Source organism: Notolepis coatsorum, assembly GCF_963971535.1.
Source record: "Notolepis coatsorum genome assembly, chromosome: 5".
Taxonomy (NCBI): Eukaryota; Metazoa; Chordata; class Actinopteri; order Aulopiformes; family Paralepididae; genus Notolepis; species Notolepis coatsorum.
In genome coordinates, this window is record NC_140169.1 from 58,318,948 (window position 1) to 58,425,813 (window position 106,866).

At 45.3% G+C, this 106,866-nt stretch overlaps 2 protein-coding genes across 2 annotated transcripts; both read right to left on the minus strand.

Moving 5' to 3' along the window:
• Positions 1 to 2,889: 2,889 nt before the first annotated feature.
• ddx51 (DEAD (Asp-Glu-Ala-Asp) box polypeptide 51) lies at positions 2,890 to 57,061 on the minus strand. The gene is made up of 17 exons (XM_084315266.1): positions 56,956 to 57,061; positions 44,205 to 44,632; positions 43,738 to 43,890; positions 43,145 to 43,296; positions 41,165 to 41,318; positions 34,286 to 34,431; positions 33,015 to 33,086; positions 32,213 to 32,319; positions 23,396 to 23,504; positions 21,496 to 21,644; positions 17,999 to 18,182; positions 15,938 to 16,053; positions 12,585 to 12,701; positions 11,132 to 11,233; positions 7,920 to 7,983; positions 6,899 to 7,033; positions 2,890 to 3,055 (listed from the first exon to the last, which is right to left on the minus strand). The coding sequence occupies exons 1-17, from the start codon at positions 56,976 to 56,978 to the stop codon at positions 3,038 to 3,040; spliced, it is 2,229 nt and encodes a 742-aa protein (XP_084171392.1). The 5' UTR covers positions 56,979 to 57,061; the 3' UTR covers positions 2,890 to 3,037.
• Positions 57,062 to 65,922: 8,861 nt separating this feature from the next.
• LOC311228601 (uncharacterized protein) lies at positions 65,923 to 90,280 on the minus strand. The gene is made up of 2 exons (XM_084314518.1): positions 90,026 to 90,280; positions 65,923 to 68,840 (listed from the first exon to the last, which is right to left on the minus strand). The coding sequence occupies exons 1-2, from the start codon at positions 90,225 to 90,227 to the stop codon at positions 67,864 to 67,866; spliced, it is 1,179 nt and encodes a 392-aa protein (XP_084170644.1). The 5' UTR covers positions 90,228 to 90,280; the 3' UTR covers positions 65,923 to 67,863.
• Between the last annotated feature and the right edge of the window lie 16,586 nt (positions 90,281 to 106,866).

A 106,866-nucleotide genomic window follows, 5' to 3' on the forward strand; every position in this document is an offset into this window, starting at 1 on the left:
GGAAAATGGATCTAGCAGATCGACGTCAAATAATTGGAATATTTTCCCTCCAGTCTCATCGGGCACAGGTAAGAGGAACCTAACGTTATTTCCAGCTCGATTGTCCATGTATTTCATTGCAATCTGTCCGATCAACATATGGTGTCTTACTAAAGAAAGCCGTTACTGACAATCAAGGAATCATAAACGACCCCCCCCCCCCTTTCCTTCATGCATGATGGAGCATAATGTATAGCGATCATATGCATTTGAATTTTTTTTTCAAATGCATATTTTTCCCCCTCCTTTTTCCTCCGATTTTCTCCCATCCCAATGTTAGTCGTTATGCCAATTCCCAATCCCCTTCCTGGTCGCTGCGCACTTACCCCCCACAGTCGGTCTGGGAGAGTGGAGGCTATCACGTGCTTCCTCCGACACACGTCCAGCCAATCAACCGCTTCTTTTCACCTGGCAGCGCAGACTCTCACTGAGAGGGTGTAACGTGTGGAAGGATCACACTACCCCCCTTAGATCCTATCCACGCTGAGCAGGCGCCCCGACCGAACTGTAGGAGTCGCTGTTTACAACGACCCGGACCCACCCCGCCAGCTTTCCCACCCTCTAATACTGCCAATTGTATTAGTGTGAACGGCCAGCCAAGCTGGTGACAACACCGGAGCTGTGAGCTGGATTCCAGCGTCTCCGGTGTTGGTGACAAACGCAATCTCCGCTACGCCACCTGACCGCCTTGCATTTGACATTTTTAATATAGCGTGTAACTGCAGTGGTGATGTCATAATAGAACCGGTTATAACAGGCTAGAATGCCCTGGTTCATTGTGATGTCATAATAGATCGCCCTGTGTGGGCGGTCCTGCGGCCTTGTGATGTCATAATAGATCGCCACTAGTGTATAAATAGGGAGAGCCCGTAAGGTTCTTCCTTTCTCTCCTCACCATCTTCAGACAAGCCACATCGACACCAAGCTCCATAACAGTCCTCTCATATTGCATGCAGTCAATAAGGTACGTTTGGGACCGTACTGCGCTTGTAGTTAAGTTCAGTGGGTTAACAACCACCCTTGTAACGACCGATAAATTGTATGTATGTTGTTATGGTTTGATCCGTGATTGATTGTATTTCATGTATGTTTTCACAGTTTTACGGTTCGGAATAAAGATGTTCTCTTCGAACGGAAATAAAGCCAATCAGTAAACATCAAAGACGAGTTGCTTCATCATTGCAAGAGGGACAGTTACATAGCGTGTGTAGGGACGAAACACCAATCGATAATGTATAATACACGTCGGGGCCTATAGCGCGTTCTAGGAATGACTGCTATACAGTCTAAAAAAATACTTATATTCTCGACGGTACTAACACGACAATGTGTGAATGGAAAAATATAACGTTCCCACATACTGAACGATAGATACCCGATGTTGAATGGGCCATAGTAATGTCGATATAGCTATAATATTTAAAAAGTTATAGCCCTGCAAAGAAGGTGAGCCACTCCATAGGGTTACAGGCTAGCGCTGGCAGAGGGTGGTAAAGATGGGCATAATGCATGGCACCCAATGTGTTAAAAATGTCTTTTGTTTGATTACATTTTATTTTTAATGAAGTAGTAGGCTACTTGCAGGTATTAGATAAATGTAGTGGATTTGAAATGTAGTGGAGTAAATGTATAATGTCCTCTAAAGTGGAAATGTTTACACAGCTGCGTGTCTGTGTACATACAGCCAATCACCAGTGAGGGTCAAGCACGATGAAGTAATGCAGCATCAAAGAGATGCCGCTTCAGCTGTACTTCTCATTGTCCCTCTATAGCAGTTTGTTGTTAAACTGCGCCCCCCTCGACGACCAGTTGAACTTCTCTGCTCACATCGCAGCGACAACCAGAACCTGCCGATTCCTCCTGAGCAACGTCAGAAGGATCCGCCCCTTCCTGACAAAAGAATCCATGCAACTCCTCGTCCAATCAACAGTCATCTCCCGCCTCGACTACTGCAACGCACTGCTCGCTGGCCTCCCGGCCACTGCCACTAAGCCTCTTCAACTCATTCAGAACGCAGCGGCCCGCCTGATCTCAAACCTACCGAAGTCGGCCCATGTCACCCCACTTCTTAGGGACCTGCACTGGCTCCCCATTGCTGCACGAATCCGCTTCAAGGCCCTCGACCTAGCATACCGTGCGGCAAAGGGAACTGCTCCCGCCTACCTCCGGTCAATGGTCTCTAACTACACACCCTCAAGACCCCTACGCTCTGCTTCTTCTGGCCGCCTCAGACCTACTCCTATCCAAGCTCCGGGAGGGTCATCAAAGAGAAGTCGCCTATTCTCAGTCCTTGCCCCACAATGGTGGAATGAACTACCCACCCCAGTTAGGACAGCCGAAACACGTCCAATCTTTCGCCGTCGACTAAAGACGCACTTCTTCAACCATTATCTGAATTCTAAAAAAAAAAAAAAAATTATTATTATCTAACCCTAACTAACCATACTGTCATGCACTTGTCCTAATAAACTAACCTACACTGTAGCACTCAACACTTTGACGAACATTGTTACTCAGCTGATAGAGTTGTGCCCTTCCTGATGGCTTGTCGTACAGAACTTGTAAGTCGCTTTGGATAAAAGCGTCAGCTAAATGACTAAATGTAAATGTAAAAATGTAAATGTGAACGCAGCAGCCCTAGAGAATGAATACATGTCTCCATTCTTTCTTTCTCTACTTCTGGTGGTGGGGGCTACCCAGTCGTTTCTGTTGGGATCACGGACTCAGCCAATATCTCTGATGTTGTGTAAAGACCTATGGCAATGTTGGATAATCAAGTCGCTTCACATAGTTTTGGGGGGGAAAGGGTTGAAATGAAAAACCTCTCGACACGTCGATATATTCATTTTATTAACCAAAACAAATGACTTCAAAATACAACTTTCAAGTATAAAGTATTTTTCAATATGAACAACGTGTTCAGGTACACAGAGATGATTATGATGATGATGATGATGATGATGATGATGTCAGCCTTGCTTCCTCGCAGGGCAACTCACTACATGGCCTTTTCATCCTGTGGAGGAAGATAAAAACTATTTTGAGTATCTTAACAGAGAAACTTCTAGAGGATAAGACATTTACTGGCAGTGGCCTGAACGGCCCAGATTCTCAGTCGACCTTTTGACCCGTTGACCCTAAACTGAGCTGTTGAGGAGTAGTTAATGTTTTACTTTAGTTGTTTAGAGTTGTGCCACCACGAGGCCAGATTAACTCCACAGGCCTCCTTGCTATCGTATGGCAAACATATTTGTCAAGTTTGGTGGAAATTGGACAGTGTGTTCACAAGAAACACATTTACCTTGCACATCATTTAGCAATTATTTCCCAAATTCCTTCAGAAATGTTATCTGGCAGGTCATATGGTTTGGCCTAAATGACACATTTGAAGATATTCACCCAGACAACACACAGCAGGTCTGGTCAACTCTGTGCATGAGGTCACATCATGGGTATCCTCAAGGTTATTGGGACAGTCCGTTCACAAGAATCTCTTCCTGTTTACCATGCTTTTCCTAAATTTGATTGGACCAGGTGCTCATATGGTTTTGGCCTATCAATGATCTATGACACATTTAAAGATGGTAGTCCCCAGATTCCACACAGCAAGCTGATATCTGAAGAACGGAATATGTCATTTCAGAGTAAAAAAAAAAAGAGAAAATATTGAAATTTTATGACGATAATATATATCTTTTTCTCTCTTGACTCTACATTAGCCTTTAATCTTCTTTTTTTTGTATCCACTTTTTTCTCCTTATTTTCTATTTTTCTCCCATCCCAATTTCGTGTATCCAATTCTCCCCTCCCCTGTCTTGAACGTTGCTCGACTATGCCCCCCACTGGTCGGTTGTAGTGAGGATAGAAGCCTTGCATCACGTGTCCCCTCCGGCACACGAGGAGGCAGCCTGTCACATCTTTTCACCTGCCAGCGCGGACTCTCAGTGGCGAGGAGTAACGCATGGGAGGCTCACACTACCCCCGCCACTTCCTGTCTCTGCTGTGCAGGCGTCTCCCAACCGACCTGTAGTCAAGTCAAGTCAAGTCAAGAGTTTTAATTGTCACGGCATACAGGTATACAATGAAATGCGGGTGGTCTTGCCCGCAACGATGTGCAATACAGTGGTACATATAATAGAATCAAAAGAAGGAAACAACATTGTGCAGTAACAGGTAGCAGGTAACATGGAGTGACATCTCGGTATCTGTACATAGTTATTTACAGAGCATATGGGACATGCTAGTTAGCTTTGGTAGTGCAATACACTGTTCCTGTTATTCTAATTTAAAGTGTCCTTTCCTTTGGCCATAAGTGTGCGTGTGTGCGACATGAGTGTGTGCCCGCTCATGTTAAAGTGTTAAGTGGCTGCTCGTGTGTGAGCGTGCACAGTGTGCGTGTCGTGTGTGTGTTCATGTGTGCTTGTGTGTGGACAGTTCAATGTTCTGAGCACTCAATGTTCATTGTTCATGGCTCTGATGGCCTGGGGGAAGAAGCTGAGCCTAAGCCGCTCTGTCCTAGTAGCTGGGGTTCGCAGGCGTCTGCCTGACCTCAGCAGCTGAAACAGGCTGTTATTGGGGTGGTGAGGGTCTTTCATTATCCTGCAGGCTCTGGATTTGCACCTCTTGTTGTATAGAACCTGCAGGGGGGGTAGTGCAATACCCGTGGTACGCTCGGCTGAGCGCACCACTCTCTGTAGGGCCTTCTTGTCCTGTGCCGTGCTGTTTCCGGTCAGGATGCTCTCTACAGCTCCTGAGTAGAAGGACTGGAGTATCTTCCCCGATACTCTGAACTTCCTTAACTGTCTCAGGTGGTAGAGGCGCTGTTTCGCCTTCTTTACTACTGTGTCTATGTGTGTTGACCATGTCAGGTCCTCTGAGATGTGGACCCCCAGGTACTTGAAGCTGCTCACCCTGTCCACGGTAGCCCCGTTAATCATCAGTGGTGTGTGCGTCTCCTGCTGTCCTCTCCTATAATCCACGATCAGCTCCTTGGTTTTACCAATGTTCAGGAGCAGGCTGTTGTCCTGGCACCAGCGTTCCAGTACCTCAACCTCCTCCCGGTAGGCCTTCTCGTCGTTGTCCGAGATCAGCCCCACCACCACCGTGTCATCTGCGAACTTCACTATGGAGTTGGAGCTGAACTTGGCCACACAGTCGTGTGTGTAGAGTGAGTACAGCAGGGGGCTCAGAACACAGCCCTGGGGGGACCTGATGCTCAGGGTGATGGTGTTGGAGGTCTGACCCCCCACCCTGACCGCCTGGGGTCTTTCACTCAGAAAGTCCAGTACCCAGGCGCTCAGGGCGGAGCTCAGACCTAGCTCGATCAGCTTGTCCACCAGTCTGGTGGGGACTATGGTGTTGAACGCTGAGCTGTAGTCAATGAACAACAGTCTCACATAGCCCCCCTTCTAACGGTCAAGGTGCGAGAGGGTGCTGTGCAGTACCTGGGAGACCGCGTCGTCGGTGGACCTGTTTGCTGTTCGCTGTCCACAACATCCAATCCCCACCCATCGACTTCCACCCGCTGACTCTGCCAAATGAGCCAGTACGACGGCCGGCCCAAGCCGAAGGCAATGCTGAGACTGGGATTCGATACCAGAGTCTCTTGCATTGGTGACGAGCGCAATCTCCGCTACGCCACCCAGCCGCCCGTATTAGCCTTTTATCTTAATAACTCTCTATATCAGTCTTTCAGAGGCTGGGTAGAGATGCACTGATCTCACTTCTTCAGTCCCGATACCTGGGCTTTGAGTCATATTGGGGTCATTGGACAGAGATTATTGAGATATACCGTAATTCCTCTAATAGTGGATCTAATTCAATTACAAGCCGGGTCTCTATTAATGGCCGGGTGCGCTCTTGAGCTAAGCAATTATAAGCCGACCTCCTAATACAAGCCGGGTTACTAATATACTGAGCTGCATACTGAGCTGCTAAGGTAAAGTTACTTGATTTCACTTTGAAAATGTTGAAATGACCAGTGACCACCTGTAATTGCACCGTTTACTATTTCATACAGTACTTGGTTTCAATAAATGAACCCAGTACATTTTACTGGGTTCAAACTGACACAAAATGTTGATTTATTCATTATGATCGGTTTGAAGATTAGAAATATAGGCCTCTCTCTTATACATGCCTCCTCCTAATAAAAGCCTGGTACCCCGCTACAGTTGAAACAAATACAAGCCCGGGTCACTATTAGAGGAATTACGGTAATACATTATTAATACTCCATTAGAGTTAACGTGTAAAAAATTCAGCAAATCAAGTAACTTTGCTTTGATTTCTGGCACGTTAGATGTTAGTGTTCCGTGTCAACATGTTAGATGTTTTTCTTGGCATCGGATTTCAGTATCTGGAAAATTCTCCAAATACCGATATTCTATTTTAGCCTGATATCGGACCGATATGCAATACCAGTAACGGTGCATCCCTAGTACCTATACATTATCTGAATTACCTTAATGGTGCTGGCCAGCTCATGCAGGGTTCCTTCATAGTGGAATTACCTTAATGGTGTTGGCCAGCTCATGCAGGGTTTGTTCATAGTGGAATTACCTTAATGGTGTTGGCCAGCTCATGCAGGGTTTGTTCATAGTGGAATTACCTTAATGGTGTTGGCCAGCTCATGCAGGGGTTGTTCATTCATAGTGGAATTACCTTAATGGTGTTGGCCAGCTCATGCAGGGTTTGTTCATAGTGGAATTACCTTAATGGTGTTGGCCAGCTCATGCAGGGTTTGTTCATAGTGGAATGACCTTAATGGTGTTGGCCAGCTCATGCAGGGGTTGTTCATAGTGGAATTGCCTTAATGGTGTTGGCCAGCTCATGCAGGGTTTGTTCATAGTGGAATTACCTTAATGGTGTTGGCCAGCTCATGCAGGGTTTGTTCATAGCGGACCTCCATGGTCTTCAGGTTCCCAGACTTGACCAGCTGCTTCTGGACACCAGGGCTGCCTGCGTCCTTCACCATCTGGAGGAACTTCTTCTCCTGGGAAAGTACAACCCAAAGGTTGGCTTAGTGTAGGCAAGAGAAAAGATACCAGTCTCCTCTCTGCGTATGTACTAGCCTAGCTTAGCACAAATTAATGGAAGTGGCTAGTGGTCCGTATCCACTTCAATTCATTCATTTTGTGCTAAGCTAGGCTAGTTTGCAGCGGGATATCTTTCTACTGAACGCACACAGAGAGGAGACTGGTATCTATCTGCTTGTCCGACTCTGGAGAAGACGGTCAGTGTATTTCCCATAATGTTGGACAGACACGCATGCACCTATCACATGGAGACAGGACAGACACGCATGCACCAATCACATGGACAGGACAGACAAACACCTATCACATGGAGACAGGACAGACACGCATGCACCAATCACATGGACAGGACAGACAAACACCTATCACATGGAGACAGGACAGACACGCATGCACCTATCACATGGAGACAGGACAGACACGCACGCATGCACCTATCACATGGAGACAGGACAGACACGCATGCACCTATCACATGGAGACAGGACAGACACGCATGCACCTATCACATGGAGACAGGACAGACACGCATGCACCTATCACATGGAGACAGGACAGACACGCACGCATGCACCAATCACATGGAGACAGGACAGACACGCACGCATGCACCAATCACATGGAGACAGGACAGACACGCATGCACCTATCACATGGAGACAGGACAGACACGCACGCATGCACCTATCACATGGAGACAGGACAGACACGCATGCACCTATCACATGGAGACAGGACAGACACGCATGCACCAATCACATGGAGACAGGACAGACACGCACGCATGCACCAATCACATGGAGACAGGACAGACAAACACCTATCATTGAGGGAATGTCTCACCTGTATTCCTAACAGGAATGTAAAGGCCAGGCCAGATTTCCCTGCCCTCGCAGTCCTGCCCACTCTTTACCAGAGACATGAGGACATTGTCTTCAGATCACAGCATCAAAGAGCTTCATATACGGTACACAACATAACTTATTGTCAATATTCTACAAACATACATTTAGCTCTAGGTGTGGAATGAAATGCTAATTAAATATTAATAAATCATAAAAGTTTCAGTCATATGATACTCAATGCTAGAAAAAAACATTTTCGGCATACAGTGTTCCACACATTCAATCAGTCCAGGATCAACCAAATGATAAACAAGTCAAACATTGTGTAATCCCACTTGGAAAGCATTAAAAAGGTCAAAGGTTCAAGATTATGTACAAACCTAAGCAGGTGATGGACTACAAATTCCATCAGCATGGCCGCGTTGTCCTGTGCCCCGAAAAGCTAATACATATATATTTTTTCAATGGAATTATGATGGATGGTTTGTGAGAATGGAGAAAAAGTTAATGTTTCCACTAAGGCTGTCAAAGGTAACGCGGTATTAACGCGTTATCGCCCGATTCTATTAACGCCACTATTTTTTTTAACTCGCGATTAACTTTTAACTTTACTAGACTTCACTCAGGTGTATTATTGATGCTCTCATTGATACTAGGTTTGTTTCTGAAGTGTGTGTGTGTGAGATATAGAGAGAAAGAGAGGGGGTGAGAGTTCCTAACGTTTTCTTTCCCCTATTATTTCATGCACACTTTATTCATTGTTTTAAATTATTATTTTCTTTTAAGTTATTTTGTGCATCACTCTGTTTTGAATTTGATGCAAATTTGCAATGCATGAGGGTCATCCTTTTGTGTTAAATGGCTGCATGAAGCAAGCATTTGTTGACTCTCATGTTGATAAGAGTATTAAAACATGGAACTTGAAAAATATCAGTTTAAGGTAGATACATTTTTTTAATGTGATTAATTTGCGATTAATCGCGAGTTAACTATGGACAATCATGCGATTAATCGCGATTAAATATTTTAATCGATTGACAGCACTAGTTTCCACATGACTGACCCTCTATTTAGTATGTTTAAATAAATGAATGAATGAATAAAGATGGTATTAAAGAAACGTGTGCTTCCAGGGGTGGGGGGATGGGGATTCAGGGGGGTGATCTTGGGGAGTGGGGGTGGGGGGATTCAGGGGGGTGGTTGATTGGGAGAGCTCTATTTATTGTATTTGAATTTATTTAATTATTGTATCTGTACCTTAAAGATGTGAGTTACATTTATTAAAAAATCTTATGTTTGTTTTGTAATCTGTAATCTTTTTTAGTACTATTATTATTATTATCTCAAAAATGGAAAATGTTAATAAAAATATCACAAGTAAACGATGTGTGGAGTGAACTCACCTGTGGATGTAGGTCCTGATGAACTGCGGAGTGATGTGTGGAGTAGGGCTGCACAATTAACCCGAAAAAATCGCGATCTCGATTCATAGACCTATGCAATCTAATTTCTAAATTATGACGATTTCTTAAATAATTGTTTTACATTACATTTTTTTTAGTGCTGTCAGGCGATTAAAAAAAATTATCTAATTAATTACAGGATTTGTAATTAATTAATCTAATTAATCGCATAACCATTTTATGCCTGATATTCTATATTCTATAATCATATTTCAAATAGCATGTGTCCGGATGGCACAATTCAGTACTGTATCTACAAAACCTTCTGTTTAATCATCTTCCATCTATTAATTTGCTTAGATTTTTCAGGTCTGGTCAATTTGAGCATGGTGTTATTCACAGTCAAAGATAAAAACATTTTTATTGATATTCTCATTTGGTTCATTACAATTTACTCAAGCCTAGTAACAGACACAGTATTTCTGACACTGGGAATACATTCCCTGAGATCCAAAGATGTCCCTAGAATCAGATACAGTACCAAGAACATGCAAATGGACCATATAAAAAAAAGTCTGTAAATGTGTATTCAACGTTCTTATGGAATGAATGAGATAAAAAAAAAATATATATTTTTTTTGTAATTAATTTTGAGTTAATTTTCATAACGCGATAATTTGCTGTGTAATTAATTAATCTAATTAACGAGATAAACAGACAGCCCTAATTTTTTTATATATTTTTTTTACTTTTTAAATGGCGAAAAATAAGAATTGTGCGAGATAATCATGATCTCAATTCTTAAGAGAAAAATCGTGATTCACATTTGAGCAAGAATTATGCAGCCCTACTGTGGAGTGAACTCACCTGTGGATGTAGGTCCTGATGGTGCAGCAGCCCTGCTGTGGAGTGAACTCACCTGTGGATGTAGGTCCTGATGGTGCAGCAGCCCTGCTGTGGAGTGAACTCACCTGTGGATGTAGGTCCTGATGGTGCAGCAGCCCTGCTGTGGAGTGAACTCACCTGTGGATGTAGGTCCTGATGGTGCAGCAGCCCTGCTGTGGAGTGAACTCACCTGTGGATGTAGGTCCTGATGGTGCAGCAGCCCTGCTGTGGAGTGAACTCACCTGTGGATGTAGGTCCTGATGAACTGTGGAGTGAGCTCACCTGTGGATGTAGGTCCTGATGTACTGTGGAGTGAGCTCACCTGTGGATGTAGGTCCTGATGAACTGCGGAGTGAGCTCACCTGTGGATGTAGGTCCTGATGAACTGCGGAGTGAGCTCACCTGTGGATGTAGGTCCTGATGAACTGTGGAGTGAGCTCACCTGTGGATGTAGGTCCTGATGAACTGTGGAGTGAGCTCACCTGTGGATGTAGGTCCTGATGAACTGTGGAGTGAGCTCACCTGTGGATGTAGGTCCTGATGAACTGTGGAGTGAGCTCACCTGTGGATGTAGGTCCTGATGAACTGCGGAGTGAGCTCACCTGTGGATGTAGGTCCTGATGAACTGTGGAGTGAGCTCACCTGTGGATGTAGGTCCTGATGAACTGTGGAGTGAGCTCACCTGTGGATGTAGGTCCTGATGAACTGTGGAGTGAGCTCACCTGTGGATGTAGGTCCTGATGAACTGTGGAGTGAGCTCACCTGTGGATGTAGGTCCTGATGAACTGTGGAGTGAGCTCACCTGTGGATGTAGGTCCTGATGAACTGTGGAGTGAGCTCACCTGTGGATGTAGGTCCTGATGAACTGTGGAGTGAGCTCACCTGTGGATGTAGGTCCTGATGAACTGTGGAGTGAGCTCACCTGTGGATGTAGGTCCTGATGTACTGCGGAGCGTCGTAGTTCACTACACACTTCACCCCGTTGATGTCGATGCCTCTGGCAGCAGCGTCTGTGCTGATCAACCTTTAAAAAGACACTTCATTAAGACCCATTTCAGGTGAGACTACTTCCTTCTGTGTCCAGACTGAGTCCAAAGGAGGTGTGTGTGTGTGTGTGTGTGTGTGTGTGGGTGTGTGTGTGTGTGTGTGTGTGTGTGTGTGTGTGTGTGTGTGTGTGTGTGTGTGTGTGTGTGTGTGTGTGTGCTCAAAATATAATGTTCTACTGAACTACAGAGACAAAGGTTCGCCTGGACATAGTGTTGTATTTCTGCCAATTATTTTTTTTTAATCCACTTTTTCTCCCATTTTTCTATTTTTCTCCCATCCCCAATTTTCGTATCATCCAATTCAACCCTCCCCTGTCTCGAACACTGTTTCTTGCCTCCCACAAGCCGGCTGCAATGTACTCCGGTACTTGAGGTGACAGCAGTCGCATCTTTTCACCTGCGCAGCTCGATCTTTCAGCGTCAGGGGTCTGCGCTTTGGAGGGGCGCCGCCCCCATCGCTTCCTGATTCTACTGCGCAGGCGCACCAACCGACCTGTAGGAGTCACTGTCCACAACGCCCGATCCCCACCCATCAGTTTCCCACCCCCTAATACTGCCAATGTGTATTAGTGCGGACGACCAGCTAAACTGAAAGCAATGTGGAGCGCTGGGCTCGAACAGGCGAACCCAGCGTCTCCAGTATTCGTGGTGAGCGCCTTGCCCACTGCACCACGTAGCTGCCCTATTTCTGCCAATTCTGAGCAAATTATTTGAGTCAGTATCAAGTGTCATACCTTTTATGATTCAGGGGAACCTACTGGTGCAGTGTAAAGTCACCATCACACAGTATTTGAAAAAACCACAGTTTACCAGGGAGTTATTGTTTCTTCAACATGAATGAATGAAAACGTTTATTTAAAATGGACACCACAGCCACAGTGGACAGACCAGATGCGCTGTTTTGCGTGTTTATAGCACACAAGTGCTAGTTTTCGACACTATAGTCCATTGAGGCTTTTCTAAAAAAAGATATAATAAAATCAACAGTAAAATACAGAATTAAAATCACAACAAATCAGAACAAATAGTTATCAGAGCAAGAGTGCATGATCAAAAGAACAAAACCAGTCCGCGTCGTCTACATGTGTGAGCACTGCTGCGTTCCATTGAGGTGTCGTGAACCTCCATGTGACGTTTGGTGCAAATACACCTTTTCCGTTACAGCCATTCATTTGGATATTATTGTTCTGGGCATTTTTTTTAGCAGACAATGTGAAAATATATAAATGTTGGTGTTTCCTTGCCTTCATATTTGCCTTCAGCAGAATTAGGAAGCCCCCCACCCCACCCCACCCACCCAACACACACACACACACACACGCTACTCACAACTGGATCTTTCCCCGTTCAAAGTCCTTCAGGGTCTTCTTTCTTTCGCTGGGAGAGAGTCGTGAGGAGAACTCTGCAGTCTGCACTCCTCCATAGAGATGCACCAGCAGGTAGAGTCTACACACAACACACACATCACACACACAACAGAGACAGAGACATCACACAACACAACAGAGACAAAGTCATCACACACGACAACACAACACCAATGACGACGTATATCGGTACGCACACACATTGTGGCGTCAGGGAGACAGTGGAGTGCAGTAGTTTCATGATCCAGCCATACAGGAGGAGCATTAAAAGATCGAGAAGAGTATCTAACTAAATAAATGGACTTCTGTCGAATGGCGACGACTTACTTCCAGATCCGCACACGTAATAATCAAAGAGAGGGTCCGAAGAAGACATTAGCGGGTGGTCTTGTCGTAATATCAAGTGTGTGACGACTAATAATAATAACAACGTACATTTATGCGTATAAAGGTTTTAATTCAATGGATTGCCTGTCTGGAGTTACCTGTGCTGCGCTGCCTGTCTGGAGTTACCTGTGCTGCGCTGCCTGTCTGGAGTTACCTGTGCGCTGCCTGTCTGGAGTTACCTGTGCTGCGCTGCCTGTCTGGAGTTACCTGTGCTGCGCTGCCTGTCTGGAGTTACCTGTGCGCTGCCTGTCTGGAGTTACCTGTGCTGCGCTGCCTGTCTGGAGTTACCTGTGCGCTGCCTGTCTGGAGTTACCTGTGCTGCGCTGCCTGTCTGGAGTTACCTGTGCGCTGCCTGTCTGGAGTTACCTGTGCGCTGCCTGCCTGTCTGGAGTTACCTGTGCGCTGCCTGTCTGGAGTTACCTGTGCTGCGCTGCCTGTCTGGAGTTACCTGTGCGCTGCCTGTGTCTGGAGTTACCTGTGCGCTGCCTGTCTGGAGTTACCTGTGTGCTGCCTGTGTCTGGAGTTACCTGTGCGCTGCCTGTCTGGAGTTACCTGTGCGCTGCCTGTGTCTGGAGTTACCTGTGCTGCGCTGCCTGTCTGGAGTTACCTGTGCGCTGCCTGTGTCTGGAGTTACCTGTGCGCTGCCTGTGTCTGGAGTTACCTGTGCGCTGCCTGTCTGGAGTTACCTGTGCGCTGCCTGTCTGGAGTTACCTGTGTGCTGCCTGTGTCTGGAGTTACCTGTGCGCTGCCTGTCTGGAGTTACCTGTGCGCTGCCTGTCTGGAGTTACCTGTGTGCTGCCTGTCTGGAGTTACCTGTGCGCTGCCTCCTGTCTGGAGTTACCTGTGCGCTGCCTGTCTGGAGTTACCTGTGCGCTGCCTGTCTGCCTGGAGTTACCTGTGCGCTGCCTGTGTCTGGAGTTACCTGTGTGCTGCCTGTGTCTGGAGTTACCTGTGCGCTGCCTGTCTGGAGTTACCTGTGCGCTGCCTGCCTGTCTGGAGTTACCTGTGCGCTGCCTGTCTGGAGTTACCTGTGCGCTGCCTGTCTGGAGTTACCTGTGCGCTGCCTGTCTGCCTGGAGTTACCTGTGCGCTGCCTGTCTGGAGTTACCTGTGCGCTGCCTGTGTCTGGAGTTACCTGTGCGCTGCCTGTCTGCCTGGAGTTACCTGTGCGCTGCCTGTCTGGAGTTACCTGTGCGCTGCCTGTGTCTGGAGTTACCTGTGCGCTGCCTGTGTCTGGAGTTAACTGTGCGTTGCCTGTCTGGAGTTACCTGTGTGCTGCCTGTGTCTGGAGTTACCTGTGCGCTGCCTGCCTGTGTCTGGAGTTACCTGTGCGCTGCCTGCCTGTCTGGAGTTACCTGTGCGCTGCCTGTCTGCCTGGAGTTACCTGTGCGCTGCCTGTCTGGAGTTACCTGTGCGCTGCCTGTGTCTGGAGTTACCTGTGCGCTGCCTGTGTCTGGAGTTACCTGTGCGCTGCCTGTGTCTGGAGTTACCTGTGCGCTGCCTGTCTGGAGTTACCTGTGCGCTGCCTGTCTGTCTGGAGTTACCTGTGCGCTGCCTGCCTGTCTGGAGTTACCTGTGCGCTGCCTGTCTGGAGTTACCTGTGCGCTGCCTGTCTGGAGTTACCTGTGCGCTGCCTGTGTCTGGAGTTACCTGTGTGCTGCCTGTGTCTGGAGTTACCTGTGCGCTGCCTGTGTCTGGAGTTACCTGTGCGCTGCCTGTGTCTGGAGTTACCTGTGCGCTGCCTCCTGTCTGGAGTTACCTGTGCGCTGCCTGTCTGGAGTTACCTGTGCGCTGCCTGTCTGTCTGGAGTTACCTGTGCGCTGCCTGTCTGGAGTTACCTGTGCGCTGCCTGTCTGGAGTTACCTGTGCGCTGCCTGTCTGGAGTTACCTGTGCGCTGCCTGTGTCTGGAGTTACCTGTGCGCTGCCTGTCTGGAGTTACCTGTGCGCTGCCTGTCTGGAGTTACCTGTGCGCTGCCTGTCTGGAGTTACCGGTGCGCTGCCTGTCTGGAGTTACCTGTGCGCTGCCTGTCTGGAGTTACCGGTGCGCTGCCTGTCTGGAGTTACCTGTGCGCTGCCTGCCTGTCTGGAGTTACCTGTGCGCTGCCTGCCTGTCTGGAGTTACCTGTGCGCTGCCTGTCTGGAGTTACCTGTGCGCTGCCTGTCTGTCTGGAGTTACCTGTGCGCTGCCTGTGTCTGGAGTTACCTGTGCGCTGCCTCCTGTCTGGAGTTACCTGTGCGCTGCCTGTGTCTGGAGTTACCTGTGCGCTGCCTGTGTCTGGAGTTACCTGTGCGCTGCCTGTGTCTGGAGTTACCTGTGCGCTGCCTGTCTGCCTGGAGTTACCTGTGCGCTGCCTGTGTCTGGAGTTACCTGTGCGCTGCCTGTGTCTGGAGTTACCTGTGCGCTGCCTCCTGTCTGGAGTTACCTGTGCGCTGCCTGTCTGGAGTTACCTGTGCGCTGCCTGTCTGGAGTTACCTGTGCGCTGCCTGTCTGGAGTTACCTGTGCGCTGCCTGTCTGGAGTTACCTGTGCTGCGCTGCCTGTCTGGAGTTACCTGTGCGCTGCCTGTCTGGAGTTACCTGTGCGCTGCCTGCCTGTCTGGAGTTACCTGTGCGCTGCCTGTCTGGAGTTACCTGTGCGCTGCCTGTCTGGAGTTACCTGTGCGCTGCCTGTCTGGAGTTACCTGTGCGCTGCCTGTGTCTGGAGTTACCTGTGCGCTGCCTGTCTGGAGTTACCTGTGCGCTGCCTGCCTGTCTGGAGTTACCTGTGCGCTGCCTGTCTGGAGTTACCTGTGCGCTGCCTGTGTCTGGAGTTACCTGTGCGCTGCCTCCTGTCTGGAGTTACCTGTGCGCTGCCTGCCTGTCTGGAGTTACCTGTGCGCTGCCTGCCTGTCTGGAGTTACCTGTGCGCTGCCTGCCTGTCTGGAGTTACCTGTGCGCTGCCTGTCTGGAGTTGGTGAAACACAAGATGGGGCTGAACTTCATGCGGAGGACAAAGTGGAGGATGTGGAGGGGCTTGTTGCTCTGGGTGGAGGGAACGTAGAACTCCTGCAGGAGAGAAACATACGAGAACAGTGACGTCTCCACACAGTGCTGCCGTGTGCTGCTATATTCATGGTTTACTAAAGAAACTATAACACTAAGAAGTGCTGTAAGTGGTATTTATTGTGTAAAATAGCTCAGCCATCACTGATATATTAGAGTGTCTGGTCAGTAACATGGGTCTCCCAGTCCCTCCGCTCTGCAGTAAACAGCCATCACTGATACAGAGTGTCTGGTCAGTAACATGGATCTCCCAGTCCCTCCACTCTGCAGTAAACAGTCATCACTGATATAGAGTGTCTGATCAGTAACATGGGTCTCCCAGTCCCTCCACTCTGCAGTAAACATCCATCACTGATCATAGAGTGTTTGGTCAGTAACATGGGTCTCCCAGTCCCTCCGCTCTGCAGTAAACAGCCATCACTGATACAGAGTGTCTGGTCAGTAACATGGGTCTCCCAGTCACTCCACTCTGCAGTAAACAGCCATCACTGATATAGAGTGTCTGGTCAGTAACATGGGTCTCCCAGTCCCTCCACTCTGCAGTAAACAGCCATCACTGATATAGAGTGTCTGGTCAGTAACATGGGTCTCTCAGTCCCTCCACTCTGCAGTAAACAGCCATCACTGATACAGAGTGTCTGGTCAGTAACATGGGTCTCCCAGTCCCTCCACTCTGCAGTAAACAGTCATCACTGATACAGAGTGTCTGGTCAGTAACATGGGTCTCTCAGTCCCTCCACTCTGCAGTAAACAGCCATCACTGATACAGAGTGTCTGGTCAGTAACATGGGTCTCCCAGTCCCTCCACTCTGCAGTAAAGAGTCATCACTGATATAGAGTGTCTGGTCAGTAACATGGGTCTCCCAGTCCCTCCGCTCTGCAGTAAACAGCCATCACTGATATAGAGTGTCTGGTCAGTAACATGGGTCTCCCAGTCCCTCCGCTCTGCAGTAGGGGTGTAAAGGTACACGTATCCGTACCGAACCGTTTCAGTGTGTACCGTACCGAACGGCTGTGTACCGAACAAATACAACGGTATGTTAACCACTAACGACCGCCCACCGGGGGTTGTTTTTTTCACAATCTAATATAATAATAATTATTATTATCATTTTTTACAAGTCGATTATTAATTTCAATATAGAATATTCATTGACAGCCCTACAAGTACAATTAGTTACGGCACACTACATCACCCCTGAGTGGAACATGGAGAGCCAAACGTTCCCCCACTGTGCCGGAAACCCACTGTACCGAACCTTGACTTCAAAACCGAGGTACGCACCGAGACGTGGTTTTTGTGTACCGTTACACCCTTACTCTGCAGTAAACACAACATGCATTTCCTGGGATCCCTTCCCACTGTATCCAATCAGGAGAGAGATACTAGAGAACCCTAGATATATACGTATATATTTTTTCTTTTTTTGTATTTTCTTTTTTTTATAATTTTTTTTAAAAACATAACATAAAATTAGACACACAAGCATCAACAGTAAACATCCAATGTAAATCACCATTTGAATCAATATAAATGTAGTTTACGAGATATATACCTAATACTTGCTATCTAACACAATACATACATATGCTCTCGCTCGCTCTCCCCCCCCCCCCCCCCGGACCCCCACTTGGATAATCCATCCATTTTCATTCGTTTCTAACCAGGCACTACACTTCATATGCTAGCTTTTATTCTCTCCACCACTTCTAACCAGATTGCAATGTTGGTTTCACTGACACCTAAAATTCTTGCTGTGGATATTTCTAGATAAATCACATCGAGATAGGTAAGAACCCATACCTTCCGGCACATTTTATCCGGTTTTACCCTAACCCTAGATATTTTTACTTATTCCAAGAAGTCTTGCAGAGTCAAATGTGCTTATTGCACTGGTAGATAATTTGACTCTCCGTTCCAGCCCCGCACCCCTCCCTCCCTCCTCACCGTCAGGCCCTGGGGGAAGTTGAACAGCCCCTGCGTCTGGCCGCCGCTCCCCGGGGCGGAGCAGGCGTGGACGGAGCTGAAGAGCCGCGGCCGGTGGAGGCCCAGCTGCTGCAGCTTCTCGGGGTCCTGGGTGAGCGTGGCGGAGAACAGCAGCTTCTGGAGGGGCGGCTGAGGGGGAGCCAGGCTGAGGGGGGAGAGAGGAGGAGGGGGAGGGGGACACAGCGTCACGGGGGAGCCAGGCTGAGGAGGGAGAGAGGAGGAGGAGGAGGGAGAGAAGAGGAGGAGGAGGACACAGCGTCACGGGGGAGCCAGGCTGAGGAGGAAGAGGAGGAGGAGGAGGGAGAGAGGAGGAGGAGGAGGGAGGGAGGAGGAGGAGGGAGAGAAGAGGAGGAGGACACAGCGTCACAGACGAGCGGCTGAGGAGGGAGAGAAGAAGAGGAGGGAGAGAAGAGGAGGAGGGAGAGAAGAGGAGGAGGAGGACACAGCGTCACAGACGAGCGGCTGAGGGAGAAGAAGAGGAGGGAGAGAAGAGGAGGAGGGAGAGAAGAGGAGGAGGAGGACACAGCGTCACAGACGAGCGGCTGAGGGAGAAGAAGAGGAGGGAGAGAAGAGGAGGGAGAGAAGAGGAGGAGGACACAGCGTCACAGACGAGCGGCTGAGGAGGGAGAGAAGAAGAGGAGGGAGAGAAGAAGAGGAGGGAGAGAAGAGGAGGAGGGAGAGAAGAAGAGGAGGGAGAGAAGAGGAGGAGGGAGAGAAGAGGAGGAGGAGGAGGAGGAGGACACAGCGTCACAGATGAGCGGCTGAGGAGGGAGAGAGGAGGAGGAGGAGGGAGAGAAGAGGAGGAGGACACAGCGTCACAGACGAGCGGCTGAGGAGGGAGAGAAGAGGAGGGAGAGAAGAGGAGGAGGGAGAGAAGAGGAGGAGGGAGAGAAGAGGAGGAGGGAGAGAAGAGGAGGACACAGCGTCACAGATGAGCGGCTGAGGAGGGAGAGAGGAGGAGGGAGAGAAGAGGAGGGAGAGAGGAGGAGGAGGAGGGAGAGAAGAAGAGGAGGAGGAGGGAGAGAAGAGGAGGAGGAGGGAGAGAAGAGGAGCGGCTGGAGCAGATCAGATTTCCAGAGACGTCTCCTTTGTGAAACATGGTGCTCAGTCAGAAGTAAGGCTGAGACCACTTATCGATTTATCGATAACTGTGTGAAATTTTTTTTTTTGCATGTGTAATTATTTTAGTTTTTTTGTTTCATACCCCCCGTGTGAGAGACAAACGAATGTGCAATAAAGAAAAGACATTTGCTGTAATTTCCTGCAACTTAATATCATTAAGTACAGTGTATATATGGTTGTGCAATAGTTTAACGTTGAACATGTAAACACACACACACACAGACACACAGTGGAACAGAGGGCCGAGCATCACATGTTTTAACCCTTTCACTGCCGCACTACCAAACGGTTAACCCTTTCAATGCAACAATACAGCAGGTTAACCATTTCACTGACACACAACAACAGCAGGTTAACCCTTTCACTGCCACACTACAGAAGGTTAACCCCTTTACTATCACACTACCGACGGTAAGCTGGCGCTAAGCCCTAAACTAAAAGAAACACAAAAACACATGGTGGCGCTGGCGGCGTGCGTTGTCATGGTGACGCTGTGCCCCTACTATACCATTGTTAGGGAAAGCCCTGCCGCCGTTTCTGTCGTTGTCAGGTGTGTGGGTTGGATTTCAGTGGGTACAGGGGGGGGGGGGCTGCTACTGCTGGTCACACCTCAGGCCTGAGGCCCTTGTTACACACAGTGTTTTTGTGCTCGTTTTTATACGTTTTTGAATACGTTTGCTGTCCCTATTACACAGAAATGCGTTTTTTGGCGGATACGTTGTGGCCCTACTGAAAACGCTAAATTGTGTTTTCCGTTTTGGAGTAGCGCCAAAACTCGCCGACAACAGTCGTGTAATCTGCACGGAGCCGTTGTTGCGAAAACGCCCATGCGCAGTAGATACCATCTGCGTGCCCTTCCGGTGACAACAGTGTGTGTGTTTGGGACATAGCTCCGCCTCCGTCCGTGTCCCAAATAGCTGCAGCTACCATGTGTTGTCAAGTTATTGTTATAAGGACCCCAGTCCAAGCTACAACAGTCTGCATTCCCTTAACAATTGTTTGTATTGAGCCGTATTGTATTGTACCCATATGCAATATGTTAAATAAAGTTTACATCCATTCATTCTGCTAGCATTACCGATTGCATGAGCACTGCCACTGGCTAACGTGAGCTAGCGTTAGCTATCAGACCCTGTTAGCTCAAAGCTCCTCTTTCAATCTTAACAAGCATTAAACAAAATGGCCCAGTCATCTATTCACCTTTGTTTAATACACACAGCGTTGTCTCTAATGTTATCTAGCTACTGATAGCTCCCGATATCATCAGTTTGGTGCTGGCTAACTAGCGTGAGCTAACGTTAGCTTCTAGCCACAATGCTATACTGTTATAATGGCATATTCCATTCATGTTAGCATGCAGCTAACAATGTAGCTAACAACGTCACCGATCTTTTTTGAGACTAAACTATCCGCTCTTGGTGATCACTTGTGTTGATGTTAGTTTTGTTTCATCAACAAATGAGAGGCAGAACACACAGTGAATGTATCCGTTTTGTTTATTGCACTTTTATTACACTTTGCTGAAAAAGAAGTGCTGCATTGGGTAAATAGGCAAAGATGGCGGCGCCCGCCTTGTTGACATTTTCTTTGCAGGAAGTGTATTGGCACATTCAAGTTCTGATTGGTTGAAAATTGTCTTCATGTTCGCCACCTACTGCCACCTACTGCTTTGGCAGTGTACTACATCACTGTGCTCAGGTGACAAAAACGAAAGTGTGACTCGCCTCCCGCTACGTTGCGGCGAAACTCATCTGAAAATTTAACGAAAATGAAACGAAAGTCTAACCGCAGTCTGAGACTCTGGAGACATTCACACTATGACCCGTTCACTACCACACTACAGAAGGTTAACCCTTTGTCGTGTGGCAGTGAAAGGGTTAACCTTCTGTGTTGTCGCAGTGAAAGGGTTAACCATTTTGTAATAAGTTACTGAACTCCAACCCACACGTCAGATTAAAACAACAAAAAAGAAACAAAATGAATTCATTACAATAATTATCGCCCCCCCCCCCCTCCCTGTAACGCCTTTGTTTTGGTCCGACGTGCTGGTGCTCTAGTGCAACATCTAGTGGCTGAATGTTATCTATTGCACCTTTTAAGGGAACTTGAAAATTATTTTGAATGTGATGATCTATTCATGTTGTAAATCACATTGAAATCAGATCACATTACTGGAGGCCGGTGTGTTTTTCTCTCTCTCTCTCTATTGAAGTGACTGAGTGCTGGGCTGACAGAGTGTCTGTGTGTCTGTGTGTCTGTGTGTGTGTGTGTGTGTGTGTGTGTGTGTGTGTGTGTGTGTGTGTGTGTGTGTGTGTGTGTGTGTGTGTGTGTCTTGCCTGGCTGCAGTGATGTGTGTGGGCTCGGTCCTCTTGAAGATGGAGGGGACGCTGACATCATCACTCCCAGAGCAGTACACCGCCTTGGTCACCTGACTGAGCCACGACTGGTGCATGCTGTCAATCATCCGGTCGGCTTCATCGATGATCTATAATGGATTAAATTAATTAAAGATTAAAGACAGACATGGAGATTCACTGTGATGACGGCTGTAGTGATCTGTGATGTGAGGCAACAAGCCATCTTTCACACACAATAATTTTTCTTTGTTCTTTTTTATAATTTACGGTACACAAATGTTGGCATTCACAGCTTTGTTTGTGTCAACATTTTAATTAGGGGAGACTGAAAACACGTGTATTACGACTAAAAGAAAAATTATGTGGGTGAAAATAACAGCCTAAATGAGGACTACAGCTGGGATAATGTAATTTTCACATTAACAAGAGGTTTATATATACCGGTACTTAGTACATTTGGTGGTGAAATACAAATTTTTGTATCGCCAGTCCCCTTACTAGTTTTAGTGAGTTTTAGTTTAGTTTATTTATTTAGCACAATATTAAAAGAAAACAGTGCTAGGAGGGAACGATGCCCAAAGGGCTTGTGTATAGTATAGTAACAGTGTATTGCACTACCAAGGGACCTAGCATGTCCTTCATGCTCTGTAAATAACTATGTACAAATACCGTGATGTCCCACTATGTTACCTGTTTATTGCACAATGTTGTCTATTGGATTCTATTATATGTTGTACTACTGTATTGCACATCGTTGCGGGCAAGACCACCCGCATTTCATTGTATACTTGTATGCCGTGACAAATAAAACTCTTGACTTGACTACAAAGTTCCACTTCCATCCCATTGTCCATAAACATATATGAACGAAATACATGTAAACATGGTCTAGAGAATAAACTCAAAACAAGATCAGAGACATAAGTCAGACACTATAGCGAAAAAAAATAAAAAAGTTTTTCTAAGTACAAGAAGGTAAAGGAGAGGAGAATAACATATGAACAGTATATAATGAAGAAAAAGAACAAGCAGCCATAGATGTTAACACTGATGCACAGGAGTAACTTAATATGTTGATGATTTATGATGAAATTAAATTAATAATTGTTTAATATAGATAAGGAGGTTGTTGACCTCAATGATGAACTTAAGAGTGTTCCTCTAAAGCTAATGTTGAATTGATGGCTAGATGATCGACAGAAAGGTAAGTAGAGTTTATTACTATGGTTTGTTGGATATGAGTGAATTTCTGATGAAAAGATGAAGAAACTATGGAAGGTATCAGGAAGATCTTGCCTATTGTTAGGGCCGGGGCGATTAATCGATTTAATCAATTAATTCGAATCAATGATTTTGATTTTTTTTTTAAATGTCTTCAAGAGTCACCTTTTATTTTACAAAAAGTGATGTTTGGTGAAAGTTAGATTTGCACTTTATTAATCCCAATAGGGAAATTCATTCTTGTTTGATGATCAAGAGGCATGTTTTATTTGTTTTAAGTGAAGTTTGGTGAAAAAGCAAGTTATTGCACTTCAATCCCAATAGGGAAATTCATCTTGGTTTGATTTTTTCTTTTTTGTCAAATAAAAACAAAGGTTATTTGAATGATTTCCTTGGCGTTTCTAGTTTTCAAGAGAAAAAAAAACGATTAAAATCGTAAATCGGATTAAAAAAAAATTATAATCTGAGATTTTATTTTTAGGCCATATCGCCCAGCCCTACCTATTGTTAATGAACTTATATATGAAGTGCTAAGTACTAAGTGCACTTAAATCTACAGAGAGATACTCTTTGTTGAACACTCCATTTTAACTCAAGGTAGGAACTAAATTGATTTCAAATGAACTATGGGTGAAAAGTCCATTCAAGATCAACTCACCAGAAATCGGAGGTGTTCCAGACGGAAGCCAGAAGTCCTGTTGATGTGGTCGACCAGACGACCAGGGGTCGCCACCACGATGTCTGCCAGACTGCGTCGCATGCCCCCTCTAGAAATGAATAAAGATTAAAAAAGAAAAATGGATAAGTACTTTTCCATTCTAGTTTTGGATGAATGCGTTTTATAGTTCATGCATAACTATATTATAACCACAGGCAGCATCTCAATCAATATTAGTGAACGTGAACTTGTCTCTCCCAAAGCTGGGATCCAAAGGACCAAGACTGTCTATCTGTATTGTCATCAACCAACACTATGGGACCTTGTACATTCATTCATTTAGCTGATGCTTTTATCCAAAGCGACTTACAAATTGTGCACAACAAGTCAGCAGGAAGGGTACAACTCTGGCAGCTAAGGGTGAGTGGTGTTGTTAGTCTAGCAGTGCAGAACATGAGTGCTACACTCTGACTGCATAGTGATATAGACATATTAGCATAGTAGATATTAGTATAGACATAGTAGCATAGTAGATAGTAGTATAGACATAGTAGCATAGTAGATGGATAGTAGCATAGACATAGTAGGTGGTAGTAGTATAGACATAGTAATAATAATAATAGATCAAATTTATATAGCTCCTTTCATAGAACCCAAGGTCGCTTCACAATCAGGACAAAAAAATAGGGCTAGAGAAATAGGGGGGAAAAAGGGGATGAGGGAAGGTAAGGGATAATGGATAATGGACCTAATCTAATCTAAACTAACTGATGGGGAAAAGCCTTGGTGAAGAGGTGTGTTTTTAGAGCAGATTTGAAGGTGTCCAGGGTTGGGGCGTTGCGGATTTCAGGGGGGAGAGAGTTCCAGAGGGTAGGGGACGCCACGCTGAAGGCTCTGTTCCCAAAAGTCCGTAACCTGGTGCGAGGGATGGAGAGGAGACCTAGATCAGAGGATTGTAGGTTCCAGGATGGAGTGTGCTGGTGGAGGAGATCAGACAGGTATCGGGGGGCGAGGGCATGGAGGGACTTGTAGGTGAGGAGCAGGAGCTTGAAGGTGATGCGGAACTTGACTGGAAGCCAGTGGAGGTGGATGAGGGTGGGGGTGATGTGCTGCCAGGGCTTGGTGTGAGTGAGAACCCTGGCAGCTGAGTTCTGGACATACTGGAGCCTGTCCAGGGCTTTGCTGGGTACCCCGAACAGGACTCCATTACAGTAGTCCAACCGGGAGGTGATGAATGAGTGGATCAGGGTCTCAGCCACAAAGAGATCTATTTGTGAGATATGAATGAAACCAAGACAGAGATGTACCGGTGATGCCAAGGTTGTCGGAGAGGCATTTGAGGAGGACTGAGTGGGATATTGTATCGAACGCCGCGGAGAGGTCGAGAAGGATGAGGAGGCTGATGTGTCCGGAGTCTGCAGCAAGGAGGAGGTCATTAGTGATCTTGATGAGGGCGGTCTCTGTGCTGTGATGTGCTCGGTAGGCTGACTGAAGGGGTTCGTAGAGCTCATGGTTGGACAGATGTTGATGAAGCTGGGCGACGACTGCCCTTTCCAAGGTTTTGCTTAGGAAAGGAAGGTTGGAGATCGGCCGGTAGTTATCAAGCACCTCAGGGTCCAGACCAGGCTTCTTTAGGATGAGAGTGATGGAGGCGGTTTTGAAACAGGAGGGAACTATTCCAGATGACAGAGAGGAGTTGATGATGTCCGTTATGATGGGGCAGAGGGTAGGAAGGCAGACCTTGAACAGCACCGTAGGCATGGGGTCGAGGGAGCAGGTGGAAGCTTTGGCTCTGGTAACCAGCGGAACATCCACTGGGGAGAAGGAGGAGAGAGAGAGAGCACTGGGGATGGAGGGATGCAGCTGGGAGCATGTAGTCCGGCGTCAGGGGTAAGTGAGGAGGGGAGGGGGCGGGCACCGTGAGTTGTTGGTGGATGTCACTTTAGCCTGGAAAAAGTCAAGGAACTTAGAGCAGAGGTCAGGAGCATCAGCAGGCAGTGAGAGGGCGGAGGAGACGATTTATAGTCGAGAAAAGCGATCTGGGGTGATTTTGCTGTGAGGTGATGAGGCTTTTTTTGGCAATCGAAGCTTCGGGGCCGAGCTTCGATTTTAATTCGAAGCTTCAAAAAAAAAAAAAAAAAAAAAATAAAAAAATATTTTTTTAAAAAAAATTTTTTTTATCTTATGTTGTGGGACTTGTACAGCACTTTCGTAAACGTTGTTTTTAAATGTGCTCTATAAATAAAGTGGGTTGGATTAATTAATTAAGTAGCCCCTTTCGTGACTGACGCATCCAACAAGGTTTCACTCGGCTGTGTGATTTAATTCAAGGTGGATCGCTGTTGTCGTTTGAACAACTTCAGATTTCATGGGAACTACCAATCCCCCAAATCAAGAATGTTTAAGATGAATGAAGTAAGATTTTGATTATTTGAAATATGGCCTGTGTAGACTAAACTATGCACAGAATTATGTCAGTCTACAAGGTCCGGATTCTACATGGTCCGGCAATGTAGACCTTGTAGACTCCACTACAGACCAATTATCAGTGAATGTTCATGCATTTTTAAGAAGGGCAACTTCCACAAAAAAAACAAAGAACTCACCAAAACATCTCAGTAGCACCTTATCTAAATGTTATATTTCATATATGGAGATTCATATTTATTTATGTATTGCATGCATTTCTACATTTTATTTCCTATTTTGTTTATTCATCCCAGTATCTTTCTTTCTTATGTGTGGAATTCTACAAGGTGCGCGCACACACACACACACACACCTACACACACACACACACACTTACATTTAGTCATTTAGCTGACGCTTTTATCCAAAGCGACTTACAAGTTCTGTACGACAAGACAGCAAGAAGGGTACAACTCTATCAGCAGAGTAACAATGTTCATCAAAGTGTTGCGTGTTACAGTGTAGGTTAGTTTATTAGGACAAGTGCACGGTTAGATTTTTTTTTTTTTTTTTTTTTATCATTTCAGATAATGGTTGAAGAAGTGAGTCTTTAGTCGACGGCGAAAGATTGGACGGGATTCGGCTGTCCTAACTGGGATGGGTAGTTCTCACTCACTCACACACACACACACACACACACACACACACACACACACACACACACACACACACACACACACACACACACACACACACACACACACACACACACACACACACACACACACACACACACACACACACACACACACACACACACACACACACACACACACACACACACACACACACACACACACACACACACACACACACACACACACACACACACACACACACACACACACACACACACACACACACACACACACACACACACACACACACACACACACAAATCGAAGTAAAAAAAATAATATTTGAAAAAAAAAAAATTGAATTTTTTTTTTATATTTTTCTTTTTCTTTTTTTAAACTTCGATTTTTTTTTTAATGTTCGAAGCTTGTGCCATCGAATCGAACGTTCGAAGCTTCGAAGCATTTAAGACAGCCCTAATGCTGTCCTGGTCTTGGAGAGAGCCTCTTTGTAGGACCTCACGTGGTCCACGAAGGCCAAACGGTGGACGGTGAGGACAAATTGCTTGGAGAGTCGCTCCAGTCGTCGACCAGCTCTTTTCATTGAGCGGAGGTCAGAGGTAAACCATGGGGCAGTGCGAGGAAAGGACACATTCTGGCTTCTGAGGGGCGCCAGAGAGTCCAGGCTGAGGGAGAGGGCGGCATTGTAACGGGCCGCTAAGGTGTCCGGGGAGGTATCGGAGGGAACCGGGGCCATGTGGGTAGTGATGAGGTCAGATAGGGCTGATGCACATAGTAGTAGCATAGTAGATAGTAGTATAGACATAGTAGCATAGTAGATAGTATAGACATATTACATAGTAGATAGATAGTAGCATAGACATAGTAGGTGGTAGTAGTATAGACATAGTGGATAGTAGTAGACATAGTAGGTAGTAGTATAGACATATTAGCATAGTAGATAGTAGTATAGACATAGTAGCATAGTAGGTAGTAGTATAGACATAGTAGATAGTAGTATAGACATAGTAGGTGGTGGTAGTAGTATAGACATAGTAGCATAGTAGATAGTACCTTGTGAACGTAATGTACATTCTTCTTGACATTTTACATTCAATTTATTTTTTACTTAAAGGTGACATGCATTATAAATGTCTTTTTTCAGTGTCCAGCATTGTATTATAGTAATAGGAGTTAGTATCAATGTGTTTGTGTCTCTAAATACCATATTGGCGGATTGCCGTCATTCAGGTCATTCATTTCCTGGTCCATTTTAATCAGATCGTTCTGATTTGACGCGCATGGTGACGTCACGTGGCGCTGGGGAAGTGGATAGTGATCCGATTGGCTCTGTGGTTGGAGCCAATGCCCGCCCACAATCTACCTGGGCAGCCCTCAACATACAGCAGACAGAACGCAGGAAAGAAGTGCAGTAACTTGCCTGACGTCCACGATGAGCAAAACACGCAGGACATGTGCTGTTCCTGGCTGTAAAGCTCCTAATACGTCTTTGCACACTTTTCCCGAGGATGATGTGCTTCGCCAGCAATGGACCAAGTTCGTTTTTGGATTTTTGCAAAGACGAGGGACTTTATGCTTCCGTGATTTCCTGGCTGTTGCTAAAGAAGAAGGGACCTAGCCTGTAAGTCTTTGAGACCGAAAGAAAGCATTGAATCAGTAAGTACATACAGTACGTCGTAATTAGTTGGTCCCCACCTCCCTAAAACAAGCCAGAGTCACGCCGCTCATAAAAAAACCAACCCTGAACCCTACTGTCATAGGCAACTACCGTCCTGTCTCTCTTCTCTCCTTCCTTTCTAAAACACTTGAACGTGCTGTATCCAACCAACTTACTACTTATCTCTTACAGAATGACCTCCTAGACCCTAATCAGTCAGGCTTCAGGACTGGTCACTCCACAGAGACAGCCCTCATTGCGGTCACAGAGGCACTTCACTTAGCAAAAGCGAAAGGCCTCTCCTCTGTCCTGATTCTCCTAGATCTATCTGCAGCCTTCGACACAGTCAACCACCAGATCCTCCTTGCGGCCCTCGCAGGAATGGGAGTGGCTGGCTCTGCGCTGACATGGCTGTCATCATACCTCAATGACCGCTCCTACCAAGTGTCATGGAGAGGGACCCTGTCGGCCACCCGCCCCCTGCGGACGGGTGTCCCCCAGGGCTCGGTTTTAGGACCCCTTCTCTTCTCCCTCTACACTAAATCACTGGGTAACATTATCACGTCTCATGGCTTCTCCTACCATTGTTATGCCGACGATACTCAACTCTTCCTCTCCTTCCCTCCCTCAGATATCCACGTCTCTGTGCGGATCTCGGCCTGTCTGTCCGACATCTCAGCCTGGATGACGTCCAACCACCTCAAACTGAACCTAAGCAAAACAGAATTGCTCCACCTGCCGGCCAAATCCTCCCCCCTAACCGACCTTTCAATCACAGTCGAGAATGCAGCTGTGACTGCGTCCCCGACCGCCAAGAACCTTGGTGTTGTCCTCGACGACCAGTTGAACTTCTCTGCTCACATCGCAGCGACGACCAGAACCTGCCGATTCCTCCTGAGCAACGTCAGAAGGATACGCCCCTTCCTGACAAAAGAAGCCACCCAACTCCTCGTCCAATCAACAGTCATCTCCCGCCTCGACTACTGCAATGCACTGCTCGCTGGCCTCCCGGCCACTGCCACTAAGCCTCTTCAACTCATTCAGAACGCAGCGGCCCGCCTGATCTCAAACCTACCGAAGTCGGCCCATGTCACCCCACTTCTTAGGGACCTGCACTGGCTCCCCATTGCTGCACGAATCCGCTTCAAGGCCCTCGACCTAGCATACCGTGCGGCAAAGGGAACCGCTCCCGCCTACCTCCGGTCAATGGTCTCTAACTACACACCCTCAAGACCCCTACGCTCTGCATCTTCTGGCCGCCTCAGACCTACTCCTATCCAAGCTCCGGGAGGGTCATCAAAGAGAAGTCGCCTATTCTCAGTCCTTGCCCCACAATGGTGGAATGAACTACCCACCCCAGTTAGGACAGCCGAATCACGTCCAATCTTTCGCCGTCGACTAAAGACGCACTTCTTCAACCATTATCTGAATTAAAAAAAAAAAAAAAAAAAAAAAAAATCTAACCCTAACTAACCGTACTGTCATGCACTTGTCCTAATAAACTAACCTACACTGTAGCACTCAACACTTTGATGAACATTGTTGCTCAGCTGATAGAGTTGTGCCCTTCCTGATGGCTTGTCGTACAGAACTTGTAAGTCGCTTTGGATAAAAGCGTCAGCTAAATGACTAAATGTAAATGTAAATGTAGTTAATTAGCAGTAGGACCTCGTTCATTCATCCGTTTGTGTATTACGGTACTCTTGCATGTGTGTGCGCCAAGACAGTCTAACGTTAGTGCAAGCACTGTGTGTGTGTGTGCGCGTGTGTGTGTTTGTTAGACGGACTGAGAGAGCAAGCTAGCTTAGCTAACGTTCTTAGCTCTGTGCTTCGTTGTTTATATGTAGACCTACTTGTGTGTATTGCGAATGAATGATTATGTTCCTAACTAATGTCGTTAGTACAAATGCCGTGTGGGTGTGTGTGTGTGCATGTGTGTGTGTGTGTGTGTGTGTGTGTGTGTGTGTGTGTGTGTGTGTGTGTGTGTGTGTGTGTGTGTGTGTGTGTGTGTGTGTGTGTGTGTGTGTGTGTGTGTGTGTGTGTGTGTGTGTGTGTGTGTGTGTGTGTGTGTGTGTGTGTGTTAGACGGATTGGGAGAGCAATCTTATTCTTCCGGGCATTTGTTTTCCCAAAATCGTATGGCATGGGTACCTGCTTCGGTGTCATCCCTTTGTGGATTGTATTGTATCGAAAACGTATGCTTGAGCCATATTTGTTTGTGTATTAGGTTCACTTTGGCGTTAGTAGAGTAGTATGGCCAGAACTATTTGGTGGGTGGCTGTCACTCAAAGCATTCTGCTAGTATGGGCGGAGCCAAGCCAATAACAGGCTGAAATCTAGAGGCTGGAAAATTATGCTTTTGAGTACTCCATTAGAAATATAAAACAATGATATCTTTTTTAAATAAACCTTACAGATGTCTTCCATAGACTCACGAGAATTGTGTAAAGTTGCCCAAATAGTGCTAGGAATAGCAATGCAGGTCTCCTTTAACATATTTAAAGGAATGTTTAGGATGGATTTTCACTTGAAAACATAAGTTATTGATTGCAAGGGGTGGAGGATTGGTTTCAACATGGGGGGGGACATTAAGTGGGGGACGACGACATTAAGTGGGGGGGTCTGGGGGTCCTCCACCTGGATACTTTGAGCGTCAAACACTTAATTTCCTGCCTTCTGGTGTAGTAAAGTCTGCAAGGTTTAGATCAGTGTTTCTCAACTGGTGGGTCGTGGGGCCATTTTGAGTGGGTCGCGGATTTGTGTATAAAAAAAATCAAAAAATTAATAAAATAATTATTAAAAAAAAAAAATCTCACTACCTATCTTTGTGAAAGTGGCTTCTCAGCTCTGGTCCAGCTGAAGACAGAGCAGAGGAACAGATTGGACATTGAGCACGACCTCAGAGTTGCTTTGTCTACCATCACCCCAGACTTTGAGACGCTTGTCAGGAGCAAACAACAGTTATCCCATTAGTTCCCTGGGATGTTAAGCTAAGAAGTCTACTAAGAAGGATATATTATTTATTATTATTATTATTATTATTTTATTTCATTGTGTTTTTAGCCCTAGTTGCACTTTTGTTGCAACCCCAGTTATCCCATTAGTTTCCCCAAACTTAGGTCTGTTATGTTAAGCATATTATTTATTATTATTTTATTTCATTGGGTTTTTAGCCCTAGTTGCACTTTTGTGTGTTTATTTCATGTTTTAACAGTGCATGAAAGATTGTGTATTACTGCAATTTTTAATTTTTTTTTTATAAATCATAGTGGTTAACAAATTTGGGTTGTGACTTAATGACTAAGGAAAATGTTGGGTCCCGAGGCTAGAACAGTTGAGAACCACTGGTTTAGATGGTACGGTCGTGTAGGGGTGTCTGACATTTTGTTAATATATAGTTTCAGGTAGGAAGGATATATAAATGTGTTGACCCCCTTTTGTCTTTCATATTAGCTATATTTTTTGAGGGGGACAAACTGACCTCTTCTCAATACTGAGGGGGACATGTCCCCTGCAACTAGGGCTGCACGATTTTTCTCCCTAAGAATTGACTATGAGGTGACTTAGAAACTTCAGAATGTTACCTTTCAAAAGAGACCAGACTCATGCATGTGCTATAAATATAAAGCTAAGCTTTGCAAAAAAAGTATGCAAATCGTTTTCGTCAGAGTAGTCTGGGTTACTATAGTAACAGGGACTGTATACGCATTGTGGGAATGGGGGGGGGGACAGCGGCAGTGAGTGAGGAAGAGATGGGAGAACACTGATGGAGTTGTTGAATGTTGAATTAATAGCGTGTTTTGCTTCACATCGTGTACGTGTGATTGATATCGCAACTGGGATTGTTCCGAAGCAAATAAGTCCAACAGGTGAACGCAGCGTGATGTGAATGCATAGGGGAATAGGAGAGAGTGTTTTAATGCAACTGATCTCCATTTTGACGCAAATGCAAATACATCAGAATCGCCGTCGTTTAGAAATGAGATCGCATAGATGTATGAATCGAGATCGCAATTTTTTTTTAAATTATTAATCGTGCAGCCCCCTACCCGCAACCACCCCTAAAGTCTACACCTCTGATTGATTGTGTTCTCACCTGTCCTCTGAGAGAGCAGCTTGCTCCGCAGCAAAGGACTTCTGTCCCGCCAGCATGACGACCCTCAGCGTGGTCCCCTCTGCGTACGAGGTGAACACTTTACAGACCTGCGAGGATCGAAACAACACACGTCAACCGAACCTGTTAAGATGAAGAATTATTATTAAATAGTGCTGTTAGGCGATTAAAAAAATGTATCTAATTAATTACAGGATTTGTAATTAATTAATCTAATTGATCGCATTTTAATCGCATAACCATTTTATGCCTGATATTCTATATTCTAGAATCTAGTATAATCATATTTCAAATGGCATGTGTCCGGATGGCAGAATTCAGTACTGTATCTACAAAACCTTCTGTTTAATCATCTTCCATCTATTAATTTGCTTAGATTTTTCAGGTCTGGTCAATGTTAGCATGGTGTTATTCACAGTCAAAGATATTCTCATTTGGTTCATTACAATTTACTCAAGCCTAGTAACAGACACAGTATTTCTGACACTGGGAATACATTCCTTGAGATCCATATATGTCCCTAGAATCAGATACCAAGAACATGCAAATGGACCATATAAAAAAAAAAAAAGTCTGTAAATGTGTATTATACGTTCTTATGGAAAAAATTAAAAAAAAGTAATTAAAATAATCATTTCTTTTTTTGTAATACATTTTGAGTTAATTTTCATAACGCGATAATTTGCTGTGTAATTAATTAATCTAATTAACGCGATAAACTGACAGCCCTATTATTAAAATGACCTTTTCTTTTTGCAAATAATATCGCCTCCGGCGTCGTTACCTGCTGGGCGAGCTCTTTGGTCGGCAACACGGCCAGCGCCCTGACTTCACACACCACACGCTGCATCAGAGCCTGATGATGACACAGGTCACAGGTCACAGGTCAAAACCATTTGAACAGAAATAACAACACACATCACATGGTTCAGAGCGAGGATTCAAGTCTAGATGTAGAAACATTATTAAGTGTAAACATTATCATGTGTAAACATTAAAGTGCTGTAAGTGGTATTTTTCTTGTTAAGTTTGCCTTTATTATGATTTATTATGTTAAAATAAGTGTTAAATAGCTCTACATTCTGACAGCCATCACTGATATAGAGTGTCTGGTCAGTAACATGGGTCTCCCAGTCCCTCCTGCTCTGCAGTAAACAACCATCACTGATATAGAGTGTCTGGTCAGTAACATGGGTCTCCCAGTCCCTCCACTCTGCAGTAAACAGCCATCACTGATATAGAGTGACTGGTCAGTAACATGGGTCTCCCAGTCCCTCCACTCTGCAGTAAACAGCAATCACTGATACAGAGTGTTTGGTCAGTAACATGGGTCTCCCAGTCCCTCCACTCTGCAGTAAACAGCCATCACTGATATAGAGTGACTGGTCAGTAACATGGGTCTCCCAGTCCCTCCACTCTGCAGTAAACAGCAATCACTGATACAGAGTGTCTGGTCAGTAACATGGGTCTCCCAGTCCCTCCGCTCTGCAGTAAACAGCCATCACTGATATATAGTGTTTGGTCAGTAACATGGGTCTCCCAGTCCCTCCGCTCTGCAGTAAACAGCCATCACTGATATAGACAGTGTCTGGTCAGTAACATGGGTCTCCCAGTCCCTCCTGCTCTGCAGTAAACACAAAATACATATTCTGGTATCCCTTCCCACTGAGATCATATTTAATATCCTTTTTACTTATTTCAAGAAATCTTGCCATGGCAAATTTGCTGGCAGGTTATTTGAATTATTTCAAGCACATATTTGTTTTTACTTTTGTCAGACCATTTTTGCAGTGTGGAGTTCTCTCTCCCGATTGGATAAAGTGGGAACGGGATACCAGGAAATGTATTTTGTGTTTACTGAACAAATGAACAAAACTCTCTTGATGACGTCATGAAGAGAAGAATCCTGGAACCGTTCCGTTGACAAGTGAACGGGAGACCGATGTGTGGTTCCTAGCTTGGAGAGACAGTTTTTCCAGTTCATCATCAGTATTCACTGAACTGCCTACAATACAATATGAACTGTTTGAGGGTAGACTCTAAGATGTGTCTCACCTGTACGACGGGTACGACGAACGCAATGGTCTTCCCGCTCCCCGTCGGCGCCGACACGCAGATGTCTCTGGGCCTGTAGCCCCCTCGTCCAATCAGAAGCCCGTGCCGGACGCCCTCCAAGATGGCCGGGATGACCTCCGCTTGCACTGCAGAGCAGAGTCAAAACAGGCAATAACGAAACAAATTACCAAGCAACGTTAAAAAATCATTCATGGCTAGAGAGTGTTTATAATTTTAGAGGGTCATTAGCTTTAAAACAACCTACGGTATGTACAACTCTTAAAAGTATGTGCATTGCAGTTTGTGGAGTATCACTCTGGAATGGTCTGGATGCGAGTATAAAATTAAGCAATAATATCAATCAATTTATTTTTAAAGGTAGCTATAAACAAGCACTTATGGAATCATATAAGAGAGAGCAGCTTGAGCAGTAATGTGACTGCCTAGTGCCTAATACATATTTTTTTCTCATTTGGATAATTGGATATATAAGTCAAGATAGACTGCGCTCACAAAATATAACACTGGGTGCTGAAATCCCGTGGAGTATATTAGAAAAAGAAAGCAATACGCTTGGACCAGCACTCACAGATTTTGATTATTTAATGGCAGCCTGAAACAAACATGTTTCGGAACAATTTATGTTCCTTCCTCAGTGTTGATGGCTAGCAAATGTTCTCACCGACAATAATGTTTATATACCAAGCAAAGCAGGAAGTGACGTCATCCACAGGTGTGTTGAGAGTTGCTATAAGGTCGAATTTGACCCAGGAAGTACTTTGATGCCAAGAGTCCACTCTTAAGTCAAAATTACCACAATATAGAAATAATAAATGTAGATATAAAATATATAAACATAAAATTGTTGTTATACTAGAAACAAAAATAACATCTAGTATGTATGGCTAGATAGATACACTCTAATGCCTTATTCATTTTAAATATAAAATATAAAAAATAAATAAATAAAATTATTAAACAAGAAACCCTTGGGTAAATAATTCCGCCCTTTGGCGTAAAGTCAAACTCTTTTTTTGAGCCTCATAATAAAGAGGAAAAAAACTACACCTGTTCGGTGTGTCTAAGGTTATTAGTCTTACGAATGGCTCTTTAAAATAGATCTATAGTCTAATCATTAATACTCCCTTGTATACTTAGATACTTGTTGCTTAAATAACCAGATGCCCTTATTTGTTGGGCTAAATGGATCTTACTCATATTTACTGAACCAGGCTCACCCTCCATACATCATTCTAAAGATACTAAAACATGAACTAATAATCGGCCTTAATGGGAAAGGTATTTAAAGGAAGCAGGTCAAAACGTTCTCTTCATTCATCCCTCTTGGTTCTATACAGTTAAAGAGGTGAATATAATAACACTCCCTTTGCAATAGTAGCTTATGCCTGTCACCTCCCCTGGCGGGCCTATGAACTAACTCTAGACCCATATAACGGAGATCTTTGACAGCATGCTTGCAAGTCTTGAAGTGTCTAGCTACCGCAGATTTGACGTCTGAATTTCTGATTGAACACTTATGTTCACTGATTCTTAATTTGAATGGTCTCGTTGTTTTGCCTACATATGAAAAATCACAAGGACATTTCAGCAGGTATACTATGTTGGAGGAATTGCAGGTAATATGTCCTTTAACCGGTATCCGTTTGCCCGTTTTTGGGTGTGTATAACTTTTGTCTTTGATCATCCCTTGGCAATGTACACAAGATTGACAGGGAAAATTCCCATCTGGGATGTTAGACATAAAGTGAGTCGGTTTTATTATGGGAAAATCCGTTTTCACAAGCAGATTTGAGAGATTCGCTTGTCTTTTGTAGTAGTAATTGGGCGAATGTTGAAACGCTGTTCCGATTAGAGGATCAGACTGTAAAATATGCCAGTATTTATTAACAATGGTACGTATGTCTCTCGTAATCGGGCTGTAAGTAGACACAAAGGCTACTTTATCAGAGTGTACCTTATTCTTCTTAGGGGCCAGTAACGAGGATCTGTCAATCTGCTGAGTTTTGTGCAGGGCCTTAGATGTTAAAATATCACTGTATCCTCTGTCGTGAAAATTCTCCCGTAGGGTTTCGGCTTGGGCCTTGAATCTGACCTCCGTGTCGCAGATTCTCTTGTAACGGAGTATTTGGCTGAAAGGTAGACTATTTTTTAAAGCCGGGGTATGGTAGCTAGAAAAATGGAGAAACGAATTTCTGTCTGTCTCTTTTTAATCATCAATCATCAATCATCAATCGTTAATCTACAAGAGTTGAGATATTCAAGGAAGTCATGAAGCTCAGACGATGTACCTGACCAAATAAAAAATAGGTCATCTACCGTACTTTTCGGACTATAAGCCGCGGCTTTTTCCCCCATTTTTCGACCCTGCGGCTTATATAACAGTGCGGCTTATATGTGGACAAAACCCGAAAATCGAAATATTGCTTTTTTTACTGAGTTGAAATGTTATTTATCTGTTCCCTTATTTGCTAAACTTAATACAAATGAGTTAATTCTTGTTATTTGTCCGACAGTATTGTGTCCCAATGGGAGTCATTCTCTGTAGAGGTGGGAGTCATTCTCTGTAGATGTGGGAGTCATTCTCTGTAGAGGTGGGAACTTAAAGCTCAATATAAGAACGGCCATGCACCACCACCCACAGAATCGAGAAAGAGCAATCAATCTGTCAATCCTTGCCGTGTCCGGGCCGGGTGAGGTTTCCTGTGTTGAGTCAAATTAAGCTGCAGGGTCCACTCCTTACATATGGTAATTAAACATTAAAACACATGCGGCTTATAGTCCAGTGCGGCTTATATATGTACACATCATTCAATTTAGCTGCTGCGGCTTATAGTCAGGTGCGGCTTATAGTGCGAAAAGTACGGTATATAGCGCATGTAGGATTTGACGTGTTTCTCAAACGGGTTATTTTTAAAAACATGTTCTAGTTTAAATTTGGACATAAAAAGATTAGCTAGGTTCACTGCGGCTGGCGAGCCCATGCCGAGTCCTCTGTTCTGCAAATAATATGTATCTTGAAATCTAAAGTAATTCCTCGTAAGCACTAGATCGGCTAGTCTACCTAGCGCGTCTGTGGAGGGGAGTGATTCTGCTCTCGAGTTTAAATAAAAACTCAGTGCGTCTAACGCATCAGCATGTGGAATGCTAGGGTACAGGCTGACTACATCCATGGTAACAAGAAAGTCTGTGGGACTAATATTACAGGCCAGAAGCCCACTCAGGAAGGAAGTAGTGTCTTTTAAATACCCGCGTTGTGAAGAGGCCAGATCCTTAATATGTGCGTCTATATATTGCGAAATTTTCTCTGTGGCAGAGCCTATGCCGGAGACTATCGGTCGACCTGGAGGGTTAACTAGATCCTTGTGGCACGGAGGGTGGACTCTTTTACTACCAAGGTAGAGCTTTAAGTTTTTTCGCAATATTAAGTTGAAAGCCTTTTATGCCAGAGGGATAGTTAACAGAACCCAATATGTTACTAACATAAACGTGCCTGAAAATGTGGTTGTGGATGCAGAAACAGAGCCTGATACCCACTCTTTGCCTACTAGTAAAGTATTTAAGCCACGTAGCTTGTTTGTACCCCATCTTAACCCACCTTCAGTGGATACTTTTTGTAGACTGATACAGAATGAGATCATGAATTTATGTGATACCAGCCACAAGGCCCAGCTTTACCCTAATTTACTGGAATCAGAGTCGAGAGCGCTCAAGGAACTCATGGAAAAAGACGATTTAATTTTTAGAAAAGCTGACAAAGGTGCAGGAATTGTTCTCCAAAATAAGAGTACGTACATGACTGAGATTATGAGACAATTGAACGACATTGAGGTGTATACCCAGTTAAATTCAGATCCAGTGTTCCGATTTTCTACGGAAATTAAAACGGTCCTAAAAAGCCTCAGATTAGCTGAAGTAATCACTGAAAATGAATTTAAATTTATGTTTGTAGAGCACCCAATTACGCCTATCATTTACACCTTACCCAAGATCCACAAGGATCTAGTTAACCCTCCAGGTCGACCGATAGTCTCCGGCATAGGCTCTGCCACAGAGAAAATTTCGCAATATATAGACGCACATATTAAGGATCTGGCCTCTTCACAACGCGGGTACTTAAAAGACACTACTTCCTTCCTGAGTGGGCTTCTGGCCTGTAATATTAGTCCCACAGACTTTCTTGTTACCATGGATGTAGTCAGCCTGTACCCTAGCATTCCACATGCTGATGCGTTAGACGCACTGAGTTTTTATTTAAACTCGAGAGCAGAATCACTCCCCTCCACAGACGCGCTAGTTAGACTAGCCGATCTAGTGCTTATGAGGAATTACTTTAGATTTCAAGATACATATTATTTGCAGAACAGAGGACTCGGCATGGGCTCGCCAGCCGCAGTGAACCTAGCTAATCTTTTTATGTCCAAATTTGAACTAGAACATGTTTTAAAAAATAACCCGTTTGAGAAACACGTCAAATCCTACATGCGCTATATAGATGACCTATTTTTTATTTGGTCAGGTACATCGTCTGAGCTTCATGACTTCCTTGAATATCTCAACTCTTGTAGATTAACGATAAAATTTACTTTGAAGTTCGATTTGCAATCGCTACCCTTTTTGGACGTCTTAATCAACAAAGCCCCAAGTGGGACTTCATTACATACAGAGGTCTTCAAAAAAGAGACAGACAGAAATTCGTTTCTCCATTTTTCTAGCTACCATACCCCGGCTTTAAAAAATAGTCTACCTTTCAGCCAAATACTCCGTTACAAGAGAATCTGCGACACGGAGGTCAGATTCAAGGCCCAAGCCGAAACCCTACGGGAGAATTTTCACGACAGAGGATACAGTGATATTTTAACATCTAAGGCCCTGCACAAAACTCAGCAGATTGACAGATCCTCTTTACTGGCCCCTAAGAAGAATAAGGTACACTCTGATAAAGTAGCCTTTGTGTCTACTTACAGCCCGATTACGAGAGACATACGTACCATTGTTAATAAATACTGGCATATTTTACAGTCTGATCCTCTAATCGGAACGGCGTTTCAACATTCGCCCAATTACTACTACAAAAGACAAGCGAATCTCTCAAATCTGCTTGTGAAAACGGATTTTCCCATAATAAAACCGACTCACTTTATGTCTAACATCCCAGATGGGAATTTTCCCTGTCAATCTTGTGTACATTGCCAAGGGATGATCAAAGACAAAAGTTATACACACCCAAAAACGGGCAAACGGATACCGGTTAAAGGACGTATTACCTGCAATTCCTCCAACATAGTATACCTGCTGAAATGTCCTTGTGATTTTTCATATGTAGGCAAAACAACGAGACCATTCAAATTAAGAATCAGTGAACATAAGTGTTCAATCAGAAATTCAGACGTCAAATCTGCGGTAGCTAGACACTTCAAGACTTGCAAGCATGCTGTCAAAGATCTCCGTTATATGGGTCTAGAGTTAGTTCATAGGCCCGCCAGGGGAGGTGACAGGCATAAGCTACTATTGCAAAGGGAGTGTTATTATATTCACCTCTTTAACTGTATAGAACCAAGAGGGATGAATGAAGAGAACGTTTTGACCTGCTTCCTTTAAATACCTTTCCCATTAAGGCCGATTATTAGTTCATGTTTTAGTATCTTTAGAATGATGTATGGAGGGTGAGCCTGGTTCAGTAAATATGAGTAAGATCCATTTAGCCCAACAAATAAGGGCATCTGGTTATTTAAGCAACAAGTATCTAAGTATACAAGGGAGTATTAATGATTAGACTATAGATCTATTTTAAAGAGCCATTCGTAAGACTAATAACCTTAGACACACCGAACAGGTGTAGTTTTTTTCCTCTTTATTATGAGGCTCAAAAAAAGAGTTTGACTTTACGCCAAAGGGCGGACTTATTTACCCAAGGGTTTCTTGTTTAATAATTTTATTTATTTATTTTTTATATTTTATATTTAAAATGAATAAGGCATTAGAGTGTATCTATCTAGCCATACATACTAGATGTTATTTTTGTTTCTAGTATAACAACAATTTTATGTTTATATATTTTATATCTACATTTATTATTTCTATATTGTGGTAATTTTGACTTAAGAATGGACTCTTGGCATCAAAGTACTTCCTGGGTCAAATTCGACCTTATAGCAACTCTCAACACACCTGTGGATGACGTCACTTCCTGCTTTGCTTGGTATATAAACATTATTGTCGGTGAGAACATTTGCTAGCCATCAACACTGAGGAAGGAACATAAATTGTTCCGAAACATGTTTGTTTCAGGCTGCCATTAAATAATCAAAATATGTGAGTGCTGGTCCAAGCGTATTGCTTTCTTTTTCTGATAATTGGATATATAAAAAGAAAAACTGTACTTTTATAAAAATGTTCATCGTTATATTATTTGTATTAAATTATAATGTAAAATATTGTAAGGAAGGGGCAGGGCTTGATATGTTTTTTTTTTTTTCTTTTTTTTTTTTTACTTCCCCCTGTTCCTTCTCGAACACCTATTGTATGGAAATAGTCTTCGACTATTTACCTTTTTGTTTTTAAACTTGTTTTATGTTTCTACGTTTTGGGACAAATAAAAATCAAATCAAATCAAAAGAGTCACAGTATTCTCATCGACCATGACAATCCACAAAACAAACAGAATTAACCCTTTCCCTGCCGCACTACCAAAACGGTTAACCCTTTCAGTACTGTGACAATTCACAGAAGGTTGTCCGTCAGGTTGTGTGATAGTAAAAGGGTTATTAACCTTCTGTCGTGTGGCAGTGAAAGGGTTAAGAAGAGAAACAGAAAATAGAACGGCGGAACATTTTAGGACAGCGTGTTGTTCAGTCACACCTGGAAAGAGCTGTTGAATCCCGTTCTTCTCTAGTTTCTTCACGAGCTGAGCAGAAAGGCCCTGGTGGTGTTCGGAGACGGGGACCAGGTTGCTTCTGATGTCCCGATGGACCACGTCGGGCTGGGACAGCCACTGGGGCAGGACTCTGTACACCTGGACACACAGAACAAGAACCAGCAGGTGAAACCACCACGTCGGGCTGGGACAGCCACTGGGGCAGGACTCTGTACACCTGGACACACAGAACAAGAACCAGCAGGTGAAACCACCACGTCGGGCTGGGACAGCCACTGGGGCAGGACTCTGTACACCTGGACACACAGAACAAGAACCAGCAGGTGAAACCACCACGTCGGGCTGGGACAGCCACTGGGGCAGGACTCTGTACACCTGGACACACAGAACAACCAGCAGGTGAAACTCAGCACAGGAAGCACCGGACAGCGGACAGCGGACAGGAAGCACCGGACTGGAAGCACCGGACGGCACTCCCAATTCAGCCTTTTTTAATAATATTTTGCCACATGGCCCTTTCCGGGGCAGGACGGCCTTCCCCAGCGTTAGGGTTGGGTACCGTTCACATTTGAACCAATACCGGGACCTGTGAATCGATTCGATACCGGTACCCAACAGTACCTTTTTTCTGTACTTTAGTCTCAAAATGTTATCTACCTACCTCAGTTGTAAGAAATGAGTCCAGGCGGCTTGGCGGCGCAGCGGACAAGGCACTCGTCACCAACGCAAGAGACACTGGTATCGAATCCAGCTGTCAGCGTTGCTTCCGGCTTGGCCGGCCGTCATACTGGCTTGATTGGCAGGGTCAGCGGGAGGGAAGCTGGTGGGTGGGTCTGGGTCGGTGTGGACAGCGACTCCTACAGTTCGGTCGGGGCGCCTGCACAGCGAGGGAAGGATCTAAGAGAGGTAGTGTGATCCTTCCACACGTCACACTCCCCCAGTGAGAGTCCGCGCTGCCAGGTGAAAAAATAAGTGGTGGGCTGGGTACACATGTGTCGGAGGAAGCATGTGATAGTCTCCGCCCTCCCAGACCGACGGTAGGGGGTAGAGTGCGCAACGACCAGGAAGGGGATTGGGAATTGGCATAACGACTAACATTGGGAGGGAGAAAAACGGAAAAAGGAGGAAAAAGATAATAAAAAAGAAATGAGTCCAAACTTCAAATCATTTATTATCATTATTATTTATTTAGAACAATTTGTTAATATATATATAATATTGCAGCGAGCGTTGTCTGCATCTAGCTTTGTAAAGTGTAACCACACTACTTGCGACCGTTTTCGACTTGCCATTCCCCCCCGACTGCTTTGTTGTTGAATCAAGTCAAATCCTAGGTAAGCGTGTATTGTGTGCGCGTGAATGTTGACGTGAACGTGTGCGGCACACTTCATAGGTTTCATTTCGTGGTAAACGAAATGTTGACGTCATCGGAATAAAAAAAATAAAAGATAAATACGAATAATTTCCCCACTCAGCGTGCATTCCAGCAATTCCACAGGCAGGCTGAGGAAGGGCGTCCTGCCCCGAAAAATGGCCGCCGCGTAGGGGTGTAACGATGCATCCATCAATCGAAATGCATCGATTCTAATGTGACGATTCAACTGCATCGATTTGAATATGTTAGAATCGATAGAATATATATATATATTTTTTTTTACTTTTTTTTTTGTGTGTATCGTTTTTATTGGCCTATAGTCCATTCATGCTGAGTGAATCAGTTCCGCCAGCCACGTTTGTGTATTCAACATTTTTGGGGGAATTAACTGATAGAAAATGTATAGAAAATTACACTAATCGAATCGTGGTCAAATGAAGAGATTTCATGATGCATTGAATCGTTGCCTGAATAATCGTAATCGAAATGAATCGTTGTGAGGTTGCATCGCTACACCCCTACCACCGCGTGAACGCGGCCACCTCAGAAGAGCGAGCGGTGTTCCCGTGCAGGTGGTCTGTTACGGTACCTTTGGAACAGGTTTCTTCTCGAATCCCCCGAGTGTCATGAAGGACGTCTGGACGGGGGGCTTCTCTACGTCTCGTTTTGACTCCACTTCCTGTGTTTCAGCCTTCGAACCTTCCGCCGCCACGTCCTCACCGGCACCTGGAAGGCTGTCCGCTAGAGCGGTGAGAGGGGAGAGGTTCAGTCACATGTGTCATTTTGCTAAATTACTTTTATATTGCTACGCTGACTTCCCCAATCCATCATTTCAGTTTGCAATGTAAACCACAAAACTGTATGAATCTTTAAATCCCCAATCCTTGATTTCGTTTTGACCACACCGGCGTGACGTAGATGCTCCACTGAATATGAATTGGAAAACATGGGAAAAAAAGTGACTGAGAACAGCTGGCCCCCTGGGATATACTAGAATAACTAGATGTTGCTTTTTGAAAGCTCTTATCGGAGTGTTTTTGTGTGCGATGTGATTATAGTGACATCATTACCAAACAAACAAAAACAAAACGTTATTAGAATCCATTTAAAAAGGACCATACCAGACTTGTCTGCAAATGACATTTAAGACTTTTTAATACCCTGGTGAATAAACATACACACCTGACTGGTCCTTCGGTTTCAGTTTCTGTTTTGTGTCTTTCTTCTTCTTCTTCTTTGTCACGGTCTTGATCTTGATCTCCTCCTCCTCCTCCTCCTCCTCCTCTTCAGGGCCCACAGCGACAGAGTCCGTCTGAGGTAGTGTTGGTGTCACGCCTTCAGGAACAACCAGAAGAACTCTTAAAAAGTATTCCACTCAAGCTACGTGTGATTGTGAGAGGATGTGAGAACTAGACTCGAGCTACGCGTGTCCCCGATGACATCACTGGTGGTGGGTGTGTCACCGATGCCATCACTAGTGGTGGTGGCTAATATTCAGACATGTTTACAAACTAAATGAACGTGTGTAAAACTGTTTTAGACTTTTGAACGTATGCGAGATTATGTGCAAAATAAAATCAGCATTGTTTTTATTTTTTTGGTGAAGTGCCCCTTTAACCTGGAGCCCTGATGCGACAACAAACACACACCTGGCTGGTCATTCTTCTTCTGTTTCTTTTTTGCATCTTTCTTCTTCTTCTTCTTCTCCTCCTCCTCGGCAGCAACCTCTTGGTCCTCCACTGCGTCGTCAACCTCCACTGCCGCTGGCGTTACGCCCCCTTTCTTCCTCTTCTTCTTCTTCTCCTCGGCAGCAACCTCTTGGTCCTCCACAGCGTCGTCAACCTCCACTGCCGCTGGCGTTACGCCCCCTTTCTTCCTCTTCTTCGGCAGCTTTGGTTCTACGTCGCCGTCCGCTCCGGCTCGTCTCTTCTGGGCCGCCGGTGTCGGTGCCGCTTGGCTCGTCAAGCTCAGTCGCTCCTTGGCCTTGGCCTTCTGCTGCAGCCGGACCAACAGGAGCCGAGCACGGGACTCGCTGTCCGGAGCCGCCTCCTCCTCCTCCCCCTCCTCCCCCAGGTATCTGCAAACGACGACACCACATCCTGCGTTACGTTACGGTGTAATTTACCCCGTCTCTTCTAGGCCCGCCCTCTTTTCTTGATCCTCCAATCGCAAACTTTGAAACTTGATCCGTGATTGGAGGATCAAGAAAAGAAGCTCATTCTTCAGTGAAGTGCATCATATTATTATACAACCTGTTGGTCTAGTAGTCGTCAGCCATCATCATTGGTTGATTCTTATGAGAATAGAATACATGAATGGGGGACAACCGTCACAAACACTGGGGTTTCCCTGGACGGACGCGTCTATTCGAATCCTAACGCATGTATGCTTCCGCGTCGTTGGCGTTTTGCGCTGATTGGCCACTGACGTTTCTGGTCGCGCCAATCGTGTGACGGCAACTTCTTTCGCCGGTTAAGCTTAGGCACTCTTTCGAAGTTGGTTAAGGTTAGAGTTTGTCTTAGAGCAGGGCGATAGAACGCCAGCCCTGATTCCAAACTCTAACCTTAACCAACTTCGAAAGAGTCGCCTAAGCTTAACCAGTGATAAACTAGGCGTTAGGTAGTTTGCGGCTGGTCGAGGCGGAAATGGGGCGCGTCACGCGATTGGGCGCACATGTCACATGACCAGAAACGTCAGTGGCCAGGCAGTGGCGGCTCTGCCACTAGGGGCGCACGGGCGCCGCCCCACCTGCTGTTAAATCAGAGAAGAAGAAAATAAAACTTTTTCGTTTTTTGTTTTATAGCCCTATAAATAATATAAACATGTTTAAAATGAATAATATTTACTCATTTTAAGTATGTTTGTATTTCCAATGCACAATATAACGTTATTATCTAAAATAAAAAAACACTCGTTTTCCTGAGCAGGAAGTGACGTTTTTTTTTTTTTTTTTTGTATTTCTCGGCCCGGGCTAGACGCGATAGCGCTCTGAGTGCGCGTCACAGTTTGATCGCTGTATCCGTCACAGCCAATCAGTGCATAACGCGTTGTGCGTTGAAATATGACTATTATGTTGGAATCCGGGCGCGATTTGAAGCGGTCTAGCCAGTAGCGTCAAGAATTTCTGTAGCCGCATTTCGCGGAGACGCTCTCTGATTGGCCGACGCCAGTATTTTTTTCCGTAGCAGAATTTCACAGAGACGATCTCTGATTGGCCGAATCCAATTTCTAATGTTCCAATTCTAGCTTATTCCTAGGTTGGTGATGCAGGCAGCTGTTTGTCTTAGAGCGTGCCGTGACTGCAAGTTCTTTAGACTGTTAAGCTTAGGCACTCTTTCAAAGTTGGTTAAGGTTAGAGTTTGTCTTAGAGCATGGCGATAGAACGCCAGGTAGTTTGCAGTCTGTTCGAGCGGAAATGGACAAAGGAATGAAGTACTTGTGTTGTGTGGTGCTGCTAACTGCTAACAAGCTAACACTTGGCTAACAAGCTATATGGCGGATGCAGTCTGGACACAGTGGACAGTGGTCTGGAATACATCAACAGTGGATTATACACTACTTTATCAAGGCAAGCCCTCCTGCCCTGGACGTGTCAACTAAACAGTGAGTCTCTCTCTCTCTCTCTCTCTCTCTCTCTCTCTCTCGCTTTTGGATTGAAAATACGTGGATTATGGCTTGTTCAATATCGTCTATGTTTGAATGAATGAATGAATGAGAACTTTATTAACAGATTGCAGAATGGGTACAATACAGTACGGCTCAATACACACAATTGTTAAGGGGATGCAGACCAGAGAAAGACGTTTGTCTTGTTTACATCAGGGTCCCAGATTTTCGATTCATATCGATAGTTTAATAGCTAGCCTTGGCTCGTTTAACAATATGCAAAATATGTGTACAGCCCTGTACTCATACTGAAGTTATTCTTGGTATATAATAGGTCTGATTGTGTAACGAATCGATTCCACGTCGCGCTGTTTGTGAAGGAGAGAGGGAGAGATCTGCGTGTGTTTGGAGACGGAGAAAGTTTTGTTTCTAACTTTTCTATTTATATATTGTGTTTCAAGTTGTGAATTAGACTATACTTTATTTGACTGGTTGTGTGTTGTTGTAGTAACAGCTGAGCGACTGGTTCATAAGAGCCGATTCATTGCCGTGAGCGTGAGTCGAATCGCTCACGTCTTGCCATGAGTCGGTTGCGTGGTACTGTACATGTTTGCAAAATGTTTGGTATAGCGCCCCTAGTGGCGAAGCATCCACGGGCCGCCACTGTGGCCAGGCCAATCAGATCGCACCAGAAACGGCAGTGGCCAATCAGATTAGCAAAACGCGAGAGCATACATGCGTTAGGATTCGAATAGACGCTCCCTGGACACTCTCACTGCGCTTGTAACTGAGGGGTACAATTCCCTGACTGTATTGTTAGATATGATACTTACTACCACTACCTCTTGTACTTTAGACTCTGGCCACCCAGTACTAGGTATAAATAATTATGATAAACACTCCCACCTGATGAAACGGATCCAACACAAATGTACCAAGTCGAAAGTCTGCGTTTAATAATAATACATAGCAAAAGGTATGTACAACGATCACTTAATTACATTTATGATTTGAAATAGTATGCACTTTTATGGCAAATGAGTATTCGTAGGTAGATCAATATCGAATGTCCAATCTCTGATTGCGCAGGAAGCAAATATACAACCTGGAATATTTAGGGAACAATAGCAATGATACTTGAATGATTATATAGCTGGATACACTAGGGGAAGGTTCCGACTGCTTGTAGGACAGCTGGAGGGGGGGGGGGGGTAGAGTCTGGCTGTATCCCGTCTGGCCGAGGGTATCCTGGGAGAGCCCACAGTCGTGCGACCCGGTGCCCAGCGATCCTCGATCCACAGATGAAAGCAGTTGGACTCTCTGTGGCCGGCGTCCTCCGGTCCACGATGGAGAGACGTGAGGCGACCTCGTCGTGTAGAGCGTCTTCTCACCTGTCGTCCTCTCCGGGGGGGGGGTATTTCCAACACACCGCAGTGTTGGCCTTTATCCATAGAATAATCAAAGTACTCAAAGCATAATCCAAGCCGGGGAAGGCTAGCCGTCGTCGGTAGAATAATCCAATATACAGGTCCACTCGCTCTTTGGCCTGGAGCTCCTCGGGTGCAGCTTCACGTGGGGTCAACCACCCTGGATAAGCGTCCAGCTGATGCCCGAAACGATGGGGGTGCTGATTACTATAGAACTCTTACCGCACGAGGCACTACATATGAATAGACTATTATTAGCTTAATAGAATACGTCCAACTCGACGATATAGTGCCAAATATGACTATTCAAATATTAATATACACGATGTCTCAATGCCGATACTGGGCCGAATTGGCCTTACTGCCCACACGTGGTTCGCGGGAGGCTTTTGCGTCTGTCACTCTGTTGGAGGGTAAGGAACTGGACTAAAAGAAAGCTCTACTTTAATAGCGCAGTATATATACGCACTATGAACAAATAGTACCATTAGTGGTGCGGTAGACATATTCCTACGCGGAACTAGGACTTGTCCATACATGTTGAGCGGTACGATTGAACCTGGTCTGAGGGGCATGGCGACCTGGCACCAAGGTCTCGTCCAATGGTAGAATGGAGACTATTATGGGATGTTCAGTAGACTAGAAGGGATATTCAATGCATATTGTACAAGGAATATACAAGGGATATCAGGGGATATACAAATACAATTAAATATATATATATAAATAAATATATATATTCGGTTTAATCTGATCCTTCAGAACAGCCGCCCCCTAATTGGTCCCAACCCAATTAGTTAAACAGAGACAGATTAACCGCACTGTCTACCACTCAAGGGTTCGCTGTAAGGGTCAGTCAACTCACAAAGTCATAGGGTCATGGTCATCATCGATTGTGTCTGGGAGTCGGGGCAGTTCTATGAGCCTCGCCACAGGACGGGTGTAAATGCGCCCCTGGACGAGTACTTCAGCTGCTCGGACCTTGCCATCGGCACCGGTGATCACTTTGCTTACGCGGCCAGCCGGCCACATAGCTCTGGGTAGTGACTGGTCAATAATCATGACGACTGTTCCTTCCGTCAAATTGTCTCTCTCTTTTACCCACTTCTGGCGGGTCTGTAGAGACGGTAGGTAGTGCAGTAGGAAACTGCTCCAAAACTTGTCGGCTAATACTTGGTTGTACCTCCACATTCGTCGGCCGTTCGCTTCTTCAGGCCGGTACATTGTCTGGGGTAACGCGGGATCTAGCCGCCCCATCAGGAGGGTGTTGGGGGTGACTGGGTCGACATCTGCTACATCACTGGAGACGTAACCGAGGGGCTTTGAGTTCAATACTCCCTCAATCTCCGTGAGGACTGTCATTAGGACTTCTTCCGCCACAGTCTGGGCCCCAAGTACTGCGTACAGGGCTGTCTTTATAGAACGTACTTCTCGTTCCCAAGTTCCACCGAAGTGGGGTGCGTTTGGGGGGTTGAATTGGAAGTCAATCTGGGCTGGAGCGAGGTGGGTCTTAAGTTCTGGGCCCATAGCTTGGAAGCTCTCCCTCAGCTCTCTTTCTCCGCCTTTGAAGTTTGTCCCGTGATCGGACAATAATGTAGACGGTTTTCCTTTCCGTGATGTGAATCTTCGGAAGGCCATAAGGAATGAGTCTGCGCTCATGGTCGGAAGGAGCTCGATATGTATCGCTCTGGTGGTCATGCATTTGAATACAATACCCCACCGCTTCTCGGTGCCTCTTCCTTTCTTTATGTGCAGCGGGCCAAAACAGTCCATGCCTGTTGAGTGGAATGGCTTGTCGCCGAGTCGGAGGCGACATGGAGGTAGGTCAGCCATCCGTGGTATGCTGGGCTGCGCGCGGCACTTTCGGCAGTCTAGACAGGTTCGCTGGAAGCGTCGCACCGCCTCTCTTCCTTGAAGTATCCAGTAACGACGTCTGATTTCCGCGAAGACTCTCTCTGCTCCTGCGTGGTGTACATCCTCGTCATATTTCTTTATAATCAGCTCTGTGACCTTGTGTCGGCTGTTCAATACGATCGGGTACTTAATGTCATCCGGTAAATTGGGGGCTCTCCGCAGGCGACCACCCACTCTGATGAGGGTATGTGTGTCACTCTCGGGGGCCAGATGAATCAATCTGCTGTCTGATGGGACGGGCTTTCCTCCCTGTAGACAGTCTAGTTCATCGGGGAACGAGTCTCTCTGGGCTCGTTGCAGTAGAAGCAGTTCTGCTTCCTCGTAGTCAGCTGCTGACATATCAGCGGGGGACTTAATCTCTGGGTGGTGCCGCAGGAATGTCCGTTGCTGCGCACTCTCTATGGTAATGCAATCGTCTATGTTGGGGTCTGCGGAGACAACAGTGCTCAATCCACAGAACATGGGTTTCTTATTCTCAGCCTCCTCGTCACTTGCTTCCCTCGGGGTGGGCGTGGGCCAAACTCCTTCCGGGAGCTTGAGGAATGCTGGTCCGTCACTGTAGATGTTATGACGGGTTAAGTCATCTAGGGACATTCCCCGGGTGATGACGTCAGCTGGGTTGTGTTTTGTATCAACATAGCGCCAGTTTGCTTCTCCGGTTAACTCTCCGGTTAACTCTTGTTAATCTCAGTGACTCTGACTCCCACGAAGACTTTGTATTTGCATGAATCCGATTTGATCCAGGCGAGTACTGTCGTGGAATCTGACCACAGGATTGTTCTATGCACCGGAATGGTGAGCTCACGTTGGATGAGCGTGGCTAGATGCGCTCCTGCGAGGGCTGCGCAGAGCTCTAGACGTGGGATAGACTGTTGCTTGCGTGGGGCTATTCTCGAGCGGGCGAGGATGAATGCTGTGTAGATCTCTCCCCCCTCTTCTTGGGCCCGCAAGTAGGCTACTGATCCGTAGGCGACCTCGGAGGCGTCACTGAAGACGTGTAGATCCATTTTACATGTCTCTGGCCTCACCGTGGGTGGGAAGTAGCTTCGGCGTATATTAACGCCTGGGAGTGAGTGGAGTTCCATCTCCCACTCTCTCCAGGTGGATGCAAGGTGTGCGGGAATGGGGTCGTCCCAGCCCTGGTCCTTGTCCCACAATGCTCGTACAATCATCTTTGCCCTGGTGGTGTACGGTAGTATACATCCTAACGGGTCATATTGTCGGGCGAGTGTTCTGTACACACTCCGTCTGGTGGTCGGTATTGCCGTCGACCTTCCCTGCTCCGTGGTCAGGGGTTTGTGTCTATAGTGGAGCGAATCTGTTTTGAAGCGCCACACTAGTCCTAGTGTCATCTCTTGGGCTTCTCCTGGGATTGTGGCCATCCAGGTCTCGCTGCTCGCTGCCTTGTCCTCGGAGGAGAGGCTGCGGAGTACGTGCGGATCGCTGCTGGCCCACTGCCTGAGATCAAAGCCGCCTTTGATCAGAGAGGCGCGGAGTTTAAGTAGGAGAGCCTCGGCTTCTTCCTGGGTCGAAACGCTTTGTAGACAGTTATCTACGTAGAAGCTGTTCTTCACACTGTTTCGGACCTCTTCGTCCGCTGCTGGGTCCTCTGCGACATGTCTCTGTAGTGCAAATGTAGCACAGCATGGGCTGCATGTAGTTCCGAAAGGGAGGACTTCCCATTGGTAGATGGCTGGGTGCTCATCTCCTGGCCTCTCTCTCCATAGGAACCGCAACAGGGGCTTGTCCTCCTCTACTAATCTCACCTGCAGGAACATCCCTTTGATATCCCCGCTGATAGCCACCTTGTCCTGGCGGAAGCGGAGTAGTACGCCTAGTAGGGAGGGGCCGAGTGTAGGACCGGGCAATAGCTCTTTATTCAGATTTTGGGATCCGATTTGGTAGCTGCAGTTAAACACGATGCGGTCTTTGCCGTTGTGATGAACCTTGTGGTGGGGCACGTACCACGATTCAGTCGTCTGGTCGGCCTCTTTAATGTCAATCTTTGTGACGTGTCCCGCTGTGATGAGCTTCTCAATCTCAGCGCGGTATACACTTTCTTGGGCGGGGTCCTTGGCTAAGCGCCGCTCTGTGTTTAGTAGGTACCGCTCTGTGGCGTCTTTCTTTGCGTGAAAGGTAGGCATCCCTTCCCGCCGCAGGAGTGGCGTGGCGTATCTCAACACGCCGCTGACTGGGACTCTCTTTGTTCCCGTCTCGAGGAGGTTAATGGCGTAGATGTCGTCTTTAGAGCGAATGTCTTTCTTTTCGTTCTTAAAGGGCATTTGTTCTAAGGTCCATAGCCTCTCTACATGCTGCAGGAGTGCGGTGTCTCCCTCTGTGACTCGGGAGTGGAGACAGCTAGTGGCTGTGGTTCGGTTGAGAGATTTGGCGAGTGGGCCTTGGAGAGTCCATCCTAGGCGGGTCTCGACTGCTGCAGGACAGCCTCTGGGTCCGGTATGAACCCGGTCTATCGGGACAATGAGGTCTGCATGGTCGGAGCCTATCAACAGTGTCGGGGTAGCACCGTCTATGAGTGGGATCGGTAGCTTGCGTAGATATACATATTTCTCCATCAGCTTGGCTACGGGGTATGTGTACCGCGAGAGTCCTATTTCTTGGCTGGTGAAAGCGTCTGTAATCCTGTACCGTCGCTCGGGCTGGCCGCTTGCTGCGATAGAGAATGAGACATTCTCGCCCTTTATCGTTTTCAAATCTCTTCTTATTGTCCGAATTGTCATTTGGTTTTCGCTCCCCCGCAGCCCTAGCTGGGCCGCAGCGGACGCGAGCAGAAGGGTCTTCTCTGACCCGTCATCAAGGACGGCGTAAGTGTCCATGACTTTATTCTGGTAGCTCAATGTCACACGGACTACCTTTAAGAGCACTCTGGCTCCGCTGCTGCTGGCGGGGTCGATGTACATGACGCTTGCTTTGCAGCTTGATGGTGCGGGTGGAGGCCGCCGTCTGTTACTGTCGTGGAGTATGTCCAGATGGGCTCCATCGCACCGACTGCACTTTTTCTTTAAGCGGCATTCGGCTGCCATGTGTGATCGCGCACAGCGAAAACAGCGTCTGTTGGACTTTATCCATTGACTCGCTTCCTCCGCATTCATCTTGGGGAATGAGTCACATTGTGACAGCCAGTGTTCTTTCTCACAGTAGGGGCACACTATCTTCCACTTCTCCTTTCTTGAGGGGGTACTGTGGCTCCTACTGCTTGGCACTGACTCCGATTGGTGCATGACAGTCACCGATCTTCTTCCATCATTTAGTCTCCTGGTTCCTTCTCTGGAGCCAGGGGTGCTCCGTCCGAATGTATCTAGCCGTAAGCTGCTGACTTCTCTCGCCAGGAAGTCGGCTAGATCGAGGAGGTTCGGTTCGGGGCCATTAGGGTCTCGGTGGTCTCTCTGCCGCCTAAAGCGCTCCTGTCGGGCGGGCGGTAGCTTCTCCAAGATCCTCTCTACATTTGAGTTGGCGTATAGTTCATGCCTACCCTTTTCCCTCTGCGCTCCCAGCATCCCTACTAGGGACTGCACTCTGATGGACAGGTCGTCCAGTGCTCGATTGTCTGTTGCTGGGGGTAGGCGGTCGATGTGCCTGATCTCCTGGATCACGTAATCCCATATACGTCCATATCTCTGGTCCAACGCTACCAGCGCTGCGGTGTATGGGGTCGTGGAAGTGGCGTAGGCGAGCGCTATGTTGTGCGCGCGGGGTACCTTTAAATGCTTCAGTAGTATCGCGTATTTATGGCGTTCATCAATGACATCCACCAACATTGTCTCCAGACACATGCGGAGCTCCGTATACTGGGCCCGGTTCTCCTGGGTGAAGTCTGGTACCATAGGTGTGCCAATGTATGACGCGGATTGTTGATACATCGGCGAGCGTTGGGGGAGAGGCCTCCTAGGCGAGTCTCCTCCTGCTCCTTGGCGTGGGCTGGTACCGGCTGTGTACCATGGCCCGCTGGTCCAGGTGCTGTTCCTCGGTGCGGGTCGTGCGTCGTGCTCACCCGTGAATAGCGTCGGGGGTCTGTAGCGCAGCTCCGCGGGGGTATAGCCTGGGCTGTACTGGACCTCCTGGTCCGGTAGAGTACTGTGCTGTCGTCGGGCGTGGTTCTCCTCCTCTTCCTCTTCGTCTTCCGTTAGGTCATCCAGGGCTTGTAGTCTCTGATTTAGCCTCTCCGCAGTGTATGCTGCTCCTTCCCGGTGGCTGGGTCTCGCTTGGACCGGTTGGGGAAGGGGGTCTGCGGGGGGTATAAACCTCGTCTGTTGGTCAAGTTCAGGGTCGCTTACTCGGCTAGGGGATGCCGCCCTGGAGTGATGTCTAGACGAGTTCCTGGAGCCTCTGGTGGAGGGAGGGGGTGTTGTCCTTCTGATCAGCTGTTCTATTAGTTGCGCTTGTGCTCTGTCGCGCTCGGCTTCGCGCTTGGTGAGATCCGATTCTCTCTGGGCACCGGTGGCGGCGCGCTGGGCGTCGGCCCGGTCTCTTGCCCTATTCTCTTCCATCTGAATGCGTCTTATTTCCAGGCGTATGTGCTCTTCTTCGCTCCGTTGCTGTATCTGCAATCGATCGCGTTCACCCTGGAGTCTATCGCGTTCAGTAGAGGCTTTCAGGCTGACGAGGAATGCCTGCTGTAGTGTCCTCTCTGCCTCGCTGGGAGAAGACGGTTGTATAGGGGAGCCGTCCCTTGGGGTACTCCGTGCGGAGTCTTGGAGCTCTATCTCCACGGTGCTCTCCTCATCTTCTTCCGTGCCGAGTTCTCTCTCGGTAGTGTTGTCTTCCTCCCGGGACTCGTCGGGGACTACTTCTTCGGTATTGGCGGGGTGTAAAGTCATGTCTGGTTCCCCCTGGTCCCCACCGTGAGCTGGGTCAGTTACGTTAGAACCCATAGGGGCCTCTATGGTCGGGGTAGCCTGGTCGTTAGGGTTAGACATAATTTTACTTTCTAGTTTTACCGCGTTTACTGTTGGTAGAAGACTAGGTTGTTGACTGACAGCGTAGGCCTCTAGGTACTGAGGGAGCTGTCGTTTGCGCCGCGGGCGTTGTTGGTTAGGAGGATCGTTTCGTGGAGTGTTCATCATAGGCCATTTTAATATTAATAACACTATATTAATATTACACTGATTACCCTCCGGCTCGAAGGACCAATTGTAACTGAGGGGTACAATTCCCTGACTGTATTGTTAGATATGATACTTACTACCACTACCTCTTGTACTTTAGACTCTGGCCACCCAGTACTAGGTATAAATAATTATGATAAACACTCCCACCTGATGAAACGGATCCAACACAAATGTACCAAGTCGAAAGTCTGCGTTTAATAATAATACATAGCAAAAGGTATGTACAACGATCACTTAATTACATTTATGATTTGAAATAGTATGCACTTTTATGGCAAATGAGTATTCGTAGGTAGATCAATATCGAATGTCCAATCTCTGATTGCGCAGGAAGCAAATATACAACCTGGAATATTTAGGGAACAATAGCAATGATACTTGAATGATTATATAGCTGGATACACTAGGGGAAGGTTCCGACTGCTTGTAGGACAGCTGGAGGGGGGGGGGGTAGAGTCTGGCTGTATCCCGTCTGGCCGAGGGTATCCTGGGAGAGCCCACAGTCGTGCGACCCGGTGCCCAGCGATCCTCGATCCACAGATGAAAGCAGTTGGACTCTCTGTGGCCGGCGTCCTCCGGTCCACGATGGAGAGACGTGAGGCGACCTCGTCGTGTAGAGCGTCTTCTCACCTGTCGTCCTCTCCGGGGGGGGTATTTCCAACACACCGCAGTGTTGGCCTTTATCCATAGAATAATCAAAGTACTCAAAGCATAATCCAAGCCGGGGAAGGCTAGCCGTCGTCGGTAGAATAATCCAATATACAGGTCCACTCGCTCTTTGGCCTGGAGCTCCTCGGGTGCAGCTTCACGTGGGGTCAACCACCCTGGATAAGCGTCCAGCTGATGCCCGAAACGATGGGGGTGCTGATTACTATAGAACTCTTACCGCACGAGGCACTACATATGAATAGACTATTATTAGCTTAATAGAATACGTCCAACTCGACGATATAGTGCCAAATATGACTATTCAAATATTAATATACACGATGTCTCAATGCCGATACTGGGCCGAATTGGCCTTACTGCCCACACGTGGTTCGCGGGGAGGCTTTTGCGTCTGTCACTCTGTTGGAGGGTAAGGAACTGGACTAAAAGAAAGCTCTACTTTAATAGCGCAGTATATATACGCACTATGAACAAATAGTACCATTAGTGGTGCGGTAGACATATTCCTACGCGGAACTAGGACTTGTCCATACATGTTGAGCGGTACGATTGAACCTGGTCTGAGGGGCATGGCGACCTGGCACCAAGGTCTCGTCCAATGGTAGAATGGAGACTATTATGGGATGTTCAGTAGACTAGAAGGGATATTCAATGCATATTGTACAAGGAATATACAAGGGATATCAGGGGATATACAAATACAATTAAATATATATATATAAATAAATATATATATTCGGTTTAATCTGATCCTTCAGAACAGCGCTCATCTAGTATATTTTTTATTAAACAAATTTAATAACTGTATTTATCAAGTAACAAGTCTGAGTCCTCGTCTGCACCTTCCGAGTCCAAATGCAGTCATTAATGCTCGAGTCCAAGTCGGAGTCATCAGTGCTAAAGTCGAGTCACAAGACCTGAAAATCAGTACAACACTGGCAGTCAGTCACTCCAGTTTAAAGCGTTCTGCGTCCTCGTCCTGTACAACAGTGGTGGTGGTGGTGGTGGTATGGAAATTCATTCAGACCCTACTTCAGTGTCCCCCACTGGATACCATCCCTCCAGTAGCGTTCTGCCAGTGACAACTAGCAGCCTCAATCCAGAGAGAGCCTGCATCATTTAGACTGGAGAGTGGATACCCCTCCTCACCCCTAATTACAGTCAGGTAGTCGATGCACTCCCCTACTTCCAAAAAAAGTTGTTCATGCCATCAAATATTGTGTTGTCCTCCTGGGGCACAGGAATAACGCGAATTCTTATAATAATAATAATAATAATAATAATAATAATAATAATAATAATAATAATAATAATAATAATAATAATAGGTGGCATTCCCCTTTATTGCACATAAGAAAAGTCATAGCCTATTTTGATATTTACTTATTATCTATCTAATTTACTGTGGTCACAGCAGGTAACAGGTGGTGTACATCACACAGTACAAAACAGAAAGATGAAGACTGCCACTGTGTCATATCCATATACATGTTCACTCAGCATTGATTGATTGATTGATAACTTTATTTAACAGATTGCAGAATGGGTACAGTACAGTACACACAATTGTTAGGGGGATGCAGATCAGAGAAATACTTTCGTCTTGTTTACATCAGGGTCCCCCATTTTCGAATCCTTGCGAACAACTGTAGGCTTACCTGTTGATGTGAAAGAGGGCCATTAAATTAACCCTGATATACGTTAGATAAAACAAATATTAAAATACAAGGAATGGTGTTAATCACAAAACACCGCTCCCACGCGTGTTGGTTGTTTAAATGCGGCGCATATGATGATGACGTCTGTCGCAGTTTGCTGACAGCGGTTAGGGGGTGTGGCCAATGATCTTCTTCGGGGTGACCAGACTACAGTTAAATGGCTCCGGGGGGTGACTGTCGCCATCTAGTGGTTAGATAAAATATAGCCTTTTCTCTGTGACCACTGACTTTTTGATTAGTGGAAATGAAGCAGTGAGCAATGTGATCCTAGTTTGTTTGTTGTGTACCTTGTGTAAGACAGGGTTCTATAATCAAATGTGAAATCTATCTTATTTGTCTGAAAAATATAATATAATATCCCTGTTTTCAACATGGGCGCCGCCATTTTGTTGCTGACGTCATGCCGCTGGTTGGGTGTATACACTGCTGGTTAGCTGCCTATAGTGAATGGGTCAGTCAGCAAATAAAATGTTGCCTACAAAACAACGGGACCGCGGTGGTTCTGTTTGTATTGCTCCTGGCTGTTCAAACTAATTTTACCATGTGAGAGAGAGGAAAGTTGGTTAATTTCCACAAACTACCAGTGAAAAAAACAGTGTTGTTGGCACGTTGGCTCAGGCTGGCTGCACTCAGGCGGCGCGACCAGCCTGTTGGACAGGGAAGGAGGATCTGCAGCGAACACTTCATTGCCTCGGATTATGTTGTTGGGGGTGGAAGGTTTGTCCAGAAGACCACTAATCAGCTGAAGCCTGATGCGGTTCCCTCGGTCTTCGACAGACAGACCGGCGTTAGCTCTCGGGAGCGATCGCTAGCTAGTTGGCACCAGCCGGGGACCGGAGTTAGCTCTCGGGAGCGTCGCGGAGCATTCAGCCTGCTGGCTACCTAGATCCACTTCAACCAGCCGAGCGTCGGGAGCTCCAGCAGCTTGTCGATGTGCTAATAGCCTGGAGCCAGCTACCGTTAGCTTGCCGAGGCTATTAGCACACGACAAGCTGTGTAGCCAGCTACCGTTAGCTTGCAGAGGCTCCAGCACACCGACAAGCTGTGTAGCCAGCTACCGTTAGCTTGCCGAGGTTCCAGCACACCGACAAGCTGTGTAGCCAGCAAGCTGAATGCTCCGCGACGCTGGTTGAAGTGGATCTAGGTAGCCAGCAGGCTGAATGCTCCGCGACGCTCCCGGTTGCTAACGCCGGTCCCCGGCTGGTGCTAACTAGCTAGCGATCGCTCCCGAGAGCTAACGCCGGTCCCCGGCTGGTGCCAACTAGCTAGCGATCGCTCCCGAGAGCTAACGCCGGTCTGTCTGTCGAAGACCGAGGGAACCGCATCAGGCTTCAGCTGATTAGTGGTCTTCTGGACAAACCTTCCACCCCCAACAACATAATCCGAGGCAATGAAGTGTTCGCTGCAGATCCTCCTTCCCTGTCCAACAGGCTGGTCGCGCCGCCTGAGTGCAGCCAGCCTGAGCCAACGTGCCAACAACACTGTTTTTTTCACTGGTAGTTTGTGGAAATTAACCAACTTTCCTCTCTCTCACATGGTAAAATTAGTTTGAACAGCCAGGAGCAATACAAACAGAACCACCGCGGTCCCGTTGTTTTGTAGGCAACATTTATTTACTGACTGACCCATTCACTATAGGCAGCTAACCAGCAGTGTATACACCCAACCAGCGGTATGACGTCAGCAACAAAATGGCCGCGCCCATAATGCTAAATGCTTCAGAAATGCACACAACAAATCGTTTTTTCTTAGAAACTGCTTATTTTTATAACGTGATTTCTTCTGTGGCTTATCTAAATACTAATGTGATGCTATGAATATGTATTTATCGCACTGCTTCATTTCCACAGTCAGTGAAAACATGAACTCCCACGAATAAGACATGTTGTAAACAGTATAAGAAGCACGTGTTCTATGAATACGATAGAAAAGCACAACACGATTATAAAACGTTATGTTCTCTCTGGTGGGTTTGGAGATTTGCTGCAAGACCCCACAGCAACTGTGCCCCCTGAGCTGTGGCCCTAATTAACAACTGAACATACCATACCATACAGGGGGACCCTAAACAAACGTCTTTCTCTGGTCTGCATCCTTTTGTGTATTGAGCCGTACTGTATTGTACCCATTCTGCAATCTGTTGAATAAAGTTTTCATTCATTCCTTCACCACACATTAGCCCTTTTTTTTGTATCCTTTATTTATCCAGGAATGTCCCATTGAGATACAAGATCTCTTCTTCCAGGGAGTCCTGACCAACACGGCACACAACAAGTTTCAACATAAAACAGGGCATTAAACAAAAAGCATATAATTCAAATATAAATACAGAAGGTCATTTGTGCAGTGGCAAGGAGCATAATCACATCAACAATAGCATCAGGTAAAACAGTTACATGTTTCATAAAGGGCTAATCGTAGCATACCTTTAAAAGCATTTACAGTAGGAAGTGCCTCTAGACAAAGTTTTACTTGCAGCGTATTCCATAAAAAGGGAGCATAGTGGGAGAATGCAGCTTTACCAAGCTCTGACTGCATCAAAGGAACATTTAAAAGCATCCCATTTGCTGCTCGTCTGGTATTAAAAAAGCAAGTATAAAAGGACAGAAGTCTTACAGTAACCTCCAACCTACCAAAGTAAGCACATGTTACCCCACTTATTAGAGAGCTGCACTGGCTCCCCATTGCCGCACAAATCCGCTTCAAGGTCCTTGACCCATGCAGCAGACCGTGCAGCGAGGGGAACGGCTCCCTCCTACCTCCGGTCAATGGTCTCTAACTACACACCCTCAAGACCCCTACACTTTGCATCTTCTAACTACACACCCTCAAGATCCCTACGCTCTGCATCTTCTAACTACACCCTCAAGACCGCTACGCTCTGCATCTTCTAACTACACACCCTCAAGACCCCTACGCTCTGCATCTTCTAACTACACAACCTCAAGACCCCTACGCTCTGCATCTTCTAACTACACGCCCTCAAGACCCCTATGCTCTGCATCTTCTAACTACACACCCTCAAGACCCCTACGCTCTGCATCTTCTAACTACACACCCTCAAGACCCCTACGCTCTGCATCTTCTAACTACACACCCTCAAGACCCCTACGCTCTGCATCTTCTAACTACACAACCTCAAGACCCCTACGCTCTGCATCTTCTAACGACGACACACCCTCAAGATCCCTACCCTCTGCATCTTCTAACTACACACCCTCAAGACCCCTACGCTCTGCATCTTATAACTACACACCCTCAAGATCCCTACGCTCTGCATCTTCTGGCCACCTTAGACCCACTCCTATCCGAGCTCCTGGGGGGTCATCAAAGAGAAGCCGCCTATTCTCGGTCCTTGCTCCACAATGGTAGAATGAAACCCCCCCAATTTTCGAACAACTTACCCGTAGCTGTATCCTAGTTGTACAGAACTTGTAAGTTATGTAATGTTAAATTTAAAAAGAGGACGATTGATTGATTGAAAACTTTATTAACAGATTGCAGAATGGGTACAATACAGTACGGCTCAATTACATACAATTGTTAAGGGACCAGAGAAAGACTTTCGTCTTGTTTACATCAGGGTCCCCCATTTTCAATTCATCATAACATATGACATACACTACATACAGATAGACAGTACTGCTACTGCAAATGTATATACACTCTTTTTCTGGATTTTTTTAGTATCACAAACAGTACTGTATTTGCAAATCTGGTATGTCATAAATGTATAGATGTAGCAGTACTGTCTATCTGTATGTCATGTGTGTCATATGATGAATTTAAAATGGAGGACCCTGATGGAAACAAGACGAAAGTCTTTCTCAGGTCTGCATCCTCTTAACAATTGTATGTATTGAGCTGTACTGTACTGTACCCATTCTGCAATCTGTTAATAAACTTTTCAATCAATCAATCAATCAATCTACATCTATACATTTATGACATACCAGATTTGCAAATACAGTACTGTTTGTGATACAAAAAGAGTCCAGAAAAGAGAGTATATACATTTGACGTAGAAACTGTACACTGGAGGAGGTTGGGTAGGTGGGGTGGGGTGGGGTTGGGTGGAACTGTACATTGGAGGTGGTTGGGTAGGAGGGGTGGGGGACACTGTACAACTGTACAAGCAAAACTGTACATTTGAATATTGACAAAACCATACTTGGTCATTTACTGTACATTGGAGGGGGTTGGGTTAGGACATTTACAGGGGCCAGTTTCGAATTGCAGTCTCCCGTAGGTGTTCTTTGAGAGTGGTTTTGAAAGTGGGTAGTGATTCACATTCCTTTACAGCTTTGGGTAGGGCGTTCCACATTGATGTAGCATAGTTGCGAAACGTGTTTAGTTCCTTGTTTGAGCCGAATCTGGGTTTAACATGATTTGTGGAGCTCCCTCTGGTGTTGTGATCGTGGTATTCACTGACCTTTGGGAAGTATTTTGACATGTACATGGGTACCTTGGTCGTGTAGTGTATCTTGTAGACCAGGCCCATTGCAAGTTGCTGTACTCTGTCGTCTACTCTAAGCCATTCTAGGTTGTCAAAGTGGGCAGGGGTGAGGTGGGTTCTAGGAGTAAGGTCAAGCAGTAGTCTGACCAGTTTGTTTTGAGATGTTTGTAATTTTGTTTTTAGCACCTTTGGTACCATGAGGTGCAAGCATAGTCGTAGTACCCTTGAATGAGTGCTCCTGCCAGAGTCTTCAGGGTATTCTTGTTTACCAGTGAGGAGATCCGGTACAAGAATCGAGTTCGTTGGTTGACTTTTTTTTAATATACATTGGATGCCATTTTGTCACAGGAAAGATTTGCCTCTAGGATGGAACCCAGGTAGGTAAGATACGAAGGTCTCTGTGGGCCAAGTTAAGGTCTGGCACCCTGCCATTGGCTGTGGAAGTGGGTAGATTCCAAAGTACACCTGAGGAGGAGCGGTTGTGTGTTCTCTGTGATCTGGAAGTGGTGGAGGATGAATTTCATTTAGTTTTTCACTGCCCCTTGTACACCGACTTGAAGAGGGTTTTATTTGAGAAAGTTCAATTTATATTTTATTATTATTTTATATTTGATTATTTATGTGCCTCAAATAGATCCGCTCTCAGCTCTCTTACATTTTTCAAAATGTTCAGTTGCTATCGCATGCACTCATCTGTGTTTCACTACACACATGAGTGCATGCTTACCAACTGTTCGCCTGTTTTTACTGCAACACTACTATCACCGACATCTAAGAAGGGAGATCCCCCCTTGAATGGCCCTTCTAAGGTTTCTCTCCTCCACATTGCATGTGGTGCATTTTTTCCTATTGCTAGGTTTTAGTGAGTTTTTCCTTACCTTCGTGTGGGGTATGTCTGGGAGTGTTGCATTTATTTAAAAAATGTTGGACCTTATGGTGTTCTTGTTTTGTTCTTGACTTATTGTGATGTTTCTTCTTGACTTGTTTAAAGAAGATGTGTCCGGCCCATGGGGACATTAATGTGTGTTGTCGGGCCTTACAAATACATTTGATTTATGATAAATCCAGATTTGTTTTGGCAGTCTGAGAGTTGTATGTTGAGTTGGTTTTTTGTGGAGATTTTCAATTTTGCAGGATTTTTGGAGAAAGCATGGCACTTATTTTCTCGTGTGTGTTGTTCATTTACATAAGGTTTATCTCGGTGTGTGTTGTTCATAAGGTTTATCTTGTGTGTGTTGTTCATTTACATAAGGTTTATCTCGGTGTGTGTTGTTCATTTACATAAGGTTTATGTCGTGTACAGAAACCCAAATCAGCTTCCTCCCACTTTTCAGATGTTTATTCAGAACAAATACTGGCTCAAAAACGGAGACAACAGACATTGGTCCACCGCACCCCCACAAGTCACCCAAGGTTACAGAGTCTCCAAGAAGATTGACAGGGGGAACAAACAGGGCAAATAATGGACACTGCAAGTGGAACTCAGATGGTGCTGAAGGGCGGCAGAGAAAACGGCACCTAACCTCCACGTTTGCTGTACGTGAAGCCACTTGTGAGATGCAAACTGCCCCCTCAGAAAACTCTTTTAAAAAACAGCTAAAAACACATGTTTAGACAGGCCTTTGGTCATATTTATACAACGGCATGCAAATTTCTCGATTCTGATTGGCCATTTACACGTCTTTATTGGCAACAATCCACGGTCCTGGGCTCAGGACCCGCCCACAACCGAATCACATAATCACTCCGCCGGCTCACTCCGGGAGAATGTTGATAGCGCCAGAATGTTGATAGCGCCATAAGCCCATAACGACTAAATATGAAGCGATTCTGTCAAGGGGAATGTGTTAGTCCTTTAAACAATGTTGGATGATGTAATTGATGGGTCTTGAGTCAATCTAGAACAAAAGAAAAATCGCGGATTGATTGATAGATTAATTGATTGATTTAAATTTCTACTTCCTTCCCACTGACTGCAGCGTTCACTCTCACACTGTCCGACGCTGGCGTACCCACAAACACACACACACACACGCACGCACACGCACACACACACACACACACTCCTGTCTGCAACAGCGGGGGAGTCAGAGAGAGAAGCAGCGCTGTTTTAAGTGAGCATGGTCTATTGAATTGATTGATTGGTTGATTTCTAATTTTATTACTGTACCCCTGGTTTCCAACTGGTTAAGTTTAGGCTAAAAGAAATAAATAAAAAAATAGGACGAAGAAAACGTTTTTTTTCCTATAGGGCAAAGAAAACCTTTTAATTTGTTTTACCTACTTTATATAGAAGCATCTAAGAATGAAGTTTTATGGAAAGTAGGTCTGCATTCCCTTAACAATTGTGTGTATTGAGCCATACTGTATTGTACCCATTCTGCATCTGGTAATAAAATTTTCAATCAATCATTCCAATAATACACAGTTGGATGTGTTAGTTGGTTGGATGCACTTCAAGCTGCTTCCACATGAGGCAACTTCTCTCAATCATTCCAATAATACACAGTTGGATGTGTTAGTTTGGTTGGATGCACTTCAAGCTGCTTCCACATGGAGGCAACTTGTCTTTTTTGTAGTTGTGGGAACTACTTTTTCTGGCGGATGGTTTTTTCAATAAATCTTCGATTAATGTGTGTTTATTGTATAGAAATAAGGTTGGATGAATCTGGCAGTTGTATAAAAGCATTACATCACGCGCAGGAGTGGTTTGTGACCAATAAACCATGCCTAGTAGGGGGGTCTAACGACCACCCCTAGGCATGGTTTATTGGTCACAAACCACTCCTGCGCGTGATGTAATGCTTAAATAGGCACCCTTTTTGTCCTCACTGTTCCTATAGTTATTTTTTTTTAATTAGTGACTGATGATTTTATTTAAATTATTTTATTCTATTATTTTATTTGGTTTCACTGTTTTTAACTGCCGTCTGTTGTTGTCATTTATTTCTGATTTTTGTTCTTGTTTTTATATACTAAGCTGTAGTGTAAAGCACCCTGTGCATTCGTGCTGTGACGGGTGCTATATAAATAAAAGTAATTCATTCATTCATGCGAGATAATTAAAATGCTTTGAAACGACGAGCGGCCAACAGCAGCACTATGTACTAACAATTACTGTCTAGAAAAATACCTCTTGAAGGACAGAGGGGTGTAATAGACCTGTTCGCTGTATACAAACATACCATGTTCCAGCCAATCAGCAATACCAACTGAGTCACGTGACTAAGTTGCCCCCTACCTGCGCGAGCTGCTGCGCTAAGAGAATACGACGGGGCTCTATGGAGAAACCATGGCACTACCCTGACTAAAAGTAGTTTAAAACTAAAACGGCTGGATGTCATTTAGCCAAATCAGCACGGCTACGAGTGTGAGTCTTTCACCTTTTACATTTCTAGCTTTGGCATAGATTGATTGTTTAGATCGCTGGAATGGCTTAACAAATGCAAATATTGTAGTCTGCCCCATTGTTCTGACCAGGATTACATTCCTTTTGCCCCCTTGATGCGCGCGCACACCGAGTCGGACGTATACAGAAAACGGGTCTATCAGATGCTATAGATAACGTTCAGCTACTAGATGTCGCACTAGAACACCAACATGTCAAAACCAAAATAATGGCGTGCTTACTATTGTAATTATCGTACGCTGCATCATCGAACCGAGTTCAGATCAAACTTTCAAACTAGTTGTCAGAAATTTTATTTATTTTATATTAGGTAGAAAAAGAGAAGGTTGAGGAGCTTTGAATACGGGAGCAGAGAAACAGGGACCATGTGGAGAAATAGGAAGTAGGCAACATGCACATAACATGTTTTTGGGGGGAAAGCAATCATTTTATTCCACACCTTTCTAAGGCCTTGTCCAGACGACTATTTTGGGTGTATCCGCCAAAGTATTTTATCGTATGCACGTTTCGTCCAGACGGAACCGCGTTCTGAGAGCCTGATTATTTTCTGAGAATGGGTCCCAGAGTGAACAAATCTGAAGACGCAATAAATCAATAATTTACATTTACATTTAGTCATTTAGCTGACGCTTTTATCCAAAGCGACTTACAAGTTCTGTACGAGGGTACAACTCTATCAGCTGAGTAACAATGTTCATCAAAGTGTTGCGTGTTACAGTGTGACCGTAGTTTATTAGGACAAGTGCAAGTGTAAGGTTCGTTAGGGTTAGTTTTATTTCTTTTTTTATATTATTATTTCAGATAATGGTTGAAGAAGTGCGTCTTAAGTCGACGGCGGAAGATTGGACGGGTTCCGGCTGTCCTAACTGGGGTGGGTAGTTCCTTCTACCATTGTGGGGCAAGGACTGAGAATAGGCGGCTTCTCTTTGATGACCCTCCGGGAGCTCGGATAGGAGTAGGTCTGAGGCGGCCAGAAGATGCAGAGCGTAGGGGTCTTGAGGGTGTGTAGTTAGAGACCATTGAGCGGAGGTAGGCTGCAGCCACCCTCTTTACAAGCCAGTGCGCATCTTTCCTGAACCGATGACGTGATTGATAGCCCACCTCTCCCTTAACCCGCATGAGCATTAACATAGCTACAACACACAGTAACGTTAATACAATTACATGCATCATTGTTTACAATGAACGAGTGGGGCTAGTCGAAAGGACTGGACACAGGGACAATTAAACATCAATCAATATATTTAATACAACAGGTATTTCAAGCTGCGCTGTCGTGCCTAATGACCGCACCATATTATATACGGCTTTGACGCGCTCTCTCTCTCTCCTGCCGATTAAAATCAGCAGCTCTTCCATCATCGATTGCCTGTAGCTGCATTTGCCCATCCTCTCCTTTGGAAACTAGCACAGAACCGTACGACACAAGTTGTTCCGCTAGCGAAAACAACAATAACACTTCCGGTCGGGGGGTTTCAAAATAAAAGAGCAATGTCTAAAACAGGAAAGACGTTTATTTTGTACATTTGTGGCAGCCATACAGCGTTTTTCAGTGGTTTCGTTTGGACGCACATATTTCTTGAGACGATTTCATGTTTACGGAAAACTTTTCGTAAATGAAAACTAAATGAAAACGAAAAAGATCGGTTCCGTCTTCGTCTGGACGAGGCCTTAAAGCTCTGTGGAGGTATTATTTAATAATATAAATAAAATAAAATAAAATAAAATAAAAAGTCACAAAGACACAACAAGGGAAAGATGAGGACATGTAGCTGTGATGCAACTACACATTGTGTAATTCCTGGATGATAATCCACATATGAAACAGTTATTGTGTCATTATTACTGGATGTTAATCCACATCGTTGTGTCATTCCTGGATGAGGAGCCGGAATCGAACCAGGAACCTTCTGATTAAATCTTTTTTTCATTCAATTTATTTAGTTTGATACATTTGTTGATTTAAAATAATAAGCGGATTGCAGAGTGCAGCTCTAATAAAGCAAAGAAGACATTTTTGTGTCACATTTCTTATTAAATTGTTGTATTTTTGATCAGATGCAAAAACAAATAAAAAATCGGCCCCCCTGCTACGCTAAAAGAAACCCATAGCGGTCGACCGCGACTTCAAAGGAAATACTAAGGGATGAGTTCAGATACATACAGTAGTGGAGTAAAAAGTACAATATTTCCTTTCAAATTTAATGTAGTGGAAGTGAAAGTAGAAAGTTCCCTAGAATGAAAATACTCAAGTACAAGTACCTCGAGATTGTACAGTATCGAGGAGAACACTGTGCAGGATGACCGGTCCGTTACGCATCAAAGAGCAAGTCCACTCAGCCTGTCGACGTTTTTTTCTAAAGAAAATGGACGCCACTATCCTCCCGTGTGACATCTTAGGTGAACCTCCAATGGTTCTTCAGCAATGAATCCTGCACCACATACAGTGTAGCCGTGTAACGCTCCTCGTATGGTCCCTCAATCGCGCGTTTTCTTGGGATTTACCTGATGTAAATATTTAACGCATCCTTCAAAACAGACGCAGCTGCTCACTACAGTTTCTCTTCTAAACGACCCGTCGTTTGTAACTTCAGATCGTCTTCATTGGACTAGTCTTCCTAAAAAAAGGTACACGCCGACATTATGGGAAATGTGCCTACAGTCTTCTCCAGAGGCAGACGAGAAGACACGATACCAATGTCCTCTCGGTGCGTTCAGTAAATGAATGGAAGCGGATACGGACCGGCTAGCCTAGCTTAAAACTCTGGGAGAGGCGTTTTTGGGCCAACAGCTAGGCTAGCTGGTCCGTATCCGCTTCCATTGATTTGTGTGCTAAGCTAGGCTAGCCTGCAGCCGGAGAGTTCTCTACTGAACGCACGGAGGGGGACATTGGTTGGTGCATCTTCTTGTCCGACTCTGGAGAAGATGGCGAGTGCATACACGCCATAATGCTGCCGTGTTCCTTTAACAGACATCTACAGCTCTATTGTCTCTCTCCGGCATGAGTCTTCATGTGTCTCTTTAAGTCCGAGGACTGAATGAACCCTTTCCCGCAAACGCTGCAGCCGTACGGTCTCTCTCCGGTGTGCGTCTTCATGTGGTCCTGTACCCGGTCGCGTCGAATAAACCCTTTCCCGCAAACACTGCAGCTGTACGGCCTCTCCCCGGTGTGCGTCTTCATGTGCCTCTGGAAGTCAGAGAATCTAATCATCTCCTTCCCGCAAACCGTGCAACTGTACGGCCTGTACGGCGCGTGGATCTTCATGTGGACGGTGAGGCCCGATTTAAACCGGAAATTCTTCTTACAAATACCGCAACTGTACGATTTCGAGCCCGCGTGGTGGACTCCCGCCGCGGCGGCGCGCACGGCGTGCATACGGAACGACTCCGTGGGGAAACCCGACCGAGGTCGTCCCCCGCCGCCGCCGCCCTCCGCCCTGTCCGCGTCTTCGCTCATCACAACGTGGTCCGAAGAGAGAGAGAGGGGGGGCTGCCAGTCGCCGGTCGTCGGCTCCGACACTCCATAACCGTCCTCTCCGTCGGCCTCCGTCTCCGTCTCCATGTATCCGGCGGAGGAGGAGGAGGTGCCGGGCAGAGGCTCTCCCTCCTCTCCGAGACGCGGCTCCTCTCCTCCCTCTCTGCGTCCTGCGGTCTGGCTGCTGAGACGCGGGGAGGACCGGTGTTGTGGGCCGTGGTGGAGGCGTCTCACGCAGGTCACGGTGAACATGGAGTCGTGGGCGTCGGCCTCCTGCAGCCACCGGAGCTGCTGCTCTCCCTCCTGGGCGCCCCCCCAGGTCTCCTCCTCCTGCTCCTCTTTGATCTGCAGGGGCTCGGGGTCCTCCTCCTCCTCCTCTTGGTCCGGACTGGGGCTCCTCCTCTCCTGCCGCCGCTCCGGACTGGGGCTCCTCTCCTGCCGCTCGGGGGGAACCTCCTCCTTACAGGCCGAGAGCTGCGAGGGGTCTGGAGGGAGGGAAGAACAGAGAGCAGATATACCGTGAGATGGCTTTCAAGTACGACCTTCCACACTTTTATTTTGACACGCCCCCCCCCCCCCCCCCCATATCAACAGGACGGAGGTCGAGCGTGTCTCCAGCTTCAGAGTCCTGGGGGCCCACATCTCCGAGGACTGTATACTGTATTGTACGTTATATCATATTACATTATATAATCATATTATAATTCATTTGTATATTATATTGAACTATATTTGCAGTATGTACTATTATATTATGGTACTATATTATATTGTATATATCAGATTCATGTACTATATATCTCATATCACATTATATATGTGTTGTATACACTAGGCATAACAAAAAATATTGTTTGTTTCCTGTTGGTTGTCAGTTAAGGCCATGGGGTAGGGAATTTATTTTATTTTATTTTTTTATTTTATTCTTTCCCACGGCGACTATGGATAGGGAATTTCTTTATTTAATTAAAATGTTCACAACAACATGGATGCATGTACTCTGCCAGCATGTTTAATATCCATAATACTAAGGGTTTGACTAAGATTTCTATGAAACTGTATTCAAAATCGGCAGGGTCGGTTGACAACCGGAAACAAACCATTATTTTTTTTAGGCCCCATTATGTACTATATAGTATACTATTATATACTGCAGGTATACTATATTGTAATGTGTACTATATGTGTGTACTGTAATGTGTACTATATGTATGTACTATGTATGCATGTAAATGAAAAAGAAAAAAATAACGAAACGTAAGTGTTCAGGGGTAGGGCCCGACAAGCCTAGTGCTTCTCCCTAGCCCTTTTCAGACAATTGGACAATGCTGCAATAGCAGCTGGTAAAACATTGGCGATTTATGGAATGGCCGTGTGTCCAAAGCCCGAAATGAAAAATAACTGAACGGAACTGAACTGAACCTCTCGACACCTCGTCGCTGGTCAAGAAGGCTCACCAGTGCCTCTTCTTCCAGATGAGACTAAGGAAAGTCTCCTCAGATTCTGGTGAACCTTTACCGGTGCACCATAGAAAGCATACTCATTGCATCACAGTCTGGTACGGCAACTGCACTGCCTCTGACCGGAAAGCACTGCAGAGGGTGGACTGTTTTCCCTCCTCCCCTCCAGGAGGCGCTACAGAAACCTCCGCTCCAGGTCAAGGTGTCATCTCCCTGAACTCTGTACCACGTTGGCAGCCGCTCCCCAATACCATATTGACTCTGAACTCCATTGCCTACACCCTAGTCTCTGTCATACTGTACAAACTTTGAACTCTGTTGCCTATAATCAATTTATACCTACCTAATACTGCTTTCACTGTCTACAACTGCCCTACACTGTAATCATAACCACCTAGTCCTACCTCATACTATAGTCTACCCATATAACTTATGTATGATAGCATGTACACAATAGTGCTGTATATACCGTATATATATTATCACGTCTCATGGCTTCTCCTATCATTGTTATGCCGACGATACTCAACTCTTCCTCTCCTTCCCTCCCTCAGATATCCACGTCTCTGAGCGGATCTCGGCCCGTCTGTCCGACATCTCCGCCTGGATGACGTCCAACCACCTCAAACTGAACCTAAGCAAAACAGAATTGCTCCACCTGCCGGCCAAATCCTCCCCCCTGACCGACCTTTCCATCACAGTCGAGAATGCAGCTGTGACCGCGTCCCCGACCGCCAAGAACCTTGGTGTTGTCCTCGACGACCAGCTGAACTTCTCTGCTCACATCGCAGCGACAACCAGAACCTGCAGATTCCTCCTGAGCAACGTCAGAAGGATCCGCCACTTCCTGACAAAAGAAGCCACCCAACTCCTCGTCCAATCAACAGTCATCTCCCGCCTCGAATACTGCAACGCACTGCTTGCTGGCCTCCCGGCCACTGCCACTAAGGTCGCTTTCACATATAGTTTTGGTGGACTCGGTGCGGTTCTGGTGGTGAAGTTGCAACATTGTTGCATTCTTCATTTGGTTCGCCTGCGTTCACATAGCAATCTGTCAGGCGCACCAAACTATCTGAACAATGTCACGCGGTCGAAAAGGGCGCTCGTCTATTGCAGTGGTTCCCAAAGTCGGGGGCGCGACCCAAAGGTGGGCCACGAGCAGGCCAGGACAGTGTTTCTAGTTGTATTCTAAAATTCTATTCTATTGTATTCTAAAATGTGACTGACTATATGGTTTTATATTAACTTAATAAATAAACAAAAACGGAAAATCTACTTATTTCAACGAACATATCAAACTAAATAACAGATTTAGGGGCACACCAGTAGCACACCATGTTACCGCGCTCGCGTGGGACTCCGTCACGGATCTGGTTGACTCCGAGTTCGATTCCCGGACCCGCCGTCATTTGCCGGATGTCTCCCCCTGCTCTCTCTCCCGTTTCACCCTGCAACTGTCGGTCATGCTTGACCAGGAAAGCGATAAACGCTAAAAAATAAAGTAAAAAAAAAAACGGCCACCTGGCAAAAAAAAAAAAAAAAAAAAAGCCTGACGATGTGCATTGGGCCGCGGCTTTCTGACGCCTTATTTTCTGGGTCCCGGCCTGAAAAGTTTGGGAACCCCTGGTCTATTGGACAGTGGAAATGTGTGTGTGGCTGCGAGCCCGTGTGTGCGCGTGTGTGTGTGTGTCTGTGTGTGGACTGCGAGCTCTGTCTGACTCCAGATCAGCGGAGGCGAGTTGTTCTATTGAAGCCGATTACCACCATCCTCTCGCTAAACAACTTGTACACCACGTTGTTATATATATATAATAATAACAATATAATAAGCCGCGTGTTTTCTTCCTTCTTCCCAAGATGCACAGTTAGATATATAGATATATAGATAGATAGATAGATAGATAGATAGAGAGATAGATGCAGTGTGCTTGTTTTGCATTGAATGCTGCGAGCAGTGGTAATAATAAGCACTTCCTATATTTGGTTCGTGTTTGGTCCGATGAAGCGAACCGAGACCTACGTTTTCAGGCGGACCAGAGTGCGCCTGTTTGGTCCGGCGGACCGAGTTCGACCGCATTCACACAAACCCGAAAAACCGGACTATCGAATTCTGGTCCGATAATCCGGACCAAACAGCCCCTGTGTGAAAGCGACCTAAGCATCTTCAACTCATTCAGAAAATCAGAACGCAGCGGCCGGGAGGGTCATCAAAGAGAAGTCGCCTATTCTCAGTCCTTGCCCCACAATGGTGGAATGAACTACCCACCCCAGTTAGGACAGCCGAAACCCGTCCAATCTTTCGCAGTCGACTAAAGACGCACTTCTTCAACCATTATCTGAATTTTAAAAATAAATAAATAAAAAAATCTAACCATAACTAACCTTACTGTCATGCACTTGTCCTAATAAACTATTAAACCTACACTGTAGCACTCAACACTTTGATGAACATTGTTACTCAGCTGATAGAGTTGTGCCCTTCCTGCTGACTTGTCGTACAGAACTTGTAAGTCGCTTTGGATAAAAGCGTCAGCTAAATGACTAAATGTAAATGTATATATACACATTTATATTTACCGCATATATATCAATATCTGTCTGAATATACCTGCATATAATCCTTCTATATACATACTTCTGCATTTAACTCATATAACTATGTATGATAGCAACAGTAGGGTTGCCACGGTGATGTGGAATTTCCCATGACTAATAAACTCATGACAACACCGGTATAACTGGTGACACGAGACAAAATTAGGCTCAATCTTTTTTGAGAGTTTACTTTGATCTTTAATGTTATGTTTTTAATACATTTTCAATGAAGAGTTGACAGATTTTACGTTAGGTTCTAATTTTACAAATAAACCAACGGACAGTAATACCATCCGTCGCTTTTCTATCTGTTCATCGACGGACGGACCAGTGTAGCTGCAGCCAAACAGACAGTACTGTAGCTGGACTGGTCCTCTGCCACCAGCTCCCACCCACACCTCTGAAGGGGGTCTGTCACTCTGAATGAATGAATGAATGAATGAATGAATGAATGAATGAATGAATGAATGAAAACTTTATTTAACAGATTGCAGAATGGGTACAATACAGTATGGCTCAATACAGACAATTGTTAAGGGGATGCAGACCAGAGAAAGAAGTTTGTCTTGTTTACATCAGGGTCCCCCATTTTCAATTTATGACATAGGGACATACATGACATTACTGAAGACCAGTGTTAATTTTGGCAGCTATTTTCATTTTAGTTTTAGTCTTAGTCATGTGTCAAGTCACAGTGCTCCTTTTTCGTTTTCTTTTTTTTTTATCCACTTTTTCTCCCATTTTCTATATATTTTCTCCGATCCCAATTTTCGTATCATCCAATTCAACCCTCCCCTGTCACGAACGCTGTTTCTTGCCTCCCACAAGCCGGCTGCAATGTGGACTAAGTCATACATAGCACAAGTCCCCTCCAGTACTTGAGGTAACAGCAGTCGCATCTTTTCACCTGCGCAGCTCGATCTCTCAGTGGCGAGGAGTAACGCGTGGGAGGCTCACGCTGCCCCCGACACTTCCTGATTCTACTGCGCAGGCGCACCAACCGACCTGTAGGAGTCGCTGTCCACAACGCCCGATCCCCACCCATCAGTTTCCCACCCCCTATTACGGCCAATGTGTATTAGTATGAACGACCAGCTAAACTGAAAGCAATGTGGAGCGCTGGGCTCGAACAGGCGAGCCCAGCGTCTCCGCATTCGTGGAGAGCGCCTTGCCCACTACGCCACGTAGCCGCCCGCTCCTTTTTCGTTTATCATATTTAGTCATCTTCATTTATTTTTCGTTTAGTTAGTTTTAGTCAACTAAATGTCTGAGCATTTTAGTCTTAGTCAGTTTTTGTCTCAATTTTGTCTTTTTTGTTTTAGTCTAGATTTTGTCGACAAAAACGGATGACATTTGTCTATTTTTAGTTAACCCATTCTCCGCCAATCACGTGTTAAGGCGGCTTTCTCCGCCATGCGTTGTCTGCCAATAACGCCGTAAGGCGTGTTTGAGATCAATATTTCATATGTTCGTCATGGTATTCATATTTCACCCACGGAGTCGTGGCTGATGCTGTAGGACTCCGCACAACTCTGCAACGCTTCAATACTGCCACCTGGTGGCCGATCAGCGAGTTGCAACCGGAAGTCGATAATTGTGACCCCGGTATGTCTCCCTATTCCGTCCGGCCACTCGTTTATCGTCCCGGGACTCAATCCACACACCGTGGACAATGGATCGTTGCCATAACTCAATAAACGACATGATTTGGGCGTATATTAGTATTATACAAACCGGAACTGGATCGCCTCGATCAACATCACATAATTGGGATCTGTTTGCTCCACTCTCATCGCCCAACGCTACGAGGAGACTGACGTGAGTTTCAGCGTTTTTCTTTATCATTTTCGATACAAACTGCTCTGATCAATATATCACCCATACTACATAAATCATTTAACGTCGGTCATTGAATTATAAACGACCCCCCCCCCCTCCGTTCACCCGCAGATGATCAGTCATGAGTCATGACGTTTAGGACCATGTACAGTTGAAATTTTTTATATAGCATGGATCGGTATCAAACTGCATTTGATAATCTAATATATGCATTTATGCCTATATCTCACGTTCTATGAAATACTGCAGAAAACGATAAAAACATATTTATACTCTAGACCAGGGGTTCCACGACCCAGAAAATAAGGCGTCAGAGAGCCGCGGCCCAATGGACATCGTCAGGCTTTTTTTTCTTTCTTTTTTTTGCCATGTGGCCGATTTTTTAAGCCAAATATCACTTCAATCCTATTAAGTTAGTTCAAGTTAGTTATTCATTTATATGTGCTATTTATGAGAGGGCTAACTTGTTGAAAAATAATAATGATAATAATAATAGCCTCATTAAAATACTATTGTTGCTTCGGTTGTTTTCAGCGTTTTATGTGCATAATCTGTTATTTAGTTTGAAATGTTCGTTGAAATAAGTAGATTTTTCGTTTTTGTTTATTTATTAAGTTAATATAAAACCATATAGTCACATTTTAGAATACAATAGAATAGAATTTTAGAATACAACTAGAAACACTGTCCTGGCCTGCTTCTAAGTTCAGTGGCCTGATAAAAAAAAAAAAAAAATTAAATCATCTCGCGGCCCACCCGTGGTTGCTTGCGGCCCACCTTTGGGTCGCGACCCCGACTTTGGGAACCACTGCTCTAGATGGTATTTTAGTATGAATGTGTGAATGAAAAAGTAAAACGTTCCTACATCCTGAACGATAGATAATTGATGTTGAATGGGCCATAGTAATGTCAATTTAGCAATACAATTTAAAAAGTTATAGCCCTGCAAAGAAGGTGAACATCTCCATAGACAAATAGCGCTGGCAGAGGATGGTTTAGGATGATCAAAGTGGTGGCAGAGAATGGGTTAATGTACTAAAAAATATATATATATATTTCTTATTTTTATAATAAATTATAAAAAAAAAATCTTTTCTTTTTTACAGCTACTGTTTTATATATACTGTTTTTTAGTAATAACTAGAAAGTAATGGTATTTATTCAACAACAGGTGATTGTATAGATTAGTATTTGTATCATTAAATGACAACTATGCTTCACCCACGGAAAGGTTGTTGGCACATTGGTTCCACACGGACATTATACGTTGTTGCACTTGCTTCCAGAAGGCTCCGTTTAGGTTAGAGGCTCTGTTGTGATTTTTAATGCACAATAAATATTCAACATTCTCTTTTGAGACTCCGCCTCAGACTCTTATCATTTGGCACTCAAAGCTAAACATTGTCACCGGTATGGCTGTCCGCAACATGTCATTAATTGTGTGCGAGAGGTCGATCAGTTAGCCACATTAGCGTGAGCTAGGTTAGCCACTAGTTAACGCGAGCTAGATGGAGTTCAAGTTCTTTAATAGTTGTCATACAGAAGTACAGAATACTTTCATACAAAATGCTTCTTACTGTTACGCTCCAGAGACTGTGCTAGACAAGATAGTATCAAATAACATAATAACATAATATAGCATGAATTTAGAAGAAGAAAATGAGGTCACAGTGTTCGGTATAGACATATGTACAATGTTCTGAGTTACCATATAATATACAATACACAATACTATGCAGTGTGCTAATGTACAGTACTATCTAGTGCAAAGCAGAAATGGGATGAGGTACAATTTTAGGTACAATTTACAGTAAGGTGTACGAGTTGTAGTGCAATCCTTCATCCATAAATATAAAGTGTGGGATTCCGGTTTAGCTTTAGAATGGAGTAGGTCGCATGTGACACAGCTGCTCACCCGTTATTTTTTTTTCGTTTTAAAATCATATTTATATACCATTAATGCGTTTAAAAATTGACGCATATATCAACTGAGACTATCAACTAACTATATTGACCAAAAGAATCGAGATGCCACCAAGGAAAGACCCAAAGAAAGACCCAAAACCAGTCGAAGAGGTCCCGCCGCGGGACCCAGGATACGTACAGCGGACAGCAGAAAGTATTGACTTGACAGAGGCCGCTTCAAGTTCAACCCCATCAAAGACCTCCGCAGATACCGAACATATCATCCGGAAAATGGAGGAAATGGGGAAGACAATGAAGGCAAAATTGATGCGCTGAGAGCGGACGCCGACGCACAGAATAAACGCACCGAGGCTCTGGAGAAAGTAGTGGAAGCCCACGAAATCAAATTCACTCACATCTACAAGGAAGTAGAGGCTAACACAGTTAACCTAACTGCTGAGATGAAGGGGAACTACAATGAAATCAAGACGGAGCTCAGCGAAATAACGGTGGAGCTCACGCGAATCAATAAAGAACAGAAAGCCAAAATATTCGAGATGGAATATCAAAAACGCAGGCTGAATATTCGCATTGTCGGTCTGGACGAATCAGTGAGATGTGAAAACCCTGAAGAGTTTGCCACAGAATTACAGAAAATCTTGGGAACAGGAATCCTTCCTAAAATACCGGAGGTGGATGAGTGCTTCAGATTGGGACCCCGCTCCAGTGACAACAACGCTAAGCCCAGAGTGATATTAGTTGTACTGCGCCAAGTCAGAATAAAAGAAATGATTATGCGTGAAATTCGCAGGATGAAAGGCAATCTGAAACACATGGAGGTACCAATACACTGCTTTGAAGATTATTGTCGTGAGGTAGTGGAACTGCGTGCCAAGTTCAAGACGGTGATGTCTCAACTATACCTGGGGAAATACAGACCCCTACTAATATACCCTGCAATACTTCGCGTCGTCGACAAACAAGGAGCAAAAGTTCTCCTCAAATCGCCTGAAGAGGCAGCCAAATTCCTGTCTGAACAGGAGCAGAATAGTGTATAAATGGCCTTTTAAATCTCAGTTATGCAAGGTCACCATATAGTACAACCTTTAATAATCGAGGATTTGGGACAGAGAGACCTACGTGCTCAGAGTTTTTGAATGCTTTCCCCGACGTGTATATTATTGCGGACATATTGGATTTAAGATTGGAACACTCCAGAACATACTGGAACATTCAGACAATGTAAAAATGACATATTGGAATAATCTAGAACATCGAAGCATTCTTTGATATATGGAGCATTCTGGAATATCAGCAATACGTGGTCATTCATTCTACCAGAAGCCCCTCGGGGGAATAATCAACAGCTATCTAGATGCAAAACCACAGAGCCATCATAGCCGGCCGGCTGAAAGATCACTCTACACAACGATCATCGCCCACCCCGGTCGGGGGAAATGCTGCATATACGTATTTAAAAATTGTTTTTTTATTAATGGGAAATAATTTCACTACTTCTCCAATTAATACTTTAGATGTTTAAGCATAGCAATGCTCTTTTAAGATCTAAGTTAATGTTCTCTTCCTTTTACTTGTTTTTTTTTTCTTTTTCATCCGCTCTCTCTGATTTATTGAGGCTCTCTCTTCAGTTCAATACCTTCATATTATTCATGGGTTACTATAAATTACTATAAATTACAAGTTCATATAAAATGTAAGTGATTAAGGCATGACAATTGAAGCTTATTTTTGGTCTTTATTTTTAGTTTATCTCATTTAAAATTTTTATTTATTTATTTTTTACGGGTAAGTGGCCAAGCCACAGTCGACATTCTACTTATGGTAGAATTTAGAGTGTTAGATCCTATGGTATACATAGGAATGTTAAGGATAATTGGATCATTCTGGGATATCCGGTGGTGCAAGGGAGAGAGTCATACGCAAAGGTTGTGTTCATGGAACACAATCCTGTACGACTCTCGGTGGGAGGGAAGGGTTTTTATTTGTATATATGTATGTTTTTAAGCTCGGCTCTCAACGGGACCTCACTAGTGGGATGTATATCTAGTATTGCCTCGCACTCTAGAAGCATTACCAAAAATTACAATGCAACATGTATAGACTATGGCTAGTTTGAATATAATGATATGGAACACCGGGGGAATAAATAACCAACTTAAACGCAAAAGCGTGCTCACACTGATGAAAAAAGAACATGTGGACATTGCTCTGCTAAGCGAAACACACATTCTAGGGAAAGACATAGGTAAATTAGCGGACAACATATACCATAATATCAGTCACTCCTCTATTGGTACGAGAACTCGGGGTGTAGCAATAGTCGTTAAACGTAAGTTGAATATTGTACTAAAGGGAGTATGGTCTGATGTAGAAGGTCGGATAAATATAGCTAAGATTGAACATAAGAACAGGAAAATAGCGTTGATAGCGGTATACGCCCCAAATTTGTACGAAGAAGATTTCTTCACTACACTAACCAATGCAATGTTAGACATTCCCGATTACTCATTTATAATAGGAGCGGATTTTAATGCCATCTGGAACCCAAGGATAGACAAATCTTACCTCGCCTTTTCCAGCGAACAAAAGAATTCATCAAAGGCATTAAAGGATTGGTCAAAGATTACAGGTGTAAAGGACTTATGGCGGTTACTTAATCCCACGACCCGAAAGTACTCTTGTCGATCTGCGAGACATAAGACACTATCCAGAATAGATTATGTCTTTGCATCACAGAGACTATTTGATAATTATGAAGTGGAAATGATACCCAACGCACTATCAGATCACTGTTATTTACTCCTTAAAGGTACATTTGGTATACTATCCTCCCGAGCCCCAAGATGGCGATTTAACTCGTTGCTGCTTAACAACAAGGAATTCATTACACAACTCAAAGAAGCTCTTATAGTATTCCAACGGGAGAATGCAAACTCGGTGCAAGACCCCAGAATAATATGGATGTCGGTAAAGGGAATGATCAAAGACTTCACGGATAGCTTTTCCTCCAAAATGCGCAAGAATCAAAACACAAAACTGGATGAGCTGGAAACGCTTTACTCAACGTTATTTAATTCTCTGAAATACAACAACTCAACTCGACTAGAAAATCAAGTTAACGTACTAAAAATAGAGATCAATGACATATACAGACAACAATCGGAAATACAAATACGCAGCACAAGACAACAGCAGTACTCCCATGGTTCCAAACCCAGCCACCTATTAGCCATGCGATTAAGAATTAATGCAACATTTGCAGATATAACTACCATTAGAGCACAACAAGTACTTGTAACAGATCCTGTAAAAATAAACGATACATTCAAAGTATTCTACTCCGATTTATATAAATCAGAAATGACCTTCGATCAAAACAAAATGGACACATTTCTTAATCAAATTATTCTCCCTAAACTTTCAGAGGATGACGCTAAACAGTTAGAAATACCGATCACACTAGAGGAACTCAAGATGGCCATAACCGCAATGAAAAGTGGTAAGGCTCCAGGAAGAGACGGTTTCCCATCAGAAATGTACCTTTCTTGTTGGGACATAATTGGCCCCTTATTACTAAATATGATCTTATACTCAGTCAAGGAGGGGAACTTCCATAAAACCGACAATATTGCACTCATAACAGTCCTCCTTAAAAAAGACAAAGACCCCAACGAGTGCGGTAGTTATAGACCTGTAAGCCTCCTCGGAACAGATATCAAACTGTACTCTAAGGTATTAGCCATCAGATTACAAAAGCATATGACGTCTTTAGTTCACCCGGACCAAACTGGCTTCATAGGAGGCCGCCTGATCACTGAGAACATAAGACGTATACTGCACGTACTTGATGCCGACAAAGAGGACACCATACCTAAGGCGATGCTGTCCCTGGATGCTATGAAGGCCTTTGACAGGCTGGAATGGTCGTATCTGTGGGCAGTGCTAGAAAGGATGGGGTTAGGAAAAGGATTCATCGATATGATTAAAGTATTATACAAAGACCCATCGGCCATGATTATAACAGGCACAATCATCTCTGAAATATTTCCGGTATCACGCTCTGCCAGACAGGGTTGTCCTCTTAGTCCCGGTCTGTTCAATCTATCATTAGAGCCGTTAGCACAATATATAAGACAATCCCAATCCATAGATCGTAATCAAGGGCACACAACAAAAAATTTGTTTATATGCGGACGATGTAATATTGTTCATGAAAAACCCCAACACCACATTGCCTCATCTGCTCAAGTTGATTGAGGACTTTGGTGATTTATCGGGATTTAAGATAAATTGGCCGAAGTCGGCTTTCCTTCCACTTAACACCCCTGCAAAAAAAGATACAACCCTCCCAGGACAGATACCGATGGTAAAACATTTCAGATGCTTGGGAGTGGAAATATTCCCTACCATAAGACAAACGGTGAAGCACAACTACACAAAAATCCAAAACAAAATCAAAGACGACCTTGATAGATGGGCAAAACTTTTTTTTTTTGATCCACTTTTTCTCCCATTTTTCTATATTTTCTCCCATCCCAATTTCGTATCATCCAATTCAACCCTCCCCTGTCACGAACGCTGTTTCTTGCCTCCCACAAGCCGGCTGCAATGTGGACTAAGTCATACATAGCACAAGTCCCCTCCGGTACTTGAGGTAACAGCAGTCGCATCTTTTCACCTGCGCAACTCGATCTCTCAGTGTCGAGGAGTAACGCGTGGGAGGCTCACGCTGCCCCCGACACTTCCTGATTCTACTGCGCAGGCGCACCAACCGACTTGTAGGAGTCGCTTGTTCACAACGTTCGATCCCCACCCTTCAGTTTTCCCTCCCCGTAATACGGCCAATGTGTATTACTGCGGACGACCAGCTAAACTGAAAACAATGTGGAGAGCTGGATTCGAACACGCGAATCCTAGCGTCTCCACACTGGTGGCGAGTGCCTTGCCCACTACACCACCTAGCTGCCCCCGATAGATGGGCAAAACTTAAGAACACAGTACAAGCACGGATATCAATAGTTAAGATGGATGTACTACCTAAAATCAACTTCTTCTGTTCAATGCTACCGTTACCCCCTCCAGAGGGTTACTGGAAAAGATTACACTCCTCCACATACAAATTTATTTGGAATAACAAACCACCACGTATAAAAAGATCCACCGCACAGAGAAATAAAGCAGATGGTGGCATGGCATTTCCAGATTTTTTCCTATATTTTAAGGCGTACTCATTAAGTCCATTGACAACATGGTTTGACTCCCAAGCATTAGCATCTTGGAGAAAAATAGAAGAAAACATAGTAGCCCCACATAGACTGAAGGACATAGCATACACTAAACTACCAATCAAGCACTGTGAACGAAAATTTGGCCCCATAATTACTCATGCGATCCGGATATGGCGTGAATCACAAAAAAAAAAAATCCTAACCCACAAGAATGGCACAATCATACTCCCTTATTCAATAACAATGCTCTCTTAATTGGAAAACGACCTATAAGATTCCCTATATGGGAAGAGCAAGGCATACACTCATTAGGGGATATTTTTAACAAACAGGGTTTTTGTAGTGATAAAGAAATACGCAAAAAATTTAATCTCACCAAGTCCACATGGCTTTTTCACAAACAGTTAGAGCTATGTTTGAAGTCTCACGGTGTTCCATTAGACAGACCAATTGAACACCACAGATACCACAAATTCTTCTACTCAAGAGATACATCGAGAGGTTTTGTTTCAGAATTTTATCATCAATTACTAACGTCCTCGTATGAAACCCTCCAACTTGACTCTGTCTGGAGGAGGGATATACCAGACCTGGAAAATGACTTTGATTGGCAAGGAGCCTGGGCAAATGTCCGACTTACATCAAGGAACCCGGATCATCAACAAATCAATCTTAACTATATTCACAGGACATACTTGACTCCTATAAGACTGTGCCGAATGGGGCTCAAACAAGATTCCAAATGCACCCAATGTACAAATGGGGACGAAGGGACATTTATGCACATGTATTGGGACTGCTCACCAGTTAAGGCATTCTGGAAAGATGTGACCCAACAAATATCAAAACTCGTATCTTGGAATATACCTGTACACCCCTCGGTATTGCTGTTGAATGATGTTTTTGAGTTTGCAGTGAATCCACAGCTAAAGAGATTGGTTTTATCGGGTATCACAGTAGCCAAAAAGCTGATCGCATCACGCTGGTTTCAACCGGAAAAAATGTGCCGTAAAGTTTGGTTTCTTACATATCTCGATGTAATTTACCATGAAATATCTACAGCAAGAATTCTGGGTCTCAATGAATCCAAAATGTCAATGTGGTTAGAAGTGGTGGAGAGAATAAAAGCTAGCTTATAATGGTAGTGTCTGGTTAGGTGCGAGGGATAGTGGAGGTACTTCTCAAGGTGGGGTCCGGGAGGGGGGGGTTCGAGCTGAGCATATGTATGTAGGTTTTTTTTTTAGATAACAGGTATTATGGGTATATCTTATATAAAACAACTAACCAAAAGGTGATCCCATTGGATGTGCCCTGACAATTAATGCTTGTATATCTTATCGTGTGTTGTCATGTTTGTTTATATGTTTGTTTAAAAAAGAATAAAAAAAAAAAAAATACAAAAAAAAAATATAAAGTGTGGGGAGTGGGTGCTACAGTGTGTTTGTTTAAAGTGGGTGTGTGCTATAAAGTGTGTGGAGTGGGTGCTACAGTGCGTTTGTTTAAAGTGAGTGTGTGCGTGTGGATGTGTGTGCTATGTGCGTTTGGTGGTTGTTGTTGTGTAGTGTTCATTCATTGTTCGTTTAGTAGCCTGATGGCCTGGGGATAGAAGCTACTTCTGAGTCTTTCTGTGCTCGCCTTGAGACTCCGGTATCGCTTGCCTGACCGCAGCAGTTCAAAGAGGCAGTTGTTCGGGTGACTGGAGTCTTTAATGATTCTCTTAGCCTTGCCCTTGCAACGCTTGTAGTAAATGTTCTGGAGGGTGGGGAGCCCCCCTCCAATTGTGCGTTCGGCTGAACGTGTCACTCTTTGTAGTCTGCTTCGGTCTTGTGCAGTGCTATTCCCAAACCAGGAGGTGATGTTGCCGGTCAAGATGCTCTCTATTGTACATGAGTAGAAGTTCTTAAGGATCTTCTGGCTGACTTGGTGAGAGCAGGCAACTGCACCTCCTCATCCATCACCCTCAACATAGGGGCCCCCCAGGGCTGTGTTCTGAGTCCCCTCCTCTACTCCCTGTACACACACGACTGTGTGGCTCAGCGGAGTAGCAATACAATCGTCAAATTTGCTGACGACACAGTGGTGGTGGGCCTGATCTCTGCCAACGACGAGAGGGCCTACCTGGAAGAGGTCAAGGTCCTGGCGGGATGGTGCCAGGAAAACAGCCTCTCCCTGAACGTCAGCAAAACAAAGGAGATGATTGTGGACTTCAGGAGGTCGGGGGTCAAGGACTACAGCCCCCTCAGCATCGACGGGGCACCGGTTGAGAGAGTCAACAGCTTCAAGTACCTCGGAGCCCACATATCCGAGGACTTGACATGGACCACACACATTAATAGTGTGGTGAAGAAGGCACGACAACGCCTCTACTTCCTCAGGCGCCTAAGGAAGTTCCAAGTCAGCCAGAAGATCCTTAAGAACTTCTACTCATGTACAATAGAGAGCATCTTGACCGGCAACATCACCTCCTGGTTTGGGAATAGCACTGCAAAAGACCAAAGCAGACTACAAAGAGTGACACGTTCAGCCGAACGCACAATTGGAGGGGGGCTCCCCACCCTCCAGAACATTTACTACAAGCGTTGCAAGGGGAAGGCTAAGAGAATTATTAAGGACTCGAGCCACCCGAACAACTGCCTCTTTGAACTGCTGCCGTCAGGCAAGCGATACAGGAGTCTCAAGGCGAGCACAGAAAGACTCAGAAGTAGCTTCTATCCCCAGGCCATCAGGCTGCTAAACGAACAATGAATGAACACTACACAACAACAACCACCAAACACACATAGCACACACATCCACACGCACACACTCACTTTAAACAAACACACTGTAGCACCCACTCCACACACTTTATAGCACACACCCACTTTAAACAAACACACTGTAGCACCCACTCCCCACACTTTATATTTATGGATGAAGGATTGCACTACAACTCGTACACCTTACTGTAAATTGTACCTAAAATTGTACCTCATCCCATTTCTGCTTTGCACTAGATAGTACTGTACATTAGTACACTGCATAGTATTGTGTATTGTATATTATATGGTAACTCAGAACATTGTACATATGTCTATACCGAACACTGTGACCTCATTTTCTTCTTCTAAATTCATGCTATATTATGTTATTATGTTATTTGATACTATCTTGTCTAGCACAGTCTCTGGAGCGTAACAGTAAGAAGCATTTTGTATGAAAGTATTCTGTACTTCTGTATGACAACTATTAAAGAACTTGAACTTGAACTTGACTTGGAACTTCCTTAGGCGCCTGAGGAAGTAGAGGCGTTGTCGTGCCTTCTTCACCACACTGTTAATGTGTGTGGTCCATGTCAAGTCCTCGGATATGTAGGCTCCGAGGTACTTGAAGCTGTTGACTCTCTCAACCGGTGCCCCGTCGATGCTGAGGGGGCTGTAGTCCTTGACCCCCGACCTCCTGAAGTCCACAATCATCTCCTTTGTTTTGCTGACGTTCAGGGAGAGGCTGTTTTCCTGGCACCATCCCGCCAGGACCTTGACCTCTTCCAGGTAGGCCCTCTCGTCGTTGGCAGAGATCAGGCCCACCACCACTGTGTCGTCAGCAAATTTGACGATTGTATTGCTACTCCGCTGAGCCACACAGTCGTGTGTGTACAGGGAGTAGAGGAGGGGACTCAGAACACAGCCCTGGGGGGCCCCTATGTTGAGGGTGATGGATGAGGAGGTGCAGTTGCCTGCTCTCACCACCTGGGGTCTGCCAGTCAGGAAGTCCAAGACCCACTGGCAGAGGTCATAGCCCAAGCCCAGGTCCCTGAGCTTGGCTATGAGTATGGAGGGGACTATGGTATTGAATGCAGAGCTGTAGTCGATGAATAGCATTCTCACATAGTTCCCCTGCCTCTTGTCCAGGTGTGATGCTGCTGTGTGCAGCACATGGGATATGGCGTCCTCCGTGGACCTGTTGGGGCGGTATGCAAATTGCAGGGGGTCCATGTTGATGGGGAGGGAGGAGCAGATGTAGCCCTTTACTAGCTTCTCAAAGCACTTCATGGCTATGGAGGTGAGAGCTACAGGGCGGTAGTCGTTGAGGCAAGCAGGCTTGGATTTTTTGGGTACAGGGATAATAGTGGACTTCTTCAGGCAGGTGGGGATGACAGCCTGTTCTAAGGACAGGTTAAATATGTCAGTGAATACTGGGGCCAGTTGGTCGGCACAGACTTTTAGGACGCGGCCGGGGATGCCGTCCGGACCTGCTGCCTTCCTGATATTCACTTTTTTAAAGGTCCGCCTCACCTCATGCTCTCTTACCCTGAACACTGCGCCTCCATCAGCAGCCGACCCCCCCCCCCCCCCCATTGCCGAGGCTTGTGAGCTGGTGTTGTTATTACCAGCATCAAACCTCGCATAGAAGGTATTGAGGTCGTTTGCTAAGGAGATGTCACTGTTCAGTTTGAGGGAGGCGCCTTTGTAGTCTGTCATCGTTTTGAGCCCCTGCCACATAGCTCTAGAGTCAGCTTGTTCAAACTGGAGTTCAATTTTATCCCTGTAGCGCCGTTTGGCCTCTGACACTGTCCTCCTTACGTTGTGTCGCGCCACCTTGTGGTCATTCATGTTGCCTGCCACTAGGCCGTCATTGTATGCTTTGGTGCGCTCTCTCAGAGCTTCACGGACGGATTTGTCTACCCAGGGTTTTTGATTTGGGTAAACTTTCATTTTGGTAGTGGGGATTGTTTCTTTCACCCTAGTACAAACATAGTCCAGCACTGTCTCCGTGTAGACATTAATGTTATCTGTGTCGCGGAACACATTCCAGTCTGTGTAGTGAAACACTGACCGGATCGTCTCTTCTGACGTCAGATCCCATTTCTGCACCTCTCGCGAGACTACGGGAGTACTTTTAATTCTCTGTTTGTACTTTGGTGAAAGAAAAATGGACGCGTGATCTGATTTACCAAAGCCACTATCAGAATGAGCCTTGTAGCCACCTTTAAATTGCGTGTAACAGTGATCTAGGATGTTACCGCCTCTGGTGTTGCAAGTCACATGCTGATAGAAGTCAGGCAATACCTTTCTCAGATTGGCGCTATTGAAATCTCCCAGTACTAAAATGGCGGCGTTAACGTTAGCCACTTGTATTCTATTTACCTCGTCGTGTAGTCTGGAGAGCGCAACCTTGTTGCTGGCTTGCGGTGGAATATACACTCCGATCAGGACGATCGCCGTTAACTCCCTCGGGAGGAAGAAAGGACGACACTTGATGGTTATATATTCCAGTTCTGGGGAGCAGTGGTTGGATAATTCCTTCACGTTCGTTGGATCGCTCCAATTTTTGTTAAACATGAAGGCAATACCTCCTCCACGTTGTTTACCGGACTCTGATGACCGATCCTTGCGATGGATAAAGAAGTGATCCGCTGGTTGAATTGCGTGATCTGGAACCTCCGGTGTGAGCCATGTTTCGGTGAAGCAGAGGACATTGCAGTCCCTAACGTCTCTTTGATATTGAATCCTTGCTCGGATGTCATCCAGTTTATTGTCAATTGATTGTACATTGGCTAGCAATATACTGGGCAGTGGTGTACGGTGGCGTCTGGATCTCAGCCTGTTACGGATCCCAGCCCTCTTTCCTCGTCGTCTTTTCCTGGGCTCTGGGAACAAAGGATCTGGTCCTAATCTCCGGAGAATTTCTTCAGGCCATTGATGCGGTTCGGAAAGCTGATCCAGCGAGTAATCCAGTTGGTAAGTTTCCCGTAATCCAATGTCTATGAGTGACTGACGGTCATATACATTAAATGCACCAACAGTTGGTACGCACAAAACTCTAAAAACTATAAATATTAACAAAAGTAAACACAGTCTCGACGGAGCGAACAGAGAGGCAGCCGGTCGGAGCGGCGCCATCATCATTTACCATCATTTTATGGAAATACAAACAATGTAACATTACTGGTGAAAAAGTTATTTACCTTGGAATACTCCTTTGCCAACTTGCTGTACTTTGCTTGCAGGTCTGCAGCTGGATTATGAATAGTCCCAACTTTAGCCAAGGTAACGTTAAGCTAAAACTAGCTTTTCAAATAGCTCTTCAGCTAATGCTAGTAATACAGAGCTCCCCGTCACACTGCTCTGACTCGGGAAGATGGCATTAAGAAAAGTTATAATTATTTTGTCTCGTCTTGATTTAGTCAACAATATCAACATACATGAAGAGAAATTTCGTCCTGGTTTTTGTAAATTACATTTTTGTGTCCTCAGTTGTGGTCAACGATATTTAATAAACTGTATTTAGTCTCGTAAGCGCCACACGGTCTTCAATAACGTGACGTCGCATCTCGTTGTCGTCATGAAAAAAAACCTTTGTTGACGAACATCTTTCGTCATCATTTTAAAATTAACACTGCTGAAGACTTCATGGAAAATTATAGTGAAATTAAATCAAGGTTTGTTCACTGAGGACATACTGTGCCTTGCTGAACTACAATATTATTCTCCAAACTCACATGTCCGTTTTTTAAAAGCACATCACATTCTGTGGTCAGATGATCCAGACCAAAGGTCTTCATGATGAGTTACTTGCTACTTAATATGATGCTGTGAATATTTGTTTTGAATGGGATCAGCCAGGATAGATGATTCCTGTGTGATTGTTAGTAGATGTATCCACTAATGATAAATGTTCTTCTATATTAGGCCAGGGCTAGGCCATGCATTGAAGACCTGTTTGGATGATAACCCCTATGTCTATGTATTTCAATTGTGAGATTCAATGTACTTTTCTACATTCACTTTTCTGTAGTTTAATTAATTTTGCTTATTTTTTCTACTTTTATATGATTGAACGTATCTATTTATATTTTGTATTGTGGTAACCTACTGTCTATCCAGGGGTATATTTATGGGGTGGCCTAAACAGTGACATTATGATAAGTGTTCCCAGGAGATCTACCATTAGCGATTAGCCCACTATTATTATTGTCATTATGTACCGGTATTCAATGTGTGCAATGTACAGTCCCCCCCCCCCCCCCCCCCCACACCAAACCACCTCCAATGTACAGTGTATTCCCCCTCAAATGTATATACTCTCTTTTTAGACTATTTTTGTATCATAAACAGTACTGTACATTTGTAGATCTGGTATGTCATAAATGTCTAGATGTAGCAGTACTGTCTAGCTGTATGTCATGTATGTTATGATGAATTGAAAATGGGGGACCCTGATGTAAACAAGACACAAGTCTCTCTCTGGTCTGCATCCCCTTAACACTTTGAATGCCGGCCGTGTTTTCCTTTTTACCCCCTTGAATGCCCAGCACCACTCCAATGTTAACGTTAATATCGCCTAATCTATGTTTTAAATGATGGCTATGTGTCTAATCTGCCCGTCGCTTATCAAAGACTCATTTTCCAGTCAACATTGTCGAAGCAGATTGTTTTTTTATCGGTTCATTTCCGTTTTCTAGCATTTTGAAAAGCACTCGTTTTCACGATAAAAATAAGAAATTCGATGATAATCGCCCTTTACTGGAATATTCTAGAATGTTGTCATTTTTCGGCCTATTTATGAATAGTTTTCAAATAAACGCTAGATTATCGATAGTATATGTGTACGCATGCACGCTCGTGCCGCGAGCTGAAAATCGATTCTCCTAGTTCCTGACCGCTCGCACAGTCAAACAGCCTGAGGGACACATATGGGAAACGCTTATATCTCCGTGAAAACGGGTCTGATTATCCTAAGACTGGTAAAATAGATCAGATGGTATCCAAATGGATTATTCCAATTCCTGATCGCCATTCCGAAAATCGATCCTTTTATTGATCCCACGCGTATACTGTAAAAGACATAATCCCGCTGTTCTGAGGGTCCAGAATGAAACTGATCGGCTCTCACCGGTTACGGTGAAAAGTCAAATGTGGAGTCCGGGTTTTTTTTTTTCTCATTCATTTTCATTGAGTCCAATCCAAAATGGTGAATTACCATCTGGGAGACGATAGGGGGCGCTTTTTTCCACATCTGAGCGCCTGGGGTGGCTGATTCACCAAAGGTAGACTCGCTTGATGCAATATGAATTCAGATCGCTTATAAAAAAAAAAAGAGAGAACAAACGAATATTCTCGTGATGGGCATTCAACCCGCAGGGGGTAAACCCGAATATTCTCGGGTTGAGCATTCAAAGTGTTAACAATTGTGTGTATTGAGCTGTACTGTATTGTACCCATCTGTTAATACAATTTTCAATCAATCAATCAATCTGCATATAAATCGACGTAGTTGCTGTCCATTAATATATTGTAGAATGTCCATCTGTCATGGTGGGATGTGCCTTCTAATAGGCTGAATGCATAGACTATGGTCCCCGATTGGCCTTTCCTGAGGATGTGTTGTGGCTTTATATGTGTCTGGATTGTTCTTTCTTCCTCCTCAGTTTTACCTGATGAAAGGACACAAACTACAGCTGTCGCTCCGACGCCACCTAGCGGTGATATAAATAACCATAACAACATTCAACATAATGTAATACATGATGCAACGTATAGAATATGAGCCATTTCTAGGGCTATATAACAAAACGGGCGGGATTTACTTCAAGTGTAAAATCCATCATAAGAAGAAAACGAATTGAAAACACACACAAACCTTCTCTCTGTAACTTTATGTTGTTGGGTTTCAGAAGGATATCCAGTTCCAGTAGGTCTTCTCGACGCTCAATCTCCCATTTTGACCGGGAGTCCTTCTCGTGTAACACCTTAATGACATTCTCAATTATTCCAAATATATCCTCAACGGCTGCCTTTAGTCGCTCTTTAACGAGAGCCTTCACTTGTTCTATTTCGGACATTTCTAAAAAGGTGAAATTAAAAGCTCAACGACTGTCGATCCACGAGGCTTCGGCTCTTTAACCCCACAACAACCACAACAGACCGTTCTTCCTCTGAACCCATCGTCGACAGGACGCAGGGACGTGGCAGCGTATTACGTCATTACGACGTACTTACGTACAACAGACCGTTCTTCAGTCGCGTGATTACGAAACCTAGCCGCATTTCTCGGAGACGCTCTCTGATTGGCCGACGCCTGTTTCTACACTGGTTTTGATTGATTGAAAAGTTTATTAACAGATTGCAGAATGGGTACAGTACAGTACATCTCAATACATACAATTGTTAAGGGGATGCAGACCAGAGAAAGACTTTCGTCTTGTTTACATCAGGGTCATGCTGGACCTACAAAAGGCCTTCGACACTGTCAATCACACCATTCTGATTGACAAGCTAAAAGCAATTGGTTTTGATAGTTTATCAGTGAGCTGGATACAATCCTACCTGGAGGGGAGGGAACAGATGGTGGAAGTAAACGGTACCCTATCCCCCCCCCTCACAGTGAGCTGTGGTGTTCCACAAGGAAGCATACTAGGACCGCTACTATTCCTAATTTATGCAAATGACATGTCGTCAGCTTGTGACTGCAACTTGTTCCTGTTTGCGGACGACTCAGCCCTGCTGGTCTCTGACAAGAACAAGTTACAGGTTGAAAAAGCCCTCAGCTCGGAACTAGGCAAAATCTGCATATGGCTCGCCGACAACAAACTATCATTACACATGGGCAAAACAGAGTCCATTCTCTTCGGTTCAAATAACAAACTCAGCAAGACCGACGGCTTCTCGGTTACAGTGGGTGACAATATTATCACAAGGAAAGATGAAATTACCTACCTGGGTTCCATCCTAGAGGCTAATCTTTCCTGTGACAAAATGGCATCCAATGTAATAAAAAAAGTCAACCAACGAACGCGATTCTTGTACCGGATCTCCTCTCTGGTAAACAAGAATACCCTGAAGACTCTAGCAGGAGCACTCATTCAAGGGTACTACGACTATGCTTGCACCTCATGGTACCAAAGCACCTCAAAGGCACTAAAAAACAAATTACAAACATCTCAAAACAAGCTAGTCAGACTACTACTTGACCTGACTCCTAGAACCCACCTCACCCCTGCCCACTTTGACAACCTAGGATGGCTTAGAGTAGACGACAGAGTACAGCAACTTGCAATGGGCCTGGTCTACAAGATACACTACGCGACCAAGGTACCCATGTACATGTCAAAATACTTCCCAAAGGTCAGTGAATACCACGATCACAACACCAGAGGGAGCTCCACAAATCATGTAAAACCCAGATTCGGCTCAAACAAGGGACTAAACACGTTTCGCAATTATGCCACATCAATGTGGAACGCCCTGCCTAAAGCTGTAAAGGAATGTGAATCACTACCCACCTTCAAAAACACTCTCAAAAAACACCTACGTGAGACTGCAATTCGAAACTGGCCCCTACAAATGTCCTAACCTAGTTGTACAGTAAATGACCAAGTAAGGCTTTGTCAATATTCCAATGTACAGTGTAAAATGTGTGTGTGTCCCCTACCCAACCCCCCCCCCCCCCCCCCCCACCTCCAATGTACAGCCCTCACCCAACCCCACCCCACACAGGGGACACACACACATTTTACACTGTACATTGGAATATTGACAAAGCCTTACTTGGTCATTTACTGTACAACTAGGTTAGGACATTTGTAGGGGCCAGTTTCGAATTGCAGTCTCACGTAGGTGTTTTTTGAGAGTGTTTTTGAAGGTGGGTAGTGATTCACATTCCTTTACAGCTTTAGGCAGGGCGTTCCACATTGATGTGGCATAATTGCGAAACGTGTTTAGTCCCTTGTTTGAGCCGAATCTGGGTTTTACATGATTTGTGGAGCTCCCTCTGGTGTTGTGATCGTGGTATTCACTGACCTTTGGGAAGTATTTTGACATGTACATGGGTACCTTGGTCGCGTAGTGTATCTTGTAGACCAGGCCCATTGCAAGTTGCTGTACTCTGTCGTCTACTCTAAGCCATCCTAGGTTGTCAAAGTGGGCAGGGGTGAGGTGGGTTCTAGGAGTCAGGTCAAGTAGTAGTCTGACTAGCTTGTTTTGAGATGTTTGTAATTTGTTTTTTAGTGCCTTTGAGGTGCTTTGGTACCATGAGGTGCAAGCATAGTCGTAGTACCCTTGAATGAGTGCTCCTGCTAGAGTCTTCAGGGTATTCTTGTTTACCAGAGAGGAGATCCGGTACAAGAATCGCGTTCGTTGGTTGACTTTTTTTATTACATTGGATGCCATTTTGTCACAGGAAAGATTAGCCTCTAGGATGGAACCCAGGTAGGTAATTTCATCTTTCCTTGTGATAATATTGTCACCCACTGTAACCGAGAAGCCGTCAGTCTTGCTGAGTTTGTTATTTGAACCGAAGAGAATGGACTCTGTTTTGCCCATGTGTAATGATAGTTTGTTGTCGGCGAGCCATATGCAGATTTTGCCTAGTTCCGAGCTGAGGGCTTTTTCAACCTGTAACTTGTTCTTGTCAGAGACCAGCAGGGCTGAGTCGTCCGCAAACAGGAACAAGTTGCAGTCACAAGCTGACAACATGTCATTTGCATAAATTAGGAATAGTAGCGGTCCTAGTATGCTTCCTTGTGGAACACCACAGCTCACTGTGAGGGGGGGGGATAGGGTACCGTTTACTTCCACCATCTGTTCCCTCCCCTCCAGGTAGGATTGTATCCAGCTCACTGATAAACTATCAAAACCAATTGCTTTTAGCTTGTCAATCAGAATGGTGTGATTGACAGTGTCGAAGGCCTTTTGTAGGTCCAGCATGACCATGCCGCAGTATTTGCCCGCGTCCACCTCTTGTTTGATGTGGTCGTTCAAGTAGAGAAGGCATGTGTCAGTGGAGTGGGATGTTCTGAAGCCAGATTGGAATTCGTAGATTAGATTTTTTTCCGCGAGGTACTTTTCGATCTGTTCGTATACTATTTTTTCCATGACTTTCGAGATGGATGTAAGGATAGAAACAGGGCGGTAGTTACCCGGGTCTAATTTGCTGCCCTTTTTGTGCAGGGGTGTTACTCTCGCAATTTTGAAGTCCTTGGGGACGTGTCCCTGTTTTATGGAGAGGTTTATTATGTGTGTGATGACTGGGGTGATGGCTGCTGCTGAGTCTCTGAGGAATTTGGAGGGGATGTTGTCATGGCCAGTGGCCTTGTTTGGTTGGAGGGCGCTCAGTTTTTTGAGTACCTCATCTGTAGTTACTATTTCCAGTTTGAAGTCGTCTTTGTGGACGCCTAGGTTCTTGTAGTATGCTACTATGTGTTCTACCCCATACTGCCCTGAGTGGGAGGGTAGTTTGTTTACCAGTGTTGTGGCTATGTTTGTGAAGAAAGTGTTTAAGTAATTGGCTACATCCAGCTTGTCTGTGATGAACGTGTTGTCCGTCTTTATGTTTATGTTTGAGAACCTGGTTTTGAGTTTTTTACTGCAGCCTAGTTGATTGTTGAGTAATTTCCAAAGTTCACGTGGTTTATTTTTGTTTTCCTCGGTTTTGTCATTGATGAAATTTTTTTTAGCAGTTTTGATCATGGAGTTTACGTCATTTCTTAGTCTGTTTCTTTCTAGTTTGAGTTCAGTTTTGATTGATTGATTGAAAACTTTATTAACAGATTGCAGAATGGGTTCAGTACAGTACAGCTCAATACATACAATTGTTAAGGGGATGCAGACCAGATAAAGACTTTCGTCTTGTTTACATCAGGGTCCCCCATTTTCAATTCATCGTAACATATATGACATATACATATATGACATACAGATAGACAGTACTGCTAATTTTTTTTTTTTTTTTTTATTATTGCAAAACAAAAATTATTAAAAGTCAGTACTCAACACACAATGCATAATGAAACTAACAATCAAGGTGGCTAAAATGACATGCAAGTACAGAATCAGAAAACAAAAAAAAGTCTATAATAATATTTTACCGTGTACAGTGTATATCCAACGAAATTACCAATTATACCAATGCCTTATACAGGATATACCCCTAATACCTATTTTCTAAAACCCTACACACATATGCTCCAGCTCGAACCCCCCCCTCCCGGACCCCTCCTTGGATAGTACCTCCATTATCCCTCACTCCTAACCAGACACTACCATTATAAGCTAGCTTTTATTCTCTCCACCACTTCTAACCACATTGACATTTTGGATTCGTTGAGACCCAGAATTCTTGCTGTAGATATTTCTTGATAAATCACATCGAGATATGTAAGAAACCAAACCTTCCGGCACATTTTTTCCGGTTGAAACCAGCGTGATGCGATCAGTTTTTTAGCTACTGTGATACCCGATAAAACCAATCTCTTTAGCTGTGGATTTACTGCAAACTCAAAAACATCATTCAATAGTAATACAGAGGGGTGTACTGGTATATTCCAAGATACGAGTTTTGATAATTGATGGGTCACATCTTTCCAGAATGCCTTAACTGGTGGGCAGTCCCAATACATGTGCATAAATGTCCCTTCGTCTCCATTTGTACATTGGGAGCATTTTGAGTCTTGTTTAAGACCCATTCTGTTCAGTCTTATAGGAGTCAAGTATGTCCTGTGAATATAGTTAAGATTGATTTGTTGATGGTCCGGGTTCCTTGATGTAAGACGGACATTTGCCCATGCTTCTTGCCAATCAAAGTCACTTTCCAGGTCTGGTATATCCCTCCTCCAGACAGAGTCTAGTTGGAGGGTTTCATACGAGGACGTTAGTAATTGATAATAAAAACCTGATACAAAACCTCTCGATGTCTCTCTTTCATAGAAGAATTTGTGGTATCTGTGGTGTTCAACTGGTATGTCTAATGGAACACCGTGAGACTTCAAACATAGCTGTAACTGTATGTAAAAAAGCCATGTGGACCCGGTGAGGTTAAACTTTGTGCATATTTCTCCATAACTACAAAAACCCTGGTTATTAAAAATATCCCCTAATGAGTGTATGCCTTGCTCTTCCCATATAGGGAATCTTATAGGACGTTTTTCAATTAAGAGTGCATTGTTATTGAATAAGGGAGTGTGATTATGCCATTTTTGTGGGTTAGGATATTTTTTTTGTGTTTCACGCCATATCCGGATTGCATGGGTAATTATGGGGCCAAATTTCCGCTCACAGTGCTTGATTGGTAGTTTAGTGTGTGCTATGTCCTTCAGTCTATGTGGGGCTACTATGTTTTCTTCCAATTCTCTCCAGGATACCAATGCCTGGGGATCAAACCATATTGTCAATGGTCTTAATGTGTATGCCTTAAAATATTGGAAAAAATCTGGAACTGCCATGCCACCGTCTGCTTTATTTCTCTGTGCGGTGGATCTTTTTATGCAAGGTGGTTTGTTATTCCAAATAAATTTGTATGTGGAGGAGTGTAATCTTTTCCAGTAACCCTCTGGAGGGGGTAACGGTAGCATTGAACTGATGAAGTTGATTCTAGGTAGTACATCCATCTTAACTATTGATACCCTTGCCTGTACTGAGTTTTTAAGTTTTGCCCACCAGTACTGCTACATCTATACATTTATGACATACCAGATTTGCAAATACAGTACTGTTTGTGATACGAAAAGAGTCCAGAGAAAAAGTATATACATTTGACGTAGAAACTGTACATTGGAGGAGGTTGGGTAGGTGGGGGGGGGGGGGGGTACTGTACATTGGAGGTGGTTGGTGTTAGATATTTAGTATCCCTTCATTTAAGAACGACTCAGTATTTAAACAATAGTCTTTTATTGTATCTTCTGTTCTCCTGCTTCAGCACGCCGCTTGCTCTCAGTCTGCAAACTCTGGAGTGCACGCACAGCGTCAGCTCCAATGACGTCACCACGTAACAGCGTGGTACGTCCATACACAACATCCCCTCCTTACTAGGACATAAACTCTAAGGTCCCATACAGAAATGTGTGTGAATTAAATTACTTTCTTTTTTCACTTACAGGATACCCTTCAATTCTGTTACCCGTTATCAAAAATAAACAAAGGTTCACCATGAACAAAACTCCACCTTTCAATTAGTGAATGCATGTAAGTATCATTGAGCATGAATAATAATACATAATACATAACAATATCTGGCATCATTGAGCATGAATAATAATACATAACAATATCTGGCACCCACTCTTTTTTTTTTTTTTTTTTTTTGTGTGCCAGACAGGCTCATTTCACTTAATGACAAAATCCATCAATCTCTGAGGCATTTTGGTCTGTCTGTGGGGTCTCTCATACCTAGCCATAGGCGGTGTGGCTTTGGGTGTGGACACCCTAGTGTGAGTCTCTGCTTCGGACTCTGTGTCAGGTGTGTTTTCCTTCTCCTCACCCTCAGTCCATGTTAATCGAGTCTTGCTGGACGATTGTGGAGCAGGATCCTCTGTGTAGTACCTCTTGACGAACGTAGTGTTCCTGGAATAGGTCGCTCCACTTGGTGATTGGACAACCACATTGTTCCCATCTCTACTGATGACCTTGTGTGGTGTCTTGTCAAAGGCTGTTGTAAACTTGTCTGTTTTGTCTTGTTTGAGTAAGACTTGGTCTCCCACTGATACATCAGAGTATTTTGCTCTGTTCTTGTTGTCAGTGTACAGTTTTGACTTTCCTTTTCTCTCGGCGTCAGTGTCTCTGACCTCCAGGTCTCTTTGTGGTGTCATGATGTCCGGGAGCTTTCCTCTGATCTTTCTCTTGAACAGGAGCTCTGCAGGACTTTTCCCTGTTGTGGAGTGATCAATAGACCGGTAGATGGTCACATACTTGCGTAGCTCCTTCTTCCAGTCCAGCCCCTCAGACTGTGCGATGCGAATCCTCTTCATCAGTGAAGCGTTTTGTCTCTCCACCTCCCCATTGGCTTGTGCCCACTTGGGTGTGGTTTTCACATGCTCAATTCCATTCTCCTGGCAGAATGCTTGAAACTGGGCAGACATATACTGTGGTCCACAGTCTGACCGTATGGAAATCGGTAGTCCATGTCTGCTGAAGATATTCTCCAGGCTGTTAATGACCTTTTCAGCAGTGGTCGACTGCAGGATATCATACTCGTAGTACCGGCTGTAGTAGTCTATTACAACTAATATCAAGTGTCCTGTCGGTAATGGACCAAGTAGGTCAGTGGCTAAGTCCTGCCACGGCCCATCTGGAAGTGTTGTAGGTCTCAAGGGTTCAGGCACATCAGGCCTCGACACTATTTGGCATCCGTGACATGACCTCACATACTTCTCAGCTGCCTTATCTATACCTGGCCACCACACTTTACTCCTGAGGTGCTGCTTCGTACCAACAATCCCCAAGTGTCCCTCATGAGCCAACTCCAGGGCTCTGTCTCTGAGTGTGTGTGGCAGTACAATGCGTGTCCCTCTCAACACCAACTGTCCAATTATACACAATTCATATGCAATGCGTGCATACACTTGGCATTTGTCAAAACATCCACTTTGTATTGCACTTCTCAGGTCACTGAGTTCCTCATCGGTTGCAGAGGCTTCCTCTACCTCCCTGGTAGTCAGTGCTCGTGGCGTAGCGTGTGTGGCTACGAACCGAACATATTCCTCCGCTCCGTGCTTGTGGTTCCCGTCTGTCGTGCTTTCTCCCAGTAGTCGCGACAGTGGATCTGCAATGTTGTCCTTTCCAGGTATGTGGATTACTCTGAACTCATATGGTTGGAGCCGCAGCACCCACCTCTCAATACGGGCACATGGCTTAGAGGTCGGACTGTATATGGCCTCCAGCGCCTTGTGGTCTGTTACTAGGTCAAACTTTTTACCATATATGTATGGGTGCAGCCTCTCGCACGCCCAAACTAAGGCGAGAGCTTCTTTTTCAGTTTGTGAATATCTTGTTTCACAATCAGTCAGGCTCCTACTCACATAACATATTGGCACCATTTCCTGTTGCTGTTGCTGTACTAAGACTGCTCCTATTCCTACTGGTCCTGCGTCTGCTATGACTTTAGTAGGGGCATCTTTGTCAAAATATGCTAGAGTGCCGGCCTCAGCTAGCTTTTCTTTCAGCGTTCTAAATGCCTGTTTTTGCTCTGGCCCGAATATGAAAGCTGTGTCTTTCTTGGTAAGCCTCCGCAGTGGCTCTGATATGCTAGCAAACTGTGGTATAAAACGGCTACTATACCCTGCTAGGCCCAGAAAACTACGGGTCTCAGAGGCGTTCTCAGGCTCTCGTGCCTCTGCTATTGCTCTCACCCTTTCTGTGGTGGGGCCTATGCCCTTCTGTGAGAGTAACATGCCCATGAAAATCAACTTGTCCATGTTAAACTGACACTTTTCTTTGTTTAGAGTCAGCCCACAGTCCTCTAGTCTCTTCAGAACTGCATGGAGTCGTTTTTCATGAGTCTCCTGATCTGGGGCATGAACAATTATGTCATCGGATATATTTTCTACCCCCTCAATGCCCGCTGTAGCAGTGGCTATCTCATGTTGATACTGTTCACTAGCTGATGACACTCCAAATATGAGTCTCTTGTACCTGTAGGTACCTGTGTGTACTGCAAACGTAGTGATACCCCTGGACTCTGGTGTGAGCTCTAATTGGTGGTATCCCCATTTCAAATCCAGTTTACTGAAAATGACAGACCCGTTCATTCCCTGTAATAGCTCATCCACTGTGGGTATTGGATATCTCCCTCTGATGATAGCTGCATTAGCTCTTCTCATGTCTAGACACATCCTGATGTCGTCCTCATTAGCTTTTGGTGCAATTACAACAGGGTTAACCCACGGTGTAGGTCCCTCAACCTTCTCAATAATGTCCATGTCTAGCAGCTGATTTACTTTCTTCTCTACTGCTTCCCTCAGGTGAAATGGCACCCTCCTCAGGGGTTGTACCACTGGTGTTACACTCTCATCAATATGCAAACTGATTTGCTTTGTGTTCAGTTTACCAACACCTTTAAACAGTTTGGGGTATTGCCTCTGTATTTCAGATTTAGCTTCTGTCACTGCTGCTATGTTTGTGCCCACCCTCAGTACACCTAACTCAATAGCAGTCTTCCTGCCTAGCAGCGGCTCCCCCCGTCCCTGTATTACAGTGAACTCTGCTTCAGTGTCACACTTTCCCACCTTAACATGACATTTGAATATACCCAATACTGGAAGAGGCACCTTGGAAGAGTATGTGTACAGCGGTTTGTTAGCTGCCTTGGTAGAAACACACTTAATATTTTTACTCTTAAGCATTTTCCATGTGTTCTCATCTACAATGTTACTTGATGCACCTGAATCAATTAACATAAGTAAATCTACTCCCCCAACGTCAAATGTGACCCTTTCAGTATTTGAATCATCTTCAACCACAAATGCATAGTCTCTGTTCCCAGTGTTCTGATCCTCAGTTTCAACACATCTCACAGTCTGTCTTTCTTTACCTTTGGATTTACAGACTTTGGCATAATGTCCTTTTCCATTACACTTTCTGCATGTCTGTCCTCTTGCAGGGCATGCAGAATCGTTGGCCAGATGATCCCCGTGTCCACATCTGTAGCACACTTTATCCGATTTGGATTTCTCTTTTCCTTCTCCACGATCTCCACGATCTCCACGAGGCGATGGTCTCCACTTTTGGACTTGGCCCTCTTTCTTGAAGACACAGTTCACCGTCTCTCTCCCCTCAGCGCCGTCACTCATCTTCATCGCCGCCATTTGCAGCTCCACTCTTTCACACTGCGACGCTATTTCCAACGCACGTGGCAGCAAAAGTTGTGGTTCCTCCAGTAACTTTCTCCGTACATAGTCCGACGTGCCCCTGCTCAGCACCGCATCCCTTATTTGGTTGCTAATGTCCGCAGCAAATGCACAGTCTCTAGCAGCCTGACGAAGCCTCGTCACAAACTGCTGTACAGTTTCACCTGATTTCTGTGATACTTGGTAGAAAGCCTGGCGCGCAAACGCAGTATTTACCTGCGGCACAAAGTAGTCATTTAGCGCCTTAACAGCCTTAGCATAGTCCGTCGGTCCTCCCCCGTCGGGCAATGTAGCGAATATATCTTGTACGTCTGTACCTGCATGATGTAAAAGCATGGCCCTTCTTCTCTGTCTCACTGTGGCGTCCACACCGACAGATAGAATCATCCCCTTTCCGTCAGCGTACAGCTCAAACGCCATTAGCCACCTGGTCCACCTCGGTCCCAGTGTAGCAGGCTCGTTGTAGCATTCAAACTTCGGCACGTTGTCCATGTTCTCTTCTCAACGCCGTGATAACTCTACTCTTCGGAGTTTATCCTCGTCGCCATTGTTAGATATTTAGTATCCTGTAGTGCCGAGAGATGGGAGTCGGAGACGGTAGCTCGGTAGAGCGAACAGCTTTTATTCAGTACACAAATACAACATGCTACGGCTACGTTGCGTGCAGAAGACTGACCCGTGGTGGCAGTAAGTGCCACCTCCTATAATGTTCGGGCGGAACTCTTGTTCCTAACAATAGTTCCGTGGGTGAATTATGTACAATTAACAATCACTACACAAGCCCCCCCAGAATTCAACCATGGTCAAAATCTCCACGGCGGGGAGAGACAACGACCCGGCCGCGGCGTGAGCGGACAACCCGGGGCGCGGTGCAAGCGATTGCGCCCTCCACGGCGCCCGGGGGCATGAACCGGCCACGGTGAGTGCGGAAAGCCAGGGGCGGGGAGGTAGGGGCGGCGCAAGCGCCCGTGTCCTCCCCGACACCCGGGGGCACAGACGTCGACGAGGCCAACGGCGGCTCCGTCGTTGGCGGGTCCCGGGGTAGCGGCGGACGGCCCCGGCGGGGGGAGAGGGCCAGCTCTAAGGGCTGGGAAATGTCTATGTGGGCGGGTTCAATCTTGTGGTGGTTGTACCCCACCTCAAAGGCGAGCCTTCGCCAGTCCTCAGGGGCCTGTGGGCTAGGGTGTCCGGTGGATAGGTCATCCCGCAGCGTCGGACCCGAGTGACCAATCGCGACGTCCTCCAGGCGTAGACTGGAATCTGCAGTCCCGAGGGCCTGGATGTCGTGGTCGGAGGCCTGTTCCGAGCCCCTGTCGACGTAGTCGAGGTCCGGCTGTACAGCTCCGATGACGACGTTGGGCTTCTCGGCGACGTGTCCCGCGGCGCCCTCGGAATCGTACGCGAGCTCTTGTCGTGCCGACCATGGCTCCGCTACCTTTGACTCAGACGTCGTGAGGGGTTCGTGGTCGGTGAAAGCTGTAAGAAGGCCGCCGTATGTCGCCCCCTCGCGGACACATGCCAACGAAGCCCGTGTCTGTGCGTTTATTAGGCGGCCATGTCTAATGTCCACGAGGAGACCGTGTGCACCCAGGAAATCTGCCCCCAGTAGTGGGAACGAAATGTCGGCCGTGATGCAGTCCCACGTGAACCGCTGGCCCCCAAAACACAGTTCCACGGTCCTTGTACCGTAGGTGCGGATAGGGGTATCGTTGGCGGTCGTCAGGCGTGGACCTCTATTATCGCCGGCGGTGTCCTCTTTCGTAGCCGGCAGGATGCTCCTCTGAGCTCCGGTGTCGCAGAGGAATTTGCAACCGGAGAGTGTGTCTCTAATGAAAAGCAGCCGGTTCGACATACCTGCGCTCACCGCTGCTACTGGGCGCAGGTGTCTGCGTTTACGCGTTATGCCGAACGTGCAAGGGGAACGGCATCTTGTCGCCCTCGCGCCGAAACGTGCGTGGTAATAACACAGGCCTGCGGCCGCGCTGCTCCTGATCTTCCTCGCCCCTCCCCCCTGCGGCGTGTAACCGCATGTCGAGGCTATTAGCCCTGGGGCAAAGTGTCGAGTGGCCAGGTAGAAGCGGTCAGCCTCTTCTGCTAAAGCCCGGGGATCCGTAGCCGCTGTATTGGCAAGTGCCGTCTGCACGTGTGGCGGCATGTGCCTGAGAAACAGTTCGATAAACAGGAAATCAGGCTGTTCTGCACCCAGCAGGTTTAACATCATCTCCATGTGCTCCGAAGGCTTGCTGTCCCCCAAGCCTCGTAAAGCCAGCAAGCGTCGGGCCCGCTCTGACTGTGACAACTCGAATATACTGAGTAGGTGCGTCTTAAACGCCTCATATTTATTCCGTGCAGGCGGAGCTGTTATGAAGCCTACCGTCCTCGCCGCTGTAGTGCTCCCGAGGCTCGAGACGACGTGGTAATACCTCGCGGCGTCGTCGTCAACCCCTCGTAGGGCGAACTGCGCCTCTGTTTGCGCGAACCACGCCGCCGCAGAATGCTCCCAAAACTCCGGCAATCGAATAATAACGGCATCGTTTGCCATGTTCGGTTCGGTCCCTGATACTTCAGCGAGACCAATGTCGGGGTCACCAGTGTAGTGCCGAGAGATGGGAGTCGGAGACGGTAGCTCGGTAGAGCGAACAGCTTTTATTCAGTACACAAATACAACATGCTACGGCTACGTTGCGTGCAGAAGACTGACCCGTGGTGGCAGTAAGTGCCACCTCCTATAATGTTCGGGCGGAACTCTTGTTCCTAACAATAGTTCCGTGGGTGAATTATGTACAATTAACAATCACTACAATCCCTTCATTTAAGAACGACTCAGTATTTAAACAATAGTCTTTTATTGTATCTTCTGTTCTCCTGCTTCAGCACGCCGCTTGCTCTCAGTCTGCAAACTCTGGAGTGCACGCACAGCGTCAGCTCCAATGACGTCACCACGTAACAGCGTGGTACGTCCATACACAACAGTTGGGTGGGTGGGTGGGTGGGGGGGAGGTTGGGTAGGAGTGGGGGGGGGGGAGGTTGGGGACACTGTACAACTGTACAAGCAAAACTGTACATTGGAATATTGACAAGACCATACTTGGTAATTTTTACTGTACATTGGAGGGGGTTGTGCTAGGACATTTACAGGGGCCAGTTTCGAATTGCAGTCTCCCGTAGGTGTTTTTTGAGAGTGTTTTTGAAAGTGGGTAGTGATTCACATTCCTTTACAGCGGTGGGTAGGGCGTTCCACATTGATGTGGCATAATTGCGAAACGTGTTTAGTCCCTTGTTTGAGCCGAATCTGGGTTTAACATGATTTGTGGAGCTCCCTCTGGTGTTGTGATCGTGGTATTCACTGACCTTTGGGAAGTATTTTGACATGTACATGGGTACCACCTTGGTCGTGTAGTGTATCTTGTAGACCAGGCCCATTGCAAGTTGCTGTACTCTGTCGTCTACTCTAAGCCATCCTAGGTTGTCAAAGTGGGCAGGGGTGAGGTGGGTTCTAGGAGTAAGGTCAAGCAGTAGTCTGACCAGTTTGTTTTGAGATGTTTGTAATTTTGTTTTTAGCGCCTTTGAGGTGCTTTGGTACCATGAGGTAGGTACTACCATAGTCGTAGTACCCTTGAATGAGTGTTCCTGCCAGAGTCTTCAGGGTATTCTTGTTTACCAGTGAGGAGATCCGGTACAAGAATCGAGTTCGTTGGTTGACTTTTTTTATTACATTGGATGCCATTTTGTCACAGGAAAGATTTGCCTATAGGATGGAACCCAGGTAGGTAATTTCATCTTTCCTTGTGACAATATTGTCACCCACTGTAACTGAGAAGCCGTCGGTCTTGCTGAGTTTGTTATTTGAACCGAAGAGAATGGACTCTGTTTTGCCCATGTGTAATGATAGTTTGTTATCAGCGAGCCATATGCAGATTTTGCCTCTGAGCTGAGGGTTTTTTCAACCTGTAACTTGTTCTTGTCAGAGACCAGCAGGGCTGAGTCGTCCGCAAACAGGAACAAGTTGCAGTCACAAGCTGACGACATGTCATTTGCATAAATTAGGAACAGTAGCGGACCTAGTATGCTTCCTTGTGGAACACCACAGCTTACTGTGAGGGGGGGGGGGGGGGGGGGTAGGGTACCGTTTACCTCCACCACCTGCTCTCTCCCCTCCAGGTAGGATTGCATCCAGCTCACTGATAGACTATCAAAACCAATTGCTTTTAGCTTGTCAATCAGAATGGTGTGATTGACAGTGTCGAAGGCCTTTTGTAGGTCCAGCATGACCATGCCGCAGTATTTGCCCGCGTCCACCTCTTTTTTTGTGACCAACTTTTTATTTTGTCTTTTTTTAAAACAAGTTCAGAGGAAGGACATTCACATCAGCATTTCATATTAATTCACACAGTGGCATACAAAGTGTCTTTTCAGTATATATTGTCCGTCAGTATATTCATATACTGTGTAGCCTGCCTGTTGCAGTTGTGACAGTCCTTTCCTCCGTTCTGGCGGTCCTGTGGCTGCGAGACAGCCCAGGTCGCTTCTTAACCCCACTCCCAGCCCCCCGGGTTTGCATAGACATTTTAGGAGAGGGGGAAACCTTGATGCATACATGTATAGGATACTCTTAATTAGAAAAGAAATCATAATTATGTTTGTTAGATAACCAAGTAATAGGGAAAAATACAATACAATTTAGAAACAACCACAACAAATTATAGCAGTAAACAGAAAAGGAAAAGATAAATGGAAAAAATAAATGGAAACAACAGCAACATGATTTTTGTTCATTCTCTGGTGTCAAGGTACAAGTGTTCAACCTAGTGGAGTACTGATTTTACCTTCTGGGCCGCGGTAAGTAATATTTGGATTGATTCTGTCCTTGCTCCCTGTGCTCTAGCACTGGATGCCTCTAATCTCAATACTTCGTAGAAGGACAGTTTCCAACGGTAAATATTGAGACTATGGGGTGGTTTCCATCTCATTACGAGCATTTTCTTTGCTGCCGTTAAACCGGCCAGAAACACTCTCTTTTTGTGAGGTGTTAATTTTAGAGATGAATCATCATTTAATAATAAAATGTGTGGCAAACAAGGTATGTTTATCTCTGTTATATTAGTGAGAAATAATGCAACCTTGGCCCAAAAAGCGAGTACTCCTGGACATTCCCACATCATATGTATGTATGTTCCTATAACTTTTTGCGGACATAAAGCACATAGAGGACTTTGTAATATTTTTATTTGACAGAGTTTCCTGGGTGACAGATAAAATCTTTGTATCATTTTGTAATGAGTTAATTGGTTATTATAATTACGAGAGGTTAATGGAATATTATCCCATACGTTCTGCCAATTTATGCAGGCATTGTAATTCTTTAAGTCTATGTTCCAGACAGTGGTATTACCTGTAGTTCTGTTTAGTTTTCCTTGTATTTTATTATATAACCCAGAAACAAAACCATTTTTAACATTTATGCCATTCACTATATTCATTAAAGGGTGACCTGGTAAAGGCTGATTCCATGGGACACCATAAGTGCGCATTGCAGTGCGTAACTGTAAATAAAAAAAGAAGGATGTACTAGGGACATTATATATTTGTTTGAGCTCTTGAAATGATCTGAGACCGTATTCACTGTATATGTCAGATAGTTTGTGAATACCTTGTCTTTGCCAATTGGGAAATGTAGCTGGTTTCCCTCCCAACAGTAATGATGTGGTCATTTAAATAGAGAAGGCATGTGTCAGTGGAGTGGGGTGTTCTGAAGCCAGATTGGAATTCGTAGATTCGATTTTTTTCCGCGAGGTATTTTTCGACCTGTTCGTATACTCTTTTTTCCAGGACTTTCGAGATGGAGGTAAGGATAGGATAGGTTAAGCTTAGGCACTCTTCGAAGTTGGTCAAGGTTAGAGTTTGTCTTAGAGCGTGACGGCAAGTTCTTTCGACGGTTAAGCATAGGCACTCTTTCGAAGTTGGTTAAGGTTAGAGTTTGTCTTAGAGCATGGCGATTGAACGCCAGGTAGTTTGCAGGCTGTTTGACGTGGAAATAGGCAAAGACACAGCTCGTCACGGATTGGGCAAACGCGTCAGTGGCCATTGGCCAATCAGAGAGCGTCAGTCAGTGCCAAAATCAGAGAGCGTCTCCGAGAAATGCGGCTAGGTTTCGTAATCACGCTCTTCAGTCTGAACCCATCATCACCAGGACGTAGGGACGCGTCTATACTTTTACCAACCCATTTCCAGTTCCGCGTTCTGCGATCTGATTGGCCACTGACGTTTCTGGTCATGTGACATGTGCGCCAATCGCTGCAAACTACCTAACGCCTAGTTTATCACTGGTTAAGCTTAGGCGACTCTTTCGAAGTTGGTTAAGGTTAGAGTTTGAAATCAGGGCTGGTGGTCTATCGCCCTGCTCTAAGACAAACTCTAACCTTAACCAACTTCGAAAGAGTGCCTAAGCTTAACCGGTGATAGAAACAGGCGTCACACGATTGGTGCAGATGTCACATGACCAGAAACGTCAGTGGCCAATCAGATCGCAGAATGCAACGCGGAACTGGAAATTGGTAAAAGTAATGATGCCGTAGGGACGTGACAGCGTGTTACGTCATTACATACTTGCGTATAACAGACCTTTCTTCCTCTGAACCCATCGTCACCAGGATGCAGGGACGTGGCAGCGTGTTACGTCATTACATACTTGCGTATAACAGACCTTTCTTCCTCTGAACCCATCGTCACCAGGATGCAGGGACGTGGCAGCGTATTACGTCATTACGTACTTACGTACAACAGACCGTTCTTCCTCTGAACCCATCATCACCAGGTAGCGTGTATATTTTCCCTAACAGAGTTGCACTTCCGCGTTTGGTTTGCA

Bases quoted from the DNA above. Each gene is read 5' to 3' on its own strand.
- LOC311228601 (XM_084314518.1), bottom strand. From the start codon at position 90,227: ATGTCCGAAATAGAACAAGTGAAGGCTCTCGTTAAAGAGCGACTAAAG. The intron at 68,841-90,025 runs GTTTGTGTGTGT...CCCTCCCTCCAG, and splicing joins CATAAAGTTACAGAGAGAAG to ACCCCTCGCAGCTCTCGGCC.
- ddx51 (XM_084315266.1), bottom strand. From the start codon at position 56,978: ATGGCCCTCTTTCACATCAACAG. The intron at 44,633-56,955 runs GTAAGCCTACAG...CGTCGTTTGCAG, and splicing joins GCCCTCTTTCACATCAACAG to ATACCTGGGGGAGGAGGGGG. The intron at 16,054-17,998 runs GTGAGGAGGGAG...TCTCTCCTGCAG, and splicing joins ACTTCCCCCAGGGCCTGACG to GAGTTCTACGTTCCCTCCAC.